Source organism: Heptranchias perlo, chromosome 17 (genome assembly GCF_035084215.1).
Source record: "Heptranchias perlo isolate sHepPer1 chromosome 17, sHepPer1.hap1, whole genome shotgun sequence".
In the NCBI taxonomy this organism is placed as follows: domain Eukaryota; kingdom Metazoa; phylum Chordata; class Chondrichthyes; order Hexanchiformes; family Hexanchidae; genus Heptranchias; species Heptranchias perlo.
Genome location: NC_090341.1, coordinates 51,856,818 through 52,000,996, shown reverse-complemented (window position 1 = coordinate 52,000,996; position 144,179 = coordinate 51,856,818). Strand labels below are relative to the sequence as shown.

The 144,179-nt window shown below is 47.1% G+C and overlaps 1 protein-coding gene across 4 annotated transcripts; it reads right to left on the bottom strand.

Annotated features, from left to right (window-relative positions):
• Positions 1-26,918: 26,918 nt before the first annotated feature.
• On the bottom strand, positions 26,919-139,895 carry dag1 (dystroglycan 1). 4 transcript variants are annotated; one of them, XM_067998991.1, is made up of 3 exons: positions 139,761-139,895; positions 66,080-66,531; positions 26,919-30,940 (listed from the first exon to the last, which is right to left on the bottom strand). In XM_067998991.1, the coding sequence occupies exons 2-3, from the start codon at positions 66,356-66,358 to the stop codon at positions 28,553-28,555; spliced, it is 2,667 nt and encodes an 888-aa protein (XP_067855092.1). In that variant the 5' UTR covers positions 66,359-66,531; positions 139,761-139,895; the 3' UTR covers positions 26,919-28,552. The 4 variants fall into 4 exon arrangements, with proteins under 4 accessions (XP_067855092.1, XP_067855094.1, XP_067855095.1 ...); XM_067998993.1 differs by lacking the exon at positions 139,761-139,895 and adding an exon at positions 115,727-115,779; XM_067998994.1 differs by lacking the exon at positions 139,761-139,895 and adding an exon at positions 81,768-81,850.
• Between the last annotated feature and the right edge of the window lie 4,284 nt (positions 139,896-144,179).

The window sequence follows — 144,179 nt, the reverse complement described above, 5'->3', positions numbered from 1 at the left end:
GGGGTCAGTCAGTCACACAGTGACAGGGCCACACTATCGAGGGGTCAGTCAGTCGCACAGTGACAGGGCCGCACTATCGAGAGGTCAGTCAGTCACACAGTGACAGGGCCGCACTATCGAGAGGTCAGTCAGTTGTATGACACTATCCTACAAAATCTGAATCAATGAAACGCCTTGGTTAGATTTACCCTCTATTGACGTTCTTCACTACAAGCTGATCATGGACTGGGGGTCTGGTAGCATCTGTACATTTTGCTGTCAATGTAACCAATGTAACCAATGTCAGGAATGGGGATTCCTCGGTTACTCAGTTCCTGTATTGCATCACAAGATCAATGGTAAATATGGGTGGTACTGACGCCCATCTGAAAGACATTTATGCTCCATTTATACTTTAGAATGGCTCCCTGAAACCTTTCCGCAACACTGCCCACTGCTCCCAATACCATAGAAACCGTCCATTTGTATTGTGTGTAGTTTCTATAGCAGGTGACTGTGCGTGAATTAAACTATAGCCTCAACGTCAGCTGGCAAGATGCGTTGAAGTTACATCTTCATCAGAGGGAGCACCGCTCAGAGGGCCTGGCCACAACTGCCTCTTGTGTTGTGCAGCACTTCCCGCTCTATAAACACTGCCTTGTTTGCTTCACCACCTTCTTCTGGGCTCTCATCCATGGATAAACAGCGAGCAGACTTGGGGTAGAACTCCGGGTTTCTTTTTATTCGTTCATGGGATGTGGGCGTCGCTGGCGAGTCCCGCATTTATTGCCCATCCCTAATTGCCCTCGAGAAGGTGGTGGTGAGCCGCCTTCTTGAACCGCTGCAATCCTTGTGGTGAAAGTTCTCCCATGGTGCTGTTAGGTAGGGAGTTCCAGGATTTTGACCCAGCGACGATGAAGGAACGGCGATATATTTCCAAGTCGGGATGGTGTGTGACTTGGAGGGGAATGTGCAGGTGGTGTTGGTCCCATGTGCCTGCTGCCCTTGTCCTTCTAGGTGGTAGAGGTCGCGGGTTTGGGAGGTGCTGTCGAAGAAGCCTTGGCGAGTTGCTGCAGTGCATCCTATGGATGGTACACACTGCAGCCACGGTGCGTCAGTGGTAAAGAGGGTGAATGTTGAGGGTGGTGGATGGGGTGCCAATCAAGCGGGCTGCTTTGTCCTGGATGCTGTTGAGCTTCTTGAGTGTTGTTGGAACTGTACTCATCCAGGCAAGTGGAGAGTATTCCATCACACTCCTGACTTATGCCTTGTAGATGGTAGAAAGGCTTTGGGGAGGCAGGAGGTGAGTCACTTGCTGCAGAATACCCAGTCTCTGACCTGCTCTTGTAGCCACAGTATTTATGTGGCTGGTCCAATTAATTTTCTGGTCAATGGTGACCCCCCAGGATGTTGATGGTGGGGGATTCGGCGATGGTAATGTCATTGAATGTCAAGGGGAGGTGGTTAGACTCTCTCTTGTTGGAGATGGTCATTGCCTGACACTTGTCTGGCGCGAATGTTACTTGCCACTTATCATTCTATAATTGCCACTGCTGCACCTGCAACGAGAGTGCTTCATGAGCCGAAGGACTGCTTACATTTTCTCCTCCAGATTCCTACACTCTTACCATATTCCTGGTTCCATATCGAGTATGTTGGTTCACACTGATGATTCAATCAATATCTCCAAGTGGCTAGAAATTGGGACGGTCCTTACGGCACCGGTAATTTCGACTTATGGAGGATTGTATCCCATTTGGATGGCATTCTAATTAACCGGCAACACACCCCTCCGGCTGATCAGAAGCACTCGTTCAATTAAATGGAATATTGCAAGTGAGTCAAGCAGTGAGAGAATAACTCTGGGTTTGTGGTCCAAGAATCATAGAAACATAGAAAATAGGAGCAGGAGTAGGCCATTCGGCCCTTCGAGCCTGGTCCACCATTCAATATGATCATGGCTGATCCTCTATCTCAATACCATATTCCCGCTCTCTCCCCATACCCCTTGATGCCTTTTGTGTCTAGGAATCTATCTAGCTCCTTCTTAAATATATTCAGTGACTTGGCCTCCACAACCTTCTGTGGTAGAGAATTCCACAGGTTCACCGCCCTCTGAGTGAAGAAATTTCTCCTCATCTCAGTCCTAAATGTCCTACCCCGTATCCTGAGACTGTGACCCCTCGTTCTGGACCCCCCAGCCAGGGGAAACATCCTCCCTGCATCCAGTCTGTCTAGCCCTGTCAGAAACAGCACCGGTTAGTGATGGAATCAAATGCACATTTATTTTTTAAAAACCTACTCGTTGAACTCCTGCTCTTTCCATTCGTCTTCCACTCTTTCTCTCTCCTTTTTGTCCCTTTCCCTTTCTCCGTATGGCTCTCATGCATTTTCCCTCACTGTTCTCCCCGTCTCCGAGTTTTTCTGCAAGTCTCTCCTTTCCTCCCTCTCCTCCTTCCTTCCTCTTTTTCCCAACTCTCTCCAACTACCACAGAAACACTAGTCAAATAACGGATCAGGAGATCGCTCTGATCTCCATCCTAGACTCAGGATTGGTGGGGAGTCTGAGAACACGAGTGAACTTGGAAGCGAGCAGCGTGCATAGTGGGCCAGGATGCAGAGAGCACAGGGACCATGAAGCTGACTGCACAGGTGGGCTGGGGTCTGAGTAAACAGCATGTTGGGGGGGTGGGGGGGTGGTGAAGAGAAAGATGAAAGTTAGAGCAGAAAGTGATAGATTTTTGAAGAGTTTTTGTGGCCTTCCATTGGATGAATGCTTCACCTATGACAGCATCGGTTAGTGGTGGAATCATTTTCAGATGACGACAGGCGCCTTTTAGTCATTTTGGGGCAACCAGGGTTTTGGAGCCAAGCTGAGCTGAGCCAATCAGTGCCTGGGGGCAGGGGATTGCCAACTGAGCCAGTGGCGACGCATGATGCCTATTCAGCCATGTTGCCTGTAGCTTAGTCGGCATGGCTGCGAGATAAGACCATAAGAGACCATAAGAGATAGGAGCAGGAGTAGGCCATTTGGCCCCTCGAGCCTGCTCCGCCATTCAATAAGATCATGGCTGATCTGATCCTAACCTCAAATCTAAATTCATGTCCAATTTCCTGCCCGCTCCCTGTAACCCCTAATTCCCTTTATTTCTAGGGAACTGTCTATTTCTGTTTTAAATTTATTCAATGATGTAGCTTCCACAGCTTCCTGGGGCAGCAAATTCCACAGACCTACTACCTAGTGAATTCTGGAAGATTATAACCAATGCATCGACTATCTCTGTAGCCACTTCCTTTAAGACCCTCGGATGCAAGCAATCAGGTCCAAGGGACTTGTCAGCCTTTAGACCCATTAGTTAACCTAGTACTTTTTCTCTAGTGATAGTGATTGTTTTTAGTTCCTCCCTCCCTTCTGCCTCTTGAGTTTCTACTATTATTGATATGTTATTAGTGTCTTCTACTGTGCAGGCAGATACAAATAGGGTTGCCAACCCTCCAGGATTGCCCTGGAGTCTCCAGGAATTAAAGACTAATCTCCAGGACACTGCTGCGAACAAACCCGGGAGACAAATCATAGCGGTGTTAAAAAATGTTCTTTGAACTCTTTTGTTTACTCGTTATAAAAATATTGGCCATTGGCTGTTTGGATGATTCTTGACTGACAGTCAATCAGATAATGAAGAGTCTGTTCACTTTCCGATTGGTGTAGGAAGGCAGTGCACCATGATGATGGACATATTGGGCGACCAATGGGGGGAGTGTGGGGGGCAGGGTGGTTGAAGCCAGGTGATCATCTGCTGAAACTTCCAGGAATATATCCAACCAGAGTTGGCAACACTACTCCGGGATTGGGCCTGTCAGTACTGGAGACATGGACATCTTAGTGATTTTTTTTGCAGGATATTTGATAGTCTAGAGAACTGGCTCCGTTTGGTATGGGTTGGGGAGTCCAGGCAAGTATTGACTGTTTCCAGTGTCATCCTTCGATGAAAAGCACTGGAGGTAACGACTGTGGCCTGCAATCTCGGTGAAAGCCAGAGCTTGAAGCCAATACCACCTCGACAAAGACATTGTTTTACAATTGAAGACAAGGTTTTGTGAAGAATTACAATTTCTATTAACAATTATGATGAAGGAAAGTTTCTTTATACATGCAAAAAGGAGATTCTAATCTCCTGACTGAATAATAGTCAAGAACCATCAGGTTTTTAATTCTTAATTCATTCTCGGAATGTGGGCATCGCTGGCAAGACCGACATTTATTGCCCATCCCTAGGTTCCCTGAGAAGGTGGTGGTGGGCCTTCTTCTTGAACCACTGCATGTAGAGATTTGATACAACTGAGTGGTTTGCTAGGCCACTTCAGAGGACAGTTACGAGTCAACCACGTTGGTGTGGGATTGGAGTCACATATAGGTCAGACCAGGTAAGGACGGCAGGTTTCCTTCCCCAAAGGACATGAGTGAACCAGTTGGGTTTTTAACGACATTCCGATGGCTTCATGGTCACTTTCACAGATACCGACTTTGAACGTGGAATACCCAGGTCAGCATCTGTCGTCTAACCCGCGCTGGGAAAAAAAAATAAGCTGACTCTCCGGGGGGAGGGACATACTGTATATGGGTGTGGGGATGGTCACAGAGAGGGGGTGGGGCACCCCTGACACTACGACTTCAAAAAATGCTTCAAATGCCACCCTTGGGTGTCAGCCTTGGTTCAGTTGGTAGCACTCTCGCCTCGGAGTCGGAAGGTTGTGGGTTCAAGTCCCACTCCAGAGACGTGAGCACATAATCCAGGCTGACACTCCAGTGCAGTACTGAGGGAGTGCTTTATTGTGTGTACATCGGCTGCCGCGTTTCCTACATTACAACAGTACTTCGTTGGCTGTAAAGTGCTTTGAGATGTCCTGAGGTCGTGAAAGGCACTGTATTAATGCAAGTCTTTCTTCTTTTCTTTCAAAGGAAGGCCATCTTTTAATGTGATATTTCACAGAGAACGGGGTCCAGTGCTGAACCACTCCATAGCTTCAGGAGGAGGTGATCTGTGGATGAATTAAAAAGGCAGCTGGAGCACAGAGCTCATCCACCCATCAGCAGGTCTCCGAACCCCCCCAGTGTAAAAGCAGATTTGCCCATTAGCAAGCTCACCTCTCCTTATGGCCTCTTGGCAGCGGACTGTTCAATTAGCAAATGTGCCAAGTCATGCTAATTCCCTGGCAGCCCTTGCACGTTATGGTCTTATGGAAACATCCAACCTTTCCCTCCGATCTCTAATTCATTCACTGTTCTCTCATTTGGAATCCCATCCCGTGATACAATTCTAACAAATATAGAAAAAAAAATCAACAATTTACTGCAACAACATTAAGTAATTGCATTGGGCTGATACGTTTGATTCCCTGACTAAAATTCATCTCTGGAACTTGGACACCACCAAGAACTCTGAGTTATTTTACATGTAGTTTGTGTTCCAGAGAAGGGAGCAAAATTGAAACCGGCCCATACTTTGACTTAGGACCCTGAACAGTATGGCATGTGTGACAGAGTTTCTAAGTGACTTACGTTATGGCTGGATTTAAACCCAAGAGATACAAGAACAATGTTCTAATTACGGACCTCACACCAGAACTAATCTACCGCCCAAAGAAATGAAAGAATTGTGATTCACTCTTGGGCCATTCATTTCAATTTTCTATTGACCAAAATCACTGACCACCCACATTTTTTGCTCCAATATTCATGCTGAATAACAATGCCAAATACAGAGGATCTTACAAACAGACTGAGGTCAAAAACTCCACAACCTTGTCCCACTTTTTCACACACTACGAACATACAAATTTGACGGGCAGGAAAAGACCACTGGTCCATCAAGCCTGCCCCACACCATGGTGGCCGGACCATCATGACTAAACACTTCTTTCTCCCCTCACCACCCCCCCCCCCCCCACAACCTCACATCCACCCCCATGCCATCTGCAGCCATGTAATCTCCTGGGAAAGGCAAAAAAAGAGAAAAACTGGGCCAATAAGGAAAAATTACTCTCGGAAATTCCTGTCCAACCCCCTCCCCCTACCCCAAGGCAATCGAAACCAGTCCAGGAGATCACATGGACCAAGTGTTACCTGTAAAGCCACTTACCTTCTATATGATGCGATCTCTGGCCCAGTCAGGAACCGGTCCTGCTCCCTCTTGAAGGCAGAGAGTCGGCACCCACCACACCAGCCGGTAACACATTCCAGAGGCTCAGTGTTCTCTGGGAGAAGAAGAACTGCCGAACATCCAGTCTATTCCTACTCTTCCATAGTTTAAACTTATGTCCCCTGGTCCTCCCCAATCTGTTAAACTGGAACAATCTATCAATAGGCATGCTATTCAGCCCTTTACTTATTTTATAGATCTCTATCAGGTCACCCCTAAGTCTACACTGCTCTAAAGTAAATAGACCAATGTCCTTGAGCCTATCTGAGTAGCTGAGGTTCTTTAAGCTCGGAATCATTCTTGTTGCTCTCCTCTGGACCTTTTCCAAGGCCACTATATCACCCACCATGTGGGGGGGCCAGAACTGGGCACAGTACTCCAGGTGCAGTCTAACCAGCGATGTGTGGTGTCAAAATGGTGTCCTTTGATTTATACTGAATGGTTCTATTAATACAACCCAATACCATGTCAGCTTTAGCTACAGTTTTTCTACATTGGTCATGAACCTTTAGTGATCTGTGCCAAACAACACCTAGATCTTTTTCTCTCTCAATCTCTTTCAGTATTATTCCCTGCAAATGATACATGTATTCTGTGTTGGGCCTACCAACATGCATGAAACTACATTTATCTAAATTAAATACCATTTCACTGGACCACAGTCCAGGTCATTAATAAAGACCATGAAGAGTAGCAGACCTAGGGCCGATCCCTGGGGGACACCACTCTAACATGACTCCAAACTGAACTACATCCGTTAACTACAACTTTTTGGCTGTGGGATTGGAGCCAATTCCTAATCCAGCTTGTCAAATTCCCACTGATACCACAAGATTCTATCTTGTGAAGTAAGCTAATGTGAGGTACGTTATCAAAGGCTTTCTAAAAGTCCAGGTGGACAATTTCTACCGGATTACCCTCATCCACTACTGTAGTGACTTCCTCATAAAACTCTATGAAATTTGCTAGGCATGACCTATTTTTTTGGAAGCCATGCTGTGTATTTCTAATGGCCCCTTCCCTTTCCCAGTGATCATAAAGGGCATCTCTTATGATTCCTTCTAGCATCTTCCCAATAATGGATGTCAGGCTGATAGGCCTTTGGTTCCATGGCTCTGATTTGTCCCCTTTTTTGAAACTAGGAACATCATGAGCGAGCTTCCAGTCTAAGGGAACTATCCCTGACTCTATTAAACTATTCAAGATACAGGCAAGGGGCTCACAGAGCACCTGTCCCATCTTTTTAATCACCCTTGGATGGATATTATCTGGACCTGGAGACCTATCAATTTTGAGATTTCCTAATCTATCCAAGATGACATTGCTATCTATTTTAATAATAATGCTATTCAATACTACGCACCCCTCATCTGGAATATAAGCATCATCTACAGGAGCATAGACTGATGCAAAATAATCATTTGGCAACTCTGCCATAACCTGAGAATCAGTTTGAATCTGCCCTACAGTATCCTTTAGTGGCCCTATATGCTCCTTATGGTCTTCTGACTTTGGATGTAGCTAAAAAAGCTTTTGCTATTACTGCCACAATTACACACCATCTTCTTTTCCAACGATCTCTTGGCTAATCTTATGGCTGTTCTTGTCTTCCCTAATTGCATGCGATACTTTTCCCTGTTCTCCTGTGAGTTGAATTCCTTAAGTATGTAGAATGCTCTCTGTTTCAATCAAATTTGCCTCTGTACTTTTCTCTTCAGCCGTAATGGTTTTGTTTTACCATGTGCCCTTCTTTTAACCATTGGCTTCAATCTATTACATTTCATCTGCTTCCCTCCTCCTCATCTGATTCATTTCTTTTGCCTCTCCTCGATGATCTTTAGACCTTCCTGTACCACACCCTATTGTAACCCACCATGACCCAGGCAGCTGATGGAAGAAAGAACTTACATTTATATAGAGTCTTTCATGACCTCAGGATGTCCCAAAGCACTTTACAGCCAATTAATTGCTCTAGAAGTGTAGTCACTTTTGTAATGCAGGAAATCTGCCTATACCAGTGTGTAAGCAGAGTTGAACCAAGGTTGCCTCACCCGCTGAATGTTACTCTTCCTTTCTGTTGATGAAATTGTGTGTTCATGATGGTGAGAGATGGCATTGATGGCGAAGGAACCAAGTTTCTCTGTTGGCGCCACCATGAAGCACTCCGAGCACAGGTTGGTACTGAGTAAGTTCCCTTTGCATTGTCCTATCAAACACTCCCAGGGCAGGTACAGCACTGGTTAGATACAGAGTAAACCTCCCTCTACATTCTTCCATCAAACACTCCCAGGGCAGGTACAGCACTGGTTAGATACAGAGTAAAGCTCCCTCTACACTGTCCCATCAAACACTCCCAGGTCAGATACAGCACGGGTTAGATACAGAGTAAAGCTCCCTCTACAATGTCCCATCAAACACTCCCAGATCAGATACAGCATGGAATAGATACAGAGTAAAGCTCCCTCTACACTGTCCCATCAAACACTCCCAGATCAGATACAGCATGGGATAGATACGGAGTAAAGCTCCCTCTACACTGTCCCATCAAACACTCCCAGATTAGATACATCGCAGGATGGATATGGAGTAAAGCTCCCTCTACACTGTCCCATCAAACACTCCCAGATTAGATACATCGCAGGATGGATATGGAGTAAAGCTCCCTCTACACTGTCCCATTAAACATTCCTAGGTCAGATACACAATGGGTTAGAAACAGTAAACCTTCCTCTACGCTGTCCCATCAAACACTCCCAGGGCTGGTACAGCACAGGTTGGTACAGAGTAAAGTTCCCTCTGGATTGGAACAGGAGTAGGTTATTCAGCCCCTTGATCTTGTTCCAACACTCAATTGTATCATGGCCTGAACTCCATTTACCCGCATTTGCTCCATATCCCTTGATACTCTTACCTAACAAGAATCTATCGATCTCAGTACAGTTCCCACTACTTACACCGTCCTCACTTATCATGGCTAGCTGCCTGTATTGGGCAAATGGAACTAACCATTTGACATTACCATGAGTCAATTATAAAGGGTCTGCTTAATCCGTATTAAGTGCGCTGACTATTTCGTGCAGTTCAACGTTTACCGATTTTTAAAAAGCCGATTTTTTTTAATGGCTGCATCTATTTGACACCTCACTTTGCGACATAAACAGAACCACAGAGACATAAATAGAACCAAGGCATTGTAGTAGGGGTTGACCTGATCTCACTTTAAACGTGTCAGCTGATTGAAGCTGCCCGAAGTTTCCACTGCCTCCCGTAGATAACAGTGCGAAGAGCTGATGGAGACTTGGGGCAGCTTCAATCAGCTGCTCGCAATGTTAACAGTCAGAAAGTGCAGCCCTGCCCTCAGCAACGATGAAGGAACGGTGAAATATTTTGAAGTTGGGATGGTGTGTGACGTGGAGGGGAACGTGCAGGTGGTGTTGTTCCCATGTGCCTGCTGCCCTTGTCCTTCTAGGTGGTAGAGGTCGCGGGTTTGGGAGGCACTGTCGAAGAAGCCTTGGTGAGTTGCTGCAGTGCATCCTGTGGATGGTACACACTGCAGCCACTGTGCGCCGGTGGTGAAGGGAGTGAATGTTTAGGGTGGTGGATGGGGTGTCAATCAAGCGGGCTGCTTTGTCCTGGATGGTGTCAAGCTTCTTAAGTGTTGGTGGAGCTGCACTCATCCAGGCAAGTGGAGAGTATTTCATCACACTCCTGACTTGTGCCATGTAGATGGTAGAGAGGCTTTGGGGAGTCAGGAGGTGAGTCACTCGCCGCAGAATACCCAGCCTCTGACCTGCTCTTGCAGCCACAGTATTTGTGTGGCTGGTGCAGTTAATTTTCTGGTCAATGGTGACCCCCCAGGATGTTGACGGTGGGGGATTCGGTGAAGGTGATGCCATTGAATATCAAGGGGAGGTGGTTAGACTCTCTCTTTCTGGAGATGGTCATTGCCTGGCATTTGTCTGGCGCGAATGTTACCTGCTACTTATCAGCCCAAGCCTGAATGTTGTCCAGGTCTTGCTGCGTGCAGGCATGGACTGCTTCATTATCTGAGGGGTTGCGAATGGAACTGAACACAGTGCAATCAGCAGCGAACATCCTCATTTCTGACCTTAGGATAGAGGGAAGGTCATTGATGAAGCAGCTGAAGATGGTTAGGCCTAGGACACTGCCCTGAGGAACTCCTGCAGCAACATCCTGGGGTTGAGATGATTGGCCTCCAACAACCACTACCATCTTCCTTTGTGCTAGGTATGACTCCTGCCACTGGAGAGTTTTCCCCCTGATTCCCAATGACTTCAATTTTGCTAGGGCTCCTTGGTGCCATACTCGGTCAAATGCTGCCTTGATATCAAGGGCAGTCACTCTCACCTCGCCTCTGGAATTCAGCTCTTTTATCCACGTTTGGACCAAGGCAGTAATGAGGTCTGGAGTCGAGTGGTCCTGGCGGAACCCAAACTGAGTATCGGTGAGCAGATTATTGGTAAGTGCCACTTGATAGCACTGTCGACGACACCTTCCATCACTTTGCTGATGATTGAGAGTAGACTAACGGGGCAGTAATTGGCTGGATTGGATTTGTCCTGCTTTTTGTGGACAGGACATAGCTGGGCAATTTTCCACATTGTCGGGTAGATGCCAGTGTTGTAGCTGTACTAGAACAGTTTGGCTAACATAGAAACATGGAAAATCTGGAGTAGGCCATTTGGCCCTTCGAGCCTGCTCCGCCATTCAATATGATCATGGCTGATCCTCTATCTCAATACCATAATCCCGCTCTCTCCCCAAACCCCTTGATGCCTTTTGTGTCTAGAAATCTATCTAGCTCCTTCTTAAATATATTCTGTGATTTGGCCTCCACTGCCTTCTGTGGTAGAGAATTCCACAGGTTCACCACCCTCTGAGTGAAGAAATTTCTCCTCATCTCAGTCCTAAATGTCCTACCCCGTATCCTGAGACTGTGACCCCTTGTTCTGGACCCCCCCCAGCCAGGGGAAACATCCTCCCTGCATCCAGTCTGTCTAGCCCTGTCAGAATTTTATATGTTTCAATGAGATCCCCTCTCATTCTTCTAAACTCGAGTGAATACAGGCCGAGTCGACCCAATCTCTCCTCATACGACAGTCCTGCCATCCCAGGAATCAGTCTGGTGAACCTTTGCTGCACTCCCTCTATGGCAAGTATATCCTTTCTTAGGTAAGGAGACCAAAACTGCACAGAATACTCCAAGTGTGGTCTCACCAAGGCCCTGTATAACTGCAGTAAGACATCCTTGCTCCTGTACTCAAATCCTCTTGAAATGAAGGCCAACATACCATTTGCCTTCCGAACAGCTTGCTGTACCTGCATGTTTCCTTTCAGTGACTGATGTACAAGGACACCCAGGTCCCTTTGCACATCAACATTTCCCAATCTATCACCATTTAAATAATACTCTGCCTTTCTGTTTTTCTTTCCGAAGTTGATAACTTCACATTTATCCACATTATACTGCATCTGCCATGTATTTGCCCACTCAATCAACTTGTCTAGATCGCCTTGAAGCCTCTTTGCATCCTCCTCACAACTCACGATCCCACCTAGTTTTGTGTTGTCAGCAAACTTGGAAATATTACATTTGGTTCCCTCATCCAAATCATTGATGTATATTGTGAATAGCTGGGGCCCAAGCACTGATCCCTGCGGTACCCCACTAGTCACCGCCTGCCACCCCGAAAAAGACCCATTTATTCCTACTCTCTGTTTCCTGTCTGTTAACCAATTCTCAATCCATGCCAGTATATTACCCCCAATTCCATGTGCTTTAATTTTGCACACTAACCTCTTATGTGGGACTTTATCAAAGGCCTTCTGAAAATCCAAATAAACCACATTCACTGGTTCTCCCTTATCTATTCTACCAGTTACATCCTCAAAAAACTCCAGTAGGTTTGTCAAACATGATTTCCCATGTTGACTTTGTCTGATCCTGTTGATATTTTCTAAGTGTCCAGTAATCACATCCTTTATAATAGATTCTAGCATTTTCCCTACTACTGATGTTAGGCTAACCGGTCTGCAGTTCCCTGTTTTCTCTCTCCCTCCTTTTTAAATTTTTTTTTTATTCGTTCATGGGATGTGGGCGTCGCTGGCGAGGCCAGCATTTATTGCCCATCCCTAATTGCCTTGAGAAGGTGGTGGTGAGCCACCTTCTTGAACTGCTGCAGTCAGTGTGGTGATGGTTCTCCCACAGTGCTGTTAGGAAGGGAGTTCCAGGATTTTGACCCAGCGACGATGAAGAAATGGCAATATATTTCCAAGTCAGGATGGTGTGTGACTTGGACGGGAACGTGCAGGTGGTGTTGTTCCCATGTGCCTTCTGCCCTTGTCCTTCTAGGTGGTAGAGGTCGTGGGTTTTGGAGGTGCTGTCGAAGAAGCCTTGGCGAGTTGCTGCAGTGCATCCTGTGGATGGTGCACACTGCAGCCACGGTGCGCCGGTGGTGAAGGGAGTGAATGTTTAAGGTGGTGGATGGGGTACCAATCAAGCAGGCTGCTTTGTCCTGGATGGTGTCGAGCTTCTTGAGTGTTGTTGGAGCTGCACTCATCCAGGCAAGTGGAGAGTATTCCATCACACTCCTGACTTGTGCCTTGTAGATGGTGGAAAGGCTTTGGGGAGTCAGGAGGTGAGTCACTCGCCGCAGAATACCCAGCCTCTGACCTGCTCTTGAAGCCACAGTATTTATGTGGCTGGTCCAGTTAAGTTTCTGGTCAATGGTGACCCCCAGGATGTTGATGGTGGGGGATTCGGTGATGGTAGTGCCGTTGAATGTCAAGGGGAGGTGGTTAGACTCTCTCTTGTTGGAGATGGTCATTGCCTAGCACTTGTCTGGCGCGAATGTTACTTGCCACTTATCAGCCCAAGCCTGGATGTTGTCCAGGTCTTGCTGCATGCGGGCATGGACTGCTTCATTATCTGAGGGGTTAATGCAACTGAACACTGTGCAATCATCAGTGAACATCCCCATTTCTGACCTTATGATGGAGGAAAGGTCATTGCTGATGCAGCTGAAGATGGTTGGGCCTAGGACACTGCCCTGATGAACTCCTGCAGCAATGTCCTGGGGCTGAGATGATTGGCCTCCAACAACCACTACCATCTTCCTTTGTGCTAGGTATGACTCCAGCCACTGAAGAGTTTTCCCCCTGATTCCCATTGACTTCAATTTTTCTAGGGCTCCTTGGTGCCACACTCGGTCAAATGCTGCCTTGATGTCAAGGGCAGTCACTCTCAGCTCACCTCCAGAATTCAGCTCTTTTGTCCATGTTTGGACCAAGGCTGTAATGACGTCTAGAGCCGAGTGGTCCTGGCAGAACCCAAACTGGGCATCGGTGAGCAGGTATTGGTGAGTAAGTGCCGCTTGATAGCACTGTCGCCGACACCTTCCATCACTTTGCTGATAATTGAGAGTAGACTGATGGGGCGGTAATTGGCTGGATTGGATTTGTCCTGCTTTTTGTGGACAGGACATACCTGGGCAATTTTCCACATTGTCGGCTAGATTCCAGTGTTGTAGCTGTACTGGAACAGTTTGGCTAGAGGCGCGGCTAGTTCTGGAGCACAAGTCTTCAGAACTACAGCCGGGATGGTGTCGGGGTGCATAGCCTTTGCTGTATCCAGTACACTGAGCCGTTTCTTGATATCACATGGAGTGAATCGAATTGGCTGAAGACTGGCTTCTATGATGGTGGGGATATCGGGAGGAGGCCGAGATGGATCATCCATTCGGCACTTCTGGCTGAAGATGGTTGCAAACGCTTCAGCCTTGTCTTTTGCACTCACGTGCTGGACTCTGCCATCATTGAGGATGGCAATATTTACAGAGTCTCCTCCTCCCGTTAGTTGTTTAATTGTCCACCACCATTCACTGGATGTGGCAGGACTGCAGAGCTTTGATCTGATCCGTTGGTTGTGGAATCGCTTAGCTCTGTCTATAGCATGTTGCTTCTGCTGTTTAGCATGCATGTAGTCCTGAGTTGTAGCTTCACCAGGTTGGCACCTCATTTTTAGGTACGCCTGGTGCTGCTCCTGGCATGCTCTTCTACACTCCTCATTGAACCAGGGTTGATCCCCTGGCTTGTTGGTAATGGTGGAGTGAGGAATATGCCGGGCCATGAGGTTACAGATTGTGCTGGAATACAATTCTGCTGCTGCTGATGGCCCACAGTGCCTCATGGATGCCCAGTTTTGAGCTGCTAGATGTGTTCTGACTCTATCCCATTTAGCACGGTCGTAGTGCCACACAACACGTTGGATGGTATCCTCAGTGCGAAGACGGGACTTCATCTCCACGAGGACTGTGCGGTGGTCACTCCTACCAATACTGTCATGGACAGATGTATTTGCGACAGGTAGATTGGTGAGGACGAGGACAAGTAGGTTTTTCACTTGTGTTTGTTCGCTCACCACCAGCCGCAGGCCCAGTCTGGCAGCTATGTCCTTCAGGACTCGGCCAGCTCGGTCAGTAGTGGTGCTGCTGAGCCACTCTTGGTGATGGACATTGAAGTCCCCCACCCAGTGCACATTCTGTGCCCTTGCTACCCTCAGTGCTTCCTCCAAGTTATAAATAATTGGGTTACATTTGCCACCCTTTAATCTGCAGGAGCTGTTCCATAATCTATAGAATTTTGGAAGATGACAACCAATGCATCCACTATTTCCATGGCTACCTCTTTTAGTACTCTGGGATGCAGATTATCAGGCCCTGGGGATTTATCGGCTTTCAGTCCCGTTAATTTCTCTAGCACTATTTTTTTTACTAATGCTAATCTCCTTTAATTCCTCCTTCTCACTAGACCCTTGTTTCCCTAGCATTTCTGGGAAGTTATTTGTGTCCTCTTCTGTGAAGACAAAACCAAAGTATTTGTTTAATTGCTCTGCCATTTCCTTGATCCCCATTATAAATTCTCCCATTTCTGACTGTGAGGGACCTACATTTGTCTTCACTAATCTTTTTCTTTTTACATACTTGTTGAAGCTTTTACAGTCCACTTTTATGTTCCTTGCAAGTTTACTCTCATACTCTATTTTTCCCCTCTTAATCAATCTCTTGGTCCTTTTTTGCTGAATTCTAAACTGCTCCCAATCCTCAGGCTTGCTAGAGGGATGGCTAGTTTTGGAGCACAAGTCTGCAGCACTACAGCCAGGATGTTAACGGGATTGGACAAAGTCAGCATGGGTTTATGAAAGGGAAATCATGCTTAACAAATCTATTGGAGTTTTTTGAGGATGTAACTAGTAGAATAGATAGGAGAGAACCAGTGGATGGAGAACCAGTGGATGTGGTGTGCTTGGATTTTCAGAAGGCTTTTGATAAGGTCCCACACAAGAGGTTAGTGTGCAAAATTAAAGCACATGGGAATTGGGGGGAATATACTGGCATGGATTGAGAATTGATTGACAGACAGGAAACAGAGAGTAGGAATAAATGGGTCTTTTTCCGGGTGGCAGGCAGTGACTAGTGGGGTACCGCAGAGATCAGTGTTTGGGCCCCAGCTATTCATAATATATAACAATGAGGGAACTGAATGTAACATTTCCAAGTTTGCAGACGACACAAAGCTGGGGTGGAATGTGAGCTGTGAGGAGGATGCAAAGAGGTTCCAATGTGATTTAGACAAGTTGGGTGAGTGGGCAAGAACATGACAGATGCAGTATAACGTGGATAAATGTGAGGTTATCCACTTTGGTTGTAAAAACAGAAAGATAGATTATTATCTGAATGGTGATAGATTGGGAAAAGGGGAGGTGCAACGAGACCTGGGTGTCCTTGTACACCAGTCGCTGAAAGGAAACATGCAGGTGCAGCAAGCAGATAGGAAGGGGAATGGTATGTTGGCGTTCATTGCAAGAGGATTTGAGTACAGGAGCAGGGATGTCTTACTGCAGTTATACTGCAGGGCCTTGGTGAGACCACATCTGGAGTATTGTGTGCAGTTTTGGTCTCCTTATCTGAGGAAGGATGTCCTTGCCATGGAGGGAGTGCAACGAAGGTTTACCAGACTGATTCCTGGGATGGCAGGACTGACGTATGAGGAGAGATTGGGTCGACTAAGCCTATATTCTCTAAAGTTTAGAAGAATGAGAGGTGATCTCATCGAAACATATAAAATTCTAACAGAACTAGACAGACTAGATGCAGGGAGGATGTTCCCGATGTCTGGGGAGTCCAGAACGAGGGGTCACAGTCTCAGGATACGGGGTATGCCATTTAGAACTGAGATGAGGAGAAATTTCTTCACTCAGAGGGTGGTGAACCTATGGAATTCTCTATCGCACAATGCAGTGGATGCCAAGTCACTAGATGTATTCAAGAAGGAGATAGATATATTTCTTAATGCAAAAGGGATCAAGGGATCTGGGGAAAAAGCGGGAACAGGGTACTGAGTTAGACGATCAGCCATGATCATTTTGAATGGCGGAGCAGGCCCGAAGGGCCGAATGGCCTACTCTTACTCTTATTTTCTGTGTTTCGATGTTTCGATGTTGTCGGGGCCCATAGCCTTTGTATCCATCCAGTGCACTCAGCCGTTTCTTGATATCACGTGGAGTGAATCGAATTGGCTGAAGACTGGCTTCTGTGATGGTGGGGATATCGGGAGGAGGCAGAGATGGATCATCTACTCTACCTCCTCCCAATAGTACATAGACAATAAAGGAGACGATGACAAAAGGGACTATTAAGAGGTTAGGGAAGAAGTCAAAAAAACAATTCGGAAAGCAAAGAGGAACTACAAGATCAAATTATCAAGGAATATAAAAAGAAATAGTAAAGTATTCTATGGACACATAAATGACAAAAGAAAAATCAGGATAGAGACACACACAATAAACCCACAGGTAATGACACCGAAATGGCAGAAATATTGAATAGTTACTTCACCTCTATTTATTAGGGAGACTAAAAAGGTGGGCAGAACATTAGAAGAGATCAAAGAAGATATTACAACATTTAAGATAGAAAAGGGGAGATAATTGTTAAACTAATCAAACTTAGATTGCATCTGTGGATATTAAAACAAGTTAGGGAGGAGATAGCAGGGACACTAGTCCATATATATATATATATAAAAATTAATTAGAAAGGGGAATAGTGCCACAGGCGGACAGCTAATGTTATTCCTATATTTAAAAAGGGAGATAGAATAAATCCAGGGAACTATAGACCAGTTAGCTGGTGGTAGGAAAGATAATGGAATCTTTACTCAAAGATGTAATAGAAAAACATCTAGAAACTGAAAATAATATAAAGAGCAGTCAGCACAGATTTCAAAAGGGAAGGTCATGCTTGGCCAACCTTATTGAATTCTTTGAAGAAGTAACAGAAAGGGTAGACAAGGGTAATGCAGTAGATGTAATATATTTGGATTTTCAAAAGGCCTTCGATAAGGTACCGCATAGTACACTCATGACTAAGGTCAGAGCAGGTGGAGTCAGGGGATTGGCGGCAGAATGGATAGCAAGCTGGCTACAAAGCAGAAAACAGAGAGTAGGGGTTAAGGGTAGCTACTCAGACTGACAAAAGGTGGGAAGTGATGTTCCACAGGGATCGGTGCTGGGACCACTGTTCACCATTTACATAAGTGATTTGGACTCGGGAACTGGCAGTATAATTTCAAAATTTGTGGATGACATCAAATTGGGGGATATAGTTAATATTGAGGAAGAATGCGACAAAATAAAGGAAGACATTAATAAACTTGCAGAATGGGTATGTAATTGGCAAATAAATTTCAATATAAATAAGTGTAAGGTGGTGCATTTTGGTAAGAAGAATAAAGAGGCCACATACTGCTGGGATATTAAGAGTCTACATGGGGTAGAGGAGCAAAGGGATCTGGGGTACAGATACACAAATCACTAAAAGTAGCAACGCAGGTTAATAAGACCATAAAAAAGGCAAATCAGGCACTGGGGTTCATTTCTAAAAGGATAGAATTGAAAAGCAGATAAGTTATGTTAAACTTGTATAGAACCTAGGTTAGACCACACTTGGAGTACTGTGAATAATTCTGGTCTCCATATTATAAAAAGGATATAGAGGCACTGGAGAAGGTGCAAAAAATATTTTCAAGGATGATAACAGAATTGAGAGGTTATACCTATCAAGAAAGATTGAACAGGCTGGGGCTCTTGACACTAGAATAGAAAAGACTGAGGGGTGACCTGATAGAGGTCTTTAAGATTATGAAAGTATAGGGTAGACGTAGAGAAGATGTTTCTCTTTGTGGGGGAGACCAAAACTAGAGGTCATAAATATAAGATAGTCATTAATAAATCCAATAGGGAATTCAGGTGAAACTTCTTTACCCAGAGAGTGGTTAGAATGTGGGACTCGCTACCACAAGGAGTAGCTGAGGCAAATAGCATAGATGCGTTTAAGGGGAAGCTAGATAACCACATGAATAGAAGGATATGCTGATAGGGTTAGATGAAGAGGGGTGGGAGGAGGCTCGTGTGGAGCATAAATGCTGGCATAGACCAGTTGGGCCGAATGGCCTGTTTCTGTGCTGTAGACTCGATGTAACTCGATGAATTTACAGCCTGAAAATTTGAGGCCGCGAAGATGGGAGTGGTGGGGGACAGTGCAGGATTTGAGAGCATTGAATGTGGACACAAGACTGTTGCAGACAAAATAGGCAGAGGCTTTGATGACGTGGCGAGTGGTAGGCCAGAGGGGAAAGTTGGAATTAGAAAAGGTGCTTGTGAACGAGGGAGGGAGTAGTTTGTTTTCAGTAGGGGACAGTTAGGGGCAGACAATGGGATGTGTGGGAGAATGTAGATGAGGACATGGTTGAAGAAGTTGTTAATACTAAAGACCTCAGAGGTTTGGAAGCTACAGGTGATGACAAGATTGTACGTGCAGCATTCGATGTGCAGCTTGAGGCTGAGGGAGGTGAGTAGGGCAAGTAAATTAGTGGAGGTGAGAGTGTGAGTTCAGGTGAAGATTAAAATCACTGAGGAAGAGTTGCCACTGGGTCCAAAGACTGAGCTCAGACAGGAGGAAGGAGATTTTGGCAAAGGAAAATGGCTGGTGGAAGTAGATCAGGAGGAAAAATGGGACATGTGGTAAAGTGGTGGTTTCAAACATGGAGAATGAGCTGAAAGAATAAAGGGACAGGTCAAGTTGGGATCTCATGACAAGTCCTACATGGTCAACAAATGACAATTCATTCAGATGGTGGGGTGGGGGGGCTTTTCCACTTCCAATCCGTCCAAGGAACAAGGATATTGTCCTGTTGAGATGATGGGTCTATTTTTGACCTGAGTTGTTAAGGAACTGCTAGTTTTCTCCATTTTGTCAGTTCACTTAATCACACCGTAGACCCACATCACCGCTATGAGATTGAACACCATGGAGCTGGAATACCCATGTTATGTTTATCCAAGATTCAGTTAAAGAATTAGTTATTTTGGTTGTGGAAAATGGTTGAAAATAAGTCAAAGAGAGTGCATCTGTTTATTTGCTGATTTATTTTTGGTTCTGTATAAATTTATATCATAGAATAAATAGAATTTGTAGATTAGCCCGATAAGTGTGCAGTTGGGTGGAACTTTCCCATCTATCAGAAGTCAGGAGCATACCACTCCCAGGAGTACAGGGGTACATTGTTACCCCAAAATGCACTTCCAATACATATGGTTAAATTTCAATTCACAGGAAGCGCAGGCCTACCTGTAGAAGTACATTTTTGCGGTGAGTGCAAATTAAAGTGCGAGAAAGCTGCTTGTATGTGGCTATCAGGTGAGCATGGGATCTGGTGCGGCTCTGATGCAAACCTGCCTCACCATTGAACATCCTGCCAACACTTCACCATCTAAGAAGAATGACCACTTGGCTGGGGGAGTGCCAGTGTCCATGACAGTCAGCATCTTCAGGAGAGGAAATTTGAGGGAGGGAAAGGAAAAGGAGACAGTTAAGAGAAATGAAGAGGGAGGAAAAAAGAAAATAGTCGCCAAATCTTAATTCTTATTTAATTTTGATAAACTTGTGTTAAGACTTTTAACTTTGCACCACAGGATGGATATTACTCACAAACCAATAAATTGTACTCTGGGCTCATCATCCACAGGGGATTGGTGTATTGTGAGTAACTTTTCCTAAGGCACAGCTTATCTTGTAACACATTCCATTTGCCCCTCTTACAAGTCCTTCACTTTCTTCAGTGAGAAGCTGGCTCTGATTGGTGCAATAAGGTGATACATGTGAGAAATCTGTATTTAAAAAAATACAAGCTCTTCACAATGCTTTACAATCACTGGGATACAGATTACGCAGTCGGGATATAAGTGTCCAAGCTAACTGCCCACCTGCGCTACATTTATCTTCATCCTGTGTTATTAAGTCAGGGTCTGAAGTCAGTCTATGTTTTACTGTGTTTAAATTGGCCTGAGTCTCATGTGTCTTGAGCTCGGGGGACAGGTGGCTGAGAGGCTTAATGAAATTTAAAATAGCTGGGAGCAATGAGGTCACGGAGGTTAAGACAGTAGCACACTCATAGTACAGCACAGGGACATTTGCAAGCCACCTCGCCTTCAACTGTGACCCTCAGCAGCTCCTTGGGTTCCATTCATGGGCTGGCCTGGCTGAGGCCTGTTCCCCTTCCTTTTTAAGAGCTCCACCAAAAGCAGCAAGGGACTGTATCTGAAGGCAGGGTTATGCCAGCCTCCTTACAGCGAGTGAATGATAAGGGGGGGATGGGGTTAGTATTTATGATCATGGTACAGCACGAGTTAGATACAGAATAAAGCACCCTCCACTTTGTCCCATCAAACACTCCCAGGACAGGTACTACACAAGTTAGATACAGAGTAAAGCTCCCTCTACACTGTCCCATCAAACACTACCAGGGCAGGTACAGCACAAGTTAGAGTAAAGCTCCCTCTACACTATCCCATCAAACACTCCCAAGGCAGGTACAGCACAAGTTAGAGTAAAGCTCCCTCTACACTATCCCATCAAACACTTCCAGGACAGGTAAAACACGAATTAGATACAGAGTAAAGCACCCTCCACTTTCTCCCATCAAACACTCCCAGGACAGGTAAAACACGAATTAGATACAGAGTAAAGCACCCTCCACTTTCTCCCATCAAACACCCCCAGGACAGGTACAGCACGAGTTAGATACAGAGTAAAGCTCCCTCTACACTGTCCCATCAAACACTCCCAGGTCAGGTACAGCACAGGTTAGATACAGAGTAAAGCTCCCTCTACACCATTCCATCAAACACTCCCAGGTCAGGTACAGCACAAGTTAGATAGAGTAAAATTCCCCAACAATATGACCGAATGTAAACCATTCTAATTGTACCAGTGTGACATTTTACAGTAACAAACATCCACATGGTCCCTGCGTGAAATTGATCATTTATTCCTATTAGATCCAAAACCAGGGTGATAGGTCGAATTCCACCAATGTTGAAAATGGAAAAGAGGAGATAAATTAGGAAGTAGTGATTGTTTTTATTTCTTCACATTCTTCCCTTGGAGAATAGTGTGGATAAGTAGTGGAAAGAGTCACAAATTGGTAACAGTCTGACAGGATTCGCAGACTGGGGGTAATTTTGAAACCCGAGAACGGGCGGGTTGGGGGCGGATGGGCAGTAAAAGTAGCTTTTGGAGCGGAGCTGCATCCCGGCTTTAACTCCGGCGCGTTAGGATGCACGCGCGGCAACAGAAAACCGGAAGTCCCGTCCCCACATAAAGCTGGCGGGCTGATACTTAAAGGGGCAATGTACCTTATTGCAATAGTTGAGGCACTTATATCAAACAAATTTAATCTTACCTGTTCGGGTTTCCCATTGCTTCTGATTCACGTCAGGTGAAAGCAGGCAGGACGGGCTGGATCCATGAGGTGAGTGTCTTTATTGCACTGCTTCTGGACCAGGAATGCTTCATCCAGGCCCAACAAGCTCACCTGGCCAACAGGACCCCAACAATTGGCCGACCCCCCACCCCCCCCTAGGATGGTGGGACCCCCCCCGATCTTCTCCAAGGCCCACCCAATGTCGTACACTTCCCCCCATCCCTCCGATTTCTTCCAGTGTCTCATCCTTTGCCATTCTTCTCTTTGCTCCTCTGCTGCTTCTCCTCCTTACTGCTACTTTCTTTAATTTCACACAATAACTTGCCTCATATTTCTCTTCTAAGTCTGCCTTTACTTATTTTTGCTTGTCTCCTCTCTATTTCTGCTGTTTTTTTAACCTCTCCTTTCACTCTCTCCCATTGTCTCTCTTACAGTAAAACATTCCTCCAATCCCAGTACCCTTTCATTACCTGTACTTTCTCCTTTCCTTCTCAAAAATGATTCCGCAATTTATAATTTATCCCTGAATTACCTTTAATCCCAGCCACCAGTTTTTAATATTTGTTGTATTTCCAATAAAGATTGATTCACTGGGGAAACCCCAACAGGTATTGGACTGTTTGACTGCCAAAAGCTCTGGAACTTCAGGCCCTTGAGCTAACCGTTTTTTTTCCAGATTTCAGCTCACACATAGTGACAGTGAAACAAGCTTTAATACTAGTGTTAAAGCTGCTCAGATATTAGCAATGTTATTACTGTAATATAATAAACTACTAAAATACTTATTTTAAAAAAAAATTACACATTGACTTCCCTACTTTCTTTTCCTCATGTTTTTTCTTTAATTTTGCTGTTTAAACTAAGTCTTGTTATTTCTAAATGATGTATTCTATTTTATCTATTCTGTTTTTCTTTTGAAAATGATTTATGGCCCACGATCTCTCTCTCTCTCTCTCTCCCTCCCTCCCTGAGATGCGACTCCTTTCCCTCGTCAATCTGGCTACCTGGCGCGTGGAAAACCTGACTCACTCAATTCACTTCCACACTCCCACACGAACATCTGCCTACCCACTCAGATCCCGGCTCCATGCTAAAATCATGCCCATTAAGTCTGAAAGGCTCCTTCCATGGCCATAACTATCTTAATAGTGACCGATAGGGTGGTTAGCCCTGTACGGCAGCAGGATTTTATGGGCTCCCACAATCCATACGATGGGGGGGCACCTGCACCAACCAGACACGAGTATCCCGCTGGATGTCAACCCAGAATTCAGAGCCGGATCTCCGGTCTCCACTTGCCGGGACTGTTTGGAGAAGGGTTCAAACCCTGCACCCACTGAATCTGAGCCAAAGGCTCGCTCCAGGAAATAGTTAGACAATGACAGGCTTGGCTTTTGAAAACCTGAAGATTGTAGGAGGACTAGATAACCAATACTTGGATCTGGTGTAGTATTGCCCACACTGAGGTAAAGGATACACCAGTTAATGGGATTTATAACAGGAGTATTATACAATGTAACACAAGCAGTAAAAAGATTTGATAAATAACTATTCAATTGGAAAGTCTGATTTAATTTACATGGAATAGAAAGAACCAATTCCTGTCAAGACAGAAAATAGGGCCCAATGATGCAAAAAGCACAGCTAAGTTGTAAACACAGTGAGAAAAAAAATGGGCTCCCACTTGAAAACAAAACTCTGCATGAATAAAAACACAAAACGTTCAGGAGGGGAAAAAAAAATTGTCTTTAAAATGAAAAGCAGAATACGAGATTAGAAAGGATTTTCCATACGCAGAAAATTGGGCTACTCGCTACACGTGCATGGATATGTCCAATTTTAAAGGGAAATGAACAGGCAAGCCCTACTGAACCGTTCAGCCTGGAGGCAATCAGTAAAGGCCCAAGGCCTGGGTAAGCTTCAGGAGGGAAGCAAGATTACAGAAATTAAAAGCTTTTATCAGCTCCTGTGCCGTCAGCTCCTAGTTGCCAGTCGTGTAGCCAGCGGCAAACATAAGCCAAACTCACTGGGTTAGTTACGACCAGGGAGGCCTGGTGTTTCTTTTTTTATATAACTGAGTTTATTTTTATCTGTCTGATTATCCGGCCCCAGTATATATGCTGTTTTGACAGTAGCACAGCTCCCAGGAGTACCAACACCATGACATCAGCACATAGACACCATGCACCAATTCCATGACGTGCTATTTTCTGGCCCACCTATCGTCCTGGATTTTAAATGGCCCTCGTTCTCTCCTCCCCCACCCCGCCATCCCCCCAACCTTCTTGTGAAAAAATCTTGAAGGCCGAGCCAGAGAGCAGTCGTAGTGCATTCTCAGGCTGTGACTGGCCAGCATGCATGCACAAAATATTCACCACAGTACTTCGTCCACTGAGACCATTACTCCCAGGCCGCTATCCCATGATCCAGCCTTAAGGTAAAATAGCCCTAAAACACCCAACAAGCAACGATATGGGTGTGTTTAATCATTTTGGACTAAACATACTCATGACAAGTTTTATTTATAGACTAGACCATCTCATGTTTCATTGCACACAGGTAGACGAGACCAAGCGTAACCTTCGGGTGAAGCAGAATTAGAGGGTGAGGGATAATTGGACCAGGGTACACAAAGCAATCCAATCCCCCTTTTAAGAGTCAAACATTCTGTATAATACTTTGATTTGGAATGTTAATTTATCGGTAAAGTGGAAAACCTGTTGCTATTTGGGCAGCAGAGTTGGTTGGAGCACAAAGCTTCTTTAGCACCACAAGCTGAGGGGCTGAGAGATGTCAAGCTGCGAGAAACCGTTTCCGGTGGCAGGAGGGTCGGTGACCAGAGGACACATTTAAAATAATTGGCAAAAAAGCCAGAGGGGAGATGAGGGGAAATTTTTTTTACGCAGCGAGTTGTTATGATCTGGAATGTGCTGTCCGAAAGGGTGATGGAAGCAGATTCAGCAGTAATTTTCAAAAAGGAATTGGACATATACTTGAAAAGAAAAGTTGCTGGGGTACGGGGAAAGAGCAGGGGAATGGGACTAATCAGATAGCTCTTTCAAAGAGCCGGCACAAGCGCAATGGGCCTAATGGCCTCCTTCTGTGCCGTATGATTCTATGAAGCACTGTGGCACCACCACTGGTGGCAGGGTATAATTACTAACTAACAGTTTTATATGGGCAGGTTCCATTATAAATGTGGACATTAGGGATTTATAATAGAAAAGTTGACAACAGGAAGTAAGGTTTTGTAAACAGGAAATGTGTGCATAGATCGGATTTAAAAAAAATATACTACAGATGTAAACTGGCTCAGAAATCAAGGTGACCACTGAAAACACAAACAATTTAGGAGCAATTTGATTTGTAGATTTTCCCTACCTTTACAATGAATGCAAGTACTACTTGGTATTATTACTATTTAGTACTTTCCACTTACAGTGCTGCATGACTTTTATGTTTGGTCCTACTAAAATGTTTGAGATGTGACAGATGCATTGTAGACAGAAAATTTTCAACGACTGGGCACAGTTGTGCTGTAGACTCATAAGAACATAAGAAATAGGAGCAGGAGTAGGCCAAACGGCCCCTCGAACCTGCTCTGCCATTCAATAAGATCATGGCTGATCTTTGACCTCAACTCCACTTTCCCGCCCGATTTCCATATCCCTTGATTCCGTTAGTGTCCAAAAATCTATCGATCTCAGCCTTGAATATACTCAACGACTGAGCATTCACAGTCCTCTGAGGTAGAGAATTCCAAAGATTCACAACCCTCAATGAAGAAATTTTTCCTCATCTCGATCCTAAGTGGCCAACCCCTTATCTTAGTTCTAGACTCTCCAGCCAGAGGAAACAGCCTCTCAGCATCTACCTTGTCAAGCCCTCTAAGAATTTTATACATAACAATGAGATCACCTCGCATTCTTCTAAACTCCAGAGAATATAAGCCCATTCTACTCAATCTCTCCTCATATGACAATCCTCTCATCCCAGGAATCAATCTAGTGAACCTTCATTGCACCGCCTCTAAGGCAAAAGTATACACAGTACTCCAGGTGTGGTCTCACCAGAGCTCTATATAATTGCATCAAGACCTCCTTACTCTTATACTCCAACCCCCTTGCAATAAAGGCGAACATACCATTTGCCTTTCTAATTGCTTGCTGTACCTGCTTGTTAACTTTCTGTGATTCATGTACAAGGACGCCCAAATCCCTCCGACTACCAACATTTCTTAGTCTCTCACCTTTTAAAAAAGATTCTGCTTTTCTATTCTTCCTGTCAAAGTGGATAATTTCACATTCCCCCTCATTATACTCCATCTGCCACAAGCTTGCCCACTCACTTAACCTGACTATATCGCTTTTCAGCCTCTTTGCGTCCTCCTCACAGCTTACTTTCCCACCTAGCTTTGTATCGTCAGCAAACCTGGATACATTACACACGGAGCCCTCACCTAAGTCATTGATATATATTGTAAACAGCTGAGGCCCAAGCACTGATCCTTGCGGCACTCCACTAGTTACAGCCTGCCAACCTGAAAGTGACCCGTTTATTCCTACTCTCTGTTTTCTGTGTGTTAACCAATCCTCAATCCATGCTAATATATTACCCCCAATTCCATAAGCCTTAATCTTGTGTAACAACCTCGTGTGGCACTTTATCAAATGCCTTTTGAAATCCTCACTGCCACTAGGAACCAGGTCGAGACTGCCCAACTCATTTCACCTTGGGACCTTTATGGCTTAACACAGAGGAGAATTTCATCCCATCAGTCTGGGCTAGATTCAATCGCATGTCCTAGAGGTGAAAGGTCAGTGCCTATCCCACTGTACCACTCAATCCCATATATATATATATTAAACATCTTACAAGGAACAGAAAGAAAATCAGTTTGGTGAAAACACATTTTAATACAAGACTTCCAACATACAGTGCCTAGTGGCATAAATAAAATGTTTACTAATAAACTGTAAAAAGTAAAATCGCTAACAATGCATTATTCTGTTTTGATTTGCCCGCCAATCACCGTGGTGATGGATGAATCAGTTCTCTCCTGGCCACTGCAGATCCAGGCGCACACGTGGAGCATGTGCGCCATGTTCTATTATGGCTTCAAGATCCCATGGCGCGCGCGCATTAAGCCAGCCCTAGAGCCTGACCACCCAAGCTAGCGCAGCACGCGATTATTGCAATGGTTTTCGCGAGTCCAAGTTCCAAATACCATCTCTTTGTGGTTCAGTCCAGTAAAGTGTGGCAGGCATCACACCTACATGATATCCTGTAAGAATAATCATCTTTTAAAAAAAAGCAGTAAAACTTTTTTTTTTAAAAAACCCCTCTAAATTAAAATTGAAAAGGTGATCTATGAGAGGGAGGAGTGAGAGAGAGAGATATATAGAGAGAAAGAGATATAGAGAGAGAAAGAGGAAAAAAAAACCAAAACCAATTTCATTTTAACAATTCCTAAGAAGCCAAGCGTTTACAAATTGCAGTATGCTTTTAATAAAAGGATTGAGGCTGTATCAAAAATTTAGTAAAAAAATTAGATAGAATTTTTTTATTTTAATCATTTCTGGCTGACTAGAATATAATCTACCATAAGACCCCTGTACGTCTGCAGCCAAGGAGCTGAGATGGGAGTAGCAGGACCCGACAAACGAGCAACTTTATACTAACTGCACAGATTGGAGGAGAGGGCGCAAAAGAGCAAGAAATGGGGCGCAAGTAAGAAAAGAAAAGAACCACTGGAGAGATAAAGAAAGCGTGCAAGGCAGAGGAGAGAAGGTGAACAGCGCACCGGACTGGAGCATGAAAAGAAGAGCGTGCGACGCAAGAGAGGTGCAGTGCCGTCACGCAGGGGGAAGGAGCTCCGTACCGCTTCACAAGAGCGCCCGACGCCAGAGAGCGCGAAAGACGCGGTGATGTTAAAGGAAACGTAGTTACAGAACCAGTGAAAAGCCAGAGAGCAAGAAGCGATAACAAGCAAAATGAAAGTGACGAGGTGTCCCAAGAGCCAGAGCAGAGTAAAGTTCTACCGTAAAACAATTAACATGGCCAAAACTAGAAGTATAAGTTTAGGTACAGTGGATTAAATGTAAAACAAACTGATTTCAGTACAGTCTCTGACATTTACATTAGGCTACCGTTTTGTTATACTTCCGTTGCTAGACACGTGTGAATAGAAAACAGTACAATTAGTGTTAAAGGCAAACCGTATCAAACATCCCCCAGTGCTGCCCGTGGTCTCTTTAGCATTTTAAAACAAATGTTCCGAAGCCTGCGGTAACAAAGTACAGAAGAGATCAAGGAAACAATGCTGACTGGTGGAGACCATCCCGCCGAGTGGGGGAGGTGATCAACAGCGTTAAGGGCTGCAGTGAAACTCCAGCAATACTTGGCTTCCAAACCAACAAACCCAGTGCTCAAAAAATTAAAAATGGTGGCAGGCTTCCCATTCCCTACAGACAGCACTGGTGTGGAAAGGGGGGAGGGGGGGGGGGGTTTGTTCCAGTCTCCTCTAAATATTAGGGTGGGACGTAGGGTGGAGGGGATCTGTATGGGGTCATGTTCTTTGGACGGCAGCCTTTTCCTTCCATGGGCGCTGTGAAGGGCGGCGGAGGCTGGTATGGGGGTGCGTTGGGATCCTCTTCTCTCAGAGGTGTGTATTCGCCAATCAGATCCTGGCCCAGGGGGATAGCCTCGTGACCAGACTGGTTGGGATACTCAGGAGGAGGGAGAGGTGGCTTTTCCTCCTGGAGGATGAGCGGAACGCTTGATGAAGGTGGGGGCTTGGAGTCATCAAGTTCGTCTGCGAAAATGATGGGAACGCCCTTCTTGATGAAGGTGGCTTGGTCCTCGATGGTGAGCTTCCCTTTCCGCTTCTTGCGGTAGCAGATCATAGCGATGATGCCAGCAATGAGGAGGATGGCGGCCACCACCACCGCTGGGATGACCGTGTGCAGGTACACGTCATCGTTGCTGGTCCTGGACGGCCCCTCTCCCGCGGCAACCACAGTGGGCTCGGCGGGCAGCACTCTCAGTTGAACCGCCGGCACGAACTGGATGTTCCTGCAGCTCCCCGTTCCGGTAACGGACACATTGATGGGGGAGAAGTCTGGCTCCATGGTGGCCACGAACATCGAATTGGGATTGCCGTGGTCGTCTGCGATGCGCCTGCTCAAAGACCGAATCTGCTCTTCCGGGCAGGGGTCGAGTGGGAGGGTGTTGTTGGTCCACTCGACCACAATGGAGCCCTGGGAGATGCCATGCAGGGTCACGGTGCTGCTATTGCGGTCGCCAAATGCATAGGCCAGCCTCTTGATCAGTTGGATTTTCTTGTTGACGTCTTTGGTCACCGTCTGGTAATCCCCATGGAACCGGGCAGCGAATTTGGCGCTCGACTTGCCGCCATGGGGCCGGCCGTGCACGTGGACCTCAAAGGCGTCCACCTCTGACAGGCCGCCTTTGTCTGTAGCATGCATGAAGAACTCATGCTTGCCTTCGTGGCCGGCGTCCGGCAAGCCGTACAGCAGCTGGCTGGTGCCGTTGAACTTGACCCACGAGCGGTCGTCCAGCGCCTGCTGCTCCTTCAGTTTGAGGGTCAGCTGCAGCTGGTCAGTGGTGCCATCCTCGAAATCGTAGAATGTGTCGGATGGGATCTTAACCTCGAAGTAGGTGCCCACCCACGAGTCCACACGGTCAATGTGGTTCTTGAGCAAGGGCGGCTGGTTGTCGGCAATCGGTGGCCGGGGGGGCTTGATGGCATGGACGCTGCTGGTCGTGCGCCTGGAGGGGGGTGAAGTGGTTTGCAGCTTGGTGGTGGATGGTTTGGTGGTGACCCGTGGCACCTTGGTTCGTCCCTTAGGCTTCCTGGTGCTTGCGGTAATGGTGGTCGGAGTTGTAACTTGTGGCTTCAACGTGGTTACCCGGGGTTTTTTAGTCGTGTGTGGAGACGGCACAGCAGTGGGCTCGACGTAACCGAGCTTGGTCATGGTAGGTTCAATTTGACCAAGGGCGGTTGTACTTGATTTTTCCAACACCCTGGTTGGCTGCACAGGACCCAAAGTGGGAGTGTGAGTAATTGTGTCTTTCGGTCTGACAGTTTTAATGGGCCTACTTATCAACGGTTTCCTGATTGGTGGCGCCACTCTGTCTGTGGTGGGAGCAATAACTGGAGAGGTGGGTGTTGGGACGATATGAGTAGGGGGTTCTCTTATAGCGGTTGTTGGTGGAAGCGCCACAATGATAGGTGTTGGAGTGGGATTTACCTGCCTTCGCACTCTCTTAGTCGTGTGTGGCTTCTTGTTGGCAATGTGCCACCCTACCACGGGATAGCCAAGCTGAGCAGACATGGTCCCCTCCTTGGCAGGGATCTCTACACTGCTGATGTTAGGGACGTTGTTCTGATTTAAGGAACATCCAATCTTCCAGGACAGCAGAGCCCCGTTCTCCACTACCTTCTTGGCGTTCCCAGGACCGGCCATGAAAGCAGACATGTCGAACAGCCGGTTGTTGACAACTGGAACGAGCTTCATGTGATGGAGTCCCACCTCAGCAAACTTGCGCATTCGGTCCAACAGTCCCACGCGTTGCTGGGCCGTCATCTTAGTTAGGTCAGCATCTAGGATCACGGTCAAAATGGTGAGGGGCTCCTCATGTGCACAGACCAATGGCGTAACCTCATTGACCATCAGAGTGAGGGGAGCGTTGTCCAATGGGTCGTCCGGCAGAACCTCAATGGAAAAGACATCTTCAGCGAAAGACACCAGGCTTCCATTAGCAGCTGGCTCCAGGGCAGTGGCCGAGATATAGTGAACTCCTCTGTCCGTGTCCAGCGGGAGGCCCTGCAGGGATTGACTCACAGGATCCCAATGCAGCCATGAGGGCAGTGTCTCCTTCCCAGACTCTGTAATCTAGGAAAAGAAGAGATACTGATTTACTGCCTCCAGTACAGCACTTTCATATTTAATCTCACCACACAGGGATAAAAGCCCATTCGTTATTTTCTCAGGGTTGCAGATAAATGTAATCAGGAGGTCTAATTCTTCTTTCCCACTCTCCCAATTTGGCAGAAAGTACCATTTAGTAATGCATGGCGCAGAGCATTTTCTAAGGCATCACAGAACAGCCATGACACATTTATTCAACAAGCAACAGATTTAAACTTAGTTAATTCCAGATACCAGCTTTACAAACGATGAGCACATGTTCAGAGCTATTATATTTACCTGAAGTCATTTTTGTTCCCAGAATGTAAATGCAAGAAAAGGCCATTCAGCCCATTGAAGCTCTTCCCTTTAGTATCCTAACTCTCCCATCAAAGCCTCTCTAATACTGTAACTCTCCCACCAAAGTCATCTCTCTAGTACTGTAACTCTCGTAAAGTCCATCTCTCTAGTACTGTAACTTTCCCATCAAATGTCCATCTCTCTAGTACTGTAACACTCGTAAAGTCCATCTCTCTAGTACTGTAACTCTCACATCAAGGCCTATCCCTCCAGTACCTTAACTCTCATATCAAAGCCCATCCCCCCCCCAAGTACCCTCTCGCATCAAAGCCTATCCCTCCAGTAGCCTAACTCCCCCAAAGCCTATCCTTCCAGTACCCTCACACATCAAAGACCATCCCTCCGGTACCCTAACTTTCCCAAAGCCTATCCCTCCAGTTACCCTAACTCTCCCAAAGCCCATCCCTCCAGTACCCTCACACATCAAAGACCATCCCTCCGGTACCCTAACTTTCCCAAAGCCTATCCCTCCAGTTATCCTAACTCTCCCAAAGCCCATCCCTCCAGTACCCTGAAGTCCCGACTTCCACACATAACCTAGGCTACACTAAGAAAACACAAATGCTGGAAATTGGAAATAAAAACAGAATCGGTAAGATGCTTGAAACCTCAAAACCTGCCATTGCTCTATACATTTTCTGACTGACTTGACTTCTTGTGTATTTTCAGCATTTTCTAGAATTATACGGCAAGTCAGTCAGTATTTGTATTGAAAAGATAGTTTGGAGCCATGCTGTTATCCAGTTCCATGTTCTTCCCTGGTTTTATTTTGTTTAATTAGAAGTCTTTCATGCAGAACTTTGCCAAAAGCTTTCTGGAAGCTTAAATAAACTATACCAGCGGGAGTTCCACTTTATACTTTATCTGTAACGTGCTCAAAGAAATCAATGCAGTTTGTCAGGCAGAATTTTCCTCTTCTAAATCTATGCTGTAATTTTTTTAAAGTTATTGTTGTACGGGTTCTCCTCCAGTTTGCTGCTTAGAATAGAGTCCATCACTTTGTCCTTTATGGACGTTAGACTAATGGGTCTGTAGCTGCCTAGGTCAAGCTTGTCACCTTTTTTAAAATATAGACATATTTCTTTGCTTCCAATTCTTTGGGAGCTCAGTAGTGCCTATTGATTAATTACAATAACTGCTTCCCTGTAAATCTCCTGCCTCGTCTCCTTCAGAGTCCTAGGATATAAAGCATCTGGCTCAAGGAGATTTGTCACTCTTGTGTCCCTTTCACTTAATTACTGACACGAATGAAGCATTTGTGTCTAGTTTTAGCCTACTGGCAGCACCTTTAATTTAGTCGCAATACATGAAGTCGTTTAAGAATCAGCCGCATTCAACATCACATCCCACCCACCACCCCCAGCCTAATTTAATACAAGAGGGCAAAGATTTGTTCGGTTGTCTCAGAGACTGCAGGCTGGAGGGAGGTGCCAAGCCAGAGTGCTGAGGATACTCAGTCATTCAGTATATTTAAGACTGAGATCGATAGATTTTTGGACACTAAGGGAATCAAGCGATATGGGGATAAGGCGGGAAGGTGGAGTTGAGGTAGGTGGTCAGCCATGACCTTACTGAATGGCGGAGCAGACTTGAGGGGCTGAATGGACTACTCCTGCTCCTATTTCTTATGTTCTTATTCAAATAAAAAACACAATTGTGTCGTTTGCTGGATTATGTCATTTGCCGTTTACATTTGAGTTTAGCCGACAGTTACGCAAATCCATAAATGTTGGGGGAGTATTTACGGTCATGAACTGTTCAAATTATTGAGGTGGTCTGGAATTCCAAAGAGCTTGGCCGGTCCAGTTCGCTCCTACAGTTAGTCAGACTATAAGAAAAAAAATCAAAAGCAAAATGTGGATGCTGGAAATCTGAAATAAAACAGAAAATGCTGGAGAAGCTCAGCAAGTGAGGCAGCCTCTGTGGAGAAAGAAACAGAGTTAACGTTTCAGGTCGAAGACCTTTCGTCAGAACTGGAAGGTGTTAAAAGTTAAAGTTTTTGAGCAAGTACAGAGCCAGGGAAAGTCGGGGGGGGGGAAGGGAAGAACAAGAGGGCATGAGTGATTAAATGATAAAAGGGATGATGGTGCAAGGCAAGGAAGGTGGTAATAGGGCAGGTTAGGAAACAAAAGATTGATCAGGGGTAGCTGTAAATGGCAGCAACAGAACCATTACCAGCACTAGCTGACCGGAAAAAAATGGGTGCAGTGGTTATGATCTGAAGTTATTGAAATCAATGTTGAGTCCGGAAGGTTGTAAAGTGCCTAAACAAAAGATGAGGTGCTGTTCCTCAAGCTTATGTTGAGCTTCACTGGAACAGTGTAAGAGGCCGAGGACAGAGGGGTCAGAGTGGGAGTAGGACGGGGAATTAACATGGCAAGCGACCAGCAGGTCAGGGTCATGCTTGCGGACTGAGTGGAGGTGTTCAGCAAAGTGACCACCTAGTCTGCGTTTGGTCTCCCCAATGTAGAGGAGACCACATTGTGTGCAGCGGATACAGTATACTAAATTGAAAGAAGTACAAGTAAACCACTGTTTCACCTGGAAGGAGTGTTTGGGGCCCTGGATGGTGGGAAGGGAGGAGGTGAAACGGCAGGTGTTGCATCTTCTGCGCTCGCACGGGAAGCGAAGGACAGCGGGTGTTGGGGGTGATGGAAGAGTGGGCCAGGGAGTCACGGAGGGAGCACAAAATCTAGGCTGACAGTTCAGTGCAGAACTGAGGGAGTGCTGCAATATCGGACGTGCTGTCTTTCGGATAGTATGTTAAACCAAGGCCCCTTGTGCCCACTCAGGTGGACGTAAAAGATCCCATGGCACTATTTTAAAGACGAGCAGGGGAGTTGCTCCCGGTGTCCTGGTTACATTTATCCCTCAAACAACATCACTAAAAACAGATTATCTGGTCATTATCTCTTTGCTGTTTGTGGGATCTTGCTGTGCGCAAATTGGCTGTCGCGTTTCCTACATTGCAACAGTGACTACACTTCAAAAGTACTTAATTGGGTGTAAAGTGCTTTGGGACGTCCCGAGGTCATAAAAAGCACTATATAAATGCAAGTTTGTTCTTTCTTTATATCACTGTAGTTTATCTGCTTGTTCATCTATTGTTCAATAACTTTGCTGAAGTCTGATGCTCTGCCACTTTTCGAAGACTTGAGAAAAATCCACAGGAACCAAAGAAAAGCTTAAAGAAAGGTTTTCTGTTTGATGTCATAGGCACGTTACCAAATCTTACTGAGATACCGGGGTTTGTGAAGTTACTCATCGAGGCAGCAAGGAGCTAAGAACTCACCTTTGAGAGTGATTTTAAACTACAGAAGCTTAAATGTCTAAGATAAGAAGGGAAGAAAAGACCCAGAGACCTCAGCCGTAGAATATTTCAACATCCTCTAGGATATTAGGTGCACTACAAAAAACTGGATAGCAAGTTTCTTGGCTGAACATATTGTACTGTGCAGCAGTGGACTCAGTTCCTAAACTTACATCCACACAGACAATCCTGAAATCAGCTTCTACACGAGTGATATCTTAACTGATGACTTCAGGGCTTCCCTAATAGGATGGTGCAATCAGTGCTTTCACTGTTTAAGGACCACCCATTCTGCATGGATTATATTTAATGCTCACTCCTTGATGCCTATCGAACCACCCCATGCTGGGGACTTTGGTAAGAGGCTTGGTACAGCTGCGAGGGTCTAGCTAGGCTCCTAAGAAGAATGGTCACCTGGGTGAGCTAGTAACAGCGTATATGTTTGCAGCATTGTCTCTGTGTACAAAGTGGCTTTACAGGGTGGTCAGTGTGCAGACAATGAACTTGGGGGTTGAAGAGGGGAGGAACAAGAAGGCAGAAGCACAGTTGAAGGCAGTGTCTGAGTTTTTTTCAAAATAAAAGGCAGGGAGATGGCAAAGCTGAGATATGGGGGAAGTTCCAGAGGGCTGGGGACAAAAGTAGGTGAAGGAGTGGCTGCCAATGGTGTAACAGGGAACAAGAAGTGGGCTGGTGTTGGAGGGATGGAGGGTGCATAGGGGGACATCGTATTGGAGACCACTGAAGCCCGGTAGGGATCAAGGGGAGAAGGAGAACCTGAAGGTCGATTCTCTGGGGCATGTGAAGGGTAAGCAGTGCCCAGCGCGGGTCAGTGCAATTTGGGCAAATTTGAAAGTGACTACAGTAAAACAGTAAGAGGCCACAAATTAAAACTTGTAACTGCCCCACAGCTAACAGCCAGTGGGGGAGGGTAGAACCTTTTGTAGCAATATTTTCTTTCTTTCCTCTCTTTAAATTTGCAACATGGAGTGGGAAATTATTATTTTTTTGAGTGTAGGATAATGCCCAACCAATCCAACCCTCGCAGCCTTTTTTCACAAGGCCCAGGCTGCTGTTGAAACTGTCCAGTACCCCTCACAGCCACTTGGAGCCCTCAGCGAGCTAAGGGCTGCACTGCTCCATCTATTGGTAGCGAGCGGCAGTGCAGCATTTCCAATTCACTCCGCAGGTTCCATTGTTTTCAAACACTGAACCAATACGTTCTGAAATGCAGACAGACAGCATCATTTCCAGTGATCCACGACGCATGAAACTTTGATTGTCTTGGAGCAATGCCACAAACGTAACCTTCAGTGAGGGTGTCATTGTGCATTAACTCAGGGTCATCTAAGCTTTTCGTGCTGATGGGCTGTGCAGGCGCGTATCATGGAGCCTCCCCCAATAGGCTGTGAATGCTGGGTTAATTTCAAATCTGAGACTGATATATTCTTGTTCGGTGAGGGTATTAAAGGATATGGAACCAAGGTGGGGAAATGGAGTTGACATACGGATCAGCCATGATCTAATTGAATGGCGGAACAGGCTTGAGGGGCTGAATGGCCTATTCCTGTTTCTAATGTTCTTCGGTCATGTATAAAGTTTAAACACATGTTCCCATCAATTTACAGAGAGCTCACATTGCTGTCTTGGGGGGGGGGGGGGGAGGGGAGGAGTCTGATTTAGGATTTATCCACCCAAGAGAAAACAGCACTAAAAACAGCCCTTTTCAAACCTCCCGGCCCACATCATTCAAACAGGGCACACCAATAATAAAACACAAGTGCAAACAGTTTCCTGGGATTAGAGAGATCGATTGCCAGGGCTCCAGGGCCACTGGTTGAACACATCTGCCTTAACTGATACCCATTTTATTATATTTAATTTTCTCCCCTTTCGCTAGCCTGAAAACATTGGCTCCGTGCTGGATACAGTTCCATAAATAGTAGTATCATAGTATATTACAGCACAGGAGGAGGCCATTCAGTCCATCGTGCCTGTGCCAGCTCTTTGAAAGAGCTATCCAATTAGTCCCACTCCCCTGCTCTTTCCCCATAGCCCTGTAATTTTTTTCCTTTCAAGTATTTATCCAATTCCCTTCTAAAAGTTATTAGACTTGAGCACACAATCCAGACTGACACTCCATTGCAGGACTGAGGGAGTGCTACATTGTTGGAGGTGCCGTCTTTCAGATGAGACAAAGATCCCACGGCACTATTTTGAAAAAAAGCAGGGGAGTTCTACCCAGTCGGTGTCCTGGCCAACGTTTATCCCTCGACCAACACCAAAGAAAACAGATTATCTGATCATTATCACGTTGCTGTTTGTGGGACCTTGCTGTGTACAAATTTGGGGCCGCGTTTCCTACATTACGATAGTGACTACACTTCAAAAGTATTTAATTGACCGTAAAGCGCTTTGGGACCTCCTGAGGTAGTGAAAGTCGCTATAGAAATGCAAGTTCTTCTTTCTTTCTCTGCTCTAAGGAGGACAATCCCAGGTTCTCCAGTCTCTCTACATAACTGAGGTTCCTCATCCCTGGAACCATTCTAGTAAATCTCTTCTACACCCTCTCTAAGGCCTTCACATCCTTCCTAAAGTGTGGTGCCCAGAATTGAACACAATACTCCAGCTGAGGTCTAACCAGTGTTTTATAAAGGTTTAGCATAACTTCCTTGCTTTTGTACTCTATGCCTCTATTAATAAAGCCCAGGATCCCACATGCTTTTTTTTAAAAAAAACAGCCTTCTCAACTTGTCCTACCACCTTCAAAGATTTGAACATAAGAACATAAGAAATAGGAGCAGGAGTAGGCCAATCGGCCCCTCGAGCCTGCTCCGCCATTCAATAAGATCATGGCTGATCTGATCCTAACCTCAAATCTAAAATTCATGTCCAATTTCCTGCCCGCTCCCCGTAACCCCTAATTCCCTTTACTTCGAGGAAACTGTCTATTTCTGTTTCAAATTTATTTAATGATGTAGCTTCCACTGCTTCCTGGGGCAGCAAATTCCACAGACCTACTACCCTCTGAGTGAAGAAGTTTCTCCTCATCTCAGTTTTGAAAGTGCAGCCCCTTATTCGAAGATTATGCCCCCTAGTTCTAGTTTCACCCATTCTTGGGAGCATCCTTACCGCATCCACCCGATCAAGCCCCTTCACAATCTTATATGTTTCAATAAGATCGCCTCTCATTCTTCTGAACTCCAATGAGTAGAGTCCCAGTCTACTCAACCTCTCCTCATATGTCCGCCCCCTCATCCCCGGGATTAACCGAGTGAACCTTCTTTGTACTGCCTCGAGAGCAAGTATGTCTTTTCTTAAGTATGGACACCAAAACTGTATGCAGTATTCCAGGTGCGGTCTCACCAATACCTTATATAACTGCAGCAATACCTCCCTGTTTTTATATTCTATGCCCCTAGCAATAAAAGCCAACATTCCGTTGGCCTTCTTGATCACCTGCTGCACCTGCATACTAACCTTTTGATTTTCTTGCACTAGGACCCCCAGATCTCTTTGTACTGCAGTACTTTCCAGTTTCTTGCCATTAAGATAATAACTTGCTCTCTGATTTTTCCTGCCAAAGTGCATAACCTCACATTTTCCAATATTGTATTGCATCTGCCAAATCTCCGCCCACTCACCCAGCCTGTCTAAATCCCCCTGTACGTTTTTTATGTCCTCCTCACTCTCCACTTTCCCTCCCATCTTTGTATCATCTGCAAACTTTGATATGTTACACTCGGTCCCCTCCTCCAAATCGTTAATATAGATTGTAAAGAGTTGGGGACCCAGCACCGACCCCTGCGGAACACCACTGGCTACTGGTTGCCAGTCCGTGAATGAACCATTTATCCCAACTCTCTGCTTCCTGTTGGATAACCAATCCTCCACCCATGCCAGAATATTACCCCTAATCCAGTGATTCTTTATCTTGAGCAATAATCTTTTATGTGGCACCTTGTCGAATGCCTTCTGGAAGTCTAAATACACTACGTCCACTGGTTCCCCTTTATCCACCCTGTACGTATTTGTGTACATATACCCTCAGGTCTCTCTGCTCCTGCACCCCTTTAGAATTGTACCATTTAGTTTATATTGCCTCTCCTCATTCTTCCTACCAAAATGTATCACTTCACACTTCTATGCGTTAAATTTCATCTATCATGTGTCTGCCCATTTCACCAGTCTGTCTATGTCCTCCTGATGTCTGTTACTGTCCTCCACATTGTTCACTACATTCCCGAGTTTCATGTCATCAGCAAATTTTGAAATTATACCCTGTATACCCAAGACCAGGTCATTAATATTAAGAGCAATGGTCCTAATACTGACCCTTGGGGAATACCACTGTATACTTCCGTCCAGTCTAAAAAACAACCGTTCATCACTACTCTCAGCTTTCGGTCCCGTAGCTAATTTTGTATCCACACTGCCACTGTCCCTTTAATCCCATGGGCTTTAATTTTGCTTACAAGTCTATCATGTGGTACTTTATCAAATGCCTTTTGAAAGTCCATATACTCATCGACTGCACTACCCTCATCAACCCTCTCCGTAACTCCATCAAAGAACTCAATCAAGTTAGTCAAACACGATTTTCCTTTAACAAATCCATGCTGACTTTCATTTATTAGTCCATATTTTTCAAAGGGCCAATTCATTTTGTCCTGGATTATTGTTCCTAAACGTTTCCCCACCACCAACGTTCGGCTGACTGGCCTGTATTTGCCGGGTTTATCCCTCTCCCCTTTTTCGAGCAGGAGTGTAACGTTTGCAATTCAAATCCAGTTCTCTGGCACCGTCCCCATATCTAAGGAGGATTGGAAGATTGTGGCCAAAGCCTCTGCAATTTCTACCCTTATTTCCCTCAGAAACCTACAATGCTTCCCACTTGGACCAGGTGACTTTTCTACTTGAGTACCGCCAATCTTTTAAGTACCTCCTCTTTATCTATTTTTATCCTATTCAAAACCACTACTACCTTTACTGCTACAGTGGCAGCATCCTCTTCTTTAGTGAAGACGGATGTGAAGTATTCATTTAGTGCCTCAGCCATGCCCTCTGCCTCCACAAGATCTCTTTTTTGGTCCCTAATTGGCCCCACCCTTCCTTTGACTACTCTTTTACTATTTATATGTTTATGAAAGACTTTTATGTTCCCTTTTATGTTAGCCGCTAAGCTATTCTCATACTCTCTGCCCCTCTTATTCCCTTTTTTAGCTCTCGTCTGTACTTTCTGTATTTAGCCTGGTTCTCTATTATGAACTTTACATTTGTCATAAGCTTTTTTCTGTTTCATTTTAATCTCTTATCTTTAGTCGTCCCGGGAGTTCTAGCTTTGGATGCCCTTCCTTTCCCCCCTTGTGGGAATGTGTCTACTTGTATCTGAACCAACTCCTCCATGAAGGCCTTCCATTGTTCAATTACTGCTTTACCTAAATCTCAGTTACCCTCTGCTGGATTGTGATTAGGAGTGGGAACCTCGGCCAACCTTTCTCTCCCGGGGCTGATTGTAAGCATCCTCACTGCCTCTCTGGTTTAGATCAGCTAACAGCAGAGAGTGGGGAAGGAACCTGCTCTACAAAGCTCGTACACTCACTGGATAAACTTGCTGAGCTGATCCACTAGACAGTTCCAGGAGCAGGGCAGCTCACCTCACAAGCAGTCCCTGGTCAGGTGTCCCCCCCATCAACTTCCCCTGGATACTGAGATTCTAGAGGGAGCCGAGATAGAATAACTGGGGTAACCCTACCTCGCAGCCCCTCATCTATCACTTTAATTTACAAACGTAAGGAGTCTTACAACACCAGGTTATAGTCCAACAGCTTTATTTGAAATCACAAGCTTTCGGAGGCTTCCTCCTTCGTCAGGTGAGTGTACAAAATTGAACTCTTTTAGAGCTTTTACTTGCAGCTTTTATCCAGAGATGGATAAAGGTAGTGTGTGTATGTGTATGAGAGAGAGACAGAGAGAGTGCGAGCAAGAGAAAAAAAGTGAATGTGAGAAAGTGTGAGAAAGAGAGTATGGGAGAGGAGAGAGAAAGAAAGAGAAAGCGATAGAGCCACATTCAGTCACTTTTCAACATAGCTGCAAAATGATCTAATGCAAGAAAATAGGAAATCTTAAAGAATGCCAATTTCACAAGTTCAGAAAGTCCTGACGCACTCAGATGTGACAATGGGATTACAGTGGCAGATCACCTACTGTGGGTGGAACCTCCCTCACATTTACAAACCTCCAAATACCTGTGTGCGTCACCATCTCTCGCCCGTCCTCCATTTGATCTCTCCGCCCGCCCCCACTGCGCCGTAGAGAGCAACCAACTCCCATGCAGTCCCGGAATGCCTGACGTTCAATTGTGCCAGTCTCAGGGCAGAGTAATCCCGGGCTCCATACCACTGGTTCACCGCCATTCCTCCAGCAGCCACCAGGTGTGACTTGGCACCGATCGTTCCGAGCCTCTCGAGACCGGTGGTCAGAGGCTGTCAGAGGAGAGTCACTACAGGAGCACCGTTGTGAACCGAGCCATCTTTGTCCACTGCACGACTGCACTGAGCAGCAGGCACCACACAACCGAGTTTAATTCCTCCGCTAACAGCAAAGATGTTTAATCGGACACCAGCACTCATTTTAGGCTGACACCCCCAGTGCAGTACTGAGGGACTGCTGCATTGTTGGAGGTGCTGACTTATGAACGAGACGTTAAACCGAGGCCCTGCGTCCGCCCTCTCAGGTGGACTTCAAAGACACCGTGGCACTATTGGAAGAAGAGCAATTCTCCCGGTGTCCTGGTCAAAATTTATCCCATAACCAACTAGAAACAGATGATCTGGTCATTTATCACATTGGTGTTTGTGGGATCTTGGTGTGTGCAAATTGGTTCCCGTGTTCACTATATTACAACAGTGACTACACTTCAAAGAAGTACTTCATTGGCCGTGAAGCGCTTTGTGATGTCCTGAGGTCATGAAAGGCGCTATATAAATGCAAGTCTCTCTCTCTGATTTACTTCTTGCTGTGAGACGGATAGCTGTGCTGGAAAATAGAACATTTTCCCATTTTAGGGCCCCCAGTGTCAGTGACAAGTGCTCCCAAACCCGGATATACAGTGGGTAGGTGCAGAAAAAGGCTTTCTATACTCTGCCCCAGCCTCAACTGTGTCAGTGTGATGTTTATTTCATTTCCAATACCAACCGCCCTGTGGGTCTCTTGCAGTGAGATTGACAATTCAGTGACAAGTTAGGGGTAGCTTCGTGCTGTGGGCCTGTGCCCACTCTGAGCTAGATCAAGACTGCCCAAACTCATTTCCCTTACAGTCGATGGACTTTCACCCTGCCAATCCGGGCTGGATTTGAAGCCGAGTCCTGGAGGCGAAAAGCTGGTCATTTTATCTCAGTGCACCCCTACGAGTGGCTCAATTTTTAAAAAAACGTACTTGTAAGCAGGAGAATAGCATAGTGCCAGCTCCGTTTAGTCAGGGCACAAGTGGTGCAAAATCGTGCTGGATCGCAGGAACCAAATGCAATCCTGGCAACAAACTCTGCATCTTTTACAAATAGCCCTTTGTGCGTAAGGGGATGAGGGAGGAATGACCCACTTTTCATTGCAGTTAGGTCTGGTTTAATTCCACAAGGACTATACAAGAAAGGCAGCTAATAAAGTATTTAACGTCTGCTAGGAATACTGCCGAACAGTTACCATCCAACCTGCTGACAGCAGCACTTCTGGCCCATCCCCCACATCTTCTCTTCAAGCTAGTATTTCCACAATACTTTAAAACACCTTACGGAGATTGCAGGGCTGCAAGGTGAACTTGGAAATCCATCCCATGAATAGTCTGTCGGGGGGGGGGGGGGGGGGGGTGGGGGGTTGGCGGAGGAGGACATCAGAATTCTACCTGTGCGTCTGCACTGAACGCAGAGCTTAAGTCAGAGGGCCACGGGACTTAGTACCAGACACCGACAGCTTGTCTGGTTTCGGAGCGCTAAGACCAGAGGGCGCGGCAGCTGTGCAAATTGGTCACTGTAAGGTGAAGGAGGAAAAGACTCAGAATAAAATAACTGTTCCCATGTTATTGGCTGCTAATAACACAGACCAGAGTCCGACACGAAGGGCCGAATGGGCCCTACCTTTTTACAGCTCAACACCAACTCATTGAAGCTCATCTTGATCAACAACAACTTGCATTTATATAGCGTCTTTAACATAGTAAAACGTCTCCAGGTGCTTCACAGGAGCATAATCAGACAAAAATTGACACCAAGCCAAAGGAGATATTAGGACAGATGACCAAAGCTTTTTAAAGTGGTAGTTTTTAAAGGAGTGTCTTAAAGGAGGAGAGAGGGGTAGAGAGGCAGAGAGGCACAGAGGTTTAGGGAGGGAATTCCAGAGCTTAGGGTCTAGACAGCTGAAGGCACGGCCGCCAATGGTGAGGCGAAGTGAGTGAAGGATGCGCAAGAGGCCAGAATTGGAGGAGCGCAGAGATCTCGGAGGGTTGTAGGGCTGAAGGAGGTTACTGGGATAGGGAGGGGCAAGGCCATGGAGGGATCGGAACACAAGGATGAGAATTTCAAATTCGAGGGGTTGCCGGACCGGGAGCCAAGGTAGGTCAGTGAGCACAGGGGTGATGGGTAAACGCGACTTGGTGTGAGTTAGGATACGGGCAGCAGCAGTTTTGGATGAGCTCAAGTTTGAGGAGCGTGGCAGATGGGAGGCCGGCCAGGAGAGCATTGGAATAATTAAATCTGGAGGTAACAAGAACATGGATGAGGGCTTCAGCAGATGAGCTGAGGCAGGGGCCGATACGGGCGATGTTACAGAGGTGGAAATAGCCGGTCATGGTGATGATAGAAGATATGGATCAGCTCCTACCTGCGCCTCACGCTGTGTTAACTCGTTTGCATGCTCAGGCTGAACCCAGAAGTGTGCAGTGTCAGGGTTCTGTTTGATCCTGAGCTCAGTCCATCGGCAGGAATTGTTTACGACGCCCTCTACCTTACCTCCTCCGCTGCTGCTGATACCCTCACCGGGGGCTTCAGCCGTCAGACATCTGCAATGCTGGCTGCCCACCTCCAACCTGCTGGAACTTCAGCTTGAAACAAACTCTGCACCGAAACCTCTCCCTCACAAGGTTCCCCCCCCCCCCCAACCTGGTCTCTGCCAAGCTCCACTGCTCCCCGTTCCTCAAATTCTTTCAGAGCCTTGCTCCACCCTGTACGTACAATCTTTGCCAGCCCCACAAGACGCACCCTCCACTCTTCCAACCCCAGTTCACTATTCGTTCCCCACTCCTTGCATCATACCCTTGGAGGCCAAGTTCCTGCCCTCTTGAAATCTCTTCCAAGACTATTTTCTATCTCTCTTCAAAAGCCTCCTTAAGACTCTTCTCTTCGTTCCCCAAAATCTCATTTCCTACCTCTCTGCTTGGGGCTCACCGTTTCCTCTTCAATGTAAATTTTACTTTAAAGGTGCAATATAAAAGGTAAGTTACTACTGTTTTCCCAGATTCTTGGCAGTAGCTGTATGAGCTGGGCACTATTTTCCAGGGCTGATCATTGTCAGAGCTGGGCTAGTCAGTTCGACCCCCGAAATATTCCATGGATGGGTGCAGCTCCAACAACACTCAAGAAACTTGACGCCATCCTGGACAAAGCAGTCCACTTGATCAGCACCCCATCCACCACCAGCGCACCATATACTATTGATAGGTTGCACTGCAGCAAGTCGCCAAGGCTTCTTCGACAGCACCTCCCAAACCCACGACCTCCACCACAGGTAAAACAACGGTAGCAGATGCATTTGCTCAAAGGCATAATACAAAATTCCATTAGGGTTACATGGCAGTGATCAGCAGGAGGGAGTGAGCATCGGCTCAGTGGTTGCATTCCCACCCTTTGAGTTGAAAAGTTATGGGTTCGTGCCCTACTCCAGACAGCCCCAGCGAACAAAGACAAGGGTCTTTGAATACTGGGCTGACATACGGCAGGGTACTCGTGTCCGGTGGGAGTGGAGTAGCGACTCCCCTATCCCACCTAGCCGGTCCTCCTAGTAAGGAGTTGTGAGTCAGGCTAACGACCTGTTCATGTAAAACAGGGACTTTGTTACGGAAACAACGCAGAGAGAAATCTGCTGGATGTAAAACAGTGGAAAAAATGGGTGGTTTCGTGACCTGTTAGGAGGAGGAGAAGGCGGAGAGCCAAAGGAGGTGGTGAAGAAGAATCAGGAGTTACAAACCTACTGATTTTTCCCTTCCTTTGCCCTTAGACCCTGAGGCTAATTGTAGCATAATGTACTGCCCTGGCAGGGATCAGTTAACTCAATGGGATTAGTTAACCCAGCACAGACCAGCAATCGAGCCTTCGTCCATCTGGCCTGTATGGGTCGGTACCACTCCGGGCTGTGCCTTTACCCACTCAGCCAGGGAGTCAAGGAGATGGGTTCCACCGTCAAAAGGAAACGTGGACACAATAAGTGGGTGTTATTTGGGAGTTTTGCATTAGCGAAGGTAGAAAAAAATGATTAGGGTGTAATAATTGACCACTCATAGATTTCGATGCTCAGCTGTTATCAACAGGTTAATCCAGTGATGGGATATATCTCAAGGGCATTTGATTAGATCAAAATTCAGGCTATTTTAAACCCTTCATAACTCATTGGTAAGGCCAAATTTAGAATACTGTGCAGTTTGGACATCTTTACCTTCTGAAGGGCACTGATGTATTGGCACAAGTTCAGGCCAATGTGGCAAGATTGATTCAGAGGCAGAGAGAAAAACTCCAGATTGTGAAGGCAAGCTGCCATAATGGAGCTTGTTTTACTGGAATTGGGAAAGGAGGCCTGACGCTGGCTTAGTTGCTCAAGGCACCGTCTGGTATAGTACTGAGGCACATGGACCAGATGATCCGCTGGGACCTTTCCAGAATCTAGTGAATTCTGGAAGATTACAACCAATGCATCCACTATCTCTGTAGCCACTTCCTTTAAGACCCTCGCATGCCATCAGGACAAGGGGACTTGTCAGCCTTTAGACCCATTAGTTTACCTAGTACTTTTTCTCTAGTGATAGTGATTGTTTTTAGTTCCTCCCTCCCCTTTGCCCTTTGATTTTCTACTATTATTGGTATATTATTGAGAAAATGCTAGAATCCATTATTAAGGAAGTAGTAGCAGGACATTTGGAGACTCATAATGCAATCAAGGAGAGTCAACATGGTTTTATGAAGGAGAAATCGTGTCTGACAAATTTATTAGAGTTCTTTGAGGAAGTAACGGGCAGGGTGGATAAAGGGGAACCAATGGATGCAGTATATTTGGATTTCCAAAAGGCATTCGATAAGGTGCCACATAAAAGATTACTGCACAAGATAAGAGCTCATGGTGTTGGGGGTAATATACTGGCATGGCTAACTAACAGAAAACAAAGAGCTGGGATAAAAGGGTCATTTTCAAAATGGCAATCTGTGACTAGTGGGTGGCGCAGTGCTGGGGCCTCAACTATTTACAATATATATCAATGACTTGGATGAAGGAACAGAGTGTCTTGTGGCCAAATTTGCTGATGATACAAAGATAGGTGGAAAAGCAAGTTGCGATGAGGACACAAAGTGTCTGCAAAGGGATATTGACAGGTTAAGCGAATGGGCAAAAATTTGGCAGATGGATTATAATGTGGGAAAATGTGAAGTCATCCACTTTGGGAGGAAAAATAAAAAAGCAAAATATTATTTGAATGGAGAAATACTACAAAATACTGCGGTACAGAGGGATCTGGGTGTCCTTGTACAGGAAACACAAAAAGTTGACAAACAGGTGCAGCAGGTAATCCGGAAGGCAAACGGAATATTGGCCTTTATTTCTAGGGGGTTGGAGTATAAAAGCAGGGAAGTCATGCTACAACTGTACAGGGTGCTGGTGAGACCACACCTGGAGTACTGCGTACAGTTCTGGTGCCCTTATTTAAGGAAGGACATACTTGCATTGGAGGCAGTTCAGAGAAGGTTCACTGGGTTGATTCCGGGTATGGAAGGGTTGTCTTATGAGGAAAGATTGAACAGGTTTGGTCTATACTCATTGGAGTTAAGAAGAACGAGACGAGATCTTATTGAAACATACAAGAATCTGAGAGGACTTGATAGGGTAGATGCTGAGAGGATGTTACCCCTCATGGGGGAATCTAAAACTAGGGGATCGCCGGTTTAAGACTGAAATGAGAAGGAATTTCTTCTCCCAGAGGGTCGTGAATCTTTGGAATTCTTTACCCCAAAAAGCTGTGGAGGCTGAGTCATTGAATACATTCAAGGCTGAGTTAGACAAATTTTTGATCAGCAAGGGAGTCAAAGGATATGGGGAAAAGGCGGGAAAGTGGAGATGAGGTAAAAATCAGATCAGCCATGATCTCATTGAATGGCGGAGCAGGCTCGAGGGGCCGAATGGCCTACTCCTGCTCCTATTTCTTATGGTCTTATTCCCAGTCTGTGCTGAGTCAGTTGATCTCATCTCTGGGGTAGTATTCACAGACAATTGGTCTCAGCAACCCCCCCAACCCCTGGCTGAGGGAGAGGGGTAAACGATTCAAGTACCCTTCTAATTGGATCTTCACCCAGTTTTCTTTTTATTTAAAAAGGATTTAGCATTAACTGCTTTTATTATATGCCTGAACCACAGATAGCTGCTCTTTTAAAAAAAATTCAGTCTGTGGATGTGGGCGTAGCTGGTAAGGCCATCATTTATTGCCCATCCCTACTTGCCCTTGAGAAGGTGGTGGTGAGCCACCTTCTTGATCCACTGCAGTCTGTGTGGTGAAGGTACTCCCACTGCTGTTAGGTAGGGAGTTGCTGGATTTTGACCAAGCGACGAAGAAGAAACAGCCGATATATTTCCAAGTCAGGATGGTGTATGACTTGATGGGGAACATGCAGGTGGTGGTGTTCCCATGCACCTACTACCCTTGTCCTTCTAGGTGGTGGAGGTGCTGCCGAAGTCTTGACGAGTTGCTGCAGCGCATCCTGTGGACGGTACACACTGTGGTGGAGGGAGTGAATGTTTAAGGTGGTGGATGAGGTGCCGATCAAGTGGACTGCTTTGTCCTGGATGGTGTTGAGCTTCTTGTGTGTTGTTGTAACTGCACCCATCCAGGCAAGTAGAACAAGAGTATTTCATGACACTCCTGACTTGTGCCTTGTAGGTGGTGGAGAGGCTTCGAGGAGTCAGGAGGTGAGTCACTCGCTGCAGAATACCTAGCCTCTGACCTGCTCTAGTAGTCATGGCATTTACGTGGCTGGTCCAGTTGACATTCTGGTCAATGGTGACCCCCCAGGATGTTGTTGGTGGGGGAATTCGGTGATGAGGATGCCACTGAATGTCAAGGGGAGGTGGTCATTGCCTGGCACGTGTGTGGTATGACACTTCCTATTTTGGGGAAGGACCAACATTTCTTTTGGTCTCTCCCTCAGCTTCAGGTTGGTTCATTGTGCCCTATCCGCTCTTCCCACCCCTGACTGCTAAGTTGACAGGAGACCCTCTACAGATGAGCAGTCTAGAGACACTCACTGATTAGCCTCACACACGAACGGCCACTTCTGAGAGGTGCCTGTGGCCACGGAACTTGTGCCTACTTGAGTCAGCGTTTACAGGATAGGAGGGGAGAAAACTGGGCTGGGGGAGCTTAAAGGCACAGATAAGGTAAACTAGGTACAAAGAGAAAAGAGAGCAAAATGAACAAGCTTGCAACTAAAGGAAATTAAAATAAATATGTCCCTTCCCTCTAAAGGGTAGCTAGCTGTGAAACAGGCATTTAATAAAAGCAGTTAATGCCTTAACTCCAGGACGTGGATTCAATTAGCTTGAGATTGAAGAAAGAACTTGCATTTATACAGTGCCTTTCACAACCTCAGGATGTCTCAAAGTGCTTTACACCCAATTAAATACTTTTTGAAGTGCAGTCGCTATTGTTGTGAGCAAATGCAGCAGCCATTTTGCTCACAGCAAGCTCCCAAACAGTAATGTGATCACGACTAGATAATCTGTCGTAGTGATGTTGAGGGATAAATATTGGCCAGGACACCGGGAGAACTCCCCAGCTCTTCTTCGAATAGTGCTGTGGGATTTTTACATCCACTTGAGATGGCAGATGGGGCTTCGGTTCAACGTCTCGTCTGAAAGACGGCATCTCCGACAGTGCAGCACTCCCCCAGCATTACGCTGAAGTGTCAGTCTAGATTATGCGCTCAAGTCTGTGGAATGGGGCTTGAACCCACGACCTTCTGACTCCGAGGAGAGAGTGCTACCAACTGAGGCGAGCTGGGACTTGAAAGGGTACAAGCAGGACATGTAACACTGAGTGGCTTCTGTATTGCTAGAACCACGGATGTGTTATTTGCAAGGGGCGGCACTTGGTGGTGTAGACTGCAAAGTTAGCTGGATGTCCAGGGGTTTCACTAATTACCTTGGGATCACAGGACACTTCACAGAGATTTACCTTCATAGAAGTGTTACCTGAGGTTACTCCACCTCCCTCAGGAGAGGAAACTGTTGGCTGAAATCCACTGCAGTGCAGACTCTACACAAGCTGTTGCAAGGAGGAGGTCAGGAGAGTCAAACAGCAACTTTTTTTTTGTTGTCTACTTTATTTATTTTCCCAGCCCTTAAGCACTATTTCCCATCGAGTCAGGAGGCTTCAATGAATAATCAGTGACTCAGGAATAAAGTGACCTGATATCACCAGAGTCGCAATTTTGACACTTGGTCTTTGATGCATCACTTGTGTGCTATGTAAATATTGGATCCAAAATGCAAAAACCTGTTGCACACACAGGTTAATCGTTGTGTACTTTGGCCCGAGTGTGTGAACGGGTTTAACAGCATGCTTTGTAGTGCTACAGAAGGGCCTGATTTTATGTACTCACTAGCATGTGATGCAGTAAGCTAGTTTGAGATCGAGATACCAGCTCTAATGAGAGGGAAGGTTAAAGAAGGAACAGAACATTTTAAAAAAGGGTAAACAAATGCACTAACAAGTACAAATACTGGACAGAGCCTGTGACTTTCAACACTTCAGCATTACACTGGCTGGTTTCAATACAACCCTGAAACATTAGGGGAGGGAACTGACCATGTCAACCATTAACTTAAGGTCCAAGTGTGAACTACACCAGATTTGTTTACAAGTATTATCGGAACAGCAGTAGGCCATTCAGCCCCTCGAGCCTGTTCCGCCATTCAACTTGATCATGGCTGATCTGTACCTCAACTCCAATTACCCGCCTTTGCTCCATATCTGTCGATACCCTCACAAAACAAAATCTAGCGAAGGGGAGGGGATTGCAAAAAGGAAGGAATGGGAGTGGCCAAAATGGTCTATGCGGTCAGTATCAGGCGCATGGTCATAAGACAGGCTGCGAGAAAGAAAGGGAAAGTGGGAGCGTGAGTGAGGGAAGGAGGAGAAAAATAGAACAGATCTGAAGAATAATTGGAGCTGGATTGACAACTGTCCTAATTTACAGCCAGGAGAAACAGGAGACTTTTATCCTCTCAGCTTGGGTTAGATTCAAACCAGTGCTCGCTGAGGTAAACGTGTTAACCCACCATAACATCCAGCATTCTGCTTTCCCACAACAGACATAAGTGTAAGCGAATCTCTAATCGAGTGTTCCCTGAAGCCCGCCTGTTGGAAAAACTGTAATCGACCCGTATACAAACGGACAGCCTGCATGGTTACCATCACCAGACAGGAGCAGAAAAAGAAAAGGGAGGTGAAAGGGACATCTATGTTTTAAAAATTATTAATTTTTGGAAATAGGAGTAGCAGGAAAGGCCGGCATTTATTGCCCATCCCTAGTTACGCTTGAGAAGGTGGTGGTGGGCCGCTTTCTTGAACTGCTGCAGTCCGTGAGGTGAAGGTGCTGTTAAGTAGGGGGTTCCAGGATTTTGACCCAGTGACGATGAAGGAACGGCCGATATATATGTGTGCTGTAGCATTTAGGTTTGTCCTCCTCACGAATGGAGGTACATCTCTGGACACTTTTACAGGGCGCTGGACAAAGACTACACATTGAGCAGGAACGGGAAAGACACTAATAAAAAGGGAGTCAGGGGAACCGAACGTTCAGGCAGGAAGGTGACAAGGCAACAATGCGGGGCGGGGGGTGGGCAATTCATAGTTGATTTGCTAACATGACTGCTGGTGTTAGGAAAGTGAATTTTGTAATAATATAGACAAAGACTGCAGTCCTGTGCCTATATGCCAAGGATGAATTCTTCCACACAAAGTCAAACACTTGCCGTTTATTAAAGGTTAAATGTTACATACTCATGACCAAAGATTACAAAGCATGCTTTGCCACAGAAGATACACACATTACAGCTCAACCCACCAGATGTCTCCCTTCATCTCCCAACCTATGGCTATGATCTCACTCCATTTATACTGTTGCTAGCTGGGCTAACCCTATAGGTCTTGGCATTCCATAACCCCATACCCACTCTCAATCTCCAATCTGACAAAATTGACAGTTGTCAAAAAAAAAATTGGTGTTTTAGGGTTAGCATCACATAAAAGGAGCGATGCTACCAAAGCAACATTATTGAGTCTCCAGCTTAGATTGATAAAAGTGATTCTGAATGTAAACACGTACCAGCTGGCCTTGGAGAATGCTGTAGTAATCTTTTGTACAGATACATATTCGGCCTTTTTTTGCAGTCTTTCAATTTTAGGTTTCTTTAACTATAGAAATAATCTAAAATGGAATATAGTGCAAGAATTCAAGTAACTTTTTCATCGCAATCATTCATGCTCAGTCTCTCTTCCCACTCCCTCCCCTGCCCCACCTCCTGCCCCTCCCTCCCTCTCCTGCCCTCTCACTCACTCACTCCCTCCCTCCCCTGCCCCCCCCCCACTCCCTCCCTCCCCCCCCACTCCCTCCCTCCCCTGCCCCCCCCACTCCCTCCCTCCCCTGCCCCCCCCACTCCCTCCCTCCCCTGCCCTCCCCACTCCCTCCCTCCCCTCCCTCCCCTGCCCCCTCCTCCCTCCCCTCCCCTGCCCCCCCTCACTCCCTCCCTCCCCTCCCCTGCCCCCCTCACTCCCTCCCTCCCCTCCCCTGCCCCCTCCCTCACTCCCTCCCCTCCCTCAACCCCCTCCCTCACCCCCTCCCCTCCCTCACCCCCTCCCCTCACTCCCTCCCCTCCCTCACTCCCTCCCCTCCCTCACCCCCTCCCCTCCCTCACCCCCTCCCCTCCCTCACCCCCTCCCCTCCCTCCACTCACTCCCTCCCTTCCCTCCACTCACTCCCTTCCCTCCACTCACTCCCTCCCTTCACTCACTCCCTCCCCTGCCCACCCTTCACTCACTCCCTCCCCTGCCCACCCTCCCCTGCCCCCTCCCCTGCCCACCCTCCCCTGCCCTCCCCTGCCCCCTCCTCCCTCCCCTGCCCCCCCTCACTCCCTCCCTCCCCTCCCCTGCCCCCCCTCACTCCCTCCCTCCCCTCCCCTGGCCCCCCCTCACTCCCTCCCTCCCCTCCCCTGCCCCCCCTCACTCCCTCCCTCCCCTCCCCTGCCCCCCCTCACTCCCTCCCTCCCCTCCCCTGCCCCCCCTCACTCCCTCCCTCCCCTCCCCTGCCCCCCCTCACTCCCTCCCTCCCCTCCCCTGCCCCCCCTCACTCCCTCCCTCCCTCTCCTTGAGGGGGCTTTGAACCTGCAGGTACCACTGAGGTCACACGGCCCGCTGCACGATGATAATACATAACCGGATTGCAATGTTTTTACCAGGAAATTTATTTATATTGCATCAGGCCCAATCCACATCCATCTGTGTTTCTGCACAGATGCACAACTTGCTTCTGTTTCCACAAAAAGGAAGATCTTGCATTTATACAGCACCACATAACATCCTCGAGATGTCCCAATGCGCTTCACAGCGAACGGATCACTTTTCGAATTTGAGTCGTCTTTGTTATCCAGGCCAAGCTGTGCCACTTGGCAAGTCACCCGGCAGAAGCTGACACTCTCATCGTTTTAATAACATTTCATGTCAGTCGTCGGGTTACTACTGAACCAGAGGAGATGATCTTTGGATCTGCTTAAAACTTGAGGGGCAGAGAGCGCAACGGGTGGGGTGCAAGATAAAGGAAAGGATGGTTATTTTTAAACTGCCCTGACACGTGCGGTCGGTGTTACACAAAGTCTGATCACAGTCTCTTTAAAGCGCCTTTAACGTAGTAAAAACATCCCAAAGCGCTTCACAGAGGCATCATCATACAAAATTTGACACTGAGCAATATAAAGAGAAAGGTTTTAAGGTGTTGGGTTGGGGGCGGGGGGGGTGCAGAGGAGGGGAGGAGGGAAAAAGGGAGACCCCTCATGGACTGTACTTATTGCACTGCAGCAAGGCAAAGTGGATTTACACCTATAGCAGAGCAGGCACAGCTTTATATTTTTAAATATAATTTAAAAATAAATCTTAGTTAATTACCCCATGCTTTGTTCTTGGGTACATTTGTGTGTTAATGAGGCAGCTACTGTCTTGGATTTCCACTCTCGTGCTTGCTCTTTCCCTCCCACCCCTTCCTCACCCAGCCAATAGCCTTCAACTCCACATCACATGACAGTAGCACAGCCAGTCTGACTCCGAGGCCGGCCATTTCATCTTCAAAGACCCTAAATGGCAACCAGCGACCAAGTGTCTCAAAGTAAATGGAAGGTGATGGTGTCAGCCTGCCATACATGGAGGATAAGGCCAGCAGCCAGCTGGCTGGGAAAAAGACAGTCCGTGTTATGAGACTGGCATATCCACTTTCCACCTGTTACAGCCCACAGAGTGCCTTACCAGTGTCAACTGCAGACACTTTGGGCAACTTGTTGTGCACTGCCTTAGTGTATTGGCACTAATGTGATACATGGGGGGAAAAAAAACCACACAAGTGAATACATTTAATGCGCCAGTATGTTTCCCATGTGATGCACTGATACCACATATTACATTAATGCCATATAAAGGAAGTGTTGTACCTGCTGCTGAAGACTGAAGCCCCCATCTTCAGAGGCAAAAGCCGGCAAAGGCAAAGTGGTAGCTGTTGTCCAGATTTAGACCGACTGCATGTGTTACAAGATAAATGAGATAAGGAAGGCCACTTGGCCCTTCTTAGCTCACCCTCCCTCAAAGACTCTAGTCTCCCCATCCCAATATCCTTCCCTCAAAGACCCTACAGTCACCCCATCCCAACATTCCTTTCTCGAAGACCCTACAGTCGCTCCATTCCAACATCCCTCCCTCAAAGACGCTACAATCTCCCCATCCCAACATCCAATTGTTTCTTTAATGATTCCAGGGATTTCACCTCCACTACCCTACCTAAAATTCCATTCTAGTATTGTGTGCTCAGTCATAAATTTACCTTTCACTAGTTGGAACCCACGTTCCCTTGTCCTGCTCTCATAATTTGGTTCGAAGTACTTTTCTGAATCTGTCTTTCCCATACACTTTACGATCTTACATACTTCGACAAGGTTACTTCTCAGTCACCTCTTTTTCCAGGCTAAACAGCCCAAGTTTCTTCAAACTTCCCTATACCCCAGTCCTAGAACACTGGAGATTAGCCTCCTGGTTCTTCTCTGAACTGCCTTCATGGCCTGAATGTCTCCTTTGTATCTGTGACCGAATTGCACATATCTCAAGGTATCTCCAACATATCTCCAACCACAGCATCGCACAGTCTGACTCGTACTCTGTTTTGATTCTATAGTTTAACATTCCAATTCTTTTGTTGATTACAGCAGTTGAACATGTTTAGCGCCAAATCTATAGAAATGCCCAGATCTCCCTCAACTTCATCCTCAGCCATTTCAACACCATTCGAGAAGTGTATGTATCACCCATTTTTCCTTCCTATTGCTTTACACTTGGACTGCATTAAATTTCATTCGCCACTGTTCAACTTCCATTATCCCCAATTTATTTTGGAATTTCTAGATGTTGTGGTTACTTCACCCTAGCATTATTCGGCTCATAATGCTCTCTGTAGACACAACCCAAGTTTGGAAAGGCAGAATCTGCACTTCCAACTGTTCAAGTGGACATAGTATGAACATTTCACACACCCCAGTGGAAACACTACCATCTACATTTATCAGGTACAGCAGATATACTGGACCCCATGAACTTCAGCCACCAGGCAAGTCCCTACCTGAAAACATTTTGCTGATGAGCAATGGATTATAGTTGGAATTGGCCTTAGCAGGAATGGATTATAGTTGGGTCACACAATCTTTGGCTCCTAAATTGATAAATGCCCACTAGGATTTTCACCATATCTACCCAGGATTCCTTTTCATACCCTACCCCCTGACCTTATGGTCTCTTCCTTTCTGCACAGCCCATGAACTTGCCATTTTAAAACGTGCCTCCTATCCCTGAGTGCCACTATTCCCTTTGTCCTCTGATTTTCTCTCCTCCTCTGATCGGTGCCAATTCCCACAGGCATTGGCAGCTCTCCAGTCCCCTGTTCTAGTGACCCGTAGTATCAGCAACCTATTTGACCATGTGTTCGTGTGTGCAGGAAAAGCACAGCTAAGCCCAACGCTGTCCCAACCCAGCACGGAGCGGAACCCTATCATGATGTTACACAGTCCAATTGAGCAAAAGGGCTTACTTTTTTTCCATACAGAAGAGCTCACTTCAATTTGCTCTGTACTGTGCAGCACATCAATCAGTGCTCGACATCATCGGTTTTTAAATACAATAACTGGCAGTGGTGCTCCAAGTGGCAGCCCTTATGAGGAAGTAGTTATAGATAGGTCCTCACTGAACTTCACAGAAGTGAGCCTCTGCCAGACATTTACTGATTAGCAGCACTGCAAAATCCAATAGGCGAGTCACATTTAATACAAGCACAAAGATAGCTCCAAGGTTAAATATACCTCCATATGTGGTACTGAGCTAAACAGACCAGGATGGTGTCACCTTCGATCCACACTCAGTACTGAGTGCCAACTGTGTCTCAGTGGGTAGCACTCAAGCCTCTGACTCAGAAGGTAATGGGTTCAAGCCCCATCCCAGAGACTCTGTAAACATCCCCATCCTCAATGATGGCAGAGTCCAGCATGTGAGTGCAAAAGACAAGGCTGAAGCGTTTGCAACCATCTTCAGCCAGAAGACGCCAGTGGATGATCCATCTCGGCCTCCGCCCGATATCCCCACCATCACAGAAGCCAGTCTTCAGCCAATTCGATTCACTCCATGTGATATCAAGAAACAGCTGAGTGCACTGGATACAACAAAGGCTATGGGCCCTGACAATATCCCAGCTGTAGTGCTGAAGACTTGTGCTCCAGAACTAGCCACGCCTCTAGCCAAACTGTTCTAGTACAGCTACAACACTGGCATCTACCCGACAATGTGGAAAATTGCTCAGGTATGTCCTGTCCACAAAAAGCAGGACAAATCCAATCCGGCCAATTACCGCCCCATCAGTCTACTCTCAATCATCAGCAAAGTGATGGAAGGTATCATCTCAGCCCCAGGACACTGCTGCAGGAGTTCCTCAGGGCAGTGTCTGAGGCCCAACCATGTTCAGCTGCTTCATCAATGACCTTCCCTCCATCATAAGGTCAGAAAATGGGGATGTTCGCTGATGATTGCACGGTGTTTAGTTCCATTCGCAACCCCTCAAATAATGAAGCAGTCCGTGCCCACATGCAGCAAGACCTGGACACAAGCCAGGCTTGGACTGATAAGTGGCAAGTAACATTCGTGCCAGTCAAGTGCCAGGCAATGACCATCTCCAACAAGAGAGCGTCCAACCACCTCCCCTTGACATTCAACAGCATTACCATCGCCAAATCCCCCATCAATATCCTGGGGGTCACCGTTGACCAGAAACCTAGCTAGACACAAATACTGTGGCTACAAGAGCAGGTCAGAGGCTGGGTATTCTGCGGTGAGTGACTCACCTCCTGACTCCCCAAAGCCTTTCCACCATCTACAAAGGCACAAGTCAGGAGTGTGATGGAATACTCTCCACTTGGATGAATGCAGCTGCAACAACACAAGAAGCTCGCCACCTTCCAAGACAAAGCAGCCCATTTGATTGGCACTCCACCCACCACCCTAAACATTCACTCCCTTTATCACAGGCGCACCGTGGCTGCAGTGTGTACCATCCACAGGATGCACTGCAGCAACTCACCAAGGCTTCTTCGACAGCACCTCCCAAACCCGCGACCTCTACCACCTAGAAGGACAAGGGCAGCAGGCACATGGGAACAACACCACCTGCATGTTCCCGTCAAAGTCACACACTATCCCGACTTGGAAATATATCGCCGGTCCTTCATCGTCTCTGGATCAAAATCCTGGAACTCCCTTCCTAACAGCACTGTGGGAGAACCTTCACCAAACTGACTGCAACGGTTCAAGGCGGCAGCTCACCACCACCTTCTCAAGGGCAAATAGGGATGGGCAATAAATGCTAGCCTTACCAGCGCCGTGCATATCCCATAAACGACAAAAAAAAACTTGAACACAAAGTCCAGGCTGACACTCCAGTGCAGTACCAAGGGAGTGCTGCACTGTCAGAGGTGCCTTCCTTCAGATGAGAATTTAGACCAAGGCCCTGACAGCCCACTCCGGTGAATGTAAAAGATTCCACGGCACTATTTCAAAGAAAAGCAGGAGTGTTCTCCCTGGTGTCCTGGCCAATATTTATCCCTCAACCAACATCACCAGAACAGGCTATCTCGTCATTACCACATTGCTTTTTTTGGGACCTTGCTGTGTGCAAATTGGCTGCTGCGTTTTCTACATTACAACAATGACTGCACTTCAAAACTACTTAATTGGCTAAAAGCGCTTTGGGACGTCCTTGAGGTTTTGAAAGGCACTATATAAATACAAGTCTTTCTTTCTTTGAGTGAGCTGATCTAAGCCAGCGTAGTAGCACGAGTGCCACAATTGGGGTTGGTGTCCCTGGGCTAGAGAGCTCAGGGAAGTTCAACCACTATTTCAGCTCTTAATCGCTACCCAGTGCCCCCCAGTGGAGCCTGCGAGTGTGGGCATGCGGCAAGGACAGAACAAGGCTTGGCTGTGATGCCTCAAGTAGTTAAACGCAATACCAATATTCACACTTGGAAAGAAACGGTTGCTTGGGTGAGGTACTGGGAGCTGCCAGTTCCCGTGGAAACCATAAACCCAGAAACCAGTAAGCAAGTTTCAGAAAGGAAGTCAAAAAGGGGACGAAAAATTAAGAAATAATGCAACTTAAAACAGAACATTTTTGACTGACAGTAGGTGCAGAAGAATTATGTCTGAAGTGTATCCAAATGTGGAACTGCTGTACAATATTTTTTTTTTAATTGGCTATTTGGAAAAGTTTCCTTAAAGAAAAGACCAGCAATCTGGTTTTCAAAAGATATATAAATTGGTGGACATGGAATATTGAATTTTCGATCTGGATACTTTCGCAAGAGTGTTTTTTTTTAAAAAAAGTGTTAAATAATGCTGGCTACTTGAGCACAAGTGTGGAGTCTGAGCTTCCCGTACGTGCACAGCTGCAACATAAAGGCTCTTTGTGCAGCAGAACAAAACCACTTCGCCTCTTTTATTGTACAAGTTCCCAAAAGTTATTTGGAGCCAGCGTTTTGTTTGCAGCAGAAAAAAAAATGTAATTTCTTCCTCTGGATCAAAGCCGGGGGGTGGGGGAGGGGGGGGGGGGGGGGCGGAAAACAGGGACGACAAATTCTACAGAGGAACTACAAAAGGGGTGGGGTGGTGGGGGGCGCGGTTCAGGTTGCAATCAAAGCAGATTGAACAACACAGGCATAAAAAAAAGATATAAAGTTCGACCCATTCTAGCAGTGCCTTTCCTCCTCCTCATCAGCACGTGAAATAGAGCTGCTCTCATCGCTAATCTGGCTAGGATCAAGTAAACAAGCATCAACTTGTTCCAACGGAACAAGGGGTGGAGGGGGGGGGGGGGGGTGGAGGGGAGAAAGAGAAAGATCCAAAGCTCATTACCAAACATCTGCTGCATACCTCAATTACATACCAGCTCACAGCCGCGCTGCATTCCCGTCGCTGCACAAAAACTTTCACACCACCACCCCGATTTACATCTCTCACCACTAACCTGGTTTGATTTTGTACAAATAACGTTGAGGTTGATGTCGATTCCATTCTCCCACCCCACCCCCTCACATTTTCTACCCCACTTCTCCAAAGGTGCAGTTCCACAGGCACTGGTCATCATCCATTACTTTGCACCAAGGTGGTCACTCTTCATGGACAATATGGCTATTCAGTCGCAGGGTGGGACACGCCAGCAGAGGCTGCTGCTGTTCTCGCTCGAGACCCAGACAGGTGTACTTCACCAGCTGCCGCCTCTTCCGCCCTCCCCCACAACCAGCACATCCTGAAAGCATTGAGGCCAACCATAGCATCCTGGCCACTGACTCAGGCACCAGCCCGACCAAGCGCTTTCAGGGAAGGAGAAGAATCATATTGGGAGATTCCAAATACACAATATTAATCTGGGAGTACTGGGCTGGCTTACAGCTAGCACCACATGAAGTCCTCAGGCTGCAGTTACCCACCGCCTCCCCCAACCCCTGATCCAACTTTCTTTCCTGCTCTATTCTCGCAGGGATACAGCCTCGCTCCGATACCTTGCCCAAGCCACCATTCTTTATGTGCGAGTGTCAGCTGGATAGTCAACCAAGGAGCACATCACAGCCGAACCCAACATGCAGAAAAGTGCACTTTCCAGCAGAGGTGACTGGATAACAATCAGGAATGGAAACTCTGGTCGGTTTACCCCCTTCCTGACCCAGGGACACGATGGCAAATTGCAGCAATCTCAGAAACTCGGGTCCTTCTAGTCCGTATTGCTCTACAGTGGATTACTGGTCACAAAACACCGTTCACCACTAAACCAATGTGCACCCTACTTTGCAGAGCATCAGTTTGACCCAAGTTTAAAAGTTAAAAGGATAATTAAATCACCTACGTCAGGTAATTAGGCCACGATGCAGTGTTAGTTGCTTATGAATTATATTTATCAAACCATCTGCATGGTAGCCTCAAACTGCTACAAACTCCCAGCTCCCCATCTAACCGTGCCCTTGGCCTTCACAATCTCTTCAGTTTCTCCATCAGCAAGCAAATGAAGTTCACCACCCGCTCCCTTGATACCGCACCCCCCCCCCTCCAATCCCAGCTCCTGAACATCCAAATTCACCCCCTCACGTCCATGCTTGACTTTCATTCAGCACGTTCCCCATCTTCATCAAAACTGCCCATCATTCCTCTCCTTGACAAACCAACGCTAATTGCCCCATTCACACTCTCCAATTCTTACCCTCTCTCAATCCTTCCCTTCCTGGACAGCTCTACTGCCTCACAAATATACTCCCAGCTCTCTGTGATGCCCTCCGCTGCTGATGTGAAAGAAAAAGAACTTGCATTTATAGAGCGCCTTTCATGACCTCAGGACATCCCAAAGCGCTTTATAGCCAAGTGCCTGTGAAGTGTAGTCACTGTTGTAATGTGGGAAATGCGACAGTCAATTTGCACACAGCAAGATCCCATAAATAGCAATGTGATAATGACCGGGTCTTCTGTTTAGTGATGTTGGTTGATGGATAAATATTGGCCAGGACACCGGAACTCTCCTGCTTTTCTTTGAAATAGTGCCATGGGATCTTTTACATCCACTTCAGGAGGACAGACGGGGCCTCAGTTTAAATTCCCATCCAAAAGACGGCACCTCCGACAGTGCAGCACTCCCTCAGTACTCCATTGGAGTGTCAGCCTAGATTTTGTGCTCAAGTCTGTGGAGTGGGGCTTGAACCCACGACCTTCTGACTCGGAGGCAAGAGTGCTGCCCACTGAGCCACAACGGACACCTAGGATTTGTATGCAGACCCTCACCACCCAAGATCACACAACTGGCCACTTGGACGGCTTACTGCAGATTGGTTGGCCCATGGACCCTTGCATGGGTCAGCAACTTCAAGACAGGTCAAGAGAGAAAAAAAAAATCAAGACAAAAAAGGTGGGGGTTGGGAAAGGGGGAAGAAAAATAAAAGCAGGTCCTAATGGCACATTTGCTGCAGCCTCGGCACTCATTGTGTTGGTTTTCAGATAATGCTGCATTCGATCACTGGGACTCTGCCCCCGGCTGCTTTTTATTACACTTCTGATCTAATTTAATTACTTTGCACTGATCCATAAAACCAGCACTTTATCTGGCCTCTGGACAAGGGGCGCGTCTGAACAAGTCCTCGAGTACTTTCTACAAAATAAACTCAAAACTGTGGGGCTGAACCGTGCCCAGGTTTCTGATCCTCATTAAAAAAAAGGATCATTAAAAGAAATGGCAGTGACATCCATCTGTAAGATACACCCCATGCATGCACTTTAGTGAACCTGCTAATCGGGGCTGCTATCCTTTGCCCATTTGCCTGTTTTATGGTGGAAACATGATGCACCGTCAACAAACCTCAGCTCCCAGGACTGCTAGCTGCTCAGTGCTTTCAAGTAACTTAGGGAGGGGAGGGGAGGCCTCCATGGCAATGCCCCTCCTATCTCTGTAACCTCCTCCAGCCCTGCAATCCTGCAGAGAACTCTGCATTCCTACAATACTAGTCTCTTGTGCATTGCCCACCTCCTTTGCCCTACCACTGGCGGCCGTGCCTTCAGTCGTCTAGGCCCCAAGCACTGGAATTCCCTCCCTGAACCTCTCCGCCTCCGTCACCTCCTTTAAGACACATCTTAAAACCTACCTCTTTGACCAAGCATTTGGTCTCCTTCTTTGGCTCGGTGTCAATTTTTGTCCGATTACGCTCTTGTGAAGCGCCTTGGATGTTTTCCTACGTTAAATACGAGTAGTTGTTGTTGATGAGGTGATGCTCTGTGTCATAAGGGAACGTGGAGTATTCCTTCAGTGACTGCTGTGCTCCTACAGAGAGTATTGTTCCTTCTCCTCAATGCTATACTGCCTCCCTGATCAAAAAGGGCAAGACTCCTTGGTGAAAGGAAAGTTGCTTTGCCGATGACCTATCCATGAAGGGGGCCACCTTCAGCTCAGTAAGCAGACCTCCCTTGGAGGGTACGGACAAACAGGCACACTTAGACATGATGGGATGTGATGCCACAGACCACAGGAGGCAATGCATGCCACATGCCAACAGTGTCGCCACTGGGATCTCAGTGGTGTAATGCACGAGCAAGTGAATGTTCTTTTTACTATATCTGCCGAAATTGTGTAAAACACCCAGCAGTACAATTCTAGAGTTTGGTCTTCCAAACTTGGGTTGCACCTTGAGTGTGCATTTTTGAGCAAAACACTGGGTTGCTGTACAGGTGATCAGAGATGGGTCACTGGTGGGGGGGAACAATTTGAGGAGATGAATTAAGAGCATCATGTAACACTGAAGCATGATTATTCCTATAGCCGACTGTCACCAGCACACTAAATAAAACCAGTGACAACAACTTGCATTTATATAGTGCCTTTAATGTAGTAAAACCTCCCCCGGCGCATCACAGGAGCGTTATCAGACAATATTTGACAATATGGAGATACTGGAACAGGTGCTTGGTCAAAGAGGTGGGTTTTAAGGAGTGTCTTAAAGGAGGAGAGAGGTAGAGAGGCAGAGAGGTTTAGTGAGCGAATTCCAGAGCTTAGGGCCTAGGCAGCTGAAGGCACGGCTGCCAATGGTGGAGCGATGAAAATCAGGGATGCACAAGAAGCCAGAATTGGAGGAGTGCAGAGATCTTGGAGGGTTGTAGGGCTGGAGGAGGTTACAGAGATAGGGAGGGGCGAGGCCATGGAGGGATTTAAAAACAAGGATGAGAATTTTAAAAATCGAGGCGTTGCCGGACCGGGAGCTTCTGCTCAGGTTTAGTGAAGCAAAATGCTATATTGTTCCAAGGATGTGATCTGTCCAGTAATCTATATAAGAAAGCTCGCTGCCCTGTGTGGCTCTCCCCCCACCCCCCAACAAACGTGCTATCGTGTTCAAACAGGCTGGCAGCTTCCGTAAGCAGCTATGCGTCCCGTACTCTCTTTTTTAAAAAAAAACCTGCGGCTCACTTTCTGCCAGGTTACGCAGGGCAGAAATCTCGGATAACAAAAGAGAAACCATGTTGCTAAACCCTGAATTGTAACTGGTGGCAGCCAAAAGGTGGGGGTAAATATCACTCAGCCCAAAACCAAATGGCCCTAAATTGAACAGAAGCTAAACAGCAATGTTGCTTGATATTTGATTAAATCGATTTAAACAATCTCCTCTTCAAAAGAGAGATGCATCTCTAAAGCTAGGCGATGCCTTTTCCTTCCTCACTCTGAACGTAGCAAGTTGTCCCACAGTGAAAGCCTAAGTTAGGCTACACTCACAAAGGGAGACTGCACAGAACTGGAAGGCGTCACAGTGTAGAACTTGTTGGACTGTGTCAACAGACCACAGGAGACCATTTTCAATGGCAGGAAAAGCTGTTATAGTACATTTGACGCTTTAATGGCATCTGTATATCGTACGTATGACAAGAATTCGGCATGCTCCCCCCATACGGCTGGGGACTCTGCACGAGATAATTACAGACGAGGAAAGCCATTCGGCCCACCTTCGTTCATCCATCCAGAGGGATCCCAATGCCTCCTCTCCCCCGCCACTGCAGCATCCAACCATTTCTTAAGTGATTCCAGGCTTTTTGCCTCCGCTACTCTATCTGGAAGTTTATTCCCTCAGATAATGAAGCAGTTCACATGCAGCAAGACCTGGACAACATCTAGGCTTGGGCTGATAAGTGGCAAGTGCCAGGCAATGACCATCTCCAACAAGAGAGAGTCTAACCACTTCCCCCTGACATTCAATGGCATCATCGCCGAATCCCCCATTATCAACATCCTGGGAGTCACCACTGACCAGAAACTTAATTGGACTAGCCACATAAATACTGTGGTTGCAAGAGCAGGTCAGTTGCTGGGTGTTCTGTGGCGAGTGACTCACCTCCTGACTCCCCAAAGCCTTTCCACTGTCTACACGGCACAAGTCAGGAGTGTGATGAAATACTCTCCACTTGTCTGGATGAGTGCAGCTCCAACAACACTCAAGAAGCTCGACACCATCCAGGACAAAGCAGCCCGCTTGATTGGCACCCCATCCACCACCTTAAACATTCACTCCCTTCACCACCGGCGCACTGTGGCTGCAGTGTGTACCATCTACAAGATGCACTGCAGCAACTCGCCAAGGCTTCTTCGACAGCACCTCCCAAACCCGCGACCTCTACCACCTGGAAGGACAAGGGCAGCAGGTACATGGGAACAACACCACCTGCACGTTCCCCTCCAAGTCACACACCATCCTGACTTGGAAATATATCACCGTTCCTTCATCGTCGCTGGGTCAAAATCCTGGAACTCCCTCCTAACAGCACTGTGGGAGAACCTTCACCACATGGACTGCAGCGGTTCAAAAAGGCAGCTCACCACCACCTTCTCGAGGGCAATTAGGGATGGGCAATAAATGCCGGCCTTGCCAGCGACTCCCACATCCCATGAAATAATTTTTTTAAATTCCACACATTGTGCGAAGAATATTTTCTATCTTTTGACACACAGCGGGAATCTTGTGCGACTTACAGTAAACAATTTACTGCAATTAATTGGACTGGGCTCTGCTAGCGCACGTTAGAAAGCAAAAGACCCAGATCTCAGACCGAAAGGAAAAAAACTCTGCAGGAGAAAGCGTGTCAATGAAGTTTGAAACTGTAACAGATATTCCAATGTAGGGTCTGATCTCTTCCACCAGAGGGAGCATTCCTCTGTTCAGCCCACAGTGTAAAACAGAGCCATTCAGACCACCTTCAATTCCTGGTCTGCTCTGAGCTGGAGCTGTTGTATAGGGGGAAGTGACAACATATTCTTGTGGGCAGGCTTGGGGGGGGGGGGGGGGGGGTGGTCAGGGTTTCTTTCTCCCGATTGCTGGCCAGCGACAACTAGCGGAAAATGGGCGTCATCTCCCAAACCCGCGACCTCCACCCCCTAGAAGGTCGCAGGCAGCAGGTGCATGGGAACAGCATCACCCTCAAGTCAGATGCACCACCCCGAGGACATATATCAGTCTTTTATTCAACGTCGCGGAGTCAAAATCCTGCAACTCCCCACGTTACAGCCTTGTGGGAGAACCTTCATCACACGGACTGCAATGGTTCAAGAAGGCAGCTCACCACCACCTTCTCAAGGGCAATTAGGGATGGGCAATAAATGCCGGCCTCGCCAATAACACCCGTATCCCCAGAATGATTTTATTTTTTAAAGTGAAGGCACAGTCAGCTTTGGCACTAGTGCTCACACTCAATACCTGGGTTCACGAGGAGGAACGTCCATTTGTGTGAGGTACAGGGGGCTGGCTGGTGTCCCTTGGAACCGGCCCAAGAGGAAGGGGGAGAAAGAAAAAGCTGATTTCAAAATAAAAAGATCATTCACAACATGGAGGCTACAAATTCTCCAGATTCCGGAGATAAGCTGCTCTGATAAATCAGTGCCTCGTGGAATTGTTTTGAAATGCAAAATGTGAGAATTTATGAAAAAAAATTACACAGTTATTAAAATACTGCAACATCTGCAGAAAGTTAAAGCTTTACGTTTTGGTCAGGCAGCTGTGGGTCATTGTATAATGGAGTGTATTCACAGGGCTTCAGCTGGGACTGCTCAGAATGTAATCCAGTTCTTAGACTGTGCAAATCATCCGGATCAACAGGTGGACATTTGAATCATCAATTCACAATGAAGCCTCACAACTTTTCATCCCAAACCTGCACTCTGTCTGGAAGGGTTAGTTATTGCTGCACAAACTGGGGATCGATACTATATGGCTCAGTACAGGTATCATGATACCATTTGACTCTGTAGCTCAGTGCAGGGATCGAACCTGGGCCCCGCCTAGTCTGTGTATCTCAGACTTGGATTGGCCCAGGTTCGATCCTTGCACTGTGTATCTCAACGCGTCCAGCAAATGAGCCACAGTCGGGTCTTTGCTTTAGTGCGCAGGCATGAACGTGAAATGTGGCGTGTGCTAGTGGATTGAACAAGCTTCTCACAGTTAAAGGAAGCCAGCAAGACCAGACTATGGGAATGGCCTTGCGCAAAAGGTCGTCCAAAACAACTTGTGCAAAAAGCAGATGCCCCAGTCATTCTCCCTCACTGCCAACATCAACAATACAGGTAGATTTGTTTAGGACTTGCGACTTTTTCTAAAACAACATTTGTAGGCTGCGCTTTCATGCATTTTGGAAGGGGAGAGGGGTGGAAGAGGTAAAGGACTGGTAAAAAAGAAATTCACTGCTGATTTCCATTTCAGCCATTAATCAGTCTGCTGCAATACAGAACATCCCCAGCATGCAGCTGTTATGCCTTTAAATGGAGTTACAATGGTGCAGTGAAAGTTTAGTAAGGGACGTTTACCTTAAGCCTCGCGTGGGCAGGCAGCACCTCAGTTGGGATTTTCATCGTAAAGGCCCGACTGATGTACGCGGAGCCATCCGGGACATTGAAGGACACGGCGGGGGCGTCCTGCCCCGATAACACCGAATGCATGGAGGCCTCGATCTGGCTGTCCAAGTCTCTGACAATCTGCACTGGCTCATTCTGCCAGTGCGCCAATGCCCCCGCCGCCAACAGCTCCAGTATCAACAGAGTCCTCCCCAGTCCGTGCAGGAGAAAGATGCACGCTCTCTTCGCCATTCTCCAAAACCAGAAGAGCGAATTTTTTTTTTAAAATGTAGAAACCAGGCTGATCGCGTAGAAGCAGCCGCACAGAGCGAGAGAAAACAAACACTGCTGCGATACTCTTATTTCAAACTCAGGCCAGTTGCAATCCCATCATTCATCCTCTGCGGTTGGCATCCGACAATAATCTGCAAATAAAGGAGAAAAGAATAAATAAATTCTTTTTAAGAGAGAAACTATTTCCGCTGATGGGGAGTCCAGAACAAAGGGGGCATAACCTTAAAATTAGAGCTAGGCAGTTCAGGGGTGAAGTCAGGAAGCACTTATTCACAAAGGGTAGTGGAAATCTGGAACTCTCTCCCCAAAAAAGCTACTGAGGCTGGGGATCAATTGAAAATGTTAAAATTGAGATTTTTGTTAGGCAAGGATATTAAGGGTTACGGAACCAAGGTGAGTAGATGGAGTTAAGATACACATCAACCACGATCTAACTGAATGGCGGAACAGGCTCGAGGGGCTGAATGGCCTACTCCTGTTCCTACATAGACTGTGTGTTTTACCCTTGGCACTGATTGTTACTTGATTAAACTGGAATTTATTCATCGTGTGTAAAAACACCCAACTTGGCCTGAGGTGCTTTTACCGCTGGCTCGCAGGAGACCGACCGACCCACCTCTCCTGCGTTCACATCCAAGCGGTGTGTCCCAGCTGTGAGCCTAAAGCCTGGCATTGTTCGCACTAGCACGACTGGCCCTGTGCCTGTTTGGGCCAGTGTGCGCGACTGACGGACTGCTGCGATGCAAGATCTCAAACGGCGAGGCAACGAGGCACGCTTGCTAGAACTGGATTAGCACTGGCGCTGGAACGCCCAAGGTCGGGAAGGGCCGATTTTAAAAAAGTAACGCCTTCCCGACTGCCGGTTGGCCTCAGTAAATCCGGCATGTCTGTTTGGGAGCGAGACCTGCCCATGGAGAGCCGGCAGCATTAGAACATCGAGATTCCACTGCCCATGTAATTCCCCACATTTTGTTCTACTGTTAAGAGGATGCCATCTGAATACAGAGTGTGGAGCCAGGTGTGAACGACTGGCAGTGGAATTTCATTAAAAGGATGGCCCAGGAATCAAATTCAAAATAAGCCCCTTTTCAAATGAATTTTTGTTGTGCGTGACACTCGATTTGCAGGTGTGCTTTTTGCTGCCGCCTCTCATCTCCAACATAGCTCGTTTTCATTCGAGGCTATTGTTTCTTTCCCCTTTTTAAAAACCCAAATTTTGTACATCTACTCCACCTTCGGACAGAACTCAGAGCTCCCCACGCCAGGTCTCCCAGTGCAAGAATAATTTTTAAAAAGCATTAACCCTTCAGAGAACTGCAGCATGTTAACCCATTGCTGCGCGGAGCACAGAAAGCTCTCACATGCCAGGTTTCCAGGCTATGCGATAGCTTCTGATGTAGATTTTTAAAAAGTGACTTGCCAGTATGAATCCTTGCGTCACCCGTATACCAGATCTTCTCTGACACTTCCACATTACATCCTTCCAGAACTTTCCCTTCTGAACTTTTTATTTTAAGCTTCCTTGTTAAGGCTTCAAGTAACCATTTCAGCCAAGTGATAAGTGAACTGTAACAGGCTTGGGAGGAACAGGTGACTTTGGACCTGTGGTTCCCAAAGCTCTCCACCACTGGGGTTTTCCTCACCTCATTTCTGGGTCTGTTGTAGACTAATTGAGAGATTGGTTGCTATTATTAGTCAATAACTCCATTATTGTTGTATCATGCGACAACCAGGATGGTAGAAGACGAACTAGATGGACCTTAGTCTTTCTTCGTCCAGCAATTCCTATGTTCCCAATTTGAATGACTTCAGAAATTGACAATCACACGTTCCCCATTAAATCATACAACTGCTCTATGGCTTCCCTGCTTCAATTCCTGCTCTGTATTATGTTAGCTGATCTCAGGACAGGGAATGGGGCATTACTGTTGGCCTCAGTTTGCATGTTTGCTTGGACTTCAGGAAGATAGGATTGGACTTGGCTGCAATGACCTCAGATTCCCGGTCAAAGCTTATACATGAATGGCCACTTGGGCGAAGCCCTACAGGATGGCAGGCACCAGCAGAACTGTACTCCAGCAGGAAGCAGCGTCTTTGAGCAGTCCCAGGTCACTACCTGCATCAAATGGGCAACTAGGGATGAGCAATAAATGCCGGCTATGCCATTGACACCCACATCCCGTGAATGAATAAAAAAAAGTTAACTAAGTAGGGAGGGCGTGCACTCCACATTGAGCAAACTGAAATTCTACTGTTGTGGATTCCTCAACTACTTGATTTGGAGAGTCTGAAGCACAATGATGAGTTTCTATGGGTACCAGATTGACCAAAAAAAATCCCGACGTGTACATAAGCTGAGAGGTGTTCAATTTCTGAGCAGTGTCTCCCTTCCTCACATATATCATCATCTCCATCTCTGTCCACTATTTGGATTTAGCAACAAACCAATATCAGCTAGAAAAGGGTGTTAATATTCATTGGGTCAAACTAGCAACGGCCCTGACAGAGGCCAGCTAGTATGTTTTAAGCACATGCTCTATGCACAGGGAGTTTTGTCACAAGTTTCCCGAGGTGCTGCGTGTAGTTTTAGTTTTGGTCAGTAGATCAATGTTTTGTTTCGTGTAGAGCAGAGATTCCAGTTGGCTGCTGGTTCAGTCTGCAACTGAAATAAATGACTCAGTGTGTGATACAGCCATTCATCCACCTTGTGTAATGGGTGATCGACATTCCAATTCGGCCCCAAAGAAAAGATTGATGGGGTCTAAACTGGACAACCCGCCAATAGCATAAAATGAAGAAAGTTATCGATATTCTAACACAAGATGCCACTCACATTTAAAAATGCTAACATAGTTACAAAACCATGAGACACAGACGCAAGGGCAGAACTACTGGTCCAATACCTCCACTTAAGGAAGAAAGAACTTGCATTTATTATAGCGCTTTTCACGACCTCAAAATGTCCCAAAGTGCTCTACGGCCAACGTCTGAAGTGTAGTCACTGTTATAATGTAGGGAAACGCGGCAGCAATTTTGCGCACAGCAAGGTCCTACAAATAGCACTGAGATAACGGCCTGATCATCTGTTTCTTAGTGTTGGTTGAGGGATAAATATTGGCAGGGACACTGGGGAGAACTCACCTGCTCTTCTTCGAAAGAGTGCCATGGGATCTTTTATGTTCACCTGAGGGGGCAGCCAGGGCCTCTGTTTAGCATCTCGTCTGAAAGATGATACCTCCGACAGTGCAGCACTCCCTCAGTACTGCACCACAATGTCAAAATGGATTACTTGCTCAAGTCTCTGGAGAGGGACTTGAACCCACAATCTTCTGACTCAGATGTGAGTGCTACCCACCGAGCCAAGGCTCCTTGAATCGCAAACTAGACCCAAGTACAGATATAGGATCCAACTGGGCCATTATTTCAATAATACCTTCTGAATCTCTGCAATGCAATGATTGTTTTCCCCCAACCCTTTGCTCCCCATATCATGCTGAGATACTGCTACAAGCTGCTATCCAGTACTGTACCAAGTGGTCGCTCTTCCCATGCAAGTGACAGTGAGGGCTGGCAGGCTATTTCACTATTGAGGTCGACACAGCTGCCCCCGTCCTCACCCAACACAGACACTTGCGTACTTTCCAGCAGGGACGACTGGTTAGTGATCAGGAGCAACAGCTCTGGGATTGTTCCTTCCCTTTTCCGGGGGCGTTGAGCCCAATTGTAATGGCTCAGCTATTGCCTCAACTAACTCCACGCAATCTGGGGGTGGAACATGGCATGTTTCTCGCCTCCATGTTGCAGAACCATTGGGGGCAATGTACTTACCAACTGAGCCACAAGGGAGAGCCCTGAAATAATTCCTTGGAGTTAAGTTATTTGCAAGCTTAGTGCTTTTGGCAAGTTTGAGGAGCAGAATAAATCAGATTACACCTTCAATTGGAAACCTTCACTTGACTTGGCACCAAACAACCGTTTAATTCAAGATCCTCCCGGGGGCCTTGGAATTATGTATCTAAACACATTCTTGCAGCTGAAGGTAACAAACGTTTGACAACAAGCAATTCATGGCATCCCCAGTAACACAACAGCCCGAAACATATACAATACGCACACTTGTATAAAGACACAGACACAGACGGTTCGACTACCATATCATATGGCATAGAGTGAGTCACTCAGAAAAAATCCTGTTTGGCTCAAAATTTCCAGGAATTAATCAAAACAAAAGAAATAAAATCACTGTCTGAATGTATCTCTCTTTCCAAATTCTTTCAAGGTCAAATGGACACCCTTCCCACCATCCTCCGCAAAACCTCAGACTCATTACGTGGCGACACGGGATGGGATGGGTGATCAGCTGTTTCTCCATGCTTTTGTTGGGTAAGGGTATTAAGGGATATGGAACCAAGGCAGGTAAATGGAGTTAAGATACAGATCAGCCATGATCTGATTGAGTGGCGGAACAGACTCAGGGGGCTGAATGGCCTATTCCGATAGAATCATACAGCACAGAAGGAGGCCATTCAGCCCATCATGCCTGTGCCGGCTCTTTGAAAGAGCTATCCAATTAGTCCCACTCGCCTGCTCTTTTCCCATAGCCCTGCAAATCTTTCCGTTTCAACTATATATATCCAACTCCCTTTTGAAAGTTACTATTGAATCTGCTTCCAACACCCTTTCAGACAGTGCATTCCAGATCATAACAACTCGCTGCATAAAAAAAATCTCATCGCCCCTCTGGTTCTTTTGCCGATCACCTTAAATCTATGTCCTCTAGTTACCAGCCCTCTTGTCTGTTCCAATGTTCCAAAATACAGTCTGCAGATCCTTCTCAAGCCCTACGTGGAATTGCATTCATCGACATGCGGAATTATATATTTTTTTAATTAAAAAGAGCCGATGCACAGAGCACAGTGCAGACCAGGACACGCCCTTTGCTCAGTTTAAGCACAAACTCATGGGAATGATTTGCTTCCAATTCTCACCCTTAGATTTCCAAAAATGGGAAGTTTGCTTTTATTTTGAAATGTTTGGCTTTGAGGCAGAGAGAAAAAAAAAAATCTGATTTTCAAAGCTAAACTACAAATTCTTCACAACCTCTATTTGACCCTTTTCAGTTCAATTGGATTACGTAGTCTTGGTGTGTAAAATATATTAAAACCCTCCTCAGATGTTTTCTTCAACTCTGTCCTTGTCCTCTGGGGATCCAACTGAAAGGGTCCTTATAGCCCAAGCCTCCTTATTTATAGATGAGGCCTGCTCATCACCGCCCTTTCCTCCTAGCATTCACACACTCTTTTCAGGCTAGCCTGAAGCACTTTTCTGAAATTCGGAGAATAGCCTTTCAATTCCCATTTGCCCAAGCTCTCAAAATAAAATATTTTTTAAAAAATCCACTTCCCATCTGGATTGCTCCCAACCCTCCCACACTAATGCTTTGGAAAATAACCACAATCCACACAATTAGGGATGGGCTGACCTTTCCCACACTCACTCTGCAGGCTGAGCACAAGTCAGTGATTCTGCTGGCTCGGAATCAAAAACACCAGCAGCAGGAATAGTTCAGATGACCAATCATTCAAAGAGTGTAAAGGTTCTGTACTATTCTCCACCATGGTCCGGAGGACAGCTCAGGATAGGCATAATCATTATTTGGTTGACCAGATGTATTGCCCTACAAATTCTTCCTCCTCCCCACATCCTCTCTGTTGAAATCAAGACTCATTGTCAACTCCCAACTCATTCTTTCCCAGGATCTCAAAAGGTGGAACTCGACACCTCCCTTGGTCTTCCCTTCCTTCTACAATCTACAAGCTCTTAAACTCCAATTTTGGTACCACCTAGTCATGACTGTTCACTCTTCGACAACCATGGTGCCATCCTGTGTTACAGGCTTTGACCTCACCCTTGGGTTTCTCAACTCAAAAATTTTTTTCTCGGAGATAAAGATGAGCAATATAGATGTTTTCTCCCGTGTTGATTCATTTGCATCTTCTATCCAGACCACTGTGGCTGCAAACCCACTCTCGAGGAGAAGGCCATCTCTACTGGCACACTCACCCGTGACTTTGGCTCGAGGCTTCCAACAATATTGCATCATTCATGATCACTGAGCTACCCAACTTGATCAATTACAGGGTAATTAGTGAGGGGTATTTATGTTCAAGGCAAGGGGGAATCAAATACTTTTAGGCATCTAAAGCTGGCATTGAGCACTCTCAAACCAGCAGAAGCACAGCTAGATGTAGAGTAAGGCTCTCGTCACACCATGTCAGCCGCTCCCATGTCAGATATATAATGCAGTGAAACCTCCATTATCTATGCTGATTGTCCAGTTTCCCCAATTACCTGCCAGAATTTTCAAAGCCGTGCACGAGACTTCGCCTCATTGCACAGCTCACTAACACCAATTCCTTCCTGTCTGACAAATCAACCTTGCAGCCCATGAAATATTAAGTTCAGTCTATGTTGTTTGTATTGTAATTTTCTTCATTCCTGTGCCTGCAATACTGCTGTACCAAACGTGCAAAGCCATAACTTGGGAGCTCCCAATTAACTGTTAATTTCCATTCTAGCACGTGACAGAGATTTCACTGTAATGTGGCTCAGTTGATAGCTCCCACCCTCCATACTGCTCCATCAGTATACATTATTCCAACCTCAGGTGAGCACCTTCTACTGCACCAACATGATTTTTTTTTCTATTTTCCCAAACTGTTGGTGCTAAATTGTGTTGAATTGTGAGCAGTTGGGATTGTGAGCAATGTTATTCCTCACTTATAGGACTCTCCCTGGCAGCATAGATGGGAGATCTCCATTTCAGTAATCTAGGGATATTTGAACCGAGACTGCAGAGGTGAAAGGACACTAACAACTTGCATTTATATAGTGTCTTTAATGCAGCAAAACTTTCCAACGTGCATCACAGGAGCATAATCAGATAAAAATTGACACTGAGCCAAAGGAGGAGACATTAGGACAGGTGACCAAAAGCTTAATTAAAGAGGCAGGTTTTAAGAAGCACCATAAAAGGAGAGAGAAGTGGAGAGGCAGAGGTTAAGAGAGGGAATTCCAGAGTTTAGGACCTTGACGGCTGAACGCACAAGAGGCTGGAGTTGGAGAAACGCAGCTTTCTCGAAGGGATGTAGGGCAGGAGGAGATTACAGAGATTACCATCTCCAGCTACTTCATCAATGACCTTCCCTCCATCACAAGGTCAGAAAGGTTGGGGGTGGGGGGGGGCGGGGTTCGCTGATGATTGCATAGTGTTCAGTTGTTTGCAACCCCTCAGATAATGAAGCAGTCCATGCCCGCATGCAGCAAGACCTGGACATAAGCCAGGCTTGGGCTGATAAGTGGCAAGTAACGTTCACGCCAGACAAGTGCCAGGCAATGACCATCTCCAACAAGAGAGAGTCTAACCACTTCCCCTTGATATTCAACGGCATTACCATCGCTGAATCCCCCACCATCAACATCCTGGGGGTCACCATTGACCAGAAACTTAACTGGACCAGCCACATAAATACTGTGGCTACAAGAGCAGGTCAGAGGCTGGGTATTCTGCGGCGAGTGACTCACCTCCTGACTCCCCAAAGTCTTTCCACTGTCTACAAGGCACAAGTCAGGAGCGTGATGGAATACTCTCCACTTGCCTGGATGAGTGCAGCTCCAACAACACTCAAGAAGCTCGACACCATCCAGAACAAAGCAGCCCGCTTGATTGACACCCCATCCACCACCCTAAACATTCACTCCCTTCACCACCGGCAGACCATGGCTGCAGTGTGTACCATCCACAGGATGCACTGCAGCAACTCGCCAAGGTTTCTTCGGCAGCACCTCCCAAACCTGCAACCTCTACCACCTAGAACGACAAGGGCAGCAGGCACATAGGAACACCACCACCTGGATGTTCCCCAAGTCACACACCATCCTGACTTGGAAATATATCACCGTCACTGGGTCAAAATCCTGGAACTCCCTATCTAACAGCACTGTGGGAGAACCTTCACCACACGGACTGCAGCGGTGACTCACCACCACCTTCTCAAGTGCAATTAGGGATGGGCAATAAATGCTGGCCTTGCCAGCGATGCCCACATCCCATGAATGAATAAAAAAAGATAGGGAGGGGCAACGCCATGCATTAACTCACTGCATCACCCAGTACCTAGTCAATAAGTGAGTCATCCTAGATCCAAATCTGCTGTATTTACACACCTCCAATATATTGGAGCCTACTACGTCTCCAAGAAACCATAAGTTCTATGTGTTTGAATATACCTCTCAAGAGGACCTTAAAAAGCTGAAGCCAAAGGTTCGTTAGTTTACCCAAAGTAGTTTTGACTTTTGTTACTAAACTCAAAGTAGCACTCACTATCCTGACAGGGTTGCCTATTTCAAAGTGGGCAGTTCTGAGGGATTTGTAGCTTGATGGGGCAAAATTTAAAAATTAGGCCGTTCTGCATCCACAGGCCCCTCCCACCGGTTCACTGTCCACAGGACACACCCCCACTGACTTTCCCCTCCCCCCACCCCCCGAACCAGATCACTGCCCACAGGGCTTCCCCCCCACCAGATCACCGTGGATTTTGTTTCTTAAATTCAAAACCAAAAAAGTTTTTCTTTTGAAAACAGCAGAAGCACAAATAGCCTCAGCACCCCTGGGCTCAAGAGGAGAACGTCAGATACTACCCAACAGTCGCTTACATAATGAAAACTGCATTTCACCATCTGCAAAGCTCTTTGGGAATGTTTCAGAGAGACATGATGAGACATTATATAAACGCAAGCCTTTCTTCCTTCTTTCAGTGATCCCTGAGCCCTGCTGGAAAGTGCGCTCGTGAACTTTGGGCGCAAAGAGGAGCAAGCTCAGCTGTAAATCTCCTCTCCCCCTCTCTTCTCCTTCTCCTCCTCCTCCTCCCCCCGCCCCCACTGCAAAATACGCTCGCTATCTGGGTTTGCTCGGCCGAAGGTGTTGGGAGGGCCGCCCGTTACCTGTTTCTACTGTACCTAAGCAAGAGTCGGGGGCAGAGGGGGAGAAGAATGGGCTGAAAGGAGGGCGCAGAAAGTATACTTCCAGACTTGAATTGCTGAGCGAGGTTCTGCTGAAATGATTTACTTTGGACTTCAGGGGATTCCACAAAGCAGTAAAGGCAAGAAAAGACTTGCATTTCTACAGCATCTTTTACGATCTCAGGACGACCCAAAGCACTTTACAGCTAATGAAGTGCTTTTGAAGTGCAGTCACTGTTGTGATGTAGGAAACGTGGCAGCCAATTTGCACAGAGCAAGATCCCACAAACAGCAATGTGATAATGACCAGATAATCTGTTTTGTAGATGCTGGTTGAGGGATAAATATTGGCCAGGACACCAGGGAAAACTCCCCTTGTTATTCTTCAAATAGTTCAGTGGGATCTTTTACGTCCACCTGAGGGGGCAGACAGGGCCTCACTTTAATGTCTCATCCGAAAGACTGTACCTCCAACAGTGCAGCACTCCCTCAGTACTGCAATAGAGTGTCAGCCTAGATAGTGGGACTTGAACATCAAAGGGTTAATCTTGGTGAGCAGGCCTTTAACATGGTCGCCTGACGCTGATGAGTAGAGAAGCTGACAGTAACAAACGGAGAGCAAGTCAACACAATGGGACTAAGCTGCCAGCCTGCATCACCTTGGATCCACACTGCAGCTTCAACTGCACTAACACAACGAGCACGCTCTCACATCAAATCACTCCAACCCACTGCACCAGGAGCCTGGTCACATCCACACCCCAGCAGCTTACGACCAGCTGCTTTCGTGCTTAATGCAAGGGACCCGTGGGACACAAAGGAAGCCATCTGAAGTTTACTCAGACACAAGGGTCAGGACGTGGCCAGCTGATAGTGCCTCAGCATCAGCTACTAAGCATTTAGGACTCCCAACCGTGAGCCAACACCAACCTGGGCTCACACTTCACATCTCCCACAGGGTCCACTCATACAGCTACGGAGCAAGGTTGGTTGGGGGGGGGGGGGGGGGGGGGGAAAGCAAAGAGTTAGCTTAACACCAGCCAAATGTACCTCTTAACACAGCTGGTGGGTGACAAATGCACAGCATCCCGCCATTTAATGCTCAACAGCTCAATCAAGAGGAAGGGAAGAAGCGCAGTCCTAGGATTAGTTAGACGCAAAGTAAACCAGTCACACAAAAGGGAGCTTTCTAACAGCTTGAACACAGGGCTTATGTGACCTTGAGAAGGGAGAGTTTGACAGAACCAGACTACAAATGGAGACTTCTAATTGTCTGAGCCTTGAAGCTTTGATACATCGCCTTCTGAGAGAAACCTAGAGCCTGATACTCAGCAACAAAAAGGGCTGAAGCATTGGAGACTTGGGGTAACGGTCTACTGAATAACACCACCTCTGCTCAATGCTTCTCGCCAATCTTTGAATTAAAACCTCCCAGGCGAGAGTTCAATCACATGCCTTGAATTGCTAAGTTAGTCACTGGGCATATTTAGCCTTTTAGCGTTAATAGAGTACAGGGAAGGAAAAAAATAAATCGCTCTTGAACCAACACGATTTAATACAACAACAACATGCATTTATAGAATTATAGACTGGCCTCCTTCTGTGCTGTAACCAATCGGCCCATTGAGCCCACACCGGCTCTTTGTTAGAGCAATCCAGTTCATCCCATTCCCCTGCTCTTTCCTGCAAATTTTTTTCCCTTCAAGTATTTATCAAATTCCTTTTTGAAAGCCACGATTGAATCTGCTTCCACCACCCTTTCAGGAAGCATATTCCAGATCATAACTACTCGCTGCATAAAAAAGTTATTCCTCAGGTCGCCTTTGATTCTTTTGCCAATCACCTTAAATCTGTGCCCTCTGGTTCTTGACCCTTCTGCCAATGGAAACAGCTTCTCTATATTTACTTTATCTCAACCCTTCATGATTTTGAACATGTCTATCAAATCTCTCAATCTTCTCGGCTCTAAGGAGCTTCTCTAGTCTATCCGCGTAAATGAAGTCCCTCATCCCTGGAACCATTCTAGTAAATTTTTTCTGCACCCTGTCTAAGGCCTTCACATCCTTCCTAAAGTACGGTCCCCAGAATTGGACACAATACTCCAGCTGTGGCCAAACCAGTGCTTTATAAAAGGTTCAACATAACTTCCTTGCTTTTGTACTCTATGCCTATATTGATAAAGCCCACGATCCCATAGGCTTTTTAAAACCACTTTCTCAACCTGTTCTGTCACCTTCAAAGATTTGTGCATATACCCCCCAGGTCTCTCTGTTCCTGCACCCCCTTTAGAATTTAGTTTATATTGTCTCTTCTCATTCTTCCTGCCTAAATGTATCACTTCGCACTTCTGCATTAATTTCACCTGCCTTGTGTCCACCCATTTTGCCAGGCTGTCTATGTCCTCTTGAAGTCTATTACTATCCTCCTCACTGTTTACTACACTTCCAAGTTTTGTGTCATCTGCAAATTTTGAAATTGTGCCATGTACACCCAAGTCCAAGTCATTAATATATATCAAAAAAAGCAGTGGTCCTAGTACTGACCCCTGGGAACACCATTGTATACCTTCCTCCAGTCCGAAAAACAACCATTCACCACTACTCTCTGTTTCCTGTCACTTAGTCAATTTCGTACCCATGCTGCCACTGCCCCTTTTATTCAATGGGCTTCAATTTTGCTGACAAGCCTATTATGTGGCACTTTATCAAATGCCTTTGAAAGTTCATATACACAACATCAACCCTCTCTGTTACCGCATCAAAAAAACTCAATCAAATTAGTTAAACACGATTTACCTTTAACAATCTTTATTAATCAACACTTTTCCAAGTGATTATTAATTTTGTCATAGATTATCATTTCTAAAAGCTTCCCCACCACAGATTAAACTGACTGGCCTGTAGTTGCCGGGTTTATCCTGAAACCCTTTTTTGAACAAGGGTGTAACATTTGCAATTCTCCAGTCCTCTGGCACCAATCCCATATCTAAGGACGATTGGAAGATTATGGCCAGCACCTCTGCAATTTCCACCCTTACTTCCCTCAACAACCTAGGATGCATCCCATCTGGACCTGGTGACTTATCTATTTTAAGTACAGCCAGCCTTTCTAGTACCTCCTCTATCAATTTTTAGCCCATCCAGTATCTGAACTACCTCCTCTTTTACCGTGACTTCGGCAACATCTTCTTCCTTGGTAAAGACAAAGTACTCATTTAATACCTCAGCCATGCCCTCTGCCTCCGTGCGTAGCTCTCCTTTTTCGTCCCTAATCAGCCCCACCCCTCTTCTTACTACCCATATTTATATGCCTATAGAAGACTTATGGATTCCCTTTTATGTTAGCTGCCAGTCTATTCTCATACTCTCTTTGCCCCTTTTATTTCCTTTTTCACTTCTCCTCTGTACTTTCTATATTCAGCCAGGTCCCCACTTGTATCAACCACCTGACATCTGTCAGATGCCCCTTTTTCTGCTTCATCTTACTCTATCTCTTTTGTCATCCAGGGAGCTCTGGCTTTGGTTGCCCTACTTTTCCCCCTCGTAGGAATGTATCTAAACTGTACCCGAACCATCTCCTCTTTAAAGGCCACCCATTGTTCGATTACAGTTTTGCCTGCCAATCTTTGATTCCAATTTACCCGGGCTAGATCCATTCTCAACCCACTGAAATTGGCCCTCCTCCAATCAAGTATTTTTACTCCAGATTGCTCCTTATCCTTTTCCATAATTAATCTACACCTTATGATACTATGATCACTGTTCCCTAAATGTTCCCCCACTGACACTTGCTCCACTTCATTCCCCAGAACTAGATTTTACTACTCCTTTAAAGAAGTAAAACGTCCCAAGGAGGTTCACAAGAACATAAATCAGACAAAATTTGACATCAAGCCACAAGAGGTGGTATTAGGACAGGTGACCAAAAGCTTGGTCAAAGAGGTAGGTTTTAAGGAACATCTTAAGGGAGGAGAGGTAGAGAGGTGGAGAGGTTTGAGGAGGGAATTCCAGAGCTTGGGGCCTAGGCAGCTGAAGGCATGGCTGCCAATGGTGGAGTGATGAAAATCAGGGATGCACAAGAGGTATGAATTGGAGGAGCGCAGAGATCTCGGAGGGTTGTAGGGCTGGAGCATTGTGGAATACGCTGCTTGCGCGACACTTCGTTCATCCATTCAAACGGCACGTAGCAGTGACAGACTTGCTAGAGCCACTCTAGTTATACAGCACAAAATGCAGACATAACCCAAGATTAGGAGGTCAGAATCTGGTATTGTACTGCTGGGTGTTCTTCCACACTTCGAGTGAGCATGGTATGAAAATTTCATATGCCTATTAGGTAACTTTCAGCAACAACTCAGGTCGTATTCTGCCAAAAAGGTTACCTTGTATCTTAGCCGACCTGGATGCTAATCCTGGAATCTCTGCGAGGTCCCTTTAAAAGGTCACCCGCTACTAGTCGAGATTTCTGGGTACAAGCCACAGATTGCCTGGTACAGAAGTGCTGTGCAGGACATTTCCCAAATCACAGGTTTCCTTCAGTTCCAGGCTATTCATATATAGCCCGACTCACCAGTAGGGTATTATGTGCAAAATTAAATGCTCCAGTCAGACAACATTCAGCAAAAATAAAATTTGGGTCTCCCAGACAAAAACTCAAACTCAATGCACCTACACTGGCAAAAAAAAAACTTCATAGGACAGCAAACAATGCTGGAAAACTGAATCATATACTGACCCTCTCCTCAAAACACACCCAGAAAATCACGACACCAGACTCAATCAGAATCACATACAGGCTCTGTCCCCAAAACTCACCCAGAAAATCACACCAGACACAAACGGATTATATGTAGGCCCCTATCCCCCGCCGCACTAAAAAAAAATCACTGATACTGGATCCAAGTGTAAGAAGCTCAGAAGTGTTGATCAAGTGACTTTTGTAAGAATGTGCAGCAGCGAGTTGGAACTGTTTTTGTTGCAGCCTGTACAGCAGTGAGGACATAGTCATTAATTAACCTAGGAGTTTAACTTCAATGATCTCACAAGATATTCAAGTGATGATTTACACTCAATGTGACCTTCTGGCAGGAATAGCATCTTAAACAATTTCTATTCAAAAATTCCAAGCCCTTGCATGCAACAGAAAGAGAATTTCTTCAAATATATTTCAGCATAGCAAGTGAAAAAAGGCAGACGGGTATTCAACTCTCTTTTTTCCATAGTTAAACAGGCACCATCTCACTCCCTGGAGGCCTCCCACCCAATGCATGCACAATCAGCATTTTAACATTCCAAAGATTGCTGAGTAGGCCCCACACAAATATTTTCGACGCACTATATTTCTCTGTTCAGTTAGAAATCATTAGGTTTATTTTTCCCCCTCCAATGGAGCCACAATGGTCAGATACATAAACTATGACCCTTGGCAAAGGGAAAGGATGATGTGGAGATGCCGGTGATGGACTGGGGTTGACAACTGTAAACAATTTTACAACACCAAGTTATAGTCCAACAATTTTATTTTAAAATCCACAAGCTTTCGGAGGCTTCCTCCTTCCTCAGGTGAATGTCACCTGAGGAAGGAGGAAGCCTCCGAAAGCTTGTGGATTTTAAAATAAAATTGTTGGACTATAACTTGGTGTTGTAAAATTGTTTACAAAAGGGAAAGGAGTCAGTCTTGGCTACTAAATCCTTACTTTGTACAAGATCTTGGGTCTGACCACACCTAAAATACAGTGTCCGATTTTGGTTGTCTCACATGGTGGGGCAGAGGCCCTGGAAGAGGTTCAGAGGAGGGCAACTAGACCGATACCTAGTTTAAGGGCCCTCAGTGAACAGGAGAGATCGGGGCTTTTTACTTTGGAAAAAAGTAGACTTTGAGGAGATATAATTGAGGTCTTTAAAATAATGAAACGATTAGACTTGATCCAACTGTTTGAGCTAGACAGGTTAGGGAGGACATGGGGACATGAGTATAAGTTTCTAAAGCTTAGAACTAGGTTCGATGCAAGGAGTTACTTCTTTTTGAAGAGGACTGTTAATCTCTGGAATAAGTTGCCGGCATGTACAAGCATTCAAAAGGACGAGACCCTGAGAGTGACCAACATAACTACGTAGAGAAGGTGGGTGGGTCATGTCACCAGTCACCGTGACCTCCTGAAGCTTAATCAATCACCTTTGGGCATCAGAGATTAATTTCCAACAGTTTTTTTTCCCTAATTGACCTCTCCCCGGGGGGAAAAAAAAGAGAAAATGGGGGTGAGGGCGTGCAGAAGTTTCACCATACTAGGATGGGACAGGCTCAGTGGACCAGCTGGTCTTTACCCGTCCTTTATCATATCACTTACCAGTAGTTCTTACACACATATGGATCTCGGATGAGGGAAGGATCGGGCTCAGCTGTGATGTCTTCTGTGTTTGAATAGCCTTGCTACATTCACTGGCAAGGATCACACAAGCATGGCTATCTGAGCGAAGCGTTGAAGCCCACTACAGACTTCAGCATGTAACCTAGGTCGACACTTCAGTGCAATAGTGAGGGAGTGCAGTATTGTCAGAGGTGCTGTCTTTCAGGTGAGACCTTAAACCGAGACTGTTTACCTGTTCGGGCAGACATTAAAAATAAAATCATGATACTATTCGAAGAGCAGCGGGTTCTTCCTGTATCAACATTCATCCCTCAACACCACCACCAAAACACATTAAGTGGTCATTTACCATTTGTTGTTTGTGGGATCGTGCTGTGCACAAATTGGCTGTGGTGTTTGCCTAAATAACCATGACTTACATTTCAAAAGTAATTAATTGGCTGTGCAGCACTTTGGGATGTCTGAAGAACGTAAAAGACAACATATAATCGCATACTCTCTTTCTTTGTGTGGGATCATAGCCCAAGCATTAAGCAATGCCTTTAACGGAAAGAGGGGGTGGAAAAGTTGGAGAAGGGGGACTTTCAAAACATGCTGCAGTACTAATGTCGCTGGCCTCAGCATCCATGTCTGCACTATGCTTTCAATCTGCTCCCAACATAGGGACAAAAGTGCAATCTGTCCCAACTACAAAAGGGCAGATGGTCCCAGATTACCAGCACACCCCTTGCAAAATGGGCATCCACAGTGTTATCCTCCTTTAATACAATCGCACCACCTATAAAACACTGGGAAAAATAATCTGTATTGGTACTACTTTTCTGTAAAGCTACATTTTTTGTCAACAAAAATGAACTTTTAAATTCCTTTAAAATTTAACATTCTGATGAAAAGTCATCGACCTGAAACGTTAACTCTGTTTCTCTCTCCACAGATGCTGTCTGATCTGCTGAGCATTTCCAGAATTTTCTATTTTTATTTCAGATTTCCAGCATCTGCAGTATTTTGCTTTTAAATTTCTCGTTTGGTTAATTTAATTGCAGTTCTTGGACGGTGTCCCTTTCAACTCTCTGCTCACCAGTGCTGTCACTTGATGATAGGAAAAAGTGCACAAGTAAGCCAATATGCTTTAATGTCATGTTGTGCAAAGCTCTTAATACAGCTCTCAAATTGTAGAAGTACATTTATATATCTCAAAAAAAGCTCTCTCCAGCCACAATCCAAAATTGGAAGGGAAAAGAATCTATAATTGTACTACTACCCAGATGCTTCTCACTTCAGTGAACATAGTATGAAACTTTCATGTACCCATGTTATACTTTACTCAAGTCCCAGTGACAGAAGTGGCCTATGATAGCCTACCCAGTTTGATAAAATTGGGACTACATGGCTCTTAGGGTGTGCATGCGTTTAACACAGATGTGTCTGCGTGTGTACATTCAACCTACAGTGCGATCCAGCCTCTTCACAAACTGCCTCTAACAGTTTAGAAGACAACATTCTCAGCTGTAATCTTACACCCAAGTTGACTATGTAGAGCTGTCTAATTTCTTGCAGTTTTTAAATTCGGGTGGGGTAGGAGAAGTTACAGAAGTATCAAAGGCTCAGCAGTATTGCACTAATCACAATCAGCCAGGGCTCCCACACCCGGAAGTGCTCATTTGTGAATATCGGCAAAGAAAGAAATTGCATTTATATGGCGTTTTTCATGGCCATGGGATTTCCCAAAGCGCTTTACAGCCAAGTACTTCAAAATAAAATTGTAGTCACTGTAGTAATGTAGGAAATGCAGCAGCCAATTTACGCACAGCAAGGTCCCACAAACAGCAAGAAAAAAAAAACAATTTTTGTTTTAAATAAGTGATGTTGGTTGAGGGATAAATATCAGCCAGGACACCGGGAAGAACTCCCCTGCTTATCTTCGAAATAGTGCCATGGGATCTTTTACGTCCACCTGAGAGGGTAGAGGGGGCCTCATCCAAAAGACAGCACCTCTGACAGGGCAGCACTCCCTCGGTACTGCACTGGATTGCCAGCTTAGATTATGTGCTCTGGAGTGGGGCTTTGACCCACAAAGCTGACTCCAAGGTGAGAGTGCTACCAACTGACACCTAGGCAAAGAGAGAATACAGGTGTGATGGCCCACATGGTCGAATCACATGTTCACACATGATTCAACCATGGGCGGGGGGAAGGTACCAAAGAACCAGACACATAGCCCAGCAGAGTCACTGCTTTCGAGGGGTGGGGAGATGAGGCGGGGGTTGAAAAGTAAAAGTAATCCAGTTTTAGATATGTATAATCTCAAGAAGCAAAATTACACAAAGATGCACACTTTAGAATATTTATAGATCTCTGTGGCAGTAACAAAGAATCCAGCAAGCCACCTCACTCCAGTGGATTTATAAACTACATTTACTTAAATAACCCAGTAAAACCAATTAGGCAGAAACTGAAGGGCTGGTCCGATTAGCAAGGGCTAAAATCCCTGAACTTTCCCAAGGCTGATTTACATCAGGGGATATGGGAGGCGGAGGGGGCTGGCCCCAGACAAGTAGGCCCCATCCAACAGCTGCTGGGGAACAGGCCAAGACGAGCACAGACCCCAGCAGGGACAGAAATAACCAACCATGTCCTGTCTCAGCAGCTATCCATGAATGCATGCTGACCCAATGAGTCTTCCCAGGCCCTTATTGCCCCTTTATATAAAAATAACTATTATTAAAACACTGCACATCAAACAGAGTCAAAGCTCAGATTAACCCAACTCTATGGACAACGATTCACACAAGTTGAGTTATTTTATCTCTCCGCATGTGCTGAGCAGCCCACCATCACTCAGCCAAGCATCAGCAAGTGTAGCCCTCGAGAGTCTACAGGCTATTCAACAGTAGGAATATTCACAGCAGAGACTAAATCAGATACTTGAAAAGGAAAGATTTGCAGGGCTACTGGGAAAGCGGGGGGGGGGGGGGGCAGGGGGGAAGTGGGACTAATCGAATAGCTCTTTCAAAAGAGCCAGCACAGGCACGATAGGCCCAATGGCCTCCTTCTGTGCAGTAAGATTTTATAATCCTGCCCACAGCTGACATAAAGCAGGGTCAATGGACTGCGTTCAGGAGCACAATCCCAGGCCAGTCAGGTTCCTACTGCTGGTCACCAACCCCTTTTCGAAAGGCCATGTGGGGAGTCAGCTCAGCGCTCAGTTGCGATGCCCTTCACGGTTGAGTAGCCTGCGCTCACTGTCTATAGACGCAGAGCAGTACGGATATTTGGAAGAGGTGATCTTAGTGAAGGTTAACAGTTGCTCCATTTAGTGGGAGCACAGCAACCACCAACAAAACAAAACATAACACAACACTCAGCCAGACCTCCGCTCAAACATTCAAACCACTGCACAAAAGTAGAGAGACTGATTTAAATCTATCAGACCTTTCTCCCTCCCCTTGCGAACACCCATGCTCATTAAAATTTCCGTACACAATTATTCAGAGAAAAACTTGAAGCAGGGGGCAAGGGGGGGGAAGAGAGCAGGGAGCTTTTTGCCAAAGAAACACTTTCCTCTTCCCGGGAATGGATAAAACCTGCCAACATGCATTCTCCCTGAAGCCGAGATGGGCTCCATTCCAATCATGCATTTTATTTCTCTGACCAATTCCAATAGCAAGATCCGAGATTACTGCATAATCGCTGAACAGCGCAGCCATATCACCAGCCTCTCAACGTCAGCTGTCCTGAAAAGGTTTGCCAGGCCAGAGTATTTTAAGTTTGTTGTCAGTGGTGTGAGGCTACATACCAAGCACTACATGCTCAGGAAAGAGCACGGCTGAAATCAGGAACGTTATCCAGGGGTACTGATAAACCCCTGAAACTTCAGTTTGCATTCACTCATATATGAAGGTCATCAATGCTGACCTTGACAGGGCAGGAATGAAACAAAAATGGCCACAACCTAACCCAGCTACCCCCTCCAGTCCTATACCTCCTCACCGGGACTCTCTGTTCCTCCAACTCTAGCCTTTTAGGAATAGGAGTAAGCCATTCAGCCCCTCAAGCCTGTTCCGCCATTCTATTAGATCATGGTTGATCTGTATCTTAACTCTATTTATGACAACTTGCATTTATATAAACGCCTTTAACATAGTAAAACGTCACATGGGCGTTAAATAAAATTTGACATCGAGCCACATAAGGAAGTATTAGGACAGGTGGTCAAAGAGATAGGTTTTAAGGAGCGTCTTAAAAGAGAGAGAGGCAGAGAGGTTTGGGGAGAAAATTCCAGAGGTTAGAGCGTACCAGCCTTTGCTCCAGCTGCGTACTTCAGCTTCATTCAGCTCTCCAACACTACAGGAGAAACTGACCAGACCACTATCTCTCTTTCTCTCTCGGGAATTCCAGAGCTTAGGGCTTAGACAGCTGAAGGCAGGCAAAGAAAATCAGGGATGCACAAGAGGCCAGAACTGGAGGAGTGCAGAGATCTTGGAGGGTTGTAGGGTTGAAGGAGGTTACAGAGATAGGGAGGGACGAGGCCACGAAGGGATTTGAAAACAAGGATGAGAATTTTAAAATCCAAGATGTTGCTGGACCGGGAGCCAATGTAGGTCAGCAAGCACAGGTGCGATGAGTGAACGGGACTTGGTGTGAGAAGTTAATGTAATGGAGCACGAGCTATCTGGAAAGATCAGTGTCTCTGTAGCTCACACTCCCTCAGCCGTTTGCTGCTGAAGTTCCCTTTATTACTACAAATCCTATCAGACCATCATTCCCGGTCCACTGGGATCAAATAATGCTTTTATATTAGGTTTAACGAGGCACTAGGGGCCATCGACTCCCAACAGACGGGGTCTTGGCCAGCAGCAGCAGCAGGCACCCGCCCCGCCCCCCCCCACCCCCCGTCCGCCTGGCTGGGATCAGGATGGAAACCTGCCTGTTGTTACGGAGTATTTCCAGCGGCTGATCTTAAAAATTACTTTGCACAGGCACCCATTAAACACAATATAAAAGCAGCTATCTGTAAGATAGCAGTCACAAACTTTCGCTCACCACGGTAGCTGTTCCATTCTGTCCTTTTCAAGAAAGGACACAACAGGATCCACCTCACTTAAGTCATCACTCAGTCTTCAAAAAATGGCAGCACTTATCCTTCACCTCTCATTCCAGTCTGAGTAGGACCTACTCCTGTACATAAGGTATGGATAAGTGATAACAGATTTTCTATAAAGAGCCACAAATCACCAGTTATTGCATCATTTTCCTATCAAAGATCTTACCAGAGTGGACTCCACTCCTCAGTGACGACAGAGTGCTGGATTTGTGCCAGTACTGTATACCGCGACTACCTGGTATCCTCCTCTATACCTGGGCTCAGTTGGTAGTACTCTCGCCTCGGAGTCAGAAGGTTGTAGGATCAAGCACCAGTCCAGACATTTGAGCACAAAATCTAGGCTGACACTTCGGTGCAGTACTGACAAAGTGCTGCACTGTCGGAGGTGCCATCTCAGGTGAACGTAAAAGATCCCTCGGCACTGTTCGAAGAAGAGCAAGAGTGTTCACCCGGTGTCCTGGCCAACATTTATCCCTCAACCATCATCACTAAAATAGACTATCTGGTCATTATCTCATTGCTGTTTCTGGGACCTTGCTGTGCGCAAATTAGCTGCCGCATTTCCTACATTACAACAGTGACTATACTTCAAAAGTACTTCATTGGCTGTAAAATGCTTTGGGAAGTCCTGAAAGACGCTAAATAAATACAAGTTCTTTCTTTATAAATGCTGCCCATGACCACATGTTTGAAAACATCAAACACATGAACAATGTGGAAGCACATCAAGGTTCCAGTGTAACAATTTAGCATTATTGGGGAGTTCAGTGGATTACACACCCCCTTTCAAAGAAAAAAGGCATTCATATACAGTCTGAATAATGTCTTTGCTGCAATACTATTAAATTTTGAAAACTATCCCCCTCCCCACAAAAGGCACAGGTTTATCATGGGGCACAGTTCTACAGGCCCTCCTCCACCTCACCCAAACGCCCACTCTTCACGCGGGAGCGCAGACAGCAAGTCTCCGCACTCTATGTAAATGAATATACAAAAATGACGGGCAGGAAAAGACCAGCTGGTCCATCAGGCCTGCTCCACACTCATGATCCCTGCAGCATCATGATTAGACACTTCCTACCCCACCTCCTGAGACAGCCACAAAAACACCCAGGTGGAGGGAAATAAAACCCTGGACAATTCCTCTACGATCCATTCAGGCGATTGAAACCAGATTAGGAGATCACATTTAAATGTGGAAGGACAGGCAACTGAGAACAATATCTATCCTCATGTCCATATTCCAGCCAAGGTGGGGTGGGGGGGGTGGTTAATGGGTTACTGGATCGTGATCAGGAACAGGAACCCTGGCTGCTTTTTCCTCTAAAAACTGCAGCATTAGAACCATAGAAAAGATACAGCTCAGAAGGGGGCCATTCTGCCCACTGTGTCCGCGCCAGCTCGAAGAACAACCAGGTGCCCATTCTAATCCCACCTTCCAGCACCCGGTCCATAGCCCTGCAGCTTACAGCACTTTAGGTGCAGGTCCAGGTACTTTTTAAAGAGTTGAGGGTCCCTGCCTCTACCACCAATTCGTGCAACGAATTCCATACACCCACCACCCTCTGGGTAAAAAAAAGTTTTCCTCATGCCCCCTCTAATCCTTCCGCCATTCCTCATGTCCCCTCTAATCCTTCCAAGCATTCTCACTCCAGTCCCAGCCAACTCAAACAAAGACCAGTGATCAAACCTGTAGCATTGCTGGTATTACACTGGCTACTGCCCATTGAGCCTTTGGGAAACTCACATTGAATTGCTGAAAGCACCTAACTATCTGAGTGCCACAGAGGCAAAGATGGATTTTTCTTTTTAAAAGAGGTGAACAATTTTTTTTGTGGGGGGAGGAGAGAAAAATTTGAGAGGCCTCTGTAGCATATCTCTTGCCCTGACCCCATTTTGTATTGACCACAGTCAGCGCATAATAGGCTCACTAGCCCACGGGTAACTGGAACTGCAGAAACGGAAGATATAATTTTTAAAAAGTTAAGCAAAAGAAAAAATCTGCACAAATTACAGCTGAAAGACACAGGAACCAGCAGGCTATGTTTCTAAAATAAGAATGAAAGAACTTGCATTTATATAGTGCCTTTCACGACATCAGGACATCAAAACATCCCAAAGAGATTCACGGCCAATGAGGTACTTTTGAAATGTAGTCACTGTTGTAATGTCGGAAATGTGGCAGCTAATTTGCGCACAGCAAGGTCCCACAAACAGCAATGAGATAGATGACAATGTTTTAGTGATGTTGGTTAAGGGATAAATATTGGCCAGGACACCAGTGAGAACTCCCCTGCTCTTCTTCGAATAATGCCGTGGGATCTTTTACGCCCACCTGGGATGACAGACGGGGCCTCAGTTTAACATTTCATCAATCCCTTTAGCAGAAGTGCTAAACTGTGAGGTCGATTTTACTTCTTGGTGAAATGAAACCAACCCAGATAGAAAACAAATACATAAACCCAGTCACTCAGCATCAAGTATTAGACTGAGGGTAATGTACTGAATTGATACATTGCTCTACTCTCTTGACCTTCTAACTAAGCCAAATGAAGGCAAAATGATTCCATTTATCTGTAAAGTACAAATTATCCTGGATCTCTAGTGTGTTTCATGAGGATTATTTAGCGTACTGGTGCAGTATCAAAAGGCTAATATTTAACCCCGATATGCTCTCATGTTGTGCGATACCCATCTTCTGATGCTCTTAATTAATTCATCACCTTATACTTCTCCCACCCCAACCAGCACCATGAGGGGTGCTTCGATATTTAGCATTTGATTCAGATCTAGGTAGCCCAGTGCATCCATTCCAGATTCCTGTTGGTTAACTTGCTAAAACCAGGATAAAAGGAACTGGTTTCAGGAAGTAAAACAAGGCGAGTTGGCATCAGGTTGCCACAACCCGAAATATAAAAATACCAAGTTTAACGGTACTTTGACTAACAGTGCTTCACCCTAATATTATGCAGCTTAGAAAGGTGCTCTGGAGCTACGTTTTATACATATTAAGACATATTTTGAAAATTCTACAGGCCCACAATTATTCTTCACTAAGATCCCCAACAAAAACACTGCAGCTCAAATTAAAACTTGTACTGGCATATGACACCCACAAACAAGAGAGACACACCCATGTTGTTCTTGTCTGCACAGCAATGGATTACACACTGACAAATATGATAATAAACACATCATCGTCAAGTTCAACTTTTCCTCAGGCTGGGACTACAATGGACTCCTCTGTTACTGGGATGCACTACAACAAAGTCTGTGTTTCAACGATGGTGGAAATTAAAAAGTCTGCGCAACGTCCTCGAGCTTCCTACACTTGATCTTTATCAAGCTCCACACTTGTTCAGTGCTCCTTTTCAACAATGCCACAGTTACAAACTCGCAACCTGCGCTGGCAAAGAATTGGGATGAAAACTAAAAAATCTTTACCACAGAACCTAGAAAGGCTGGATCAGGTTGTCTTCCCACCTGCTAGAAACTGTGCAAAGGATAGAAGAGAACATTTCAGGGTTCACTTTTCATTCCTCCCCCAACCCCTCCTTCCCCCACCAACATTCTCCTCTCCTGAAGGTGCTGAATCTCGCTGAACTACAGCCACCTTCTGCTACTTCAGTCACACGATCATCGCTCATGCCTAGACAACGAGCGTTAGCTTTTTGACCAGGGAACCATCACAGCCGAGCCTGATCCTGTCCTCACCCGTCAAAAGCACAGACCCACTCCCAAGACTCACTTCAATAGCACTCCAATGAAAGACTGGGTGAATCGTGTATAAGCTCATTGCTGGCTGCTCAACAAGCACAATTTAAAACACTGCTTTCTCCTGTGCTCCAGAGACTGAGTGTAAAATCTTAATCCCAAATCCTTTCAACAGCTTTGGCCACTTCCAATTTGAACAGACTCTCACGCCGGGCAACAAGTTCCCCCCTCCACATCTCACACCAAGCCCACCTTCTCCCCCCACCCCAATTCCACACAGGGCACCTTCCTACTTCCCATCCACCACGCCGGGCACCGGACCCCCTCGTATCCCACGCCGGGCACCGGACCCCCTCGTATCCCACGCCGGGCACCGGACCCCCTCGTATCCCACGCCGGGCACCGGACCCCCTCGTATCCCACGCCGGGCACCGGACCCCCTCGTATCCCACGCCGGGCACCGGACCCCCTCGTATCCCACGCCGGGCACCGGACCCCCTCGTATCCCACGCCGGGCACCGGACCCACATCCCCCCACCCCCCCCCCCCCATATCTCACACCAGACACCGCCCGTATCCCACACCGGGCAACAAACACCAAACACCGCCCCCCCCCCCCCCCTCCGTATCCCACGCCGGGCACCCACCCCCAACCTGCCCCGGGGTCGGTCGCAAAAACCGAGTCCCCGGCCTCTCCCACTCAGTGACCCAGGCGGAAACACTGCGCTAAAGCTGTCATCGGGGTAAAGCCCAGGCCCGAGCCGTGCTCTCGCACTTAGTCACCGGCTCCGGACCCAGTGCCGCCCCAACACCGGGACCGGCACAAAGCAGAGCCCGAGGCCCCGCGCAGCTGGTGCAGCTGCTGAAAACTATACTCGGCCTCGGGCCCCGTTCTCGCCGGCTCACACCGGCCCTACTGCAACCTGTGTCCCGTCCTCACACTCACCGACTCCTCTCTCAACACGGCCGGGGTGGGGGGGGGGGGGAAGAGAGACAGAAAGAGACAGACAGAGTGGGAAGTGGGAGAGACAGACAGGCAAACAGAGTGGGACGAGAGACAGACAGACAGAGACAGAAAGTGGGACGAGACAGAGAGTGGGGAGTGGGAAGTGAGAGAGAGAGAGAGACACACACAAAGAGAGAGACAGACAGAGACAGAGAGAGAGACACATACACAGAGAGAGAGAGAGAGAGAGACAGTGGGAAGTGAGAGAGCGAGACAGACAGAGAGACACACACACACACACACACACACAGAGACCCAGAGAGAGAGACACACACACAAAGACAGATAGACAGACAGAGAGGGAAGTGAGGGAGAGACACACAGACAGACAGGAGAGAGAGAGACCGACCGACGGAGTGGGAAGCGAGAGAGTCAGACAGACAGAGTGGGACGTGAGAGTGAGGCACTGAGACACAGAATGCAGAGTGGGAAGTGAGCGAGAGAGACAGACAGACCAACCGACCGAGTGGGAAGTGAGCGAGAGAGACAGACAGACAGACCAACCGACCGAGTGGGAAGTGAGCGAGAGAGACAGACAGACCAACCGACCGAGTGGGAAGTGAGCGAGAGAGACAGACAGACCAACCGACCGAGTGGGAAGTGAGCGAGAGAGACAGACAGACCAACCGACCGAGTGGGAAGTGAGCGAGAGAGACAGACAGACCAACCGACCGAGTGGGAAGTGAGCGAGAGAGACAGACAGACCAACCGACCGAGTGGGAAGTGAGCGAGAGAGACAGACAGACAGACCAACCGACCGAGTGGGAAGTGAGCGAGAGAGACAGACAGACCAACCGACCGAGTGGGAAGTGAGCGAGAGAGACAGACAGACAGACCAACCGACCGAGTGGGAAGTGAGCGAGAGAGACAGACAGACCAACCGACCGAGTGGGAAGTGAGCGAGAGAGACAGACAGACAGACCAACCGACCGAGTGGGAAGTGAGCGAGAGAGACAGACAGACAGACCAACCGACCGAGTGGGAAGTGAGCGAGAGAGACAGACAGACAGACCAACCGACCGAGTGGGAAGTGAGCGAGAGAGACAGACAGACAGACCAACCGACCGAGTGGGAAGTGAGCGAGAGAGACAGACAGACCAACCGACCGAGTGGGAAGTGAGCGAGAGAGACAGACAGACAGACCAACCGACCGACCGACCGGGAAGTGAGCGAGAGAGACAGACAGAGACAGACCAACCGACCGAGTGGGAAGTGAGCGAGAGAGACAGACAGACAGACCAACCGACCGAGTGGGAAGTGAGCGAGAGAGACAGACAGACAGACCAACCGACCGAGTGGGAAGTGAGCGAGAGAGACAGACAGACAGACCAACCGACCGAGTGGGAAGTGAGCGAGAGAGACAGACAGACAGACCAACCGACCGAGTGGGAAGTGAGCGAGAGAGACAGACCAACCGACCGAGTGGGAAGTGAGCGAGAGAGACAGACAGACAGACCAACCGACCGAGTGGGAAGTGAGCGAGAGAGACAGACAGACAGACCAACCGACCGAGTGGGAAGTGAGCGAGAGAGACAGACAGACAGACCAACCGACCGAGTGGGAAGTGAGCGAGAGAGACAGACAGACAGACCAACCGACCGAGTGGGAAGTGAGCGAGAGAGACAGACAGACAGACCAACCGACCGAGTGGGAAGTGAGCGAGAGAGACAGACAGACAGACCAACCGACCGAGTGGGAAGTGAGCGAGAGAGACAGACAGACCAACCGACCGAGTGGGAAGTGAGCGAGAGAGACAGACAGACAGACCAACCGACCGAGTGGGAAGTGAGCGAGAGAGACAGACAGACAGACCAACCGACCGAGTGGGAAGTGAGCGAGAGAGACAGACAGACAGACCAACCGACCGAGTGGGAAGTGAGCGAGAGAGACAGACAGACCAACCGACCGAGTGGGAAGTGAGCGAGAGAGACAGACAGACAGACCAACCGACCGACCGACCGGGAAGTGAGCGAGAGAGACAGACAGAGACAGACCAACCGACCGAGTGGGAAGTGAGCGAGAGAGACAGACAGACAGACCAACCGACCGAGTGGGAAGTGAGCGAGAGAGACAGACAGACAGACCAACCGACCGAGTGGGAAGTGAGCGAGAGAGACAGACAGACAGACCAACCGACCGAGTGGGAAGTGAGCGAGAGAGACAGACAGACAGACCAACCGACCGAGTGGGAAGTGAGCGAGAGAGACAGACAGACAGACCAACCGACCGAGTGGGAAGTGAGCGAGAGAGACAGACAGACAGACCAACCGACCGAGTGGGAAGTGAGCGAGAGAGACAGACAGACAGACCAACCGACCGAGTGGGAAGTGAGCGAGAGAGACAGACAGACAGACCAACCGACCGAGTGGGAAGTGAGCGAGAGAGACAGACAGACCGACCAACCGACCGAGTGGGAAGTGAGCGAGAGAGACAGACAGACCGACCGACCGACCGAGTGGGAAGTGAGCGAGAGAGACAGACAGACAGACCGACCGACCGAGTGGGAAGTGAGCGAGAGAGACAGACAGACAGACCGACCGACCGAGTGGGAAGTGAGCGAGAGAGACAGACAGACAGACCGACCGACCGAGTGGGAAGTGAGCGAGAGAGACAGACAGACAGACCAACCGACCGAGTGGGAAGTGAGCGAGAGAGACAGACAGACCAACCGACCGAGTGGGAAGTGAGCGAGAGAGACAGACAGACAGACCAACCGACCGACCGACCGGGAAGTGAGCGAGAGAGACAGACAGAGACAGACCAACCGACCGAGTGGGACGTGAGCGAGAGAGACAGACAGAGACAGACCAACCGACCGAGTGGGAAGTGAGCGAGAGAGACAGACAGACAGACCAACCGACCGAGTGGGAAGTGAGCGAGAGAGACAGACAGACAGACCAACCGACCGAGTGGGAAGTGAGCGAGAGAGACAGACAGACCAACCGACCGAGTGGGAAGTGAGCGAGAGAGACAGACAGACAGACCAACCGACCGAGTGGGAAGTGAGCGAGAGAGACAGACCAACCGACCGAGTGGGAAGTGAGCGAGAGAGACAGACAGACAGACCAACCGACCGAGTGGGAAGTGAGCGAGAGAGACAGACAGACAGACCAACCGACCGAGTGGGAAGTGAGCGAGAGAGACAGACAGACAGACCAACCGACCGAGTGGGAAGTGAGCGAGAGAGACAGACAGACAGACCAACCGACCGAGTGGGAAGTGAGCGAGAGAGACAGACAGACAGACCACAGACCAACCGACCGAGTGGGAAGTGAGCGAGAGAGACAGACAGACCAACCGACCGAGTGGGAAGTGAGCGAGAGAGACAGACAGACAGACCAACCGACCGAGTGGGAAGTGAGCGAGAGAGACAGACAGACAGACCAACCGACCGACCGAGTGGGACGTGAGCGAGAGAGACAGACAGAGACAGACCAACCGACCGAGTGGGACGTGAGCGAGAGGGGGAGAGAGACAGACAGACCAACCGACCGAGTGGGAAGTGAGAGACCAAGTGGGAAGTGATAGAGAGAGCGCGAGAGAGCGAGAGACAGACAGACCGAGTGGGAAGTGGGAGAGAGACAGACAGACACTGACCCAGTGGGAAGAGAGAGAGAGAGTGAGACAGACCGATCCAGTGGGGAGAGAGAGAGAGAGACACAGACAGAGTGGGAAGCGAGAGGGAAGTGATAGAGAGAGAGCACGAGAGAGACAGACAGACCGATAGAGGGGAAGTGTGAGAGACACAGCCAGCCAGCGTGGGAATTGAGAGAGAGAGCCAGCCAGCATGGGAAGTGAGAGAGAGAGACATACACACAGACGCACACACACTGACAGAGATAGGAGAGAGAAACACACACTCGGATCACTCAGCCTACAATCTAAGCAACCATATTTTTTAAACTCACTAGATGCACTTGCAATGCTTTGACCTTGGGGTAAAAGTGTCACTTGGGTGTGGGGAGCTGGTACTCAGCCCGAGCTGTGTACGTTCCCTGCAGCTCACACTCCTCCTCACTGGAACTCTCAGCCCGAGCTGAGCAGCAGCTCTCTTTCTGTGTGAGTGTGTGTGCCACCCCACCCCCAAAAACAGGTTATTTGAAACCTTTGAAAGGAGGTAATTTACATTCAATTGAGGGGGGGGCAGCATTTCAGCCCTTCTGATCCTCCATGGCCAGAGAAAAGCCCCTTGTACATCTGAACAAAGAATGGCTAAAAAAAAAACCTCTCTGACCCCTTCCCTCCATGCAAAGGAGTCAATTCCTCAACATCCTGTTTCTATGGTAACCAAACAAAGGCCTTTTAAAAAAAATAGAGTTTGCTGGAATTCCTGGGAAATCGTGCGTTTTGAAAGGGAGGATTTTCAAATGGTAGGTGCAGGGGCTCAAGTCAGGTCTTGCGCCTCATTCTGTACGATACCTTAGTTAGAATTCACATGCCGGGGGGGGGGGAAAAGAGTTTACTAAACTTGGCACGTATTGGGGGGGGGGGGAGGAGGGGGAATGGCTGCTGCTCCCAGTTTGTTGTCCAGCAGTTTGCCCTTCCCCCTCCATCTACCTTCTTTAGTGTGCAATCATCGAGTAAAAACAAAACACAAGGAACGCAAAAAATAAAAACTGCGTGAGCATGATGGCCTTGCGTTTGAGCCCAACTCAAGTTTTGCTTTTACTTTGTTTATACTTTCTTCAGCTAGTGACTGCACAGTGGGCAAGACCGGTTCGACAAATCATGTAGTGGGAGCTCACGTTTTTTAAAAAAGGTGCGTTACCCTGTGCTGCTGTTACTGAAAGGGTGGCCGGGGTGGGAAGGGGGGTGGGGAGGGGGAGGCGCAGTCCTGAATTTATCTATAGCTGCGAGATAAACAATCGTAAGTTACTGCCTCGATCCACTGACTCCCACCCCAAGGCATTTATCCCCCTTGACCCACCCCGACGCTCCCTGTAAATGCAGCCCGACCACTCCTCCCACTAGTATAGATGCCAAGCCCTCCCAGATTGTCCTGGAGACTCCAGGATTTAGAAGATTGCGAGCAAACTGGGAGAAAAATCATAGGGAATTCTTAAAAACGAATACAGTGCAGCCGGTGTTTAAAATGTCACGTCCACACGCTCTTGCCCTCTCTCAACCATCTTATTGGTGTACGGGTGATGCGACTGATGATGTTACTGTAACGTTAGTGCTGTCTCACTTACCATAGCAACCAAGCATAACCCTGGCTCGCGAGCAACATCTCTCGATGGAATAGGAAAAAAGCTCCTGGAATTCGTCCAAAGGTATAAGTTTGGGTAGCCCACAAAAACCTTCTCTGGCTATTGGACAGGGTGCAGTGGTCAAGAAATAAAGTTACGATTTGCAATTTCACACGTGTTTTCCTGCTGGCGGTGGCGAGACCCAGCACACAATATCTACAAAGAAGCTTGCGCAGCCCTACAACTCTCCTAGAACTCTGGCCTCTCGTGCATCCCCCACTCCCTTCACTCAGTACTGGCGGCCATGCCTTCAGCTGTCTAGGTCCTAAGCTCTAGAATTCCCTCCCTAAACCTCTCCACCTCCCTCTCCTCCTTTAAGATACTCCTTAGAACCTACCTCTTTGACCAAGCTTTTGGTCACTTGTCGTAATATCTCCTTTTGTGGCTTGTTATCACAATTTTTGTTTGATAACGATCCTGTGAAGCTCCTTGGGACGTTTTACTACATGAAGTATGCTATATAAATGCAAATGTAAGGAATCTTACAACACCAGGTTATAGTCCAACAGTTTTATTTGAAAATTCAAACAAAACTGTTGGACTATAACCTGATGTTGTAAGATTCCTTACATTTGTCCACCCCAGTCCATCACCGGCATCTCCACATCATATAAATGCAAGTTATTGTTGTTGAAACTGTCCAAGATGTGGAACCAGAGCCGAGGTGGTCTGTACTGTCTTGGGGGGCTGGGAAATCGCCAGACTTAATGAAATAAAACATGGCTTAAGTTCACATACAAATCAGATAGCTTGTATTGTAAATAAGCTTGCAAAGGACTTTGTGAAGCAGCAATCACACCAAGCTCCTCCCCAACAAAGATCATCTCTGGATGACATACATAATGCGCATTACAATAAAGGGTGTGTCAATGTTTCTGTATTAGAAAGCAAGCCTGAAGCAATATAATCGGAGCTCGTAGTATGCATTCGAAAGACTGTTTTACAATGACATCTGGAGCTATTCTGCTTCCCATACTGATCAAATTCATGCCCTCGTTATATGTGCATTCAGTAGCAGAACTCAGACAGATGTCTGTTGACAGATGTCTGTTCCAAGTCAATTTCCCCCATCCCTCCTCCCATACAAAATCGGGATCATCAGTAACTCTGGCTCCAGAATTGGGGGGGGGGGGGGGCGGGGGGAAGGAAAGAGCAGGGTTTGGTATCTCACACAACAAACCTGGTCATATAGACAGGGTAGAAGATTAAAAATGCAAGGGCCCCAAGAAAGCAGCTGTGAGGTGAGACAGGTGACTTCCACGCACTGTGTCTCCAAGGGGCTCGGTGACCCTGTTTTACTACGTTAAAGGCACTATATAAATGCAAGTTGTTGTTATGTTTGTGAGCACCATCTATGGCTAGAGAACGGTCGCCTGCCATCAACCCCTAAAGTATGAAACAACAAACTGGGGTCCCTGGACCTCAGAAGGGCGGGGGGGGGGGGGGGAGGATCCGTGAGGCCACTAGATTTCTGTTTGCCTATCACTGGTTTCTGTATTTTCCCTATTTGATGATTTACTTGTACCTCATTTCTGATGGGGCAGGTTTCCTACGATGAGGCCACTGTTTTCCTTTGGGGTAGCTGAAACTGCCTTTTGAAAGTTACCACAGATGGTCACTGACAGCATGTCCATATTGCTGGGAAGGGAGGGGTTCCTCAACACTACATTTGGGAAATACTGCTCTAAATGAACTGGCATTCAGACCAGTGCCGGACAAAGGGAGAAGGGAAGATCATATGTTACTTCAAATTTGAATTGATGTAAAAAAGGACAAAGTATTCTTTCAAACTACATCAAAGTGACCAAGATCCATCAGAATTAATCTAGACTTTTTTTGCAATTATTTCTCTGGTTGCGGACAAAATTATTAAGATCTTTTGAGCCTATCAGAGCAAATGTGTCAGGTGGAACAAACTTGAACCTATAATCGGCCTCATTTCCCAAGCGAGTTTTGGGGAAAGGGGAGGAGGAGGAATCAGTCGAGATTCATGCTACTGATCATTATCCAGGGACTCCTACTGGAAAGTATGTGTGGAGGGTTGAGTGAGGACAAGATCAGATGTGGCGCCTAATTGGTGAGTACCAGTGACCATGACCCAAGGGATGGTACCCCAGCATGAGTCAGCGTCTGAAAGAATCGGCCAAGACCCAAGGGCCGGTGTCCCAACACGAGTCAGCGTCTGCAGGGAGTGACCATGACCCAAGGGACGGTGTCCCAACACGAGTCAGCGTCTGCAGGGAGTGACCATGACCCAAGGGCCGGTGTCCCAACACGAGTCAGCGTCTGCAGGGAGTGACCATGACCCAAGGGCCGGTGTCCCAACACGAGTCAGCGTCTGCAGGGAGTGACCATGACCCAAGGGCCGGTGTCCCAACACGAGTCAGCGTCTGCAGGGAGTGACCATGACCCAAGGGACGGTGTCCCAACACGAGTCAGCGTCTGCAGGGAGTGACCATGACCCAAGGGACGGTGTCCCAACATAGGTCTGTGTCTGAGGTAGAGGAGAGAAAATTTTGAAAAAGTTAAAATTAAAAACAACCTCCATCCACCTGTACTCTCGTATCGAGCCCACATTGCAGCAAAATGGCACAGGGATAACATTCCACTCTTCATGATGTGCCAAAAGCACAAGTGCCTGAACCACACTGGTTACCTGGACAGGAACCCTACAGTGTACAGCCATGAGATGCACTGAAGAATTCACTCTACAATTCTAAGCAGGTCTTTCAAATACCCTCATCCCCCCACACCCCCCTCAACCTCCCCAAAAAAACCCTTTAAAAACCTGCTCTCATGAAGTGCTGGACAGAAGGAGTTCAAATATAATGCAGTTCTTATTTTTTTTAACCAGCGCCATTCATTGGGTCATAAGTTTGCCAGTTTGTGAATGGCATCCACATGGTGTAATGGTTCCAGATTACCCAAGGTTATGATTTCAAATCCTACCATGAGAGGTTGGCACTCCCATGAGGTCTGGCCTATCCTTGACTGCACTCCCTTAGCGTGGTTGACTCTTAGGTGTCACCCATGGCTCAGTGGTAGCACTCTCGCCTGAGTCAGGAGGTGGTGGGTTCAAGTCCCACTCCAGAGACTTGAGCACATAATCCAGGCTGACATTCCAGTGCAGTACTGAGGGAGTGCTGCACTGTCAGTGGTGCCGTCTTTTGGATGAGATGTTAAACTGAGGTCCCGTCTGCCTTCTTAGGTGGACGTAAAAGATCCCATGGCACTATTCGTAAAAGAGCAGGGGAATTCTCCCCAGTGTCCTGGCCAATATTTATCACATTGCTGTTTGTTGGACCTTGCTGCGTGCTAACTGACTGCTAAGTTTCCTACATTGCAACAGCGACAACATTTTAAAAGTAGTTCATTGGCTGTGAAGTGCTTTGGGATGTCGTGAGGTTGTGAAAGGCTTCCAATAATGTACTTCAGGGATCCTTTCCTGGCCTACATGCGATTCAGGGTTGACATTTCCATATCGTCTGTAGAACGAACTTGCTTCTAGAAGGCAACTAGGGATGGGCCATAAGTCTGGCCTTCCCACGGTCGCCCATACCTCGAGAATAAATGAAATCAAACACTGCTCCAGCGATCACTGTCCTGACGTGTACTGGGTGAGCAGTGGATTAATGCCGGCAAAGTAGCTCCACGCTGACTGCATCCAAATCTTTCTCATGAAGGAAATGAAAAGCAGATTGCACCACTTGACTGGGACCCATTCTCCAACATGTCCTGTATTGATTGAGAAACCGTTGCTTTTTTCATTGAGATTTTTTTCTTCTTTCCTAGTTTTTCGCCACCTCCTCTCCTGAACACACCAACACTTGCTGCGGCACACACCCAACTGACCACTCCCCGAGAGTCTAGACAGGTTATTTGACCATGACAAGCGTCACAATCCAGCCCATTCTTGCCCACCACGCACACACTTTCTAGTGGGGATCGCAAGAATAGACCTTGGCTGAATGACTATAGCCAGTCAATAAATGCTTGCCTTGCCAGCGACATTCACATCCCGAGACTGAATATTACAAAAAGAGATATAACCAATACACTACAGATTGTTGGAGGGGGGGGGCGAGGAAGGGGAAGGGGTAAATAATACCACTCCTTGTGTGATCTTAATTCATCCCCTGAAACCACTCCTGTCACTACCCTCTGTCACAGGCCTGTAACCACCAGCCCTTCACCCAGCTCCCTGATGCCAGCAGTGGAATCCGCTTCTAGATTCGCATGGGTCCAGGGTCCTGCTTCCAGGATATGGGAGCTGCTCTTAGGGTGTAAACCTGGGAAGCTAACGCAAAGACACTGTTTCCCCCCATGACAAGAGCTCAACAAGCTCCAATGTAAAAGTATTTGACAGCTGAAAATACACTCTGGACAGTCTGTAGTCTGACGTGGGTATTTTTCACGGTTCAAGTGAGCATGATATTAAACTTTCACACCCACTATTATACTTTACTGAAATCCTAGTGACATCACTCAGGTTGATTTCCGAGAATCCATTCAGGGTGTCAGCTGTGGCTCAGTGGGTAGCACTCTCGCCTCTGAGTCAGACGGTTGTGGGTTCAAGTCCTACTTCAGAGACTTGACCACATAATCTAGGCTGATGTTCCCGAAGAGCAGAAGAGCTCTCCCCGGTGTTCTGGCCAATATTTATCCCCCGAAGAGCAGAAGAGCTCTCCCCGGTGTTCTGGCCAATATTTATCCCTCAACGAACATCACTAAAACAGATGATATAGTCATCTATCACACTGCTATTTGTGGGATCTTGCTGTGTGCAAATTGGCTGCTGCGACACCTATATCACAACAGTGACTACACTTCAAAAAGTATTTCACTGGCTGTAAAGCGCTTTGGGACGTGCTTGGGCTGTGAAAGACACTATATAAATGCAAGTCTTTCTTTCAAGGGGCTGTCCAATCTCTCCAAGGCTTTGGGCTTATTTGATCCCACTGTTTAATTGAGATTTTACTTTCTCTGCCCCTCCCTTTCTTTCATGGAGAATAGAGTGCCTCATCAGTCACCGAACTCCAGACCTTTCCACTCGGCCTCAGACCACTTAACAACCGGCAGGGTCTTTCACCCACGTAGCAACGACAATCAGCACTGGGGAGGGAGGGAAGGGGCATGTGGGGGTAGGGAAAACTTGGAAATTGTTTTGTTTGTGAATCTGTCAAAAGGGACAGCTGCCAAGCGTGGTATAGCACAGTGGCTGGGGGCATCGGTAATTAGGGCAATTGTAACAATGATGTTTGCACCTCACAGTTCTGGCTGTGCATTACAAATTCGAAAAACAAAGCTCGATCAATGGGCCCCAGTCAGATGGTGATCAACGGCAACCCCCGGCATTCTCATCATTGTAACTTAAAGGAGCGTCACTCATTCCCTATTAACCCTCGCCAGCTCAATCTGGTGAACATCGTCTTCCTGTATTCACTACTGGTGCGTCTCCTGCTGGAGTTTCTTCATGCTGGAGTTTAGCTCCGCAGGTGCCAGCCAACCCTTGGTACCTCACTCAGTCTTCATACCCAAACACAGGAAAAAGAAAAACTTGCATTTAGAAAGCACCTTTCATGACCTCAGGATGTCCCAAAGCACTTTACAGCCAATCAAGTACTTTTGAAGTGTAGTCACTGTTGTAACGTAGGAAATGCGGCAGCCAATTTGTGCACAGCAAGGTCCCACAAACAGCAATGTGATAATGACCAGATCATCTGCTTTAGAGCTATTGGCTGAAGGGTAAATATTGGCCAGGGCACCGAGGAGAACTCCCTGGCTCTTCTTCAAAATAGTGCCATGGAATCTTTTACTTCCACCTGAGGGGGCAGACAGGGCCTTAGTTTAATGTCTCATTCAAAAGACAGCACATCTGACAGTGCAGCACTCCCTCAGTACTTCACTGAAGTGTGGGCCTAGATTATGTACTCAAGTCCCAGGTGTAGGGCTTGAACCCACAACCTTCGAACTCATAGGCAAAAGCAGTACCACTAAGCCACAGCTGACACCAGGCTACTGGGCCCTCTCGGCTGAGGCCGATCCCATCATGGAGAATGTAATTTGATTGACTCAGTTTAAGTACATCTCTGGACGGATGAATCAAATGCATAATTATCATTGAATCTTACAGTACAGGAGGCCGCCATTTGGTCCATTGTGCCTGTGCTGGGTCTTTGAAAGAGCTAAACAAATAGTTCCACTCCCCTGCTCTTTCCCCATAACCCTGCAAATTTCTCCTTTTCAAGTATTTAATTCCCTTTTGAAAAAGTTACTATTGAATCTGCTTCAATCACCCTTTCAGGCGATGCATTCCAGATCATAACTCGCTGCGTAAAAAAAATTTCTCCTCATGTACCTTCTGCTTCTTTTGCCAATTATCTTCAATCTGTGTCCTCTGGTTACCGACTCATCTTGCCACTGGAAACAGTTTCTCCTTATTTACTCTATCAGAACATTTCAGCATTTTGAAGGGTACGGTAGCATAGTGGTTATGTTACTTGTCTAGTAATCCAGAGTCCAGAACCAATAATCCGGAGTCATGAGTTCAAATCCCGCCATGGCAGCTGGGGATTTTAAATTCAATTAAATAAAAATCTGGAATCAGTAATGGTGGCCATGAAACTACCAGATTGTCATAAAAACCCACCTGATTCACTAATGTCCTTTAGGAAGGGAAAACTGCCGTCTTTTCCTGGTCTGGCCTATATGTGAAGCCAGACCCACAGCAATATATTGTTGATTCTTAATCACCCTCTGAAATGGCCTAGCAAGCCACTCAGTTGTACAATCTCACTACAAAAAGTCATAAGAATAAAACCAGACGGACCACCCAGCACCGGACACAACACAGCCAAACCAAGTCCAGTCGACCCTGCAAAGTCCTCCTCACTAACATCTGGGGACTTGTGCCAAAATTGGGAGAGCTGTCCCACAGACTAGTCAAGCAACAGCCTGACATAGCCATACTCTCAGAATCATACCTTTCAGCCAACGTCCCAGACTCTTCCATCACCATCCCTGGGTATGTCCTGTCCCACCGGCAGGACAGATCCACCAGAGGTGGCAGTACAGTGACAGAGTCAGGTGGGAGTGGCCCTGGGAGTCCTCAACATTGACTCCGGACCCCATGAAATCTTACGGCATCAGGTCAAACATGGGCAAGGAAATCTCCTGCTGATTGCAACCTACCACCCTCCCTCAACTGATGAATCAGTCCTGCTCCACGTTGAGCACCACTTGGAGGAAGCGCTGAGGGTAGCAAGGGCACAGGATGTACTCTGGGTGGGGAACTTCAACGTCCATCACCAAGAGTGGTTCAGTAACACCACTACTGACCGAGCTGGCTGAGTCCTGAAGGACATAGCTGCCAGACCGGGCCTGTGGCAGATGGCGAGTGAACCAACACAAGGGAAAAACCTACTTGACCTCGTCCTCATCAATCTACCTGTCGCAGATGCATCTGTCCATGACAGTATTGGTAGGAGTGACCACCGCACAGTCCTCGTGGAGACGAAGTCCCATCTTTGCACTGAGCACACCATCCAACGTGTTGTGTGGCACTATCACCGTGCTAAATGGGATAGATTCAGAACAGATCTAGCAGCTCAAAACTGGGCATCCATGAGGTGTTTTGGGCCATCAGCAGCAGCAGAATTGTATTCCACCACAATCTGTAACCTCATGGCCCGGCATATTCGTCACTCTACCATTACCAACAAGCCAGGGGAATCAACTATGGCTCAATGAGGAGTATAGAAGAGCATGCCAGGAGCAGCACCAAGCGTACCTAAAAATGAGGTGCCAACCTGGTGAAGCTACACCACAGGACTACATTCATGCTAAACAGCAGACGCAACATGCTGCAGACAGAGCTAGGAGATTCCACAACCAACAGATCAGATCAAAGCTCTGCAGTCCTGCCACATCCAGTCGTGAACGGTGGTGGACAATTAAACAACTAACGGCAGGAGGAGGCTCTGCGAACATCTCCATCTTCAATGATGGCGGAGTCCAGCACGTGAGTGCAAAAGACAAGGCTGAAGCGTTTGCAACCATCTTCAGCCAGAAGTGCCGAGTGGATGATCCATCTCAGCCTCCTCCCAATATCCCCACCATCACAGAAGCCAGTCTTCAGCCAATTCGATTCACTCCACATGATATCAAGAAACGGCTGAGTGCACTGGATACATCAAAAGCCTATGGGCCCCGACAACATCCCGGCTGTCGTGCTCAAGACTTGTGCTCCAGAACTAGCCACGCCTCTAGCCAAACTGTTCCAGTACAGCTACAACACTGGCATCCACCCGACAACGTAGAATATTGCCCAGTTATGTCCTGTCCACAAAAAGCAGGACAAATCCAATCCGACCAATTACTGCACCATCAGTCTACTCTCAATCAGCAAAGTGATGGAAGGTGTCGGCAACAGTACTTTCAAGCAGCACTTACTCATCAATAACCTGCTCACCGATGCTCAGTTTGGGTTCCGCCAGGATCACTCGGCTCCAGACCTCATTACAGCCTTGGTCCAAACATGGACAAAAGAGCTGAATTCCAGGTGTGAGGCGAGAGTGACTGGCCTTGACATCAAGGCAGCATTTGACCGAGTGTGGCACCAAGGAGCCCCAGTAAAATTGAAGTCAATGGGAATCAGGGGGAAAACTCTCCAATGGCTGGAGTCATACCTAGCACAAAGGAAGATGGTAGTGGTTGTTGGAGGCCAATCATCTCAGCCCCAGGACATTGCTGCAGGAGTTCCTCAGGGCAGTGTCCTAGGCCCAACCATCTTCAGCTGCTTCATCAATGACCTTCCCTCCACCATAAGGTCAGAAATGGGGATGTTCGCTGGTGATTGCACAGTGTTCAGTTTCATTCGCAACCCCTCAGATAATGAAGCAGTCCGTGCCTGCATACAGCAAGACCTGGACAACATTCAGGCTTGGGCTGATAAGTGGCAAGAAGCATTCGCGCCAGACAACAGCCATCTACAACGAGTGTCTAACCACCTCCCCTTGACATTCAATGGCATTACCATCGCCAAATCCCCCACCATCAACATCCTGGGGGTCACCATTGACCAGAACCTTAACTGGACAAGCCACATAAATACTGCGGCGACAAGAGCAGGTCAGAGGCTGGGTATTCTGCGGCGAGTGACTCACCTCCTGACTCGCCTTTCCACCATCTACAAGGCACAAGTCAGGAGTGTGACAGAATATTCTCCACTTGCCTGGATAAGTGCAGCTCCAACAACACTCAAGAACCTCAACACCATCCAGGACAAAGCAGCCCGCTTGATTGGCACCCCATCCACCACCCTACACATTCATTCCCTTCACCACCGGCACGTCGTAGCTACAGTGTGTACCATCCAGAGGATGCACTGCAGCAACTTGCCAAGGCTTCAACAGCACCTCCCAAACCCACACCCTCTACCACCTAGAAGGACAAGGGCAGCAGGCACATGGGAATACCACCACCTGCATGTTCCTCTCCAAGTCACACACCATCCCGACTTGGAAATATATTGCCGTTCCTTCTTCGTCGCTGGATCAAAATCCTGGAACTCCCTTCCTAACTGCACTGTGGGAGAACCTTCACCACACGGACTGCAGCGGTTCAAGAAGGCAGCTCACCACCACCTTCTCGAGGGCAATTAGGGATGGGCAATAAATGCTGGCCTTGCCAGCGACGCCACATCCCATAAACGAATAAAAAAAAAACCACCTCTATTAAATCTCCCCATAACCTTTAAGGAGAACAACTCCAGTTTCTCCACATGTCTGAAGTCCCTCACCTATCGTGGAGATTGGGTACTACAATTGGTCTTAGCACCCTTGGGCCGAGGGTGGGGGAAAATCAGCCAGGGTTCCTGTTTCTCAACGAGAATCAATGTTAAATGGACATCAGGCGAAGACAGGCTTGGGCTTGGCTGATACACCCACTACTGTCAAACCGGCTCATACACCGGACATGCGCAACACACAGTGTTACTTGTTAAATGTTTGATTACTAAAACACCAGAGCTTCCTGTCAACAATCATACAATCCAACTGTACAGTGAACTACCTCCAATATAAAGCACATTGTTCATAGCCGCCTCATTAATAGAGAGCCAGTGTTTTAACGTACTCCATAAGGGGCTCCTCACAAGCATGCCCTTTCTCTGGGACTCCTAATGGCAGGCTTACAGAGAGTCCACTGTACAGTAGATGGCAAAGAACCCATCAAAGGCAGCTTACACAGCTCTGTATCTCAGGATAAATCACCTCATGTCAACAGGCAGTTTTATTCTGAAGGAGTGCTGTTGACGTTAAGACATGTTACGTCCGCTATCGACTACACCGGCTACACTCTCCGACATAAAGAATGGCACCTCTGCAGTCATACCTCTTATGGATCTCAGATTCTGTCGCTGGGGTAAGGGATCCAGTTTTAGCAGTGTAAATGCAGAGAGACTGCGCTCAGACGCTACTCTCCTGTGATCAGAGTTAATAAGCCCCAGTGCAAAGAGTTTGGAGTGGTAGGAGGAAGAGGGGTAAAAATGGGGAGAGCAGCATATGGGTCTCCCTTTGAGCCCTACACACTGGGGTACCATTTAAATGTAAAAAGCACCTATTCCTGGGGACATGGCCTGGATCGATGAACATGGCCTTAATGTGTTTCCTTTCCCAGTATTATTGTTTTCTTCCTGTCTTGAGGATTACGCAATTAGTTTGAATAGTTTAACAAAAAAAACCCTAAAGTACAGAGGTGATCTATAGCTAACAGGAGTCGAAGGGGTTTATAAATGTAAGCATCTCTCTTCTTTCCAGATGTCAGCCATGGCTTAATGGGAGCACTCTCGCCTCTGAGTCAGGTCATGGGTTCAAGCCCCGTTCCAGACTTGAGCACATAATCTCGCTAACACGTCAGTGCAGTACTGAGGAAGTGCTGCACTGTCGGAGGTGCCCTCCTTCGGATGAGATGTTACACCGAGGCCCCGTCTGCCCTCTCAGGTGGACGTAAAAGATCCCTATTTGAAGAAGAGCTGGGGAGATTTCTTGTGTGTCCTGGCCAATACTTATCCCTCAACCAACCAAAACAGGTTATCTGGTCATTTATCCCATTACTGGGAGCTTGCCGTGTAGAAATTGGCTGCAGCGTTTCCTACATTACAACAGCAACTTCACTTCAAAAAGTACTTGATTGGCTGTGAAGAGCTTTATGGCGTCCTGAGGACACGAAAGGCACTATATAAATACAAGTCTTTCTTTCTTGCCAACCCAACCCCCCCTTCATTAGCTCAGTTAGCTGAGCACTCAATCTACCTGCTGCTGAAATCAAAATGGCAGGCAAATGCCAATGGGGGGTGGGGGGGTGATGGTAAAATCACAACCCGAGGCGAGGGCTACCAACCTTCTCGGATTGTCCTGGAGGCTTCAGGAATGAATGTGACACTGCTGCGAGCAACCCGGGAGAAAAGTCATAGGGGGAATTAAAAAATTATCGGAGTGGGAAAAAATGGCCAAGAATCATCCAATTGGGGTCCACTCTCCAATTGGCGTGGGAAGGCGGGGCGTCACGAGGACAGATGACCAATGGCGGGAGCGGGGCAGTTGGAGGTGGCAGATCACATCATGAAACCTCCCGAAATATGTCCAACCAGAAATCGGAGGGGATTTAAACTGGGGCATTTACATCACAAGGCTGCCTCCAACACAGCGCTGGCCATCAGAGTTAACCTCACAAGGCAAAGGTGGGGGGGGGGTCGAGTGGTTCCCAAACTAATCCTACAGACCAATGGGCCTCCTCCACTGGACTATCCTGGAGCAAAAGGATTTGAAAAATCAAATTAAAGGGACATTAGCACCTGCAGAAAATGATTCTAGTTGAATTAGAATGCATGGGGCGTGAGCGTGCATGAGAGCAAATGTGACATTCACAACTTATCTTTCCCCCCCCCCCCCCCCCACCAAATACCCAACAATTGAGAATTCAGAGCAGTGTGAATCATTTGTGAGTGCTCTCTCCATGAACAGCAAGGACAGTTCCAAACACATTAACCCTTAACGTGCTGAATAAATGGCAGCTCTGTACAGTTACGCAGCGAGCAAACCGTGACTTAATGTTTACAGTGCGTCTCATAAGGTAATTCGCGGGCATCAAGCAGGAGTTGGGAGGGGAAGGAAGGAAGGAAACTAGGAAGGAAACTGAAGGCACAGTTAAAGTGATAGATTTTTTTTAAAGGAGGCTTTTGAAGGCAATGTGGTTTTAGAAGAGGATTCCAAAGTCAGGGGTACAATGGCTGAAAGATCAGTCTTTGGTGGTAGCAGGGAACAAGCAATAATCCAGAGCCAGGGAAATGGTGGGATACAGGAAGTAGATTACCCAAATAGGGTGGGACAAGGCCACAGAAGGGATTTGAAAACAAAGGATTCTGCAATTGATTCAAAAGGAGCCAGCAGAACTGGCTAGAGTGCTAGAGAACCTTTTTTTCTGGATTAGCTGAAGTTTGGGAAGGTTGGAGGCGAGGAGCCCATTAAGGGCAGCACTTGAGAAATCGACCTTTGAGGTAACGAAAGTTTCAGCAGCCAAGGGACGAGGCATTAGCAGGCAAGGCTCTAGAGACAAAGGTCCTATGTTGGTTCTCAGTTCAACGCCTCAAATTTTAAAAGCTCACATTTGCCCCTCCCTATCTCTAAACTGCTCCAGCACGACAACCCTCTGAGAATTCTGCGTTCCTCCAACTCTGGACTCTTGTGCAACGTCCACTCCCTTTACCCCGCCATCGGCAGCGATGCCTTCAGCCGCCTTGGCCCCAAGCTCTGAAATCCCTCCCTAAACCTCTCCGCCTTTAAGACCATCTTTAAACCCCACCTATTTGACCAGACTTTTAGTCATCCCATCTAACGTCTCCTTTGGCTCAGCGTCGATCAGTGTCTGATTACGCTTTGGTGAAGCGCCTTGGGACACTTTTCTACAATAAAGATGCTATATAAATGCAAGCGGTTGCTGTTGTCCTGCCAACAGGTGAGAGGCTGGTGCAGCATGAGCTGCGAATGATCTTTTAAAGTCTGAATTTAAAGTCAGTGTGGAACAAACACTGCCCCACTCTAATCACACTGTGTGCACTGGAATCCTCTGTGGAGTACAGTTTAAATTGTTTACACTGTAGGAAAAAAACTATTATTTCACACAAACAGGGACTGCAAATGTGTCCTATTGTTAAAAAAAACAAATGGGGCATTATCTTTTGAGACACAGTGGCTGCAATGAGCATGCTCGTTTATTTTAGTGACTCTTCCACATCACTCTTCCTCACAACCACCTGACCCACACCAAACCAGCTCACACCACAAATCACTCCGACGTAATGCACAGTGCCCGTGATCCTCACCAAGAGAAGCTGATTTTATAGCAAACCACTCAAGTGCCCCTGGTCCCTGGGCTACGTGCCTTGTTCGGCCGAGTGCTACTTGAATTTGTGGGTTCAAGTCCCACTTCAGGCACCTGAGCTCATAATCCAGGCTGACTCCCCAGTGCAGTACTGAGGGAGTGCTGCACTGTCGGAGATGCCGTCTTTCAGATGAAACTTTAAACTGAGGCCCCGTCTGCCCTCTCAGGTGGACGTAAAAGATCCCAAGGTACTTTTCAAAGAGCAGGGCCGATCACCCTGGCCAATATTGATCCCTTAACCAACATCACAAGCAGATTATCTGCTCATTAATCTCATTGCTGTATGAGGGACCCTGTTGTGTGCAATTTTAGCTGCCATGTTTCTTACAACAGCCACTGCACTTCAAAAGTACTTCATTGACTGGTAAAACGCTTTGGGGCGTCATGAGATCGTGAAAGGCGCTAAATAAACGCAAGTTCTTTCTTTGCTTTACCCCAAAAGTAAACCCGATGAGATTCGTTAAGGCCAGTAAGCCAGGATGGCCAGTTCTTCACCCAGCCATCTTCGGGAGATTTACTCCAAGCTGAGGTGCATCGGGAGCCGGTGCCACTAACATGCAATATATAAGCTGCTGGAGACTGTACCGCACACCTGGGTCGCAATTGCTGAAGACTTGTGCTCCAGAACTAGCTGCGCCTCTAGCCAAGCTGTTCCAGTACAGCTACAACACTGGCATCCACCCGACAATGTGGAAAATTGCCCAGGTATGTCCTGTCCACAAAAAGCAGGACAAATCCAATCCGGCCAATTACCGCCCCATCAGTCTACTCTCAATCATCAGCAAAGTGATGGAAGGTGTCGTCGACAGTGCTATCAAGCGGCACTTACTCACCAATAACCTGCTCACCGATGCTCAGTTTGGGTTCCGCCAGGACCACTCGGCTCCAGACCTCATTACAGCCTTGGTCCAAACATGGACAAAAGAGCTGAATTCCAGAGGTGAGGGGAGAGTGACTGCCCTTGACATCAAGGCAGCATTTGACCGAGTGTGGCACCAAGGAGCCCTAGTAAAATTGAAGTCAATGGGAATCAGGGGGAAAACTCTCCAGTGGCTGGAGTCATACCTGGCACAAAGGAAGATGGTAGTGGTTGTTGGAGGCCAGTCATCTCAGCCCCAGGGCATTGCTGCAGGAGTTCCTCAGGGCAGTGTCCTTGGCCCAACCATCTTCAGCTGCTTCATCAATGACCTTCCCTCCATCATAAGGTCAGAAATGGGGATGTTCGCTGATGACTGCACAGTGTTCAGTTCCATTCGCAACCCCTCAGATAATGAAGCAGTCCGAGCCTGCATGCAGCAAGACCTGGACAACATCCAGGCTTGGGCTGATAAGTGGCAAGTAACATTCGCGCCAGATAAGTGCCAGGCAATGACCATCTCCAACAAGAGAGAGTCTAACCACCTCCCCTTGACATTCAACGGCATTACCATCGCCAAATCCCCCACCATCAACATCCTGGGGGTCACCATTGACCAGAAACTGAACTGGACCAGCCATATAAATACTGTGGCTACGAGAGCAGGTCAGAGGCTGGGTATTCTGCGGCGAGTGACTCACCTACTGACTCCCCAAAGCCTTTCCACCATCTACAAGGCACAAGTCAGGAGTGTGATGGAATACTCTCCACTTGCCTGGATGAGTGCAGCTCCAACAACACTCAAGAAGCTCGACACCATCCAAGATAAAGCAGCCCGCTTGATTGGCACCCCATCCACCACCCTAAACATTCACTCCCTTCACCACCGGCGCACTGTGGCTGCAGTGTGCACCATCCACAGGATGCACTGCAGCAACTCGCCAAGGCTTCTTCGACAGCACCTCCCAAACCCGCGACCTCTACCACCTAGAAGGACAAGGGCAGCAGGCGCATGGGAACAACACCACCTGCACGTTCCCCTCCAAGTCACACACCATCCCGACTTGGAAATATATCGCCGTTCCTTCATTGTCGCTGGGTCAAAATCCTGGAACTCCCTTCCTAACAGCATTGTGGGAGAACCGTCACCACACGGACTGCAGCGGTTCAAGAAGGCGGCTCACCACCACCTTCTCGAGGGCAATTAGGGATGGGCAATAAATGCCGGCCTTGCCAGCGACGCCCACATCCCATGAACGAATAATAAAAAAAAAAGTTCACAGGTAGAGTTTTAAACCTCTCCAGGATTGTCCTGGAGACGACAGGAATTAAAGATTCATCTCGAGGACCCTGCTGTGAGTAACCCAGAGATTACACGGCTTCGGGAGGGTAGGGAGTGTCTGCATTGTAAGGCATCAGAACTATATCTCACTATCAGGAAAGACTGAACAGGCTGGGGCTCTTTTCTCCAGAAAAGAGAAGGCTGAGGGGTGACCTAATAGGGGTCTTTAAAATTATGAAGGGGTTTGATAGGGTAGACATAGACAAAATGTTTCCGCTTGTGGGGGAGACCAAAACTAGGGGTCATAAGTATAGCAGGAGTAACTATGACTCTCTTAATTCAGATGCTGAGAGAGTCATAGTTTTGTAGCCGTAACCCTAGTCAGTTCTCGGTCGCAGTGAGCCCTGCCTCCTCGTGGTCCCGCCGGTAACAACATACAAACGTTGGCTAAATGGGCTGTTCAGAGAACTTAGGGCTGGGTGTTCTGCGGAGATCAGCGTGGGGTACGTGTGACACTCTCGTCCTTGGTCAAGTGCTCAGGTTTCCTGAGGCAAAGCAAAGAGCCTGGGTAACAACTTGCTTATGTGCTGTTGTCTGTTTAGTATGTCTGGAGATCATAGGTACGGTTGTAGTCGTGCAACTCCGCCATCCTACCACAACTCATCTAGCATTCAAACGGCTGCTGTTCACACGTATCAACAACCTTAACTGCAACATTCTTGGGAAGTTCTCTGATGCAGTGGCTGTGGTTCCGCAAAACAGTGCATCACATAACACACTCTTAGGTGATCTCTGGTGATCACCTCAGACAGGAGGGAATTATAAAAGAACAAATTGGTACCGGATGGGATTTATCCGGATAAACAACATCCCCATCTGCTGGATGTCAGCATGCCACGGACAAAAAGTACTCTGCCAAATCGCTTGGCGTCTCCTGTCGCCAGGCACCACAAGTCTCTAAATATTACTTCTCTCCCTCCTTCAGAAACTCATAACTATATAAGAACATAAGAAGAAATAGGAGCAGGAGTAGGCCAATCGCTCCCTCGAGCCTGCTCCTCCATTCAATAAGATCATGGCTGATCTGATCCTAACCTCAAATCTAAATTCATGTTGAATTTCCTGCCCGCTCCCCGTAACCCCTAATTCCCTTTACTTCGAGGAAACTGTCTATTTCTGTTTTAAATTTATTTAATGATGTAGCTTCCACAGCTTCCTGGGGCAGCAAATTCCACAGACCTACTACCCTCTGAGTGAAGAAGTTTCTCCTCATCTCAGTTTTGAAAGAGCAGCCCCTTATTCTCAGATTATGCCCCCTAGTTCTAGTTTCACCCATCCTTGGGAACATCCTTACCGCATCCACCCGATCAAGCCCCTTCACAATCTTATATGTTTCAATAAGATCGCCTCTCATTCTTCTGAACTCCAATGAGTAGAGTCCCAGTCTACTCAACCTCTCCTCATATGTCCGCCCCCTCATCCCCGGGATTAACCGAGTGAACCTTCTTTGTACTGCCTCGAGAGCAAGTATGTCTTTTCTCAAGTACGGAGACCAAAACTGCATGCAGTATTCCAGGTGCGGTCTCACCAATACCTTATATAACTGCAGCAATACCTCCCTGTTTTTATATTTTATCCCCCTAGCAATAAACGCCAACATTCCGTTGGCCTTCTTGATCACCTGCTGCACCTGCATACTAACCTTTTGATTTTCTTGCACTAGGACCCCCAGATCCCTTTGTACTGCAGTACTTTCCAGTTTCTCGCCATTAAGATAATAACTTGCTCTCCGATTTTTCCTGCCAAAGTGCATAACCTCACATTTTCCAATATTGTATTGCATCTGCCAAATCTCCGCCCACTCACCCAGCCTGTCTATATCCCCTTGTAGGTTTTTTATGTCCTCCTCACTCTCTACTTTCCCTCCCATCTTTGTATCATCTGCAAACTTTGATATGTTACACCCGGTCCCCTCCTCCAAATCGTTAATATAGATTGTAAGGAGTTGGGGACCCAGCACCGACCCCTGCAGAACACCACTGGCTACTGGTTGCCAGTCCGAGAATGAACCGTTTATCCCAACTCTCTGCTTCCTGTTAGATAACCAATCCTCCACCCATGCCAGAATATTACCCCCAATCCAGTGATTCTTTATCTTGAGCAATAATCTTATGTGGCACCTTGTCAAATGCCTTCTGGAAGTCTAAATACACTACGTCCACTGGTTCCCCTTTATCCACCCTGTACGTTATGTCCTCAAAGAACTCACGCAAATTTGTCAGACATGACTTCCCCTTCGTAAAGCCATGCTGACTTTGTCCTATTAAATTATGTTTATCCAAATGTTCCGCTATTGTCACCTTAATAATAGACTCCAAAATTTTACCCACCACAGATGTTAGGCTAACTGGTCTATAATTTCCAGCCTTCTGTCTACTACCCTTTTTAAATAAGGGTGTTACATTAGCAGTTTTCCAATCTGCCGAGTCCAGAGAATTTTGGAAAATTACCACCAAAGCATCCACAATCCCACAATCCCTACTGCCACTTCCCTCAAGACCCTAGGATGTAAGCCATCAGGTCCAGGGGATTTATCTGCCTTGAGTCCCATTAATTTACTGAGTACCAATTCCTTAGTGATTTTAATCGCATTTAGCTTCTCCCCCCACTACAGCCCCCTAGCACCAGGGAGGCAACATACCATCCTGGAGTCACTTTTGCGGCCGCAGAAACGCCTATCTGTTCCCCTTACAATCGAATCCCAAATCACTATAGCCCTGCCACTCTTCTTCCTCCCCTCCTGTGCAGCAGAGACACCTGTGGTGCCCCGAACCTGGCTTTTGCTGCTTTCCCCTGATAAGCCATCTCCCCCAACAGTATCTAAAGCAGAATATCTGTTTGAGAGAGAGATGGCCCCAGGGGACTCCTGCTCTACCTGCCTAGTCCTTTTACTCTGCCTGGTGGTCACCCATTTCCTTTCTGCCTGCGTAATCTTTACCTGCGGTGTGACCACCTCACTGAACGTGCTATCCACGACAGTCTCAGCATCACGGATGTGCCACAGTGAATCCACCTGCAGCTCCAGCTCCGAAAGACGGTTAGCCAGTAGCTGCAGCTGGACACACTTCCTGCACACATGGTCGCCAGTGACACTGGTAGTGTCCATGACTTCCCACATAGTGCAGGAGGAGCATATCACGGGTGCGAGCTTTGCTGCCATGACTTGCCTTAGACTCTCAGACTCTCTTCCCGCTCTAGGTCTCCCCTTTTATACTCTGCTCCCTCACCTGTGACGTCGCACAGTAGTTGTCTCTTGTTGCAGGTCTGCTGCTGCTTTTATTCCCCAATCTCAGTCTTCTACTCTCAGGTCCACTGCCGCTCTGGGGAAAAAGGTCAGAAAAGCAAGGCAAAGCAGCACCTCCCTCCCCCACGTACCAACTCTCAGCAGCTTACACTGTGTAGTCCGCACACCGTGCAGTTTGCACTGACAAGCCCCTGTATTTCTACAGTTTGTGACTCAGATAAGTCAGGCCTGCCCCACCTTCAAGTACTAGTTTAATCTAGCTAACCAATTAACTTGCTACAGCAGCTCTCTCTGCTGAAGCCTGACAGAAACTTAAAAATTTACACTTTAAAATTGAACTTAAACAGTTGAAAGCAATTGAACTTAAACAGTTGAAGCAATATGCACTAGATTTAAAGAGATTAACCCTTAAACTCCCACACGTACCAACTCTCAGCAGCTCACTGTGTAGTCCGCACACCGCTAGCTGCTTGAATTGCGGAATACTGGATCTACACCAGGGGACCGAGATGAGATTCTATGCTGGGGCGGTGTCAACATTCTACAATTTTAAGACGTTCAAATATTGTGTTTACTGCCATTCATGTTTCTATGCATTATGTGTAATTATTGCTTTCAGAATCAATATTCTATCACTGGCTTAATTTTTGGCCATTTATATTATTTTGTTATTTTTTTTTGTTCTTTATATTTTATTTGTCGCTCCTGCATGGGATCCGCTTGGTTCATTCTGCCATTTTAAGACCATTAAGTACATCTTGGACCCCCATGCCTTCCCAATCCTATGATATCGCTGGATGTAACTAGTTGGCGAGCAACATGAAAACTCGAAATGGGCACTCATGAATGGATACATCCAAGGGTGTACTTTATAGTCAGTAATAAGTCCATTAAGGAATTCAGGAGAACCTTCTTTAAAGAAAGAACGAACTTGCATTTATATAGCGCCTTTCACAACCTCATGATGTCCCAAAGTGCTTTACAGCCAATTAAGTACTTTTGAAGTGTAGTCACAGTTGTAATGTAGGAAATGTGGCAGCCAATTTGCGCACAGCAAGGTCCCACAAACACCAATGTGATCATGTCCAGATAATCTGTTTTAGTGATGTTGGTCGCCCAGAGAGTGGTGAGAATGTGCCATTCAATACAACATGAAGTAGTTGAGGTGAATAGCATAAATGCATTTAAGGGGATGCTAGATAAGTACACAATAGAAGTTTATGTTGAGAGGGTTAGGTGAAGTAGGGTGGGAGGAGGCACGTGTGGAGCATAAACACCAGCATTGACCAGTTGGGCCAAATGGCCTGTTTCGGTGCTGCAGAGTCTATGTAATTCTATATAGTATGGGACAGACTAGATGGACCAGTGTGTCTTTTCCTGTCTGTCACTTTCGTATGTTCATAATCCGGGAGAAAAATTATAGGGGCATAAAATTTTCTTTTAACACTTTTGTTTATTAGTTATAAAAATATTGGAGATGGGGCGGAAATCTTGATTAAGAGTCAAGGATCATCTAATCGGGTTACAGAGTTCTCCTTCCAATTGGCGTGCAAGGATGGACATGTAGGGAGACCAATGGTGTGAGGGCAGGGGATGGGGCAGTTGGAAGTCATGTGATGAAACCTCAAGGAAAACATCCAACTAGAGCTGGCAACCCTACTCCCCACCCCCCCCCCACCCAGGGCTCATTGTTCTTTGAACAATGCAGACCTCTGTCTCTCAGCACAGTCTCCGCAGGTACATAACCTAGTGGTTATGGTGCTGGACTAGCATCCCAGAGGTCGAGAGTTCAAATCCCACCAATGCAAGCTATGAAATAAATAATTGCACCAGAAAAAAAATTACCATGAAAGCTGCTCAACTGGTTCACTAAAGTCCCACCCAGTCTGGGCTATGTGTGACTCCAGTCCCACCCCATGCTGTTGACTCAATGCCCACTTAAGTGGCTCAGCTATATAAAAACGATCACTATGGCTACAAGGGATGGGCAAAAAAAAATGTGACCGTGCCCACATCCTAAGAAAAAATGACTAACAGATGCAAATGAGGTCACAGAGAATGTGGGTGATGCAATTCCAAGGAGCTCAGAGAGGCAGCCTTTGCTGACATGTCTATAAGCCTCCATTGCCGCCGGGACCGTGGGTAGGGCTGTCACATGGTGATCCACATCAGCTGAGGATGGGATTGGGTTCTGCCGTGACGCCTCCATACAACAACAACTTGCATTTATATGGCGCCTTTCATGTAGTAAAACATCCCAAGACGCTTCACAGGAGCGTAACCGAACAAAAGTTGACACCAAGCCAGATAAGGAGATATTAGGACAGCTTGGTCTAAAAGCTTGGTCAGAGGTAGGTTTTAAGGAGTGTCTTAAAGGAGGAGAGGGGTTTAGGGAGGGAATTCCAGAGCTTAGGGCCTAGGCAGCTGAAGGCTCCACCGCCAATGGTGGAGCGATGGAAATCAGGGATGCACAAAGCCAGAATTGGAGGAGCGCAGAGATCGCGGAGGGATATAGGGCTGGAGGTTGTTACAGGGATAGGGAGGGATGAGGCCATGGAGAGATTTGAACACAAGGATGAGAATTTTTAAATCGAGGCGTTCCCAGACCGGGAACCAATGTAGGTCAGCTAGCACAGGGGACTTGGTGCGAGTCAGGCAGCAGAGTTCTAGATGAGCTCAAGTTTACAGAGGGTGGAAGATGGGAGGCCAGCCAAGCTGGCCCGTGGTGCAAGCTCCATCATGCCGCACACCAACTCGGATCCCCGCAAATCCTGAAGTTGAGGACTTTTTTTTCCCCTCTGGTCCTCAGGCAGAAGAGGAAAAATAAAAGACGGAAACTGTGCAGAGCCGAAGCTCGCGGTCCTGTTCCTCTAGCACTCGCTCATTTCTAATGCTGGAGCTGCACTGTTCACAAATTCCATGCTCACACGTGCCCTTCCCTGACATGCAATGAGTCACACAGCTGCTTCAGTCAGTTAGGAAATCTTGGACCAGCTTTCTCCTGATCCTCAGTAGTGCATTCACTGAAATTACACACTGCGCACAATTTAAATCCAGGGTTGGCTGGGAGGAGGTGGAAGAGAAGGAACCAATGAGTCAGGTGCAGAAGGTCGCTCGGCTGTAATTTATCGCCAAGTTCACATTACAGCCATGTTTGGATGGGGTTGCTGTCCAGAGGACCAGATCCAATAACAGACACAGGAGTGGGGAGAGGATGAATGATCACATTATGATGAAGATAGAACTACAGCAATACGAGATCAAGAGTGAACATATCGCCCTACATCCAATCGCTGACTGCACCGTCAACCAGCGTTGTCCAATACCTTAACCACTAACCACACATTGCTAATTGGGAATCGGATGTGGTTAATTGAAATTTCTGATTAATCAAAAATGAGTAATAGACACTGTTGTTGGGTGTGCGATCTCAATACTCATATTCACACGTGTTTGCATGGATACTTTAACCTTTATATGAGTTTGTTGGTAAAATGGTACGGCAGAGTGTGCGAGCGTTTTTTTGATTGTTGAGAGTGCTTTACTTCCTTGGGTACCGAATGGTGGTAGATGTTTGTTAAGTAAACATACACACATGAAGTACATTGACCTGTATTATGTGTACGGCGTTTTCTACTAAAATTAGTGCATGTGGCTAAAACGGTGATGCCGTAGCCTCACCTGTGGCTAGTCAGCGATTTCTATTGGACAACACTGGTGCAAATCCAACAAATCAACATAAAGTAACCTCACCAACCAGGAGCCCAGCTCTCAACTGCCATGCTCTCAAACCCGTTCGAAGATCAGGAATGTGCCATGTGCAGGGATTTGCAGGTATGGAGCCAAGATTGGGGGGAGGGGGGCTGGTTTGGTAAGCAGCCCCAGCTCAACGACTAGCCGGTGGGCTAATCTGGCATGGTCCAGGCTGTGGCTCGTGGGAAGACCTCTCTCGCAACAGAGGAGGTGGTAACGAAGGAAATCACGTAATAAACAGCTGAAGTGCAACAAACGAGTATGAGAGGGCCTTGCTTCACGTTATTTGGCTTAAGGTTTAAAAGGTGTTGCACAAAGTTCCTCCAGCAGAGCTTTCTATTTCACATAGTGGACGCTCTGTGCTGCGACTCAAACCCTGATCTCTCGCTGTGGTGGAGTCAGAGAGTTAGCCTGATCAGGATTAAGCTAACTTAGTCACAACCACCACTTTCCAACAGCACCTTTAAACAGTCTCTGAAGGATGCTCTTTATTTTTGTTAGGTAAGGGTATCAAGGGATATGGAGCAAAGGTGGGAAAATGGAGTTGAAGTACAGATTAGCCATGATCTAACTGAATGCCAAAGCAGGCTCAAGGAGCTGAATGGCCTGCTCCTGTTCTAATGAAAGCAGACTTGCATTTATATAGCACCTTTCACAACCCTCAGGGTGTCCCAAAGCACTTTACAGCCAATGAAGTACTTTTGAAGTGTCGTCACTGTTGAAATGTAGGAATGTTACTATGATCTGTTACAGCAGGAAGGTGGAAGGCTTCCAAGGCAGAAGCTCAAGACACTGAACAACATTGGAGAACCTGTGTCACGTTAATCGCGCAAACGGCAATCCCAGCCCAGCAGGCGAATCCACACAAGGCGCTTGGACTGCCAAAATGCACGATCAACAGCGCATTTTCTGAGCTGCCCGCCGTGCATCATTGACTTTAATTTAACCAGACAAGCTAAGTTCCCTCAAACCTCTTCCCCTGCTCCCTCGACTCACTGAAAATGTCTCTCTTTAAAACAGGGTGAATGAAACACAGTTAAACTCCGCTGCCGTGTCCCCCAAGTAAAACCAGGAGCCTTGAACTCCATCAGAGGGGAGTCCCACAACAGACAGGAGGCGGCTGCAGGTTTCGTACTTTGTCCAACCTGTCATAGTATTGGAGTACAGCGGGAAGGCAGTGGCGGAGTTAGATTTGGCCAACTTGGCAGGAAGAGGACTATGCTGGGAAACTGGGGGAATGCCGACCTACCCAGTCGGAAGGCTGAGCCAGGAAACGCATAGACCTGCAAACCGAATATGGAGGCCGACAAGGTTCCTGGGAACGAAATAGAGGCGGTCCTCCAAAGATGCGTTCGCTGACCTCAAAGTAATTGGGGGGGCCGGGGGTGTCCTGACTCCCCCGCTAGTTTTGCCCTGCGTGAAGGTGGGCGAGAAGTTTCCATATTGCCAGGTATTTTCCATTTAACAGGCTTTAACAGCAGAAAACCACAGGCTGGTCAACGTAGAAACGAGAAACCCCATGCACTACGTCCACTCTAACTCACCCGGCATTACGATTAAACATTCTGTCCTTGCAAATTTGGGTCGTATGCGAAGAGTAATTCAAATTGTATTAACACTGGGGTGAAGTACTGGTAGTTGCAAGTGTTGGCAAGAACAATTTTAAGGGATGAATGGAGATCACACAAGCAGCATATTGATGCAACTTATAAGCAAATATACAACCTTTAGTGTGATATTTCACACAATAACGCACTAAACAAGCACACTAACATCACTTCTACCACTAGGCCCAGCACCCACCACCACATATGGACAATACTGATGTCACAAGGCCTAGGTCCCAAAGCCACGTGAAGACAACACCAATGTTGCTAAGCCCAGGCCCTGCCACCAAATACTGACATCACTGCTGTCACCAGGACCAGGTCGTACAACCACATCGACAATACTGCTGTTACAAGGCCCAATTCCTGCCGACAAGTACCAGACCCATTTGTTCGAGGCTACCAGCTGACAATGAAAACAACAGGTGCAACAGCATTAAAAGTGCATTGAATGTTTCACTTCAGTGAGTAGACATTCCATGCGTACATTCCTCAACTACAAAAGATACAGAGTTTGGTAAGCCAGCACCAGTTTTGACTATTTGCCCAGCTGAAACCTTTCAAATCCAACTCTGTGAGAGACACATTACTTGTGCACGTGCACAAATTACATATTTGTACAGGCAGAAAACAGCAAGTAATCATTACCTTGTTTATTTGGTTTCAACACGGGCTTACGTGTAGTCCTGTCCCCTTTATGCACTATGGAGGCCTTGCTGTATATGAAGATGGCGACGTAAATACCTCCCCACATATTGCTTTGTGGAGCGGTCACATGACTGCTTCCTCATCTCCTCCACCCCAATCTCTCACTTCTCAGATCACATGATCCCAAGGGAGGTGAAGAGTAAAGTCGGGGAAAACAATGAAACAAAGGGAGCAGTGGAAGTTCAGGATCACATACAAACCATGTAGGAAGAAAGAAATAAAGAAATAATTTGCATTTATACAGCGCCTTTCACAATCTCAGGACATCCCAAAGCGCTTTACAACCAACGAAGTAGTTTTGAAGTGTAGCCACTGTTGTAATGTAGGAAATGCAGTAGGCAATTTGCACACAGCAAGGTCCCACAAGCAGCTATGTGATAATGATCAGATCATCTGTTTTTTTTTAAGGCACTGATTGACAGATAAATGTTAGCCAGGAAACTGGGGAGAATTCCCCTGCCTTTCTTCAAATAGTGCCGTGGGATCTTTTACACCCACCTGAGAGGGCAGGCAAGAGTGTTACCACTGAGCCATGGGAAGATCCGCTCTTTAGAGTATTTGTAAAGCCTGTGCGCAGCAGGTGATGGGACAAAGTGGCTGCTATAGGGTTGCCAACCCTCCAGGATTGGCGTGGAGTCTCCAGGAATTGAAGATTAAGCTAAAGGACATGGCTGCGAGCAAACTGGGAGAGAAAAATCATAGCGACGTTAAAAAATAATTGTATGTTTTTTTCATTTTCTTTGAACACTTCTGTTTATTAATTATACAAATACTGGGGTTGGGAAAAAGACTGTTTGACTGACAGTCAAGAATTATCCAACTGGGTAATGAAGAGTCTTTTCGCTTTCCAAATGGCACAGGAAGGTGGGGCATTGTGTGGATGGACCCGTGATTGGCTGAATGTAGTGATGTAAAAGCCCCGTTCACCCACGACTGGCTGCATGTAGTGTTGTAAAAGCTCCATGGGGGTGGGGCAGTTGAAGGCAGGCGGCCACGTGATGAAATCTCCAGGAATACATTCAACCAGAGTTGGCAACCCTAGGCTGTTAGTAACTCCCAACATGACGAGCTCAACCAACCAGAAATGATAAATTCATCCCTGGCATTAGACTTCCCGTTTCACTGTTTTTTGAAGCACTCAGAGTGACCGGTGAGATGCTGAGTGAAAAGAGTGGGCCCCCTTCTGCCCTGGGAGCGGGCCGCTGCTTCCATCAGCAGCAAGGTGGCCAGCAGGTGCTCATTTTGCATTTTGGGCATTTGCACTGCAACATGCAGCCAATCTCACGGGACAATGGGGATTTTACATTGCTACATGCAGCCAATCACAGGTGAACGGGGCTTTTACATTAGCTGAATGTAGCAATCATGGGTGAACGGGATATTTACATTGTGATGTGCAGCTAAAGGTAAATACTTCCTGAAAGAGAAGACAAGGTAAATCAGGAGTGGGGGGGGGGGCGGGTGGTTAGGTGACAATGAGTTTGGGATTTGGAAGCCTGTAGATTGCAGGAGGAAGGGGAGATGGAAGGAGGTGAGGAGCTCCACAGATTTGCGGTCCTGGGAAAAAGAATCCGTTAGAGTAGGGGGCAGTGCGCTATGTCTTGATTCCCTAGAGAGGTATGAAGGTGTATTGGCAACTTAGGAGGTACAAAAGAAAAAATTCAGAGCAATGGTCACGGTAAAACAGATCCTGTGTGTCACATGAATGTTACAGGACTGTTTTACGAGACTCTGGATATCAATTCCTATGACTCAAATTTAAAGATTGGACATTTAACTTGCTGGCGCATGAAACTCCAGATTTAAATTATTATACACACAGCACCAATACAGGTTAGACCAGTGATGCTCGTAATACTGCCCAGGGACCATTTGCAAACCACCTCCTCTTCATCCATGGCCCCCGGTTCACCTACATTACACACTGAATTACAGTCAAAGTGATTCATTGCATGTGAATCACTCTGGGACGTGATGAGATGCTTTGTAAATGCAAGTCCTTTTATTTCCCCTTCAGTAGACTTCCTGCTCCTTGTGCCCTGAGGCCTCTCCATCCGTGTCCCGACTTGCTGTGCAATGTTGACCGGGCTGGGAGTAGGGGGCATTCCCTCGGCTTTTTAATCCCTCTCCTGCAAAAGGCAGGATTATCCAGGATTATCCCAGTTTCTGTACAGTGAGTAAAAGGGACTGCGGCATTCCAAGAGTGACGTCTGAGGAAGACACGGATTTGGATTCCGCCTCTCGACAACCAGCAGGACTGGGTTAGATATGTGAACAAGAGTGTGAGAGCAGGGTAGGGTATTGCACAGACACTGGCGTACTGTGCTGTGTACACAGAGCAGGGTACAGGCATACAGGTGGAGTGCCTAATCACAGTACATCTCAGTGAATATGAGCTACACATCACCAGTCCTATGACTTGGTTAAGGTCTCACCACAGCACTGTTACTCATTAACTACCCAGAGAGCAATTTATTTTCTAAACAGGCCCAGCTAACATCAGCAAGTAGAAGGCAGAGTCGACCTGACCTGGTTTTAATACAGCGACAGGAAGTCACAGCTCAGTGCTCGCTCACACCACTTCATTTCTCATGCAAGAATGTGAGTAGAAATGAAAATCCGGGGGCAGTAAGAGCTACAGGGCAGGAGGGGGGGAGCATTCAATAACTGGCTCAGTTCCACACACCAATCAATGCAGACAGACCAGGAAAATCCCAGGTTCCACCTCCAGTCTGCGCTGGGCTAGGTGATCACAGCCAGTGTAGCATTAGGGACGCTGCAATTAACCTCAGCACCGTGGCCTAAGGAGGGAGTGGGGGGGAATAACCCCAGCCAGGCTTCCTACTTCTGATCACTATCCAACCACTTCTGCTGGAAAGTGTTGGGCAAAGACGGATGGATAGGATGAGGACGGGAGTGGGAGATCAGGCTTGGTTACAATTGTTACCCTGCCCACATGGTCGAATAGCCTACCGACATTCACTGAAAAACAAACACTTGGGTGAAGTACCACAGCACTATCGTCACCTACTGGAACTGCACCCCACCAAACTCATTGCCTCCGAGAGAGGAGGGGAGAGAATGTAGGTAGAGCAGGATTGCTTTTGACCATTCCAAACCATACCTTTAATCAGATTCCACATCACTGCCATCGCTGTACAATCATATTCTAGTTCAAAGAGAAACCAAACTTCATCACACAGCCATCCCCAATATAGCAATCCTTTAATAGTCAGGGATAGGGAGATAAACTAATACCTCAAATACCTCTAAATAAAAATAACTCCATGCACATTCAATCCCAGCCCCCATCACTCCCAGTGCCGCAAATCACACTCGAGCACAAATGCTCAAAATAACTCCCAGCAATTTGCAGAATGTTTGAATATTGGCTCCAAGGTATATGTAACACATGGAGTGGTTGAAGCAGAGAGCATTGATGGATTGAAGGGGAGGTTTGATGCATACATGAGGGAGAAGGGAATAGTGGGATACTCTAACTTGGAGAGTCCAAAATTAGAGGTCATCAACACGAGATTGTCGTTAATAAATCCAATAAGGAATTCAGGAGAAACTTCTTTACCCAAAGAGTGGTAAGAATGTGGAACGTGCTACCACAAGGAGCAGTTGAGGCAAATAGCATAGATACATTTAAGGGGAAGTTAGATAAGCTCATGGGGGAGAAAGGAATAGAAGGGTATCCTGATAGGGTTAGATGAAGTAGAGAAGGAGGGAGGAGGCTCACGTGGAGCATTAACGCCAGCATAGACCAGTTGGGCCGAATGGCCTGTTTCTATGCTGTAGTTTCGATGTAACTCGATATAGGGGCAGGGTGGGACGAGGTAATTAGAGTGGGAGGAGACTCATGTAGAGAATAAACACCGACATAGACCAGTAGGGCCAAATGGCCCATTTCTGTGTAGTTGATTCTATGTAATTATATGTAACTGAACGGCTAAACTCCAGCCCTAGGCTGTAGGCCTCACACTGCTGTAACCTCTAGGTATTTCTTTGGAGCAAAGAAATAGGCCATTTGGCCCAACCAGTTCGTGTTGGTGTATACCCCGCCCCTCAACGCGAGCAAATAGTTGTAATCATATTTACTCACCCTGTTCCCATATCCCTTCAACCCTTTTCCTTCATACATCTATCCAGTCTAAAATACAGACACACAGACAGCAGCTAAATCACTGCATATAACTCAGGTGTTGCTCCATAGTTGTATTTATATAGCGCCTTTAACATAGTGAAACATCCCAAAGCACTTCACAGGAGCGTAATCAGATAAAAATTGATACCGAGCCAAATGAGGAGACATCAGGAAAGGTGTCTAAAAGCTCGGTCAAAGAGGTGGTTTTAAGGGGGGGGGGGGGGGGGGAAAGAGGCGGCGAGGTTTAGGGAGGGAATTCAGGAATTCCAGAACTTAGGACCTAGACAACTGAAAGCACGGCCGCCAGTGGTGGGGCAAAGGAAGTGGTGGTGGTGGTGGTGGGGTTGTGTGGGGACAAGAGGCCAGAGTTGAAGGAATGCAGAGTTCTTGGAGGGTGTAGGAGGTTACAGAGATAGGGAGGGGGGGGAGACCATGGAAGGATTTGAACAAGAGAATGTGAATTTTAAAATGGAGGCGTTTGGGGACCAGGAGCCAATGTAGGTCAGCGAGCACAGGGGTGATTGGAGAACGGGACTTGGTGCGAATTAGGATAGATACGGGCAGCAGAATTTTGGATGAGCTCAAGTTTATGGAGGGTGAAAAATGGGAGGCCGGCCTGGAGAGCATTGGAAGAGTCAATTCTATTCCAATATCAGGATAAGTTATTTTTATTTAACTGCAATATTCACATTTTGAAACCTGCCTCAGTTAGCCACCTTTATTTGTGCAGACTGCTTTGCTGAGGCACAGTTCCACAGACACTGGCTGTTCTCCAGTATTTAGCCCGACACAGCCATTGTTCATGTATGAGCTCAGACAGTGTGTCATGGAAGCAATGCAGCCAAGTCCAATCCTACACTCACACTTACGCAGGGGACTCTGGATAGTGAGCAAGAGCAGGTGATTTCCTCCGCCCCAATTCAAGGGTGATGACGCTAAATGCAGTGCCCCCTGACATCTGCCCCAGGTAAGACTACAGCAAAAACTTGCATTTATATAGCACCCTTAACGTAGTAAAACATCCCAAGGCACTTCACAGAAGTGTAATCAGACAAAATTTGACACCCAGCCACATAAGGAGATATTAGGACAGGTGACCAAAGGCTTGATCAGAGATAGGTTTTACCCAAAGGTTGCTGACACTGCTCCTTTCCTTTCTCCCCCCCGACTGCGTAAAGGTGCTTCCGGGTTGAAAGCGCTGAGCCATTTGGCCTAACAGACCCGAGGATTCACTCGTGGTTCATGTCTCCATTTTAGAATTCTCATGCTTGTTTTCAGGATCACTTCACTCCTCCAATTCTTACTTCTTGTGCATCCCCGATTTTCATCGCACCACCATTGCCGACTGTGCCTTCAGCTGCCTGGGCCCTAAGCTCTGGAATTCCCTCCCTAAACTTCTCCACCTCTCTCTCCTCCTTTAAGATGCCCCTTAAAACCTGTTGTGGAGATGCCGGTGATGGACTGGGGTTGACAATTGTAAACAATTTTACAACACCAAGTTATAACCTTAAAACCTAGGCACAATCAAGGTCCACCTCAAACCGGTCGGTTGCCATGGTGAGGCACAGGGCCCTCTGCGGAAGGGGGCTCCCGAGGCTAACTGCAATGAGAAACAAATGCAGGCGCCTGTATGGTGAGACGTGGAAGGAGACGAGTTGCCCTGCTGATGGATCTGAATCGCTTTCATGCAAGCGGCCTGCGAGCCTCCCTCCCATTGTGGGTGTTGCTGCGACTTTTCACCTCCATGGTACAGGCCAAACACTTCAACACTGCCGCGCACAGCGAGCGAAGACACATAGCAGGAATCTCGACACTGAAGAGCAAAAGGGGACTTCTCCCCCTTCATTCAATGCTCGGCAATCAAAGGAGAGCAAACAAACCACCCAAACAAACATTAGCCACCCAAAGGCCACAGGCCTATACTACACCGTTAATTAGTAGCTTCAGCAACTGGGCAGCTAAAACCAGCTCCTTTACTACAAGCAGACCACTCCGTCTAAAAATACATGCACTATGAATATCCTGGAATATTTTTAAGCACTGAACACACTCAGCTACTTTAACCCTCTCCTTCCATACCCCCGCCCAATTATCATGACCTGTAAACTATGCTTTCCACTGCTCACTTTTCTTAAAATGAGTCTCGACAGGCAGTTAGCACTGATTCTATGACCCTTTGGTTAACTGCAGCATCTAATCTCCTGCTCCCCTCCCTCCATTTTCTCCCCACCTGTCCTAATGCATTCAAAGTTCATGGGTGGGGCTCCCTCAGTGCTGCAGAAAACAGGCGCCCTCACCACTGTGGAACAAACCAGGAAGATCCCAGTTTCAATACTCAGGCTGATCTCAGCCAAGGTGCTAGGAGGGGTGGTACAATTGTTCTTACCGCCCTTTGTGGCTAGGCAGGGAGAAAAAGCTCCCGATAACTATCCAGTAACTTCCATTGGAGTGTACCTGTGAGAGCATAGATCAGATGGGTAAGATATGGCATCGGATGTGATGCTCCCACGGTTGAACGGGCTGTCGAAGCTCACATGAAAAGAAGACACTTAGCAAGAGAGCTGAAAAGCAGTCAATGCCCGCAGAACCGCACCCAAGAGTCAATGTCTTTGGAGGGGAATTGGGGAAGAGACTGGGAAAACAATACTTCCAGTTTTAAGTGGTGGAAGCACCGATGTTTCTCACCAGACTGTCACACCGCAGCAAGGCTAGTCACTGGAGAATTTACTCCAAGAGCAAGAGAGGACTGATAATTCACAAGGGACCAAGTCTCCAGTGAGGAAAGGTCTTCCCCACAAGTACATAATTGACGTTCCTTTACAGGGCAACTTGCTGCAGTTTTAAGGACGCACGTGGAAGTTAGCAACCAATGGCACCTGAGCACTGCAAATAAAACATGATCATCCTTTTACTTTAAGGAATCAGTGTTCACTGGCCAATGACTGCGCTTAGGAAGTCTCATTCATTAGCATGTGGTGATAGCTCAATATCGTGCCAACACAGTGCCAGAGAGGGCACGGCTTTGTGCCCTTGACCCACTCTCACGACTGAGGTGAGGTAAAAAAATTATGAGTGCAGGGCAAGGTACTCCTCACAGAGATAGAGGAGATAAATATAAATTCAGAGGACAAGTCAACTGGGACAGCTGTCTCAGACCTCTCAATCACCTGCCTGTCTGCTGCGGGGTGCCCGAAAAGGTTGGGGGGGGGGGAAACAAGATTCTTTCTGTGGCTCCACTGATAAATGCACTACCCAGTGAGCCAGGAAGGTTCCAGGTTCAATGCCAGGTCTACGCTGAGCTAGCTGATCTCAAGCCAAAACCGGAGTTGGGATGCTACAATTGGCCACAGAGAACCCGGACTAAGGTCTGCTCCTCTAGATAAGTCACCCGGTCCGGATGGGATGCATCCTAGGTTGCTGAGGGAAGTAAGGGTGGAAATTGCTGTGGTACTGGCCATAATCTTCCAAACAATCTTAGATACAGGGGTGATGCCAGAGGACTAGAGAATTGCAAATGTTACACCCTTGTTCAAAAAAGGGTGTTAAGGATAAACCTGGCAACTAAAGGCCAGTCAGTTTAACCTCAGTGGTGGGGAAACTTTTAGAAACAATAATCCGGGACAGAATTAACAGTCACTTGGACGAGTGTGGATTGATTAGGGAAAGCCAGGATGGATTTATTAAAGGCAAATCGTGTTTAACTAACTTGATAGAGTTTTTTGATGAGGTAACAGAGAGGGAAGATGAGGGCAATGCAGTTGATGTGGTGTAAATGGACTTTCAAAAGGCGTTTGATAAAGTGCCGCATGGTAGGCTTGTTATCAAGATTGCAGCCCATGGAATAAAGGGGGCAGTAGCAACATGGATATAGAAATGGCTAAGTGACAGGAAACAGAGTAGTAGTGAACAGTTGTTTCTCGGACTGGAGGGAGGTGTACACTGGTGTTCCCCAGGGGTCAGTGCTAGGACCACAACTTTTCTTGATATATATCAATGACTTGGACGTAGATGTACAGGGCACAATTTCAAAATTTTCAGATGACACAAAACTTGGAAGGGTAGTGAACAGTGAGGATAGTGATAGACTGAAAGAGGATATAGACAGGCTGGTGGCATGGGCGGACACATGGCAAATGAAATTTAACACAGAAAAATGCAAAGTGATACATTTCGGTAGGAAAAATGAGGAGAGGCAATATAAACTAAAGGGCACAATTCTAAAAGGGGTACAGGACCAGAGAGATCTGGGGGTATGTGTACACAAATTGTTGGAAATGGCAGGGCAGGTTGAGAAAGCGGTTAAAAAAAGCATACGGGATCCTGGGCCTTATAAATAGAGGCATAGAGTAGAAAAGCAAGGAAGTCATGATGAACCTTTATAAAACACTGGTTCGGCCACAGCTGGAGTATTGTGTCCAGTTCTGGGCACCGCACTTTAGGAAGGATGTGAAGGCCTTAGTGAGGGTGCAGAAGAGATTTACCAGAATGATTCCAGGGATGAGGGACTTTAATTACGTGGATAGACTGGAGAAGCTGGGGTTGTTCTCCTTGGAACAGAGAAAGTTGCGAGGAGATTTGATAGAGGTATTCAAAATCATGAAGGGTCTAGACAGAATAGAGAGAGAGAAACTGTTCCCATCGGCAGAAGGGTCAAGAACTAGAGGGCATAGATTTAAGGTGATTGACAAAAGAACCAAAGGTGACACGAGGAAAAACTTTTTTTTTTTTAAGGATCTGGAATGCACTGCCTGTGGGGGTGGTGAAGGCAGATTCAATCATGGCTTTCAAAAGGGAACTGGCTAAGTACTTGAAAGGAAAAAATTTGCAGGGCTATGGGGATAGGGCGGCAGAGTGGGACTAGCTGCATTGCTCTTGCATAGAGCCGGCGCGAACTCGATGGGCTGAATGGCCTCCTTCCGTGCTGTGATCTTTCAATGATTCTATTTTATCCTGGTCTCTATCCGCTCACTCCCATTGGGAACGACATGCCTGGACGTCAGGTGAGGCACTGGAGGGCTGCCACAGATCTGTGCCCTACCATGAATTAGCATCTTCAGAAGAGGATGGGAGAAAATTGAGGGCGGGGAGGGGGGGAAAGAGAGTTCCTCAGATTTACTTGTACTTAACCGGCATCACATCACAATCCAACGGGCCTTTCAACAACCATTGATATCCATATTCAGAGCTGCTTTCAACATGTAGTTGAAATTATCACACAAAATGAATATGGCAGGAGCACTTCAGGTATTAAAACAGAAGTTGCTTGGAGCCTGGTCCTACCTCAGAAGGAGTCAGCAAGAAAGATTAGGAAAGACCCCCAAACTCTCCAGCTTTGAAATGAGCTGTATGAACGGAGGACCTTGCAGAGGGGAGACGAGGTATGGATTGGAATGGGAAAGATTAATCCTGAGCACTATTTCAAGATAAACAGCAAACTGGGAAAAGGCAGATTCGGGGCTGTTGTCAGGGTGGGCCTGGGCCTCTCTTCATACAGAACGATATCTGGAGTGCTCCTACTGAGGCCACAACTCTGGAGTCATTCGAGAGAGTTAGGTGGTGTGATTGCAGGGGGGGTGGGGGGGGGGGTGGAAAGAGGAGGCTCGTAGGTCTCTATAGCAGAATGAGCTGATTGGCCTGCCCATTCTGTACTTCTTTGTATGCTGTGTCCTCACAAATGACCTTTCAGCCATTACATTCTGTTCTTTTTAAATTCAGATTGTTTGTACTTTCCTACGAGAGAGAATGAAAGGCCCTCACCCAACGAAGTCTGACATTTTTAGTGAGGGGGAAAGATGTTGGAACAATGCTGACTTTGAGCTCCTCTGGCATTCTGTGGGCAATTCCAGCGTCTGCACTGTGTCAGCTGTTAACACTACTCACCAAAAAGATACACGTGACCTACGTCAAACACACATTCAACTCACGCAATCCCAAGAAACGTGCCAGAATCCCTAGTGGTGTGGGCAAGACCATCTCTCTGTTCTATACTGTCCTCAGTTAGCTATAGGCTCAAATTAATCTTGAGTTGTCGCAGTTTGGTTTCTTATATCACGCCAAAGACAACATAACCATTTCACAAGTCTTCTCACCTCACAATCTAGATTAAAAATCTTTGCATGCACTTCCGGTCTACAATACAATACAAGGTGGCGGAAGTTATGCTGCAGCTATATAAAACCCTGGTTAGACCGCACCTGGAGTACTGTGAGCAGTTCTGGGCACCGCACCTTCGGAAGGATATATTGGCCTTGGAGGGAGTGCAGCGTAGGTTTACTAGAATGATACCCAGACTTCAAGGGTTAAGTTACAAGGAGAGATTACACAAATTGGGGTTGTATTCTCTAGAGTTTAGAAGGTTAAGGGGTGATCTGATTGAAGTTTATAAGATATTAAGGGGAACAGATAGGGTGGATAGAGAGAAACTATTTCCACTGGTTGGGGATTTTAGGGGTAGGGGGCAGAGTCTAAAAATTAGAGCCAGACCTTTCAGGAGTGAGATTAGAAGACATTTCTACACACAAAGTGGGGTAGAAGTTTGGAACTCTCTTCCGCAAACGGCAATTGATACTAGCTCAATTGCTAAATTTAAATCTGAGATTGATAGCTTTTTGGCAACCAAAGGTATTAAGGGATATGGGCCAAAGGCAGGTATATGGAGTTAGATCACAGATCAGCCATGATCTTATCAAATGGCGGAGCAGGCACGAGAGGCTGAATGGCCTACTCCTGTTCCTATGTTGCCACACTTTTTCCACATTTATAATGGAAACTGCCTATGTAAACTTGTCACGCTGTAATTACACCTCCTCACCACCGGTTGTGCAGTAGCACCTCGGTTTTGTGTCTCCCAGCTCCTGGTCTTGTACTGCAGAGGAACTTCCTCTGCACCGACTAACTCTACATCTCCGCTTCCCAAATTGCCATTAATTAAATTGAAGTATCATGTAAAAAATAAAAAGTACGTATGAAGTTAAAATGGGGATTGAATTACATCTGCGCACCCTGCTCCAATCGTCCCCTGCCCTCCAACTCCAAATGGAGTGCAGTGACAGCCTGGATTATGTGTTCAGGTCTCTGGAGTGGGGCGTGAACCCACAATCTTCTGACTCAGGAGGTGACAGTTCTACCACTGAGCCATGGCTGACACCTGAGGCACAAATCGCAGACTCCAAACATCAACCATTCTAACCTACTGAGGAATCACCTGCAGTGATTTCATACACACCACAGCAAAGGGGCACAAGCCAGATGCAATAAAGCTAACTATGCAATGGGGTTGCTCTCGAATGTAATTGTATTATAAGAGAGATTGCAGCTCCTAAACTATCCTTCATCCTAAAGGTCAGAATGAACTGCTCTTCAGTCCACTCTCAGCGCTTGCCAAGAAAATGCCAGCCATATTTGCTTTTGGAAGTAACATACGAGCCCCATCTCTCTAACTGACGCTCATTCTTCACTTCTTGCTTTCATTATCCAGCCAATCTCTTTGCAAGAGTCCTTGAAAAGCACCTGTTATGTAGTTAATGGATTATAAAATATTGCCTCAAAACTCACAACAGTAAGGTGATCCTGAAAGTAAAAGTTGAACAGAATTCAAAGATCGTCAGGTACGTCTGGGATCATAGGAACAGGAGTCGGCCATTCGGCCCCTCGAGCCTGTTCCGCCATTCAATTAGATCATGGCTCGTCTGTACCTCAACTCTTTTTACCCGCCTTTGCTCCACATCCCTTGACACTCTTACCTAACAAAAATCTGCCTATCTCAGTCTTGAATTTTCCAATTGAACCCCCAGCCTTTTTGGGAGAGAGTGTTCCAGATTTCCACCACCCTTTAGGTGACATCACTCCTCAACGGCCTAGCACTCCCCCACATAGGAAATAGTTTCTTTCTCTCTCTCTACCCTATCAACTCCTTTAATCATCTTAAACACTCGATTAGATCACCCCTTAATCTTCTATACTCAGTCTGCCTCCCACTAAGATCTGCTGTAATGTTTGGCGAGTGTGCCAAAGGAGTCTCCACCCCCAGCACACTCAGGCTCAGCTGTGATTCCCCTCCCCTCCTCAACTCTGCCTAATCCAATAGCTTGTTGGCACTTACTGTCTAGGCTCACACGTGAAGAACAGTCACTCCAGTGGGATTCTAGAACCAACCGGCAATCACGAGACTGCCCCCCAAGCCCAGCCTTTAGGAGAAGAGGGGGAAAATCCCCTTCAGTAACAGACTGTTTTACACAGGAGATTAATCGGACACTTTTAGTTCAACCACTAGTGGCCCTAGGATTTGGTTGTGAAACCTGATGGTTAAAGATGGATGATGACAAGGTGCATGGAAAGCCTTCGACTGCAGTAACCTTCACTAGCACAGTGGTCACCTGAGACATTTTTCCTTTCAGCTTTCACTTCCTTCAGCCAAGCCAGTGAGATTCAAACTCAAATCAACCTTCTCTTTTACTCTGTCATGTTGTCTCCCATTGAAATTCATTTTCTCTCCACCACCCCCCGCCCCGCCCCGCCCACCAAAACTCTGGAACTCATTACCTTCCAGAGTCCTCCTGCTCTCCTACAATCTACAGATTTTTAAAAACCCAAACCTAAACACTAACTCATGATTCTTCTTTTGTCCTACTCTTTTCAGCCTCCGTGCCACCCTGAACCACAGGCCTTGGTAGCGACTTACAATAGCGCATTATCCACGTCTTTCGGATTGCTCAGCCCAGGTGACACCTCTACCCTTTTTGTGCAGAGGAAAAGCGGGAAGCTACAGGCTCAAACCTTTGTGCATTTGCCAATGTGCCATGGATCAGATGGGGCAGTAGACCCTTGCTGGAGATGCTTGAGGTTTTGCTTAACAAAAAAGTTTTTAAAAATATATATTGGAGGAATTAAATCATTCATCATTTCATTATGGGTTTTTTTTTTAAATTGTAATATGGACAGTTTCCATAACAACATACCCTGTAGTTGCAGTTTCAGTAGAAAACTAACCACGTGGGAGGAGAACGGTGTCAGTATAATGAAGAGGAATCTATCCCACTAATTCCCATTATACAAAGGAGGGTGCTGCAGATGAGGTGCGTCTTCCGCAGGTGCGAGATTAGTGCAACACTGACAGCCCGGGAACACCTGCTTATTTTTACTGAGGCTTCCTAACCCCCCTTCCCCAGGTGACCTTCCTAGTGATAGCAACATGCGCTGCTGTTGTCGTCACGTCACCACGTTTGCAGGTCGCTGTTCTCTGCGGTGACATTATGACTTTGCCCCTCCGCTCTGGCCAAAATGGCACAGCCAGTCTGTAGAACAGCTGGCCCATCCAGTTTACAGGAAGACTGGCTGCACTTTAGAAAGATTGACTTGCTTTCCCAAAACCCAGGCTGCGGCAGAAAATCACCTTTAGCGTATTTACCATATTGGCACTGGGGCTTAATTGGATAAATTATGAGTACAGGTTACATAAATTCAGCTGGTTTTCAAAATCCCTCCATGGCCTTGCCCCTCCCTATCTCTGTAACCTCCTCCAGCCCTACAACCCTCCGAGATCTACACGCTCCTCCAATTCTTGCCTCTTGTGCATCCCCGATTTTAATCACTCCACCATTGGTGGCCGTGCCTTCAGCTGCCTAGGCACTAGGCTTTGGATTTCCCTCCCCAAACCTCTCTCTCCTCCTTTAAGTCGCTCCTTAAAACCTACCTCTTTGACCAAGCTTTTGGTCACCTGTCCTAATATCTCCTTATGGTGTCAAACTTTGTTTGATAACGCTCCTGTGAAGCACTTTGGGACGTTTTACTCCGTTAGCAGCGCTATATAAATGCAAGTTGTTGTTGTATTCCCTTGAGTTTAGAAAGTTGAGGAGCAATCTGATCGAGCTGTTTAAAACGATAATGGGATTTGATAGGTTAGATAGAGAGAAACTATTTCCACTGGCAGGGGAATCCGCAACAAGGGGGCATAATTTTAATTAGACCCAGGCCATTTAGGAGTAAAATCAGGAAACACTTTTTCACACAAAGGGTGGTAGAAATCTGGAACACTCTCCCCCGAAAGGCTGTGGATGCTGGGGGGGGTCAATTGAAATTTTCAAGACTGAGATCGACAGTACCTACCAGTACTTCACCCTAATGTTACACAGCTCAAAATGCTTTCTCCAGACACAACCCAAACAAATTTGGAAGGACAAATATCTACAGGGTTGTACTTACACAACAGGACCGCAAATACTTGGTGTTCCTACACTGGCTACACTCTACAATGCAAATACCCTAATGTCCAGGGAACTGACCCATGCAAATACCACCAGCTTCAGCACAGTAAATGCAAGAACCAATCCAATGGCAATGAAAATACATTAACCAATAGCATCGGCACAATAGAGAGATTTTTGACACCGTGGTTAGACTGTATCATAACACACTGGTTCCATTTTTCATAAACTCTACACTCTTCAGTAAAGAGAGCTCAATAGGTATCAGCCAGAAGGCAGACGCGCCAGTTACACTTTCTGTCAGCACCTCAAGATGTAGAACTCGATTATAAAGCACTCTTCACCGTTAATCCCAGAGAGATTTACATTTTCCAAATGGATAACCTCTCTCCGAGTCAAAACAGAACCCGTGCAATAAATTACTCACGGAGAGAACCTCCCGATGTCAACGATTCAAATACAGTTTGGTTTGCATTCTGGATCTTTCTACAACTTTAATTATATAGCACCTTTAACATATTAAAACATCTCAAGGTGCTTCACAGGAGCGTAATCAGACAAAAACAGATACCGAGCCACATAAGGAGACTTTAGGACATGTGACCAATAGCTTGGTCAAAGAGGTAGGTTTTAAGGAGCGTCTTAAAAGGAGGAAAGAAAGGTAGAGAGATGGAGAGGTTTAAGGAGGGAATTCCAGATCTTAGGGTCTGGACAGATGAAGGCACAGTCGCCAATGGAGAGGCGAAGAGAGTGGGGTATGCACAGGCGGCCAGAATTGGAGGAACGCAGAGTTCCCGGAGGGCTGTACTGTTGGAGGGTCCCTACAATCTCTATACAAAAGGAGATCGGCAAGTGTAAAAAGTACCTCATAGTTGTACAACTGGACACAGTATCAAAATTTCACATTCTTCTGAACTCCTATTGAAACAAAATGTGCAAGGTCTATAAATGGAGACTGACAGGAGTAATCTCATCAACAGATACTTGGTATCACACTGCTGCAAAAAATAGATTAACACGCAACACTGGGAGCTAAGCATGGTCAGACTCCAAACTGTACCAGCACATAGCACATGCATCATTTTCATACCAAATCCTCCACTTGCAGTCCATCATTTGACAGGCACATGTGAGCTAGCATAGCTGATCTCCACACACTGCTAAAGGGAAGGGCTATCCCCTCAACAACAACAACCTGCATTTATATAGCGCCGGGAGGGGTCGAAGGAGAGCCAGCAGACAAGGGCTGGTTATTGAACTATGTGTGACAGACCCAAACAGGACAAGTCAACCGCTCCAATTAGTGGTGCTCCACCACCAGATTCCTCATTTAAATTAGGTGTCAGCCATGGCTCAATGGTAGCACTCTCTCCTACAAGTCAGAAGGTCGTGGATTCAAATCCCACTCCAGAGACTTGAGCACAAAATCAAGGAGGACACTGTCGGATGTGCCGTCTTTCGGATGAGACATTAAACCGAGGTCCCATCTGCCCTCTCAGGTGGACGAGAAAGATCCCACGAAACTATTTCGAGGAAGAGGAGAGTTCTCCCCGATATACTGGCCAATACTTATCCCTCAACCAACATCACTAAAAAACACATTATCTGGTCATTGTCACGTTACTGTTTGTGGGACCGTGCTGATTGGCTGCCATGTTTCCCTACATTACAACAGTGAGTAAACTTTAATTGAACTGGCTGTACAGACTTTGGGACATCCTGAGGTCGTGGAAGGCACTATACAAATGCAAGTCTTTCTTAAATTGAAGTCAAGACTTCATTTTCTCTCCAAGTCACAGACTGCAGCCATTTACTCTGCTACTCAGCATCAGCCAATACCAGTCTTGAGGTAATCAGTAAGGGCCGAGATCAGGCAATCCCACAATCCTGTCTGTCAGATACCTCCTCACCAGGTATGTGTCACGTGGGCAAGTTTTAAATCATTGAAACATAGAAAACAGGAGCAGGAGTAGGCCATTCGAGCCTGCTCTGTCATTCAATATGATCATGCCTGATCCTCTATCTCAATACCATATTCCCGCTCTCTCCCCATACCCCTTGATGTCTTCTGTGTCTAGAAATCCATCTATCTCCTCCTTAAATATATTCAGTGACTTGGCCTCCACAGCCTTCTGTGGTAGAGAATTCCACAGGTTCACCACCCTCTGAGTGAAGAAATTTCTCCTCATCTCAGTCCTAAATGTCCTACCCCGTATCCTGAGACTGTGACCCCTCATTCTAGACCCCCCCCAGCCAGGGGAAACATCCTCCCATTTACAAAGTATTTTAAATTAGTTTCATCACCTTGCCCTACTGAATTAACTTTAAAAAAACCTATCAAAAAAAGTGCTGATCAGATTGGGATGGATTACCAATCCCAATGGTACAAGGCAGCTAGACAGAGTGACACAATTACAAAAAGAGTTTCTCTCCTCCCCCAAGGAGAATCTCAGCCTGTATTAAACTGCCTTAAACCCTAGCAACTCCTGCAACAAAAACTGAAAATGCTGTAAACACTCAGCAGGTCAGTCAGCATCTGAGAAGAGAGTTCAGGTGTAGACCCGCAGTCTGCTGAAACATTAACTCCTCTGTTCTTTCCAGATACTGACTGACCTGCTGACTGTTTCGAGCATTTTCTAACTGTGTCACAAATCTCTTTAACATTGGTCGATCAAATCGGTTTGAAAGTCTAACTGCGGGAAAACAGCACAATAGGGATTGTGCAGCCCCAGATGCTAAAATCTGCTGCGGCAAGAAGAACGACACTCAGTTTAATCTTGGTAGTCGAGCTCCCTTCAAAAACTCCAGCACAACCTCCAAAACAACCCTGTCCCAGATTGCGAGACTCTCTCTTTAAAAAGTTTCACATTTTCACAAGTGCTCGTTAAAAAGAGAGAGAGAGATAGATCAATAATTAATTAACCAAGTAATCTTTAGGGGGTCAGTTAAGCAGTAAGTGTATTGCTTATCTAACACAGTTGTCACTGGGCTTATTTAGCATGCTGGTATCAATACAATAGGGGCAACAAAACACCCCACTTTAATGGGTGATGATACCCTTTCATGTGCCACTCAAACCATTGCTTTAAATGAGTCCCACTGCCAGTAACAGACCAGTGCCCAGCAACAGACCTGCACCCACCCCCAGTGTTGGCTCTCTGCAGGCACAGCCCAAGCTTTGGGGGTGGGTGGGTTGCACCCGGTGCTGCTCACAGTGGGCACAGTGCAAACACACACACCCGGATGGCTCACTCTGGATGCCAGGGCGAGTGGGCAGCGCTGCCCAGTCCGACCCCTTCCAAGCTCGGGGAGTTCACAAAACTTGCACCGGCTGGAGGTCACTTTGAAGCGGCGGCCTCCTCCCGGTAGCAATGATTGGGGGGCGGATACATTTCAAAGCTAAAAGCCGGGGTGGCAGCTGATCAGAGCGGAATGTGAGCGGTGCGCTGGCCGCCCGCCAGGGAGTGGGGGGGGGGGGGGGGGGGGAGAAAGAGAGAGAGAGAAGAGGGAGCCGGCAACCCCGCTCCGATTTAAAGGGAAACTCCGACCCCCCCCCCGGGCCGGGCCGGGCCAGCCTTCCCCTCACACTGCGTGTACCTGAGCGGCGCTGCACCGAGCGCTTCTTCCCCCAGCCGCTGCAGGACTGTATCCGAGACCGAGCCGTGTCTCCCAGCCGGCCGCTACATCCATTCCACTCGCAGCCGCGACTGCGCTGCTGCAGCTGCGGCCGGAGATAGCCAACCCCTCCCCCCTCTCCCCTCCCCGGGCAACCGGCACCACCAATCACGGCCAGGCTCCGTCACTAACACCCGCCCCCCGTGCTGCCAATCACACACGGACGTCGAATCAGAGCTGAGATCCGTCGCAGCAACCCGCCTTCCCGGCCGTCAATCACAGCAGACGGACCAATCACCGTCAGGAACCATCACTGGGTTCCGCCCATAAACCGTCAGTCACAGTCAAATATCAAATCGCCTTTCCGCACCCGCCCGGCCTCCGACCCAATTGGCTCCGATTGGCTACCCAATGGAAACCGGGTAGCCAATCACAGAAAGGATCTAGCGCAACCGCCCATTCCCGACATCCAATCACAGCCCTGGTTGGCCGAGCCTACCTTCGGACGTTGTCGATCAAACTGAGGTCGTCCAATCAACATTGGCCACCCCGCTCCCGTCCAATCAGCATTCGTCACCCCGCTCCCATCCAATCAGCATTCGTCATCCCGCTCCTGTCATTCACAACCGAGTAACCAACCGCAGCGCGGCCCGGGCTCTCGCGCGGATCTGTAGTCGCGGCAATCGGCCAATGAACGTCCGTTTCCAGGCGGAGGCACGAACCTGTCTGATTTCGCCTTTTGCCGGACGGTGGGGCTGGTCCCTGGACCCGGACCCGGGCTCGGTCTGTGGTCCCCCTCCATGGGCACTGGTTATCTCTCCGTCCTCCCTGGGCCCCGGGCCCCGGGCTATCCCTTCATGGGCACTGGTTATCTCTCCCTCCTCCCCGGGCCCCGGGCTATCCCTTCATGGGCACTGGTTATCTCTCCCTCCTCCCTGGGCCCCGGGCCCCAGGCTATCCCTCCATGGGCACTGGTTATCTCTCCCTCCTCCCTGGGCCCCGGGCCCCAGGCTATCCCTCCATGGGCACTGGTTATCTCTCCCTCCTCCCTGAGCCCCGGGCTATCCCTCCATGGGCACTGGTTATCTCTCCCTCCTCCCTGGGCCCCGGGCCCCAGGCTATCCCTCCATGGGCACTGGTTATCTCTCCCTCCTCCCTGGGCCCCGGGCTATCCCTCCATGGGCACTGCTTATCTCTCCCTCCTCCCTGGGCCCCGGGCTATCCCTCCATGGGCACTGGTTATCTCTCCGTCCTCCCTGGGCCCCGGGCCCCGGGCTATCCCTCCATGGGCACTGGTTATCTCTCCATCCTCCCTGGGCCCCGGGCCCCGGGCTATCCCTCCATGGGCACTGGTTATCTCTCCCTCCTCCCTGGGCCCCGGGCTGTCCCTCCGTCCCCCGTGGGCCCCGGGCTGTCCCTCCGTCCCCCCTGGGCCCCGGGTTATCTGTCCCCAAACCAGGCTATGCTCTCCCGCCCTGTACTGAACATCAAGCCAAACAAAGAGGGGTTTCGGAATGTGGGGCCTAGACTGCTGAGGGCAGGCCCCCCAATGGTGGGGCAAATGGAGAGAGGATGCACTAAAGGCCTGAGGATCAGAGAGAGGGGGAGAGTGGAGGCCATGAAGGGATTGAAGTATAAGGATGAGAATTTTAAATGGGAGGCATTGGGGGAATGGGAGCCAATGTAGGAGATGATGGGTGACCACGACCCAGTGTGGGGACCTATCTCCTCATCCTGCCCCAGACCCCAAAAACGGCCCTGATTCCTCCACTTTAGCTGGCCCTAACACCTCTTTCCTCAAATTGAAAGGAGGACTGCTCTCCTCTCCTCCCCTGCACCGGGATCGTCTCCTGCATCCCCAAAACCGCTCAGTATCATCCAGCGGTTGGTGCCAGCGGCCAACCTTCCCTCTGGTTCCAGTCAATGTTTATAGAGCTGTAACCGGCAGTAAAGCCATCACTATCCAGGCATATCCTATGCAACTCTGGCTTCTCTCTCTTCAATATCAACTGGCTATGCCAAAACCTCTTGGTTGGAGGGGACACTGCATTTCCCTTCAATTGTGGATCTTGCCTGTTGGTTCTTCTCACAGGATAAGAACCACAAGTCAGGAACTGGGGTCTCGATCACCCTTCTAAGCTCAGTATAACAGCCACTGGAGCCTTTAGTTCTGACATCAAATCTGAATTCCTTGGGTTTTGTACTGTCCATGCACAACACCACATCTAGAAAGTCTATCAACAGACTAATTCATCAAGGCCATACGGCCCCACGAGCCTGCTCCGCCATTCAGTAAGATCATAGTTGATCTTCGACCTCAACTCCACTTTCCCGCCCGATCCCCATATACCTTGATTCCCACCTTCAGTTTCTGTCAGTAGACACCCTGGACTTAGTGGACTGCTGATCTTTATCCAGCTCTTGCCCCCCTGTCACTCTGAATCTATAAGAGTGCTACGAAAGATCCTCTCCAGGAAATATTTGTACTTTATTGCATATATTTTGAAATAGTGTTGAAGTAGAAGCTTTCTTCCTTTACTCAGTTTCAGAATTAAAGCCTAGAGATGAGTCATCTACAGGACCAGACCAGGTTGGTTGATCTGGAAATTATTCAGGTTACTGGTGCGAATTAAATTGGCTTGTCAGTTTGGCTCAGTAGTATCACTCTTGCCTTTGGATCAGAAGATTGTGGATTCATTTCACACTCAAAGACCTGAACGTGTAATAATCTAGGCTGAACCTCCAGTGCAGTACTAAGGAATACTACGTTGTTGACGATGCCGTCTTTTGGATGAAATGTTAAACCAAGTCCCTCTTCAGATGGCGTAAAAGATCCCTTCGCACTATTCAAAGAAGAGCAGGGAATTTTCCCAGTGTCCTGGGCAACATCCATCCCTCAACCAACACCACCAAAACAGATTAACTGCTTGTTCATCTACTTGCTGTGCTTACAAAAATAGTAACTACACTTTGGGATGTGAAAGGTACTATATAAATGCAAGTCCTTTTATATAGTGAAGGGGTTACCAAATACTTGGAAATCAGACGACATGTGCGCACCTGCATACTGCATTCTGTGCAGTAGTCCCAACCATCATTATAGTAGAATGACAGATCTGATTTGAGGCCTTGTGTTCGGAAAATTCTCCCATACTAATGGGTTTATTGGGTCTTCTCAGCAACTGACCTTGGTGAATGTGGCAAGTTGCCAGTATCTGCGCGAGATCCACAAGTCAAGAGCTGGGGTCTCTACCACCCCACTAAGCAAAGTATTACAGCAACTGGAGCTTTTAGTTCTGACATCAAATCTGAATTCTTTGGATGGGTTTTGTGCTGTCCATGCACAACACCACATCAAGAAAATCTATCAACAGACAAAACGGACTAATTCATCAAAAAACATTGTTTCTTATCAGACACTGAAGAGATTAGTTCTAAAAAGGCATATTAACTCCTCATAAACTGATTCAAATTTTATTCTTAAGTATTGTGCTGATTCAGTATCGATGTCGCATTTGCCTGATGTGTATCAACTTGTAAGTAAACCTGATCGTGTAGTTTTAGCTGATATGCATTGGTCTGTGGTATTTTCTGTCTTTCAGGAGAGAGGAGTGTATGGTGGTCATCCCACATGATCTCCAATGAATTATATACCACAATTAGAGGGCAATTGTTAATCCTGGTCATGCTAGCCCACATACAATACATACAAGGCTGTGATCATAGGAGATCTGTCTGCTTATGGAAACTGCCTTTTTGTCATGAGCAGAAGACAACAGCATTGGGGGGAAAAGCCTGAACTATAACTGCTCCCTTTTTGGAACGTTCGTCGACTATGAATTTCTAAATATGGAAAACTGCACTGCTAGAGGCTCTGTTTTCAGCTTGTAGAATGACCATGAGTCAGGCTCTGGTTATTGATCAGTCTGTTTTTATCTGGGACCTTCCATCATGTGGTCCTCTGGACCCACCCCTGAAGGTTCTTGCACGAAGTAGAATCATCTTTCCACTTCCATCTGGAAATAGTTGTACCAAATTTTTACCACCATCCTCTCACTTGGTAAACAAATGCATCTCATTTGATGCTCATCAAATCCTGGTTCTGTACATCTCGTAAGCTGGATCATTGAGGAAGCCAATCAGCTTTCCATTTCCTATGACCCCAAGACACTGGGCAGTTACCAGGTTACAGCTTGCTCAGTGGCTTGTGGAATTCATTTTGGAACCATAGAAGTTTACAGCACAAAAGGAGGCCATTCTGCCCATCGTGTCTGCGTGGCTCTTTGCTCGAGTAATCCGAGGCTAATTCCACTTTCTTTCTCTCTCCCCATAACCCTCTGTTTCAAATTGACTCCCCAACCAGAAGAAAGAGTCTTTATTCACCCTTTCTAAACCCTTCAT

Bases quoted from the DNA above. Each gene is read 5' to 3' on its own strand.
- dag1 (XM_067998991.1), bottom strand. From the start codon at position 66,358: ATGGCGAAGAGAGCGTGCATCTTTCTCCTGCACGGACTGGGGAGGACT. The intron at 30,941-66,079 runs GTAAACGTCCCT...TTCTTTTCCTAG, and splicing joins CTGCCCACGCGAGGCTTAAG to ATTACAGAGTCTGGGAAGGA.